This window comes from Antedon mediterranea, chromosome 2 (assembly GCF_964355755.1).
Source record: "Antedon mediterranea chromosome 2, ecAntMedi1.1, whole genome shotgun sequence".
In the NCBI taxonomy this organism is placed as follows: domain Eukaryota; kingdom Metazoa; phylum Echinodermata; class Crinoidea; order Comatulida; family Antedonidae; genus Antedon; species Antedon mediterranea.
Window position 1 is genome coordinate 8,336,260 of NC_092671.1, and position 144,179 is coordinate 8,480,438.

General features: G+C 32.6%; 7 protein-coding genes across 13 annotated transcripts; 4 read left to right on the forward strand and 3 right to left on the reverse strand.

Annotated features, from left to right (window-relative positions):
* Positions 1-420: 420 nt before the first annotated feature.
* Positions 421-27,275, forward strand: LOC140040268 (nuclear factor erythroid 2-related factor 2-like). 4 transcript variants are annotated; one of them, XM_072086064.1, is made up of 4 exons: positions 421-543; positions 23,386-24,334; positions 25,031-25,165; positions 25,741-27,275. In XM_072086064.1, exons 1-4 carry the CDS (start codon positions 427-429, stop codon positions 26,388-26,390), a joined length of 1,851 nt encoding a protein of 616 aa, XP_071942165.1. In that variant the 5' UTR covers positions 421-426; the 3' UTR covers positions 26,391-27,275. The 4 variants fall into 4 exon arrangements, with proteins under 4 accessions (XP_071942165.1, XP_071942166.1, XP_071942163.1 ...); XM_072086065.1 differs by lacking the exon at positions 421-543 and adding an exon at positions 16,217-16,528; XM_072086062.1 differs by lacking the exon at positions 421-543 and adding an exon at positions 19,780-21,019.
* Positions 27,276-43,352: 16,077 nt separating this feature from the next.
* On the forward strand, positions 43,353-65,437 carry LOC140040269 (inositol hexakisphosphate and diphosphoinositol-pentakisphosphate kinase 2-like). 3 transcript variants are annotated; one of them, XM_072086067.1, is made up of 22 exons: positions 43,353-43,412; positions 45,788-45,907; positions 46,123-46,436; positions 46,896-47,139; positions 47,728-47,829; positions 48,837-48,998; positions 50,796-50,917; positions 51,647-51,748; positions 54,953-55,039; positions 55,130-55,410; positions 56,184-56,198; positions 57,619-57,741; positions 57,879-58,000; positions 58,155-58,267; positions 58,521-58,587; positions 59,862-60,003; positions 60,295-60,524; positions 60,973-61,218; positions 61,388-61,618; positions 62,812-63,079; positions 63,606-63,731; positions 64,135-65,437. In XM_072086067.1, the coding sequence occupies exons 2-22, from the start codon at positions 45,824-45,826 to the stop codon at positions 64,617-64,619; spliced, it is 3,666 nt and encodes a 1,221-aa protein (XP_071942168.1). In that variant the 5' UTR covers positions 43,353-43,412; positions 45,788-45,823; the 3' UTR covers positions 64,620-65,437. The 3 variants fall into 3 exon arrangements, with proteins under 3 accessions (XP_071942168.1, XP_071942170.1, XP_071942169.1); XM_072086068.1 differs by having other exon boundaries at positions 43,366-43,393; XM_072086069.1 differs by lacking the exon at positions 56,184-56,198.
* Positions 65,438-66,318: 881 nt separating this feature from the next.
* On the reverse strand, positions 66,319-70,068 carry LOC140039582 (uncharacterized). The gene is made up of 5 exons (XM_072085196.1): positions 69,925-70,068; positions 69,074-69,350; positions 68,339-68,485; positions 67,467-67,801; positions 66,319-66,835 (listed from the first exon to the last, which is right to left on the reverse strand). Exons 1-5 carry the CDS (start codon positions 69,999-70,001, stop codon positions 66,625-66,627), a joined length of 1,047 nt encoding a protein of 348 aa, XP_071941297.1. The 5' UTR covers positions 70,002-70,068; the 3' UTR covers positions 66,319-66,624.
* Positions 70,069-70,517: 449 nt separating this feature from the next.
* On the reverse strand, positions 70,518-77,131 carry LOC140039583 (uncharacterized). 2 transcript variants are annotated; one of them, XM_072085199.1, is made up of 11 exons: positions 77,037-77,131; positions 76,357-76,479; positions 75,735-75,857; positions 75,366-75,476; positions 74,998-75,099; positions 74,451-74,561; positions 73,110-73,280; positions 72,836-72,958; positions 71,959-72,594; positions 71,236-71,456; positions 70,518-70,848 (listed from the first exon to the last, which is right to left on the reverse strand). In XM_072085199.1, the coding sequence occupies exons 1-11, from the start codon at positions 77,104-77,106 to the stop codon at positions 70,747-70,749; spliced, it is 1,893 nt and encodes a 630-aa protein (XP_071941300.1). In that variant the 5' UTR covers positions 77,107-77,131; the 3' UTR covers positions 70,518-70,746. The 2 variants fall into 2 exon arrangements, with proteins under 2 accessions (XP_071941300.1, XP_071941298.1); XM_072085197.1 differs by having other exon boundaries at positions 72,836-72,961.
* A 3,566-nt stretch (positions 77,132-80,697) lies between these two features.
* Positions 80,698-87,667, reverse strand: LOC140039584 (ras-related and estrogen-regulated growth inhibitor-like). Its single transcript, XM_072085200.1, has 4 exons — positions 87,370-87,667; positions 83,998-84,054; positions 83,527-83,606; positions 80,698-82,168 (listed from the first exon to the last, which is right to left on the reverse strand). The coding sequence occupies exons 1-4, from the start codon at positions 87,485-87,487 to the stop codon at positions 81,746-81,748; spliced, it is 678 nt and encodes a 225-aa protein (XP_071941301.1). The 5' UTR covers positions 87,488-87,667; the 3' UTR covers positions 80,698-81,745.
* An 894-nt stretch (positions 87,668-88,561) lies between these two features.
* On the forward strand, positions 88,562-92,374 carry LOC140039585 (phosphonoacetaldehyde hydrolase-like). The gene is made up of 6 exons (XM_072085201.1): positions 88,562-88,873; positions 89,221-89,420; positions 89,769-89,925; positions 90,252-90,484; positions 90,947-91,018; positions 91,376-92,374. Exons 1-6 carry the CDS (start codon positions 88,705-88,707, stop codon positions 91,562-91,564), a joined length of 1,020 nt encoding a protein of 339 aa, XP_071941302.1. The 5' UTR covers positions 88,562-88,704; the 3' UTR covers positions 91,565-92,374.
* An 8,276-nt stretch (positions 92,375-100,650) lies between these two features.
* Positions 100,651-118,173, forward strand: LOC140039586 (myogenic factor 6-like). The gene is made up of 3 exons (XM_072085202.1): positions 100,651-101,316; positions 113,905-113,980; positions 116,654-118,173. The coding sequence occupies exons 1-3, from the start codon at positions 100,777-100,779 to the stop codon at positions 116,770-116,772; spliced, it is 735 nt and encodes a 244-aa protein (XP_071941303.1). The 5' UTR covers positions 100,651-100,776; the 3' UTR covers positions 116,773-118,173.
* The last annotated feature ends 26,006 nt before the right edge of the window (positions 118,174-144,179 follow it).

The following is a 144,179-nucleotide window of genomic DNA, read 5'->3' on the forward strand; positions in this document are numbered from 1 at the left end:
TTTGAATGGTCAACAAAATTATGAATGAGCATTTTTTGTAGCACTTCGTCCACTTTTCGGAAGGAAAATTTAGGTAAAAAAAGATTTATCCGGACAGTTGAGTCATCGATGACGTTCTGTACATTTGTCCATCGAGGTTTTTTTAAAAACTAAACTCAACATTTCTTTCACGATGATGACTTAATTTCTCGCTTTAGTTAAAATAGGAATCAAAATAACCGTGACCTGATGGCGCTTGTCATCCCCGTTTAGAAGGAAAGGCGCGATTTGCCCTTAAATGAAAGAGTAACCAAACTCAGTCAAGTTACAGCCAATCAAAGCTGAGCTGTCGAGGCAGGAAGCTAGTGAAACGAATTCATAGGGAGCTTAGTGAAATGCGTCGAGTTAAGTTTTGAAAGTTGGCAAAAATTATGCCATTTGTCTAGGATGAGTTATTGGGGACTGTGTGAAAGAATGGCAGCGGTTAGATTTTGTGAACTTCGTCGTGTACCTTTGTACAGTGTTGGATATAGTACCCATAATAGTCACAAGCATTTTAAAAAGGTAAGGCAACCCAACATTGCTGTTCTGGTCAATTCGCCTTTTTGGGATTTTTAGAAGCTGACTTGAAGTTCTGTAAACTTCGTTTTTGTTTCAACTTGGAAAAGTTTACGCATTATAGAGAGCGCTATAATACTAACAACTTGTTTCAACATACAGTTCTGCCGAAATCACGTAGGAAGAAATAATGTATTTAATTGTTTGGTAAAATAATAAAACGGTTCACAATTAGATTTTTATTTTCGGTTTCAAACTTAAAAAAAATATAGAGAAACGATTTTGTTTGTTCGACATTGTTGTTAATGTTGAATCAGAAACAAATGTTATTACTTTTAGGCCTATACTAATTTTCTTTTAAAAGGATGAATTTCTACAAAAAAAAAGACCAATTTATGTTGTCAAGTTTACTTGGATAATCTTTATAATTAGAACTGTGTTTTTAAAGACAATATTTATAAATGATATACGGTATAAAAAGAACTTTCAATATACTTTTCTATACGAAACCTTTTCCCCAATGTACGGTACTGTAGTTGCATACACACACATTATATACAAGGATAAATAATAATTGTGTTTTACGGCTTTAATATTAAACATACTAGTAATTGCATGACAATGCTATTATTTCTAATATGTTAATTGCCATTTTGATATTTGTTTATACAATAATAGATTTCATATAATGAGGGTTAAAAACGTACTATGCGCATGGATAGAGTTTAAAATACAACTACAAGTATACTGACTCTCATGCTATCTATGCTGAGTAAAATACAGTTATTAATTATCATATTATGTCGATGATTTGATGTTCCTAATCAAATCAACGAATTGTAGTAAACCATCCATGAAGGGTGGAGCATTGTAAAAATGTTTAATCTTTTTGTTGAATTAGAATTTAAATTAAAATCTTGTCAATATAATTAGCAGAATACATTGTGGAATATCATTATAAAAAAATAATATAGCACAGGAATCTTCATTGAATCAAATACAGTTTCTAGTAACTTATGTTTTTGTTGAATAGTTGAATTTAAATTAAATTCTTGTCAATACAATCAGGACACTACATTGTGGAATATCATATCATAAAAAATAATATATACCACAATAGGAATCTTCTTTGAAACAAATACTAGATTAACAGTTTCTTAAGTAACTTATGTCGGCTTATTGCATATAGGCTAAGGCCTAGTAAATATAGACTTATGCTAAAACTAAATAAGTTTGGAATCTTTTTATGAAAGTTTATAACGAACTATAGTTTAGAAACATTTAATACAATTAATATATCAACCATAAAAGACACAAATTGATGTTATTTTGTTTGTTTGTTTATTAGTTTTCCACAAATACTATCATTATTTTTAATACAGTGCTTAACAGGCAGAAAGATTAAAGGAAGACAAATCAAATTTTGTAAAAGATTTTGTTAATCTTTTTAAGATTGAGGAATTCTTATAATGTAGCGCTTACGGTGTAGGCCTAAAGTGAAATCCTATTTGTTATTTTGGTGTTTTGTTATAAATTATTGAACACTTGATAGAAAATGAGGGGCTGTCCTTTTTACATTTTATTACAAATTGTATTACACATATTTTCATATAATAGGCCCGAAGTGTTTTCATTGAAATGTTAAAAGCATTATAACTAATTTTTAAATTCAACATTATCGATAAAGAAAATGATACATGTGTAGGCCTAATGGTCTTAAGTTTTTTAAATGTACTGTAAAAATTGTTATATGATAGGCCTACATGTTTTTAATCTAACATTGTAAATAACATTTTTTCATTTGTTAAAATGATATATTTCACTTAGAAACCAACAAAGTTACCCATTAATATTTGTTGTTGAAATTTCATTTATATAATATTATTGTTATAATAACATTGGTTTAAAATTTACAAAACTGGAATAGTTTATGTAAGGAGATTCAAATTGATATGTGATTGACTTAAATATTTACGGTTCAACAACTTCTTTAAAAAGGAACCGTTTAAAAGGTTTTTAAACAAATTTCTAATTAAAGTATTGTTGATTATTACCTGAGTGAAACACATATTACAACCCATACTTTGTTGTGTTGTACGTAAGAAGTAAAGCCAAACTACCAGTCCACATTTATTACTTGAAGACTTAAATCCCGACATTATAAGGCGACATTGGTTAAAATAAAATATCATTGATTTTTTTGTTTAAATAACACAACAATATTATAATGATTGAATTATTATTATAATAAATAGTCCAGTATTATATACCCTTTGAGTTTCTCTAAAGTCTTCAGATTTATTTTCCTTTATAAATATAAATTTAACCCTAATTCAAGGAAGATTTAAAACTCTAAAAAAACTACCGGCATATAATTATGTTATTAAAAGATGCCTGTGCTATAATAAAAATATACAATTTCTACGGTGATAATGTATTATTTATGTAGATTGTTTTGTTTATAACATTCCTATTCAAATGTATTACACAGACGCTACAGCCTTTGGAAATAGTGATTATTATACTATTATACGACACTCATTTACAGTATATTATTAATACCCAACCCACGTATTTTAATGTGGTATTGTTATTGATTAAAATAGACAATTAATTACCAAATTCTTAGAATGTGCTCATATGTTGTTAAATTTTAATTAACAATTATATCATTATCGTCATGTCTGTGCCGGTGAATACCAATATACAACCGTTATAAACTTTATATTATTAGTATAGCCATCAGTGTTTAAACGCACACGTATTTAATGTTGAATCCTATACTGATATGTATAATGCTTCGTTTTAAACGATATAAAAAAAGCGATATTGATAAATTAGTATTTTTTAAATAGATCATAAAACAAGGACAATAAGATTTATTTAATAATTAGTATTGAATATGTAATCAAATAAACAAATAGTATTCATATTAGTGCATTACACACATTTTAAAGATTGTTTGCAATTATAATTCAACAATTTTTTGCCATTTAAATACTGACTCCACCCTTTTAAACGAATAATTACATGCTACTGAATTACCCACAGATTCCTCCTAATTAAATCTTACATTAGTAGTTATATCTTTCAATAAGCAATTAAACAAGCTAATCTAGCATTATGTATGACCGTGTTCCTTTTCTTTTATCACCGAATAACGAACAGGGAGTTGTCATTACTGTACACGTCTAAAAGCCATTTTCAACAGTTAAGTATATGGGCTTTTAAAAGGCATGTGACAACAAGAAAGACGGTAGAGTGGAAACGTCGCGTCAAAACATATACATGTTAGGATTGAAATGTAGGCCTAATAATGTTGTAAGGATGTTGTTAGACTAAGGCTAGGTTGGCTTTGTCCGTCAACTCATATTAATTGCAGTGGTCACCGTGTACCGTTAAGGCATGATTCATAATAATGTAGGCCTAATGATGTCAAATCTTTTTACTTCGTTATGTTATTAAACTTATGAATTAAAATATTCTTTCCCTTTATAAAAAAATTGTTTAATTTCTAATTAATAATAAAAATATTACAGTACTTAATCTAAATCTTAAAATGTGTTTAAGACAAACGCATTTTGGTATACGGTATATATACAATTATTGTATAAAGCAGGCTAATCATTTACGGTAGTAGTTTTAATATCAGAAATGAAACTTATACTCACAGTTTAACCAAGAAAAATATGCTTTACAAATTGGTATTAAGATAACAATAGAAACATCAGAAAATAGTGTAATAATCCACTGCATGCGTTTCTATATTTTAAAGTGTGGGTGAGTGGGTGTCAGTGATTGTTAAATCATTGTCGGTCATGTTATGGTCTTATAAAGTTCTTCAAACCTAATGGTGGTGGCAACACTTGAATGAATGCACATTAATTGAACGGTCCACTGAGAGACAGAGCGGAATATTTGTTGAGTCTGAGGAAATTAGAATATTCCGTGATGAAGATGTGTTTTGTAAAGCTCTGTCTACACTATCAAACTACTTTGACAAAAAAGTGTGATGTGTCCAAATATGGTAGTGATATATCGAAATATGGTAGTGACATGACATCATCGTGTCCATATATGGGCACATCACATAAAGTGTGATAGTGTAGACAGCGCTTAATACTAAGTGAATGACGATATTCACGAACATAATAACACAAATCCTTATTTTTAATTTATTTCATTTCATTTCATTTCATTTATTTCGTCTCACATAATTATAACAAAAACATAACAAACAATAGATAGAGACAGGATTCCCAAAAGAGAACTAAATCAAACTATCAAGTGGGTCTCCAGATCAAACTATCAAGTGGGTCTCCAGATCAAACTATCAAGTGGGTCTCCAGATCAAACTATCAAGTGGGTCTCCACTTCAGTTAGTATAGTATAGCAATTTAGTGGTTATATTTTAAAAGTACTCCTTAAAGAGAAACAGCATGTTTATTATTTTGAAAAAAAAGTTTAAATGTAACAATATGTAAATATATTTAATAATCTATATAGCACATATACTGTTACCGATACTGTCTCCCAAAAATAATCAATTTGACATATGTGATTTAAAAAATAGCCTACCGTAACATTTTAAAAATAATTACCAAAGGAAAAGGAAATTAAATGTTTACAAGTTTTAAAGAAAAATCTAATAATCTGGTTGATTCGTTGCTTTTATGATTTAATAATAACCACAATTTTGAAATCTTATCGGAAAGTCCTACCAATATTATTAATGATATCGTATACAATTGTACAATGTCAATGCTTTTTTAAATATATACTACTTTCTATTTCCATAAATAATAATAATAATAATAATAATTACTTAGGCCTATACGGTAGGCTATACTACACCGACAAAAGGATTACATATTAGGTTAGGCTACATTACCTGTTGTGGATGTAAGTTAAAATTAGAAACAAGATCACAGAAACTGATGAGGTTATTATCAAAACTATCACCTTGATATTCCGAAATAAATAAATAATTTAAGAAATTCAATCTCTGGGGAAAAACGTATATTCAATTACCCAATAATGATCGTTTTAATTCGTTATTTTGATAGTTGTGGCAGGGAAGAGTCTGGTAGTGGAATCATGTAATAAAGAAATATACATGGTTAAGTCTATATTAATTGATTATGATAAAACACAGGCATTCGAATTCTTTAAACATCGATGGTATACACGTTCAATTAGAAACAGGTTTACATTTTTTTACATTGGTGAGGAGTGATAATGAAATGATAATGTTACGTTGTTAAACTATCGTTGTTAGCATGTTATTGCATTCAGGTGGCATGCTTGATGTATGTAGGTTTTTGGGTCGATATTTTACATACAGGAAGCCTGTCCGCTGCTGCACTCATAAGGCTCTGTTCGTAATACGTTTGCGTGAAACCCGCCACATGTTGTCCTTTTCACTATCTCACTTTAATTTTGCCAAGTCATGCAAACAGTTGAGAATACACTGACCCGAGAAGTCTGTTAAACGACTACTGACTCATATATAAACTAATTTCATTTTGTTAGTGAGTCGCTTTGAACTTCTTTAAACTACGTAACATTACCTTGACACGTTAAAAATTACAACATACCAATTGAACGGAAATTACATTACTTGACGCTCAAATTCTTAGATTTCAATTTTAGTCAATAATCTTTTAAAGTTGTGTTCACAGCTACATGATTATGTGATTATTAATAAGATTAATTGTTTAATTGAATTAAACATTGTATGAATTAAACCCAAGTGACTCGAAAGATAAAAAAAAAGATGTTTTGATAATCGAAAGGTGACGTAATCTATTTTCGCGCGTGGAAGTGGTTCCGAGGAAGCGCGCCAAAGGGAGGTATCCGAGACCGCGTCAATTTCACGCTAGTTCTTATTAAACCACATTGCATGATCAGCATTTCAAAATGACACGCAAATCAACATCATTCTACTTTGTAGATGTTGTTAAACATTTCACAGACAAATTTGATTTAATCGTATTTGGGGCATTAGCCTCCAACAAGTGCAAATTCATATCACACTAGATTGGTACTTGAGTATGGGAAGTTAGCTTAGCCTCCTTCGTACAGACTCCATTCAGATTTTTTTTAAATGTAGACTCATTCGTGTTTGTGTTTTGTTTATGACACTTATTTTGTTCTATCCTGTACTTTCTAATGCTCAGCGTTTTGAAAGTTTTTTTAAAGGGTTTGTTTGTGTATGTTTAAAAAAAAATATCTAGACACTTACACAGATACTTTATATAAAGATACACTAAATACTTTATAAAGGTTTTTAATGAGGCTCATTAATTTGTTGTTTTTAAAGAAAGTTTATACATATTTTGTTTGTATTTGTTTTAAAAAATAAGGCTTACTTTTCTATTTTATAAAGTTTACACACTTATTTTGTTTTGTTCTTATATTTACCAACTTTACGACGTACTCGCGTAGTTCAGTTGCTTTTCAGTACGGTAAATATTGTTCATCTTTTCCTATCTCTGTTTGCACTACCGTCTACCGTGTTACTCTATGGTATTTCAAAGTCTGGTGATTGTGTTTAGTTAGCACTAATGTCTTTGTTTACCAACAAGTAAAATTGGTCACAACATTCCTTCACTATCAGATAATACAAATGTTGAAAAGCATGACTTTGCAAAAACTGTATAATCAGCACATGATTACTAACTGTCATTATCGAAACAATTAAACCCATCAAATTATTCTTCTAATACTCTATTGCTCAATTAATAAATCAATTGTCAAATTCAATAATAGTTATGGTTTAATATGAACTATTTAATTAAGTATATAGGTTTGAAAGTTATTGACATCTGATAATTTCCTTTTCACAGTATGTCGTCAACAGTTAAGATATTCCTGAATAACTGCATGAAACGTCACAATTCTGATCATGGGCCTATATTTACATCTATATGTGTTTTCAATGACATTATACCGTAGGCCTAATACAGGTAAACGCGTATTCTCAAAGATAAATTTAGCAGTATTTGATTTTTGCTAAGAAACATTATCAAAATATGGCGAATAGATAGACAATAGCAACACAAACATTAGTTTGTCCAGTTTGATGAAAATGAATGCACATTTTTTGGTGACATCTGGACCAGGCGCCTTTATAGAGATAGGAGCAAATTTGTTATGATAAAGTCGATTGATACAGGGTTAGGTCCCATAGGGCTAGCCCTTGATTCATTTCACATCCTCTCGAAAGTTTTCTTTCACACCCCTGTTTTATTTCTTCTGTTATGTACAGTAGTAGGAGGTCTAGGCTGTGAAAGATCTTGAAGCAGGATGACACACACGCAGTCTCTTCTTCTGACAAATCACTGTCTGACAAAAAAGAAAGTGACAAGAAGCGTTCAAGGTGATCTAATTTAAATTTTATAAGTATAAATGATATCTAACGAACTTTAGAGAAGAAAGTATAGTTGTCTGCTCAGGTCAGGTCGTAACGGATCCACCCCAGAAAGTGCCCAGGGAGCTGAACAACTTTAGAACACAAGTTTAGTTGTCAGAATTTTCTCACGGAATGATTGTCCCAAGATTCACCCTTCAAGAAGTGAAATCATTCTCTCCTCTTACTTCTCTTATTTTGTATCCTTTATGTTACGTACCATACAATCATTCTACATACAAAACAACTTTGTCAGTGAGGCGAAATGTTTTGACTTATTGCACACATACGGTACCTAAAGCCTCCATAGAAGGCTCAATGGCCAAAAGTCATGATAAAATGTAAAACTATACGTACGCCACGTGACTATATTTAACTTTCAAATAATTAAATAACTATTAATTAATAACCTATCAACAATTTAGCGTACTCGTCTTTACTTTTTATTTTATTTATTTCCCACCATACATACATTTTGTAGTTTGGCGTAAGCTCCGCTCATTTTTGTTTAAAAAAACTTTGATACGTTGGAAAATCATGATTAAAGCTGAATCGCTTGGTTTTCCTATATTCTCTGATACTACTGATTAACTAATGCCTGTGTAATACCTTAATCTCAACAGAATTACAATGTATTATTAAGATAACACACTGGGTACATATTGATAAATATGCAGAATGTGCTGTTCTAGATTCAAAAGTAGCCTTATGGTAAACAGATATTATAGTCCCATAATATTTCGTAAATCATTTTTTTTTACATTCTGTAAATTCATTCTAGATGAAATCTTACATAACCTTGAAATCCGATTATTGATTTATTAAATAATTATTTAAATTAATTATTCATTAATTTTAGATACCACGGGGTTACTAAAGTATCAAAGGAACTTTATGGAGCAAATTTCCGCTCGACTCGGGCGATAACATTCAGTTTTCCTTTTTGCGTAACACTTATGAATCACACTTTTAAAATAAATCACATGTGTCTCTAAAAGTGTCATTTGTTTGTAATATTATAAGAAATACGATAGGTTACATAATAATGCAAAATCAACTAGATTTACAAATTTTTTCACCTTTTTTGGCTGTTATGGATTTTTATTTGACTTTGAATTTGATGCTTTTTATTCAATTGAAATAAAGATACTGAGATATTATTAAACACTTCGTTACACAAGCAAAGTTCAATTATTTGTTATTGAACGATATGGTGGATATTAATACATTTCCAATATAGGTAAATGAGAATGTTCATTTAATTTTCATTTGAAATGTCATCTTGTTGAATTATTACTATATAAAGAAATGAAAAATCATCAATTCTTAATTTTGGTGAATTTTAATATTTGCATTTAGATTTTATGATTTATTTAAATTTTATTATTGATTTTAGTGGAACCTTAAAAATCGAGATCTTGTTGTCCTGAATAGGAGAGTAAACTAAACTACTAACAGTTCTAGATCTAATATCTAGAGAACAATTAAAAAAAGAAAAATAAAGTTTTTTAACTGTTTCTAAAGTGCTGACTTTGATTAGAGTACTGTGTACTGACTTATATTCTGTTTTAATTACACAGAATCCATATGGATAGAACGATAAATAATTAACAGCCAAGTGGGAAACTGTAACACACATGCTTAAACTAACAACATTTGTACGTTGGTAGCGTTATCTACAACAATTAGGCAATCAATCTGTATTCAATTTAGCCCGAGCAGACACGGGCCCTACTGTGGATAATATTCAATCATCAGGGCAAATGTGTACACGTGTAGTTTGTATGTACAAGCTTGTCTCTCTGGTTATAACATGCCATTTGTGCCTAGCATAGGATATTAGTTAGGACGGATTGCTCGTTGAGGTGCGGTTTTTATTCTAAGTTGAGGAAGCTCCGATTTCCCATGGTGTGTTGAAGTTGGTTTTCATTGAGGCTCTTTCGAATGAGAGATGACGTTGAGAACATAGGAGGATTTTTTGTTCTATATAACTATCCAAATTTAATAACAAGCGATAGAAAAGTTTTTTATTACATAATTAGAAAATGGAGAAAAAAAATTAAGGAAATTGAAATAGGTTAAAAAACATTTGAATTAGCAAACTATTCGGATATACTTTAGAGAACCGTTAATTTTCCAATTCAAACAATTATTGCAGTCATCAATATGTTAATTGTAAAATTACTTGTATATATTTATTTATTTAACAACATCTTTATATAACAGGATTACCCAATCAGCAACCTGTTCTCATTGTGGTCCTGTCTTAAATCGATATCTAGCTTTGAATGAAGTACAACTTGTGTTTTTGTCCAAGGTGTGCCAAACGTTCACGTCATGACTACAACTCTGTAACTACACATTATAAACTTTTTGTATTAATGAAATAATGTAATGTAAATAATCTATAATGTGTTTTTCGTTTGTTTTCTGTTGTTTTGGTGGTTTTTTCAGTTTGCTGTTTGTAAGTTATTTATTTATTTTATTTATTTATTTTGTTATATTGCGTTTATTGGTCCTTGTGGGCATAGGTCCTTATACTTTATAGTAGAGGTTGCTTAATTATCTTTATCTTGAATGTATTGATAACTGATTTATTTAATTTGTTAAAATGAATAAAATAAATGTCATTAAATTACGTCTCAAGTTATTTTTAAATTATGTTAATTACCAATTACTGTTGAAAATTGTATGACTGATTCATGCAATGATAATCACATTGACAAAACTGAAGCGATCTAACGTTCGACGTGTTTCTTGTAAACTTGTATCTGCTTTACATTATTTTCGTTGACATGCGTTAGTTAGTCTCACCCTTCTCGATATTAGCAGAATTTACCATTTCCTTGAATCTTATTAGTGAACTTGAACTCATCGTTGGCGTGCAATTCATGCATATCGACCCCTTTTTAGCTGAGGCAGACATTTAACTATTTCGTCCTGGCTTGTCATAAAAATCACCTACTTTTTAGGCAAATTTACTTGAAAACAGGATGTCTAAAATCGTTTGGAGCATGTATTGTTTTAGCTTAACTTGAGAAGCCTGTCATACAAACTACGGTAACTTTTTATGATCTGAACTGATCTTAACTACGTGTTATGTAATTGGTATATTTTTTTTCATTTCGTTGGTATTAAGACCGCACATTCCAACCTATATATCTTTTCTTTTGATTTTTATTACTACTTTAATGTCGAACTTACGTTTATGCTCATTTGTCGGTATGTTTGAGGACTAACTTTTGAAAGAAGGTTAACGAATTAAGTTGCTTTTTAAAAAGACAACAACTCTAGTAAGATCTCTATTTTAAAATGTTTTACATTATTTTTCATTATATCTCTGGTAAACCGGCAAATCAAACACATTTGGCTTCAAAACTGTTTTTAACCGATTAAAAACACAGAAAAATAAAACAGATGTAAAGCAAATGAAGATCTAATTCTACCATCTTAATTGATTTTTTTCTGACAAAAATAACTTCGTTTCCTGAAAAAAAGGACACCTGGGTTAAAAAAGATCACGCACATTAAAAAAGTACTCACAACGGACATGACTTGGCAGAAAAAAATTAACTTTTTTGATCTGTTACTTTTCATCAATCAGAGTGTATGCTTTGTGTGGAAGGTTGGTGTTGTTTAATTTGAGGGCTTATTGCAACCGGTAGATTAGCAGGTGTCCTGATTAAAATCTACTAATTAGAATCAAAAGTCATTTCACTTTTAATAATATTTGAATGTAGGACCTGCACTTGTCAAAATTGTATAACTATATAGGCCCTGGAAGTAATACTAATTGTATTTCTCTAGTGATGAAGGGATTGTATTTCAAACAAAACATTGGTATAACTATATAGGCCCTGGAAGTAATACTAATTGTATTTCTCTAGTGATGAAGGGATTGTATTTCAAACAAAACATTGGTATAACTATATAGGCCCTGGAAGTAATACTAATTGTATTTCTCTTGTGATGAAGGGATTGTATTTCAAACAAAACATTGATATAACTATATAGGCCCTGGAAGTAATACTAATTTTATTTCTCTTGTGATGAAGGGATTGTATTTCAAACAAAACATTGGTATAACTATATAGGCCCTGGAAGTAATACTAATTGTATTTCTCTAGTGATGAAGGGATTGTATTTCAAACAAAACATTGGTATAACTATATAGGCCCTGGAAGTAATACTAATTGTATTTCTCTTGTGATGAAGGGATTGTATTTCAAACAAAACATTGGTATAACTATATAGGCCCTGGAAGTAATACTAATTGTATTTCTCTAGTGATGAAGGGATTGTATTTCAAACAAAACATTGGTATAACTATATAGGCCCTGGAAGTAATACTAATTGTATTTCTCTAGTGATGAAGGGATTGTATTTCAAACAAAACATTGGTATAACTATATAGGCCCTGGAAGTAATACTAATTGTATTTCTCTTGTGATGAAGGGATTGTATTTCAAACAAAACATTGGTATAACTATATAGGCCCTGGAAGTAATACTAATTTTATTTCTCTTGTGATGAAGGGATTGTATTTCAAACAAAACATTGGTATAACTATATAGGCCCTGGAAGTAATACTAATTGTATTTCTCTAGTGATGAAGGGATTGTATTTCAAACAAAACATTGGTATAACTATATAGGCCCTGGAAGTAATACTAATTGTATTTCTCTTGTGATGAAGGGATTGTATTTCAAACAAAACATTGGTATAACTATATAGGCCCTGGAAGTAATACTAATTGTATTTCTCTAGTGATGAAGGGATTGTATTTCAAACAAAACATTGGTATAACTATAATAGGCCCTGGAAGTAATACTAATTTAATTTCTCTCCTAGTGTATGGAGGGATTGTATTTCAAACAAAACATTGGCATAACTATATAGGCCCTGGAAGTAATACTAATTTTATTTCTCTAGTGTATATGGAGGAATTGTATTTCAAACAAAACATTGGTATAACTATATAGGCCCTGGAAGTAATACTAATTTTACTTCTCTGTGTATATGGAGGGATTGTATTTCAAACAAAACATTGGTATAACTATATAGGCCCTGGAAGTAATACTAATTTTATTTCTCTAGTGTATGAAGGGATTGTATTTCAAACAAAACATTGGTATAACTATATAGGCCCTGGAAGTAATACTAATTTTATTTCTCTAGTGCATGGAGGGACTCTTATTTCAAACAAAACATTGTATAGAGTGTCTCAAAGAGTGGCAACGGATGACCACTGTCTCTAAGGTGGCCCGCCATACTAATACTCAAAGCATACCGTATACCTAACATATACAATTTAACGAACATGGATTATTTCCTAGCCTATACCTAGAGTTATGCGGAATATGATCGTTTACAGTAATTATCTTAAAGAATAAAATAAGACAATTAAAATAATAAGACAATTAAAACAGTATATTTAAGGTGATGTCATAAATGTATAGGGCCTACCAATACTCCAAAAATAAAAAATAAATTAAATCAATATAAATGAAAACGGAATATCAGCATTAATATGATTTATCCATTAATATAGAACAAATTATATCATTTACAGGCTTATAACTGTTTTTATCTCTAAAATGTCATATGCCTTTAATAAATAATCCATGTTCGCTTGAATTGCAATAATGTAGGCCTAGGCCATATACAAGAACAAAATAATCGATTTGTTTTTGTGAAAAACTCCCGATTTAAACACAACACTTTCAGTTCAGCTTTTTTCAAGTAGTAAACTGTAATTTCGTTAAGACATGACACGAAACCTTCACAAAATATTTACCACATCCCTTGTGTTCTTTGTCTTAACAGCGATGAGTTTATGACTGTATTTGTTGTCTTATTCATTCAAAATATGCCGAGAATTGTGCGGAATATAGTCGTTTACACTTTGCACTTGTCGAAATAAGTTAAGGCAAAACATAGGTGACAGCGTCCACCTGTGAATTGCGGTGCGTTAAAACGGTATAAAGGAAACGAACAGAAATTATCAAATTTAACTGAGATGGTCATCGTGTTGACAAGAGATGGCGCTCTTCATATATTTTACAACATCATGCATGCAATATTTCCATTTCCATATTACACTATTAAATTGTAATACTGATCCAATCTATAACAATGCTACTATATTAACTTTACATTTAAATTATTTTGTCCACGTCTCTCATTCGATTAGCAACAGTATTTTGGTTGATTTCTTATCTTAATCGTAAAAGATACTAAAAAAAAAATTAACATATTGTTAGATTTCCGAAAGGCCTATGAAAATTAGATAAAATTACTGTTTCCTTTCAAATTAAATTGTTGATACTATTAATACAGTTTGTGCCTACATGATTATCTCGGGACCGTTCTATGGTTACCACCAGGTAGGCTTACTTCATCAAAGCTTCCATGAATGGATGTAGGCCTACGGGTTGGGAGCAGAAAAACTAGTAGACCATACCCAGTACCGTTTTGATTACGATCAATCGGGAAATTACCTCACGAGAAATAGGTTACTTACTTGGTTTATCTGCAATGATTGCCTACTGTTTCAACTTTTTTTATTTTTTCATTCATTCAAATAATTAGGTTTTTTTAACTTATGTACAGTACTTGTTTTAAATACATAGCGCCCTCTACACAAGTACGTAACCTTTATAGAGGATAGGACACAAATATGATTACCTCACTTCACAATATCTCAATACTTGCATCCAACAAAATCATTTTCTTTTAATATTGTATCGCAGCTTCCGTGGAAAAATATGATTAAATAAAAGTGTGTCATTTCCATTACGTGGCTTTGATATCAAACTGGTGAGCCACATTATGTAATCATTATGAACATAAAATAACAACATTGAACCATAATGTCCTTTTCATTCATGCCACAAAAAAGATAACACAATTGTTACATCATCATGCAGTGTAGTCATACATTGTCTGGTGTTTGTATAGGATGTTAAAGAACATACCTATTTCACATACCACACAAATGATAACACGTTATACCTATACATGCAATGTGATCATACATTGTCTGATGTATAGAACTATGCTGTGAAAATGTATAAGTATGTCGATAATCAATCCGATATGAGAGAACAGGATCCAAATTATATATTCTTCGAGACTACTGAGAGAAATAGTCGCATTGTACTCGAAACTGGAACATTTAATTTAACTGGAATTTAACATGGAAACTTTCAGATCCAGGATGAGGCATATAGTGATGTCTCGTCTGTCTAGACTTAAAAGCTCTATAATTCAAAACTTCATGTACAAGTATCTAAAATATAAAAAAAAACACAAAATTGTATTTGTAGATTGGCCCATACTGACCTGATTTTGAAATGTTTGACAATCTGGGATATTGTATTTACTATACCACAACCGCGACGAGGATAACGGTATATTCTATATGATAAGATTACTTATAGCCGGTTAATCCCAACTCGTTTTATCACCTCCGCTATAATAATCCAAAATCAAGGTAAATCCATTCAATTTACAATCCTAACAAGAATCTGGAGTAAGAACGAAGTTTAACGACTTTCACAAATTAATGACTTTCTCGACGTTTTTATTTTTCATTCATTTTCATGTTTATCATAGTCCTATAGGCCTATTAATGTTACGATGAACAACATGGTACGTCATGTGTTATTCGCTGTAAGTCAGTTCAATTCAAGTTCCACAATTAAAATTCATCTTGTTTGACTTAAGTTAATAATTCTAATGTTTTTGGGGTTTTTATTTTTTTATGTGGATATATTTATAGGAGGGACATCATTTGTGTCCCTCGGTGATTTACGGTATTGTTTTCATCGTGCCAAAGTTTCGGCTCTGCTCTTCAGTGATTTACGTGCGCGCCCTTTTCCATGTATAGGCCTAGCCTATCTGTCTTTTTCTTGTTTTGTTTTGTATTGATGGTACTTTACGGTAGGCCTACTCGCCACTATTTGTTTGACTTTTTTAATCATTGTACATTTTCCCACCCTTAATCCCCTTCCCACCTTCAAACGACCTTGAAAACGGAAGTCGCTTGTCTAAATGATAATTCACTGAACCGTACAGTATAATGTTTGCCATTTATATTGATATTTCAGTTCATAGTTCACGCAAATATTAATAAGCCAAATATAACACTACTATAAATTCATATCGAATCCGATTGGCTACTGATGACGTTAGGCACTAATACGCCAGTACTGCCGCTCTGCTTCAGTGCGTTGACGATGTTATGAGGCGTTTATATTATACAGAGCTGCATTTTTGGACTGAAATGTAATTCATTGGGGTTAGAAAGCGTAACTGAGACTCTGACGTAATAATTGTCAGTTTTTAATTCATTAAATCGTCTGCAACCGAAGTCTTGTTTTCATTTTGAACAAAATAAACAGTGAAGCTACTTGAGAGGGTATTTTACACGGGGTTTTGAATTAACGACAGTCGGCCTAAAAGGTGGTGTCACCATAATAGTAGATAGATATCGCATTTGAGTATCATACAGAAATGATCGAAATAGAGACAGAGTTCCCAATGGAAACAGGCTCTCCAAAAAGTGTCTCAATGGAGGTAGGTTTTATTAGAAAATTACTTATGTATGTTTTTCGCAAATAATATTGGTAAAGGTTAAAATAACAAGCCCACCTGGCGGAGTATATTTTGTCTACCAGAACTTACGCCTCACCGACTAGACTGTGCTTATGTAGGCTACGATACCGGTAGGTACTTAACTGCTGTAAAAATTATCCTCTATTTTTATGTGAACGTAAAATGTTACATTGACAAATTGTCACATGGGGTCAATCTGTGATGATGTGACATTTGGTTCGTACTATCTTAAAGTATGCGCCCTGTTTATCCATCAGGAAGTTTTAAAAACAGGGAATACTACACTGTGAAAAATTGTCAGCTCAACATCACTTTGTGATGATGAGATGTCTGATATTAAGAATGCTAATATTAATAAATATATTAATGGCCTAGATATTTTTTAATGTGTATGCAAAATTGGTAACCTAGATTGTTATCAACATTATTCTTGTTGACAAAGTGAAAGTATATAGCCCTATACTGTTAGTAACGAGACAACATCACATGTTGCTCACTTCCTACCTTCGGTCACTAGTCACACAAATGGACTTATTTGGTACTTTACACAGACTATTGAACTTTATAATTACACCCTATTGTTTATTATTATTGACTAATAGCATTCAGGAATATCCATTACTATATTATATTAAAGGTAGGCCTACATCTTCCTGAAATCAACATTACCAATTGGCACAAATGTTTAAAATACAAATCTGGGCATTTTTGTGACGAGTTAATTTGAGTTCTTACAAATACAACCAAATTATTAAATGTTCACTGTTATTTTAAATAAAACATAATTTTAATTGCCAACTTAATCAATGTTTATTTTATTGTAGTGTATACTTAAACTTGTAACCTATTAAAAGTTCATTAATATTCATAAGATAAGGTTGGTTCTACGGTTAGTTAAACTTTAATGCAGCGTTATTTATTCAATACCGGAAAGTCTATTTTATCGTAGCACTTGGTTCTGAATGGACTGTAAACATATCTGACAGGTTCTGTATTTATATAAACATCACAAGACTGATTATACTGTAAATCATGCCATTTGATCATCTTGTGTCTTTAGTTGCTATGGTTACCATAGAAATTAAGTATGTAGAACATTCTAGGACAGTTAGTACATCCAGGAACAGTCAATAGATGGATGTTCTATACCACTTGCCCAACTTACAAAGTGAAAAACTCTACATCAGGGACAGATCCATGCATTTTCAATTAACAGTTGCCAAACTTTACAAAGTGAAAACACAAAACAGTGTTTTCCTTGTTTTGTATCATTAGAAATACTTAAACTTGTCATATCCACTTCTGCATAGAGTTATAAATATCTCATATTAAAAATAGTGAACATTTTTTGTTTTGACAGGAAAAATAAACTCAAAGAAACTTTAAGTATAGCGTCAGGCTAATTATATGCATTTGCAGGGCTCGAAATTCACCCTACTAAACTAGCAATTTGCTAAGTAGATTTTTCATAATTGCTAGTTGAAAATTAACTAGCTAATGTTTACTGAGGTTGTACATTTTTAATTACTTTTTAGTGTAGCAAAATGTGCGGTTCTCTTGACTTGTAAATTAAACTTTTTGTAGAATTAATTAATTTGCCAAAATGTGCTTGTTGATTATTTGTTCATTTTGCTAGTTAGATTTCTTACACTAGCAAAGGGTGAATATTATCGTAAACTTTGAGTCCCCAATTGAATCACTTTTTTAGAAAAATATATTGAAAAATGAACAAATACAAACTATATGTTTATTTGCAACAACAAAAAAATGCATTAAAATACAAATCTATAGAAAATGCCCCACTAGTGTTCTGTGTATCTCCTTATATCAATGGCTACTTAAAGATAATCACAGTATTAAACTTAATTAAAGTGTACTTATTGCACCAAGTAATATTACCATATGTTTTCAAATAAAGAGATAATTTTTATTATCAGTAGATATATTATCCTTAAATACATTTATATTGTAAATAGTTAAATTTAACTGACAAACAAAACAATGGGTTGTATTAGTCCTAGGCCTAAAAATAATGCAATTTGTGAACAGGTGATCTTGGAATGTGTAGTAAGGGGTAACATAGGATGGCAAGAGCAAACATTGTTATCAGAGACCTACTGTATGAGCAGTAATGATAAAATCTGTATTATCTTCCAGTTAATTGAACCATATTAGCTTGGGTGTGTTCATGTGAACGTGTTGCAATTGTTGTAATCTAATATCTAGGTACGAGTTCAACCCTTTGAATATAAACGCTATTTTATCGCCTATACAATTGTTATTTAAACTAAGGTAAAGGTTAAACTTCCAAAGAGGGATGGGGTTTAGAATGATTTCAGATAAATTCTTTATTACACAATTAGTCAGCTACTGATGTATTCAATTCAATTCAACTTGAAGTGAATGAAGGTACATTGGATACATTCTTACTAACTTGTTTTTCAGGTTAAACACATTTTTTGTTTCATTATTACTACAAAATTATTGTTTTATTATTTATGAAATAGCATATGTACCATTCAATTATAAATATAACTATTTAAATTTATGACTAGAAATAATCTGTTTACAGTATTATTATATTGGGTATTGAATATAAAAGTGAGAAAAATTAATATATCAATATAAAAATAATGTTTAATATTTGTTCATAACCAACCTGAAATATAAGTACTGTACGTATATCCTAATTTTAATTAGCTTTAATTATGGTAAATCAAATAACTTTTTTTAATATGTGCTGTATTACTATTTTTAATTAATATTAAAAATAAGGCCACCACTATACAATATTATTATAATAATAAAATGTATCATCAATATAATATGCAAAAACTTATGAACTATTCCAGCAGTACTTTGTATGACCAAAATTAATTTACTTTGGGTGTTGAATTTCTTAGGTCAGGTAAAAATAATGATATCCGAAAATAATTAATTCATTCAAAATTGACATTCCTTAGTTGTATTATTAGATGGAGTCAATTGTTGTAGTTGTAGTCTTAATATTATTTTTGCTATATTCGGTACAATATATAGATTACAATAGCTTGTGTACCTTTAATTTGCATTGACGTCACAATCTCTTAGACTTCCTCGTGACGACATTTCTATAGCAAAGGGCGCACGCTCAATAAATGACATCATTTACTATTTTAGAGACATATCCCATCTTTCCCCAATTTGCTGATTCAATGAAAAGCGCCACCTCTCGGTCGTCGTCTAGAAGATTCTTTTTTGTCAGAAAAAGTGTTTGTTTTTCGCGTTATTAATCACGAAATTTACGATCATCTGACTAAATAATTACTAGGCCTAGTGCTAGTTATAGGTTTTTGAATTGGAAATACATATCTTCATCCGTGTTTTAATTTTACAACAGTTTACACTCGAAAGTTACCGGCTTAATTGCCAGCAAAAATAAATTTGAGGCGACCTTTTCTTTGTTTTGGCTGTAGACTGACTGTGTGGTCACGACGCAACAAACACATCGGAAGGGTAGCCTAGCCTAGCTGTAGGGCCTTATACTAACTGGGCCTGGAGTCGCCTTATATGGTTACAAGCTGACGTTTTTATTTCTGAAGAAACAGTGTTTTATAAGCCTGTACCTGAAGTTTTGGTTTTTGTGTGGTAACTTGGCTATCCAGTTAGGCCGCCGCCTAGCTACAAAAACAAGTGTAGCCTACGTACTGTAGGCCTAGGCCTATGTATTGTATGTACTAAGTGGTTTTAGTAGCGTCTGGACCAGAAAGACTACTTACACCTGCATTAATTTTTGCTGTTAGGCCCAAAAACAAAGACATTTTTTTTTCAGATGATGTGTAGGAAGAGACTTTTTCGAATACTGTTATACTGATAGCCTATAGGTCTGGGTCCTAGTTGTTTCCTACCTACATTTGTCTCAAGTTTTGATTGAACTTATTTGCAAGAAGTAACAAAAAAGTTACAGGAGAACAAAACTTCACTATGCAAAACAAAAAGCAATTCTCGCAGGTGCTTCTTGGCATAGCTCTTGTTCTAAGCCTTCTTAGATCAGACAACAGTGATAGTTTTCGACATAGAAATTCAGGTCACCTATTCAGACTTCCTGAACTCCAAGATATTCTGTTAGGACAGACTGCAGTCATGACTCAAACAGAGTTTCATAATTTATTCAACTCAGAAGATGGAGATTATGTACACCCCAAAGGTCTACAAAGAGATTCGCGATTCTTAAATTCGATTCTTGACTCGCCGACTTTCGATCCTGAAAATTGGATGGACATGTCACCTTATCGAGAAGTGACAACGTTACTCTTAGATCGTCTTGAACCTAGCAATGGGAGACCAGTGCTATTAAATCATCCTAATAATGGGAATAATCATGGCGAGGATGAGAATGGCAACCAAGGGAATGAGAATGAAAGTGGTGCCATGTCGGTACCGTCAAGTCCTAGTGATGAACTAACTCAGGAGGTAAAAAAGGAGTTATGATATTATTTTAAAAATGCGGAAATAATATTGAGGAGTGGGTTCATAATTAGCATTTTATTTGTACTCGCACAGTAGATTTATCTTACTGCATTGTACTTGTACTGTAATCATTTCTTATTGGCCCTGTTTCTGCTGCCAATCCCAAATATACCGTATAAATATACCGTATAAATATACCGTATATATACCGTATATGAAATTCGTGCACCGTTTCCGCTGCACATACTTCGTGGGTGGGATGTAAAAAAAGTTGGCTTTCATATACCCAAAATGCATTTTGTGAGACGGAAGTATGGATTGACCTAGAGTCTCGTGTAGTGAGGTTACATGACAAAAACAAAACAATGATGGTTTCTCAAAACGTCTTAGCATTGCTTTCTATTTTAAATCTAATGATCAGAAGTGGCAACGAATTTACATCGCACAAACAATCTAGAAATGTAGAATGGGCATTGACTACATTTATGCAAAGAAGACGACGGCGTTTGCCGATAACTTTGGCGTTATTAAGTCTACCACAAATTCTGCTTTTATTTTGTTTGAGATACTTTTGTAAATCTCGGTATCTCTTCTGTTGCCATGTAGTCTCCCCCCAACCTTCGCTTCTCCCCACAATTGAATTGCAAAAATAGTTATTTCTTCAGTTCACAGTGATATTTTGATCTGTTGCTTGCTTATTATACACGTGTGTGTCAATGCAGCAGAAAAACCAAACAAACGCGTCACGCTCTGTTAGTTTTTGACCTCGTGTCATGGGCCGGGTCACATATACGGTATATTTTGAGTGCAGCAGAAACGGGGTACGAAATATACGGTATATTTTGGAATATACCGTATAATATCCACAAACGATGGGGATATTTATGCGGTATATATACCGCATATATATACGGTATATTTTTTATGAGACCCATTTCTGCTGCCAAAAAATATACCGTATATAAAATATACCGTATATATACGGTATATATTTGGCAGCAGAAACGGGGCCATTGAGAAGCTCTCTTTCATTTAATTTATCCTTGAAACACACAAAAATGAACGTCAAAATATTCTAAATTTAAAGTGGCTATATCAAAGTAATATTAAAGTTATTCACTTTAAGTCGAAAATTTGAGCCAAAAACAACAAGTTTACGTAATTAACAGGTAAATTAGTTTGATTACATTTCATCTGGAAAATCGTCACGAGCGAAAGTAAACAAAGATTTCAAACCATGAGTACGCATTATGCATATGCTAAATTAGGATTGTTTACAACTCGTCACGGTTAAGAAGGTATTTTCACACAGATCATGAGGAAGTTTTATGATTATGCATACAGATTAGCCAAACAAGCGCGTTTCATTATGGGGATATGTTTTGATTGAAAACTTTGACTGGAAGTCAAAGTTATTTTTTTAACAAAAAAACGTCTGTATTTCAGTTAAATTTGGGTTTTTTTTCGAAAAATTTTTGGTGATAGTTAATAACTATTATGATACTTCAAAATGACCCACCTTTTTTCAAAATCTTTTATTTTTTATTTTTTTTGGAATTAGTCAAAGGGACAATACATCTTTAACAAACAAACCACAATACCACAATATAAAATATAAACATACTCTTAGTCTTATTTTCTATATTAATTATGGGTAATAATATAAATAAGTTTTAGTTTCATTTTAGTTTATATAATCATTGGTGTTCTTCATCCATGCACTTTTATACAACAAATAATTATATAATAATTAGTCAACTAATGAAAATGTTTATAGCAAATAGTTATGTGTGTTTATTGTAAAATTTTCAAAATAAATCAAAATAAATCGCTAGATCAAACTTAAATGGAAAAGAAATTCTATTTGTATACAGTAGTTCCCTAAATTATTTGTATACTACTACTACTGTATATAGTATTAAAGGCGGTAAATTTGTGTTGATTAATGTACTAACAGTATAATTAATAACAATTTCTTACATAAGAATCTAATATTTCTTTATTCAACCTTCATTTCATAATATTTTATATTTATTTTCTCTGTATACTGTAACCTGCCAGCATATATACCTACTGTAAGTCAGCTGACTTTGGTAATAAACTAAAAGATTTGCTTGCTTTTAGTCAATTGTAATCTAGCTACTGTATACATATGACTTGTTTTAACTGCGTTATTCCACCTGTGAAAGGAAGTCTTTTATAATACACTATTGTTTGCACTATTTCTATTGGTGAATTGTTTGGGAGTTGACAGTGTTTGAGAGCTACATGCAGGTATTCTAATTGGTTGGAGATCACCTTGCGGTGACAATATAAGCTAGCTTTTCCTTTTAAACATTTCAATAGCGTTACTTCCTTTTTCCTTGCAGGACATGGACATGATTGAACGACTTTGGAGGCAGGACATTGATATGGGAATCTGTCGTGATGATTCCTTGTCGACAAAAGAGGGATATGAGATCGAAAAGCCTTTAAAGAAACCCGAGGAGAATATATGGGATAACTTCAGCATTGACAATGAAACTGGAGAGTTTATGCAACCAGTTATAGACCCTGCCAGCCAAGTAAACACTCAACAAACAACAATACCACAGCAACCGCAGGTAACATTTCCAGGTCAAACGCATGAAAATGGGATGACATTGGAGGAGTGTTTGCAGATATTAGAAGAAGACTTGACTAACCCGCTACAGACAGCAAGGCAAGAAACAGCGCCAGCTATGCAACGCCAAATTAACAGTCCACAAGAGATGGAACAACGGTGGCAGGACTTTGCTTCATTGTCGGATATTAATTTAAATCTACCTGCTATTAATCCAGAAGTCTCCCCAGAATACCATCAGCAGGCAGTAATGCCAGAGAACTTTACCACAATGGGCTCGCCAATGAATTTTGGCATGGCCCTTCCGAACACTACAGAAAACTTGAACATGCTACACTACCCAAGTGCTCATACAACAAACTTACCCGCAAATATGCATTCAACGGAAGATATTTTCACGTCAACACCTTCGCTGTCCGATCTATCCGTAAACACAACGTCATTGCCATCCGCATCCTTGCATATACCCGAAATGAACTTTACAAATTTGCTGATGTCCGACACCACGAATCGAAGTATTACTGAAAGTTACAACAGCCAACAAAATGACACGTCAACCTCATCGTTATCGCCACGAAACAGTACAAGCCCTTTACTGCTCGACTTGTTGAATTCATCAAGTCTGGACGAGGTGAACACTATGGACATAGACGGTCAGATCCGTGATGTTATGGATGTTCTAGATGACCGGGACTCTGCAATATCACTCGGTTCAGGTAAGAACAATTGATTTAAAATTAATTCCTCGTCATAATTTCTTTATGGTAGACCTTAAATTCATTGAATTTGAAAAAGCATTACCCATTTAAACATACTGTAACTGACCAGAATATCAAAATCCACAATAATTTATATATTATTATTATAATAATTTAAACACAAACAAATTTAGTTTAAAATATGCTATCTCTGCTGTACTGTATAATCATTTAATTAAAGACATTTAAATCTGCTTTAAATCCAAGTTGATCCATTACAGAAAGAAATGTCTGAGAGAATAGTACGTTTGGCCTTTAATTGGCAATATTCTAGCACTTCTATCTAGGTCCTTCCTCACTTTAACAACAATCATCATTGTTTAATTCAAGGCTGATGATGAGTACATTGTTTGTTTACTCTGAATTCACAGAATTGTAAACCGGCCAAAAAATACAAACAACTTTTTATTTAAAAATTTACCAAAAATATTATTGTTGATCAGTCAATTTTTAAATAGTAATGTATTTGTTTTTGTCACTGTATCATTTCCAGCTTATTCAATTATGTTTTTATAGCTAAACAGTCAATATTCATTGCCAACTCATGTATTGTAATAAAATACTTTAAACCATAAGTCTCTACCATCACCATATGGTTAAAACATAACCCTATATAATAAAGGTTAATGGTTGGTTTTATTTTTATCACTGCAGTTTCACAATATACAGAACAAAGTGACAGCTCATCTTTATACAGTGGGAGTGAGGATGGTAGCTCGGAAGGAGCAGTTGGAGGCTACGATGGCAGTCTTGACCAGGACGTTAAGGGAGCCTCTGGCTACAGTCGAGGTAAATATTTTATATTATGTCAAATTTAATATGATGCTCATAAAATTCTAGGCTTTGTAAAAGGTCATGGTACTGGAATACAGCCAGGATTGAACCCACAATTCTGAGAAACTATTGTGCCAACTATAAACTTTATATAAATGTTTGTCAATATGAATTTTGTGCAATATGGCTAAAAAATATGAATGAGACAGTAACAACTCTAAATCGTATTATTGAAAAAAAGGGAGATTAAGTATTTTCCTTGGGAAGATTTACTTGTTCAGTGTATAAGTGTACTTGAAAGTTTCATATGCATGAATATTGTTCATTGAGAATAGAAGCTTATACTTTGTATCATGCATTTCCATTGTACTTGCCTGTACGATACAATGTCCAAAGTCCAAAGGTCTTAACCTTGTCAGGAACTGAAACACTTTATCCCGCTAATGAACTCGCAAAATTTTAAAAAAAGAAATAACTTTAAATCTGATGTCATAATGTAATTTTTGTTTAGATATATAAAGCATAGTCATTTGTAGGTGGGAAAGGAAATGATTTTATAGTTTAAACATTATATTATATTTATCTTATAGGAAATGCTCAGTATGGTGGTGATCGACAAGGTGGTGGGCAAGCGAATCATAACGGCCAACAATCCAGTATGAACAGCATTACTCATAATCACACATACAGCAATATGAGTTCACGAAACGGTAGTATGAACGGTAACAGCAGTAAAAAGAGCCACCATCAAAAGCATAACCACGATATGGGATCAAGATTCTCGCGCGACGAGAAGCGAGCGAAGCAACTAAAGATACCGATTCCCATAGAGAAGATAATCGACCTACCGGTGGACCAGTTCAATGAACTCCTGAAGAAGTTTGAACTGACCGACCCACAGTTGGCGCTAGTCCGAGACATCCGTCGCAGAGGTAAAAACAAAGTTGCCGCTCAGAACTGCAGAAAGAGAAAAATAGACGCGATATACACGATAGAAGAAGAGATTGATCTTTTAAAAGCAGAAAAAGACGAGTTATTAAAGGAACGAGGGAACATCGATAAAGAATCATTGGACATGCGAGACCGATACACGCAGCTTTACCGTGAAGTATTTCAGAGTCTGTGCGATGATCATGGCGATCCTGTCAACCCAAATAACTTCTCTCTTCAACAAATGCCAGATGGTTCCGTCTATTTAGTACCAAGAAACTCAACCTTACCAGAGGACGACAAAGAATAACAAGTTAATGTCAAAGAGAATAAAAACAATTTTGTTTTATTCATTCGCTCAGGTAGAAATTTTAGATCTATGTCTATCACTCTTTTTCGTTAAACATGATCTCATCGTATAGACTTCTCATAAACATAAATTATTTAAAACAAAAACTGTGCAGTATAGAGCTTTCATTACAGAGATAAATCTGATTATAAAACTTTTTTTTATTCAATGTAAAAAGCTGTAAATATTGAAAATAGATTTATGGTTGATATATTAGGTTAAACATGGTACAGGACTTTGTTTTTGTTACAAATAATTTTTTTTTTCTATTGTAATATTAAAATTTAGTCTTTCTGTTGATTTATCTTTAAGCTGATTCTCTAGTATGTTTTGTCATCGCTTAAACCGATAATGTAGGGAAAAAAATAACCCAAGCCGTGGGCTTTCGGGATTTCTAGACAATCTTGGCTTTTAGATTAATTAGTTTTCTACCACAACTTAACATGGAGTAGTTCTCCAAGAATTAAATTTGGTAGTATGGACTTTGCTTAGCAGAATAGAGATATGAATGTTGTAACACTATTAATGATAATCTAATTATATTATGAAATATATCGCATTTTTGTACTATATGTTCTAGTAGTGAGCCAAACTGTGTAAATATTGATGGAAAATTAATGGCTAGAGAATGTAATGTGTGAGTGATGGAGAGTCGCGTGTGCATTTTTGAAAATCAGAAAGTATGTTTTGAACAATAACTTTCTATATATTTGTATAAATTGTAAATATTAAGTTTGTACAGTCATGCTTTTGGAAAAATACACTAAAAGAACTTATTTTGCTTGACTTGGAAGCAACTAATTTTAAGTAATGAAACAGAAAAATAAAAGGAAAAACATAAATACAGTATTGTTTTCCGTTTTTATTTGCATAATTCTCTCTTTGACTTAGAGCATAATATATGGCTGGGATCATGGACATAGAGATTTCAATTTTCGACAACCTATGACGTCATGTTAATTATTTTGCACATTTGTTTGGTTTGGCAATTTTGTGCCGGTCGTCGTCGGACCTAATTTCGTCAATGGTCCAGGTGACGGTATTAGATTCTGTAAAAGCGTGTTTCCAACTTTCGTTGCGTAGACGCAACGAAAGCGAGTTGACCAATGACAAGCGACAGTTCGAGTAATCCATAGCTTGTGATTGGTCAAATCACTTTCGTTGCGTTAACGTTCTTGCGTTACGTCTGGTGAGAACAAGGCATATTGAATTAATGCCTAATTTACGTAAGTCGTGGGTCGTCGCAAACTGAAAGCTCTTTAAAGTATAGGCCTACATTTGATTTTGCAGATTGAAGATTGGAACATAGCCTATTGTACGTAAAGACGACGTACGCAAGGACGTAAGCGCAATGCAAGCAAACTGTCGCTTTTGATTGGTCAACTCGGTTACGTTGCGTTGCTTTACCGATTTGGAATAAAATGTATACAGTATACTGTTATAATTCCAGTGATACAGTATAAAAATGTCCGATTATTGTGTAATTCTAGTGATACCAGTACAGTATAAAAAACTTAAAGAATTGAGTAGGATCATGGACAAATAAAATAATTAATATCCGAAAAGCAGCTTCTATGAAACAATTGTCTTAATTTATTATATTCATCACGTATTTTTTACCTGTACCTGTTGATAATGTCACCTGGTGAGGTGTAATGTGGGTGTAAAGGAAAAAGGGTTATGATTAGGCTAATACTTAACCTGGCGGATCTACACCATGTTTGATATTTTTTAACTTTACATATAAACTATCCATCGTATATAAACGAGTAAAAAATAAATAAACCGCTCAGATCTGAACAATTTTACCTTAGAATTGGTTAAATATTTCTACTTTACTGTGACAGTCCTGATCTAATAGGCCTACTAATACAGTATTAATAATTATTAACGTAATCATACAGTGCAGTTGTACATCTTATTTGTTCTCAATTTGATAACGTTTATTAAAAAATAATTTATCGCATAATATTGTTATAACCGTTTGTACACAAGGGGTCGTTTGATTCACCTATCAATCAATCACTAATTATTCAATCAATCATACAAACAACGGTATTGTTACATAAATAAATGTCAACAAGGATTAAATAAATATTATACAAAAGCTAGAATTAGGATGATACTGAGTGATTACTGATTACTAATCCGCTAAGTGATGTCATTCTAATTAAAGTGCATTGTTTTGTGTAACCTTGTGTACTCGCTTACATGTCATTTTACCTGCTGCTAGTTTATCTAATATTCCAGGAAATGAGGTAAGAGCCGTTAAGAGGTATTGTATAGCTCTATGGTGTTCGATCCTGAATTTTAGGTTTTATTTAGGCCTACTTTCATTTGGTGAGTGTGTGACCACGGAGGAGGTTAAACCATAGAGGAACAAGGCCAACAGCCATTAAGTCGCGTGCTACAATGCATAGTGATACCGGACCGACAGACAGACCGACAGACAGACAGACAGAGAGACCGACCGACCGACATAGTGAACTATACTGACCGAAATTACTGAACATGTTTAAAAATGTTGAAATGTTTAAAAACATTTATTTTTTTTTAATTTACACGTGCGTAGCCTGTCACTTTCGACGTGCTCGTATAACGTAATTTCGAGTTGAAAAGTAAGTCAAGAAAACAGAAATCGGGCAAAAAGAGTGCGCAATAACATTTAACGCGCAGTGCGCGCGCAAAAATATGCGCACTCATGGCAATTTTGTAAACGCTTAAAATTGCCTGAAATGTACTCTTATTTCATCGAAAATAAATTTTGAAAATGTTAAGCGCGCGTACGCATGCGTTACATGCGCTACGCACGTAATTGTATTGCCATATGATGATTTATGCCCTGAAATTTATGAGTACTAAATTTTATTTAATTGTGATTCATGGTTGTGAAGATATGATTACAAACGTGATTTCGTTAAATCGTGCGTAGACCGCGTAATTTTTTATTGCGCACCGTGAAAACATAACCACATTGATTCCTGGCCATAAGGAATATACTGTGAAAAATTGACCTAGCTAGATTAAACTGATATCAAGATAAGGTCAGAAAGCGATAAAACGCATAGTGATACCGGACCGACAGACAGACAGACAGACCGACAGACAGACCGACAGACAGACAGACAGACAGACAGACAGACCGACCGACCGACATAGTGAACTATAGAGTCGCTTCCACGCGACTAAAAACTGTATATTTACTCCATGGTTAAACAATGTGACAATTAAACTGACGTCTAAAATGAATTGAGTATAAATAAAACCATAACAACCGTTAGGGGCGCTATTTCCCTGCACAGTGCATTCTCAACATAAGCTATTACAGTATACATAGTTTTTTTCACATTTTTGTACGCTTAGGCCTATATATTTTTTTTCTTCAACTTTACCGCATACAAATACACAATGAGACCCACTTTTGTTTGTATGCCCAACTCGCTAATTTTTTTTTCCTTCATTAATACATTGTTTTTATTTCTTAAATTATAGGCCTAGGCCAAACTTACATGATGATTTAAATAAGACCGGGTGACTTCGATAGTATTAACACGGGCCTATTGACTGGTCTTTGCTGTGCCTTTTTAACAATTAATACTTATTATAAACGATGGTTACCGAAATGACTATATTACAATATTGTTAATTGTTTGCATGGCGAATAAACACCAAATTTACCGCGAACTAGATAGACCTGAAAATGTTCTTGATGAAATTATCATCCCAACCGAATTCAAATATATACAAAGCCTAGAAGAGTGAGATTTAGACTGGAGTAAAACATTATTCTCCATGCTTAAAAGAAATTGTGCCTCCTTCATAATATTGTTTTATTTATTTTAAAGATGGAATTTTTTTTATTGTTTTAACTACCTTACTTCTCGTTATGAATTTTTGTATTGTATTATTTATATTTTGTATATTATTATTATTATGAAGGAAATAAATGTTACTATGAAATGAAATTAAATGAAAAGTTCGCTGTTTGTCCATGTTGGTAGAGTGATAACAGTAAAAAATCCAATAACATTTGAATACATCACGGTAAACAGATTAAATATATCTTTTGCAACCTTGATTGATATATAATAATAACAATACAATACAAGGTTGGTCACCCCACTATTATTCCACCACATACCATGAATTTATTTACGGCAACGGGAACAATTACTTTGATTCACATCCAGCGCCCATTATAATCATACTTACGGCAATCAATGCATGAACTAAACTATACAATAACGTCATTGCTCACCGAGTTGTAAAATCAATTCACAAAACATATATAATCGTAAGGAACTAGTTTTGAAAAGTTAGGTCAACACCGGTAAGGATTGTACCAGACTCCAGTTGTGTAAATACAATAACTAGACCTACTTAGTACAAAAGCCGGGTCTCAGAATCTACAAACGTGGATGGGTGATTCATAGGCGCATGGTAAGCGAAGGCCCTCCCTATAAGTTATACAAACTGGTAACTTGCCAAATATTAATATCAATACTTAAACTTGTATATATATTAGCAGGTAAGATATGGTATTAATAGCGTATGATAACAATGCTGAAAATAAGGACAAAAATAACACTTTTTAAATAAAAAAAAACAAGGTACGCTTAAAACAAAAGTGGTTGCTCGACAATTTGTTTTTTTTAACCTTGCAGATGAACTGAAACGGCGGAATTAACCGGGAAAGTCCCAAATATTTGAAAAGAAAATCGTATTCAGTATTTTATATTAATTTACATGCATTTGAATAATGTAAAGTCAACAAGGAACAATCGACACATGTAATCAAAACATATTCACGTCATTTTGTCAATTCCGGTCACTAGTAACGTATACATTTGTTTAAAAAAAACCTCACTCCCTCCGAATTTTTTTTAAAAGGACGATCAATAACTTTTTTACGTGGACTTATATATGTTTATGTATAACAACAACCACATACACTGTACATCGTAGATGAAAAAAGACGATTAGGATTGGTTTCGTAAAGTAGTAAGCCTAAATGGAGTTTGTAACCGAGGAGCATGTACTTAATGTTTTCATAAAAATGTTTATTCGAATGTATAAGGGTTGTAAAACACGTTAAATTATTATTTTATTTTTTATAACGTAATTTTGGAATTTATTATGTAAGTTGATTCTCAACTCATACACAGTTTCCTCTATAATATTTAGTTGCTACTGCACGAACGTTGAAAGAATCGATAACTTCTTTATTTTTTGCTGATAAACTATGCGGTGTTACCGAATGAAAAAAACACAGTAGTATTCTTCCATTAGACATTTCCTTAGCACATCCATATTAAAGTAAGAGTTCACGCCTAAAATTGTTTTGAAGAAAAAAATGCTGACATCATAACATTTCCAAAAACAGCGTAGGCCTACAACTTATTTTAATAAAAACAAGGCCAACAGCCATAAGTCGCGTGCTAAAACACATAGTGATACCGGACTGACAGACAGACCGACAGACAGACCGACAGACCGACATAGTGAACTATAGAGTCTAAAAAGTATTAGGAGTTTTTTTCTTTCTTTATTTCATCATACACATTCATAAACATACACAAATAAGCATGAGGGTATAGTACAAAGAGAGGGAAAAGAATGGAAAGGGGGAATCATTGTGGTTTTGCCAGTGTCCAATTACTCTGGTCGTCAATGACTGCATAAACCACAAGCGCTTCAGCTTCACGGTTTTCTGGGAAAATCAGTAACTTGCAAATTTTGGAACACGAACGTCCGCCAGGAATGTTTTTGCACACTTGAGTGCAAAGCGAGGAGAGAGAAGCAGAAGCATAGCTAGCTAGAGTATGCATGTTGTATTTTCTTTAATTGAAGAAGAAAATTACATTGGAAAATTACTGATTTGTATATCAATACGAGTCGATACTTTCCATGTATTGTCATTTGCATTGTTTGTTTTTATTGTTTCTCAAATACACGTCATAACATTTACAATGAAAGAACACAATTACACTAAAAACAAAGCGGGCAGAAAGAGGCTATAAGTAGTTTCGAGACCGACTTTAAGTAATGGCCACCAGAGTAAAATAAACAATATATATACAATATTTATATAAATCCAAAGGCAAAATACTGAAAAAATGACAATGCTGTGGGTATCAGTGGCTGTGGATGTAAAACAGCCAGAAAAGTTATCAGAGCTTTCGAGCAACACTAGCCCTTCATCAGTGCAAGTAAAGGTACTTGGACAAGATAGACATACAATATTTATATAAATAGGCCTACAAGTACATAGGGTATACATATAACAGGAAGGAAACTGATTCCCTCGATAAAGAGCAATTGGGGAGCCACGGGCCACTACAGTAGTTAAACAAGTCCTCAAAGTGTCTATCTTATTGGAGTACAAATACTTTTAATTTTAATTGGAGTTAAGTATATTCAGTGCTTGACCATGCACCTTTAAAATACCGGTAGCCCATAATACTAAAATAAATATCGTAAAGAAATATGATAACATCAAACTTGGCGTCATGTGTACGTGATATTAATTTGGAAATATGAATTTAACGTCATTATTAAAAGGGTGCAATTGTAAAGGTGTGTTTTAACTAAAAGTGCGTAAGTAATCGTCTTCCGCTTTCACCTTTTGACATTTACAACACGGCACCATGTTTGGTAGTGGATGTGCTCTATCGAATATGTATTGACGTTAAAAACAATAATGACAATGTCGGTACCTGAAAGTGACATAAATAGAACTAATCTTAATCTAGGGTTATCGGTCCAAGATTTCCTTTCTTGATTTTGAATTGGCGGGTCATTTCATTTATGGCAGGGAGAGTAGGGTTATTGTTGCGACATGGGCAAGTCTAATGATGGCTTGTTTTGTCCATTCAGGGTCCCTTTATAGTCCCTATCGCGAAACGAGAAATCATTGCAATAGCACACAAAAGAATAAAGATTCACTTATTAAACATACACTGAACATCTTTAGGTTGAATATTATTAATAACAGGGTGTCATCAAGACCGTCTTACAACTCTATTAAAACCGCCATTACAGAATCTGAAAAAGTTTCATATAATTGTTTTTGCAAATTTTAGCTAGGGGAATGTTAATAAATCAACAGCCCATCATTTGACGGTTAATATTTAAGTATTATAAACAGTTAAATTAGTTTTGAAATGCATCATTATATAATTATAATAATATATGTAATCAACATTACGTAACCGTCAATACTAATAATATATACTACTAGTTATTATTCCTTAACCTAGTACTTAATCGATAATCCATTCATATACCTGATATACTATAGATTCGGAGACACCAATATTATTAAAATGACCATTATATACCTATAAGATTTAAAATTCTAATTTGTAAGCAATTGAAGATTTGTTGCGTCTGACTTGGCCTTCGTTAAACAAACGTTGCTTTGATTAAATATGACAATCTATTTCCCTTGTCCTTGTATTCGTGGGCAGCATTAGGTCAGTCCACTGTCTAATTTATATATACATTGCTATTAATAATATAATATTGAATAATCCATTATCGATAATACGGGCACCTTGAACAGAAGTAGAAAGAATGGTGAGTCTCTTTATTCTGAACACAAAGGGAGCGCACACTATTACCTCACTATGTTATAGGACTAGACTGTTATGATGTCCGTTTACCTCGTTCTTTATCATGCTAATTATTGCCTCATTTAAATACAACTGTGTATAAGTATAGGCCTACAATAGGGGGTCACGAAACCTAAGACCATGAAAGCTAAGACCCCCTAAGACCGAAGATCACGAAAGCTAAGACCCAAGACCTAAGATTACAAATTCTAAGATATACTACAGCTTAAAAACAATACTTGTTTATCCATACATAATTTTAAACACAGTAGGTTTCATTTATTACCATAAATATAATTAAATACTACCGCAAAACATTGATAAACTCACATTATTTTCGCCCGTTGAGTAAATGTATATTTTTTTCTTTACAACAAACAAACTTGACGGGTTGTTTGTTGGTATATGTTTACTCCATTGTGTTGGTTCAGAAGATGTTTTTCTTACGCACCTGCCTTTCTTGTATTTTGACTCCAAATTTGTTGACTAACTTTATCCTGAATACCACACTTTAAAATTAGGATTTATAAGTACTTTCAGACGGAGAAACACATAAAAACAAATAAATAAATCCTTTAAATTGATGATTTTACAGACATGTTTCCCAATGCTCAATGTTTTTGTTTCTATGGAGCGCCAAAAGAGCAACAATAATAGTACAAGTATAAAAACAGAAAGAAAACGAAACAAATCATGATTTTTAAATTAAAATTTATTTGCCAGTATTTATTTCTTCGTACTTGCATGATTATACTATTATCATTACAATTTTAATTTTACAGAGTTTTCAGCCCTGTATATAATTTTTGCTCTTTTAACGTTCCATAGAAACAAAAACATTGAACATGGTAGGCCTACTGCTACTGTACTAGACTGTAGGCTAGTCATGCGAAATTCGCAAACAGTTTGTGTGCGAGAAAAACGTCTGTAAAATCATCAATTTAAAAAAGTATTTGTTACTTTTTATGTGATTCTTTTTCATAAAAGTGCCAATTCTAAGTTGTGGTATTCAGAATAAATGTTGGGAGTTAAAATACAATTACAAGGCAGGTGCGAAAGATAAATATTTGTAATCTTAGGTCTTGGGTCTTAGCTTTCGTGATCTTAGGTCTTAGGGGGTCTTAGCTTTCGTGGTCTTAGGTTTCGTGACACCCGCCTACAATAGTCTCTCGTTGATTTCAGTTTTGATGATGAGACTATATTATTCTTGAAAAACATGACGCTATTTTAAGGCACTTTTCCTGTTCATTAAATGCCTTATGATCTTGATTTTAACTACTGTTCCATTCAATGTCGGTCGTTATCTTAGTATTTGTTTAACCATGGAGGTATAAAAATATGTATACCTCCATGGTTTAACCATGTACTTATTTACAGTCAGCGAACTGGGAGATGTTAATCGGGGATTGACCCGGGTCTTTCTGTGTGACAATTCAGTATCTTAACCATTCGAATACCGCAAATCCGTTCCTTGATTAGAATAAATAAAACTTAATTCAAAAGTTAGAAATACACATGGAGAGAAAGAGAGAATCTAAAAAAAAAGTGAGAGGAGCAGAATGCAGACTCTTAACCTGCAAAATGAGGACGGCTGTCATCTGCAAAACTGGCAGAAATTCCGTATTCTTTATATACTTATTGGTAATGAGATCAAAGAGTCATAAGAGGTATTAGGAATGAAAGTGAAAGTCAGGAAACAATTAATCTGGACCAAAATGTCTATTATATAAAACATAGGTCTTTGGATTGATTATTTTTACTAGGAAAGTGAAGTAAACACTCATATTTTCCGTGTGAAACTATACGGTAGGGCCTAAATGCCGTAGAAGGTACTCCAACCTCCGACTTGGGGAAAACACAGTCCATTATAGGTACGGTATAGAAACATTAAACATTATTGGAATTATTTTGGTTTTTGTGTATATCACTTATTATTTTCATTGGGATGACTATTTTTAAACCACGAGGGGAGTAATATACACGCCACCATAGTAACAAGGAGAAGAGTCAAATTTACTCTTCCCTGCTAACACCAATAAGTGGTGGCGTTAGTGACCATAGAGGTAAAAATATCGTGGGAAATCAAGTTGTCTACAAGTTCGTTAGCGTGTTTTATTTGAGTTTGACAGAAGAAACAGGAAACAGACCCGGAACCATTTAAGAAGGTAATGCGTAAGGTGTATTATCTTTACTTAATTGAATTGTTCTTTCATAAGTTAACATAAGATCCTTGTTCTAGTATAGGAAGTTGTTGGACGACCGTGTTTTCAACAATCCTTTCCTTCGCGTATTGATGTATAGCAGTCGTGGCAGTAGTTCATTTACCATTGCCCTGTTATTAGCTAGATATTTTGCAATAACCAGGGGCCATTTAAACGTTGAACCTAACATACATCATCATAAAACCTGCAACGAAATGGGGGGGGGGGGGTTCAGCCTTAAAGTTTTAACTTATTTGACCTCCATCCACACTCATGTTTCTTTTTTTATAATTAATCTATGTTTTATTAGAATGTACAACTGTATTATTTGATGTATGTGGAAAATGTTATAAAACAAACAAGCAAAACAAACGATCAGACATCTTATTGACAGGTATCGCGGATGGTACCTGAGCCCCTTTTTTAAAAATACCTGCAGCCTATGTGGATTCCTCACACCTCTCTGCTAAACCTGTAATTTAGTAGTTCCAGCCTGGAGGTTAAATTTTGGCTTAATGGCTCCTGGACACATACTGTACAAGTTTTTCTTTTCGAATTTAGTACCGATTGAGAACATTCAGATTTTACAGATGGAAAACAAATATTGTAAACTATTGAGCATAGGCATACTTAATAACTTATTAAATGTTGGGCTGTAATGGATGAGATCTGACAAAAACTCTCTACCTACTTACAACATATCCTATATAAGTACATTTATCAATGCCACAGAATCATAATTGAACCATTACTATCGCAGCTAATTTTCCGTTTCAAAGTTTCAGTCGAAAGTTGGTAATGTTTTTCTTGCATTTAAATTAATAGGGCCTAGCCTATGTGCATAATGATTGTATTTTTCGAAATCTATGGAAATCCAATTAGAAATACAATGAAAGAAATATGGAAATATGGCCCAGAAAATATGTAATGTTGAGGATGAACGAAACCACAAAACAATCTTACATAAGGATTCAATAGTATACTGACATCCTATAAACAGACGTCAAATACGATTCGACAACAAGGGTTTCATTGTTTGTCTCCTGCCTAGTTCATGTCCTCCTCTAAGGTGAACACACTTATTTTATATCAAGTATTTACCTGTCTTTTAAAAAAAAATGTTTGAAACGGTAATAACATAGGGAGATTTTTCAAGTTTGGAGAAACTGCGCGAAGATAATTGGGTAAATCTCGTTCACATTGTACGGATCTCGGAGACATCTCGGAGACACCCATTAAATTTAATTTCAATTTATTTTTATTTCCACAATATAATAAAATACATACATAAATGCAACGCTTATCGTAAACTGAATCTTCTAGCTCCGTATTTGTAGTTTAATTAATAAAATAGGAATATAGACCTAAAACTACAGATTGACAAACGTACAGTGCATCACATTGTGGATGTGATGGCGACAACCATTGAATCAGGAAAGTCTCTTTTTTAGATATATATTATATGTAGGCCTATATAAGTTTCATATCTTTTTTAGGCCAAAATGCAAGGCATATTTTGTTGATTTAGAAGTTCTGTCTAAATCCACAAACATGCCACTGGTTATGCAATGTTACCGTAGGTCATTAAACTAAAAAAAAACCTATACAATAAACTTTAAACAAATAAATAATAGTGTTTAGAAAAAAAATTAGAAAATAACATTTTAAGGAAATAGGAGTGTAATATACTAAACATCCTGGTAGGTAAACATAATTTCCAGGAACTGTTGAATCAAATCATTGAAATTAGTGTTATTAAAGTTATTTCAGACTCAACGACTTCACACAGTGACGAATACAGACAATATAAGAAAAAATCGAGAGTGAATGAAAGTGAGTGAATAATATGCTTAGGTTGCGTTCATCCCTTGTAAGCTTGGTTTCCACTTAGACACGCAGCTCAGGACGTAGACGGCAACGCAAACGAGTTTGTTGAATAAGCGACTGTTTGTATAATCCATTACTTGTGATTGGTCAAATCACGTTGCGTTACGTCCTTGCGTTATTGTGTCCCTAGTGCAGTGGGAACCAAGAGAGTTTTATACAATATTTTCTACTGCACGCATCCAAGAGGTATTAAAATGACTGGAATTAGGCCTAGGCTAATCATGTTTACCGATAGGCCTATATGTCATTAGAACATAAAGTGAGTACCCGCTCTGTTCGGTAATCTTTGCTGAAAAATGGCCGCCTTTTAATCAGCTCCACGTGATCGCAATGGACGATGCATACTTTTGTAAAATCATAAATATTAGAAACAAAAATGTATTGTTTTTTTTAATTTGGGAAAATAATAATGCTATATTGGTAACTGTCTTTGAGTAAGCCTCTATTTATGAAGTAAGCGCCATGCCACAGTGAAATCTCACACATCGCCGTCAAATACTTAATCTTGTCGGATAATTATAAAATCGTTTTTCTTATGATTAAAACTTAAATACCTGGAAAAGTATAATCCATGGTCCTTACATAGGATCTTATTGGCTTAATGGGCATGGAGTGTTGATTACTAAAACAGAATAAAACAATACAAGTGAAAGTGTGTTTGCTCTAGTGACCATTATTATTATGGACAATCCTTGGCCTTTAGGTGTCTATATCCGTAAATGTACTACGTTGTATACCGTCGGAGCATAGACTCTCTTATAGCCACGAGAATTGAAGTGTTGCGGTTGGGAAAGACTGGCTATCGGGAAATATGAGTTAGGGGAAGTGAAATACGTTAAATATTGTTGACATTTTTAGAAGGGGTTTGGGGTCGGATCCATCCGGCGTCAAAGGGCACGAGGTCATTTATTTAATGGCTAAAAAATATATATATTTATTTTTCCTTTGAACGAATTTTATGACACTCTTATTGGAAAATAATTCATTCTGATCACGGTATTATTATTATATTTTATAGAAAAGTACTCGATATTGTTCCAATACAAATACGTTTCTTTAAAGAAAAACATGGGTCCATATTATCGGAAAACAATAAAGTAATTATTAGGCCTATAACAGGAAAATGTGACGAGAATTTAAAAACTGGCCAATATTACATAACTTATGAACTATAAATAAGTTTACTCAATTGCCAAAGCGATATTATTCATGGTAAAGGGAATATATAACTATGAACACTTTTTTATTTTGATAATAACAAATCCATTTGACGTGAGCGGATTTAAAAGATGATTTTGTCCTTGTAACAGCAAGATTTATTCAACCAATTACTATTTAAAAACAAATTTATTGAAATACAGTAATACGGATATTGTTTAAAACTTATATTTTCTCAATGCTTTCCACTCTTTCTAAAATATATGTTTTATATTATCAATTTATTATGTTATTATGGAGGCCTATTACTCTTCACTTTCCCTTATTCTACCACATTTCTATATCACCTCTGACACCACAGATTTCGTCGAATAAGAAAAGTAAAGAACCCCACCGCAATAAACACATTTTTCTGCTTTTCCGTTTACTTACTTTCTCTTCCATGCTCTTTCATATTTTCTTTGCAATCAATAAACCATTATTATTTTTAATTATCTTGATGAAAATTATGTCAATGACTTTAAACCTAATGTGTAACACTGATCTTACTAACGGTGCTAAATAAAAGATTAAAATTGAATCGTTTTTGATGTCATATCGACTGCATGATAAAGATCATCAATTAACTAAATAATTGTCCACTTTAATGAATAATTATACTTCTAATGGTACGTGCCGTTTGTATTGTTAAAGTTTCAACAGAAACTAATCAATATGAAATTGAATTTGAAGTAAACTATAGGTTATAGAGATAGTAATAGTATGAAAGAATTAACAAAGCGAGAAAAGGTTACCGTAACACTTTGTATTGATCTGGGAATGATTATATTGTTTTGTGTCGTTCGCGATCTGGGTTGAAATTCCATCGGTTGCCGAAAGGTTAATTGAACATTCCAAGATAGATACTGTACGGTAATACTTTGAATAACAAAATCACTTATTGTACTTTTAAATGCTATCATAATAATCTTTGTATTATTGTAATTTTGTTGTTTATATCAACAGATTTTACTGGGAAAAAAATAAACATGGTAAAATTTAATATGGAAATAGCGAAGGAAAGGAAACGACCATGTTTATTTATCCACGAATTGTTCCTTCACATACTCAAACAGAGTATTTTTATATGAGGCAATACAAATATCCAGGTAGCCTGTGAAGATGTCTTGATTTAATTGCATGCCAGGGTAATTATGACAATATGATATCAAACCCATTAATTAATACATAACTGGTTAAGGGGCTGACTGGTTGATTTACCCAACCTAAAAAACCTAAGGACGATTGATATTCCGTTAGGATTCAGCCCAGGAAAATCTGGGATAATCAAACGTAAATGTACGTAGCGATTTTGAGACTCGCCCTAAAGCGTACAACCCGTATATTATTAATTTGTTTCATAATTTGTTTCTTAACTATTAAATCTCTGAATGTGTGCTATAACAACTCACTGAGAATGTTGCTATGCGAACCTAAGCATTGTGTACTAATGTAGTAACACGTTTGCCACGATACGAGGAAAATCCCCTCTTTTTACGAACAAATACGTACGCAAGTGCGTCTATGATTTTAGATTAAGAGTTTTGAATAGTGAAAATGATATTGTTAGGTGTGCTACAAACTATCTGTTACGATCTTCAAATCTCTTCACTAAATGGGTGATCTGAAAATCCTATTTTAGTGTGATTTTCTGTTTTGTATTGTTTATTGTAGGCCTATATTTGGGCGATTCTCATCAACACAGAGAGTTTACTTTATATGGAATGTCTATTCTGAAATAAAGGGAGCAATCAATATGCGTAACAGCACTAAGCATGAATCCGATAATTATTTTCATGGTGGTATTATCAGTTATCTTATATAAATTATTTCTCCGTCTCTCAATGATAACAATACTAAAATAAATATATATATTTGCACTTGCACTGATGAAGGACTGTGTTGCCCGAAAGCTCTGCTAATTTTTCTGGCTGTTTTACTTTTTATCGTTTTGATTTAGCTTTTTGCTTATTTTATTTTGTATCTCCATTGAGAGATCCAGCCACTGATACTCACAGCATTGTCATTATTTTCAGTAATTTGCCTTTGGATTTATATATTTGCTGAACGATATATTTTGACCGAAAATTTAAGATTTTCAAGCTTTTTTAACGATAGGCCTAGCTCAGAATCACCATGGGGGAAAAATAAAAGATTCACCAACGCGCGACGTAAACAACAAAATATACACAATCAGTCTAAATAGATGATATTCACATGTTCAGTACAAAAGTACGCCAGACACAATAGATTATTAGATAACAATAACACATTCAACTCTACAGTAACCACATAAAATATATTTCAAACAACATTAGGAGGGTCAACTATGAAACTTGCCAACGGAATCGTAAAGAATAAACCTCATTTCCTTTTCCTCATAACAACAGTGTTGAATCACAAAGAATTGACGTACTTTGAAATGTATTAAATACATTTCAAAGTACGTCAATTCTTTGGACAATTAATTCTGTGAATATAGTAAACCTATTCTACATTTGATTGTTCTCAGTGTTTCCCTAATTTTGAAATTATGTAATTGATTATATTTAGTATTTAGCGCTGCTTAAGAAGCTTATCGAGGCCTGTTTATAGTGACGAGATAATAAAATCCTGGTATTTTTGTATTATTTAATCAGGATAAAAGCCATAATCTGTGATATTAAGGTCAAACGTAAAATAAACAATGATAATACATAACCAATTAAAAGACTTTGATTTAATACTGTTACATTATTATTAGCTATTGGACCCCATTTGAAATAAGTTTACTTTTTATTTGTCGACTTAATGGGTTATCCTGGTATTCTTTTTTAATATGTACATTGTATATTTTAACTATTTTTATGAATATCGAATAAAATCAATCAGCTAACCAACTTGCTTTGTTACCTTCACAATCATTGAGGTATAAAATTAGATACCTCCTTGTTCACAATGGTAAGGGATATATACAAGAGGGCGACAGACAATGTCAAAATAATTATGGCTTTTAATTTTACCTGCTTGTCTTTCTGTGGGGTTTTATATGTTAAAGGATGCTCATATTTATATTTAATTATCTTCCTATTTATTTTTGTTTAAATTTTTATTTACCAAAAATCCCTGGCTGACAGCCAATTCGACTATATTTTTCAAGTTCAAGTTCAAGTTAAAATTTATTGTCAAATAGGCCTACAAAGTAAATGAAATTTGCCTTTCAAGGTTCAAATAACAATAAAAATAACAACAGTCAAAAACATACAATACTATACAATGGATAAGATAATATAAGAAAATATGCTTATGTATAAAACATTATGTAACAGCTTTAAATTACAGGGTTTTTTTTCAGACAAATACATTTTTACATGTCACGTTGACATACATACTTTATACTTATTTATTTATTTACTTGTGTCTAATTTCTGCAATTAGCCTTCATACACGAGTCTTCAACAATCTGCCGGTATCTGCGCACGGTGAATTTCTGTGTAGAATTAGTGGCACGTGAAGAGAACCATTTTATATCATCCGCGATCAATGCTACGGCTTAAATCTGTAAGTACGAGACCTCTATGGATGAACGACTTATATAAACTGAATTTCAAATAAACAAAGATAGATAAAACAGTGTTCTTGAATTGAATGTCAAACACAACACAACACGAGATGATGAAACAAAACTGCCCTGTTGTGCAAAAGTTCTTATCGGGTAAACATGTTTGCTAAATTTCTCATTAAAAAGTTGGTAAGTATAATATGTCTATATTTATACAAATATAATGTCGGTTATTCAGAACCAATCAGTGTGTTATTTGAGGAGGATTTTTTTCGTGCTAAACCCGTGGAATGAAATAACCAAAATTAATTAATTATCATAATTATTTACCTTTATTAGAAATTCTAATAGTTTTCATTATTTCCATTGATTTAAGTTATTATACCGCCCTCACGTGTTTTGATAAGTTAGAAATTAAAAGCACAGCAAATGTGTGATGCATGATGATAATAAGCGCGCTGCGGGGAAACAGGAAAGAGAGGGGAAAGGGAAGGCGAGAGAAGACACCGACGCGATAAGCCCGGGGTTGGTGTGCTTGAGTGTGGTGATGAATGGTTTATTGAATTCATTTAATTTCTTTTTAGTAACATAGGCCTAGTTTTGATTTCATAAATGCATATAGATTAACGCAGGCTATCAGGATAAAAATTATAGCGTAGTGCTAGTAGGTAGGCCTGGCTAGTTAATTACAATTTAAACCCCTAGCCTAGGCCTAGCTAGCCGGCATAGATAGGCTAGCTTGCTACGCTCTAGGCCTAGCCTAGTAAGTAGTATTGTCTAGACTAGGCTAGCTAGAGATTCCCTGGCTGTAAGAGGAGAGAAACAGGTTGTGGCTTGTGCAATATAACCCAGCTTTCAGCTAGCTAGCCTAGGATAAACCTAGTAGAGGGCCTAGCTATTTAATGAGTTATCCGCTTGGTATACCAAGTTACGTGAAGTTGTGCACCTATTTTTGAATGACGTCATAGTTGCGCAACGTGACTTACGCGCAATTTTATGAATTTCAATGATTGATCATAGATTAAAAACCAAAAGTCATTTAGTATTGACACTTTGACAAAATTTAAGTCATATCAGGGGCAAACTTTCTACGGATTAAAAATGGCCTGTTTCACAAGAAGTTACGCGCGCACGCGCATTTAAAATTAATTTCTAATTAATTTCATTTTACGCGTTTCATATCATTTTGAGCATGTCAAAAATTCCCACGGGCGCGCAATTTTTTACGCACGCGGTGCGCACGTAGCAATAAAAACATATTTTTTTCTCTTGAATTATATTTTTCAAGCCTTTCCTAGTAATTTTGAAAACAATTTAGACCTTTTCCAGTTTAAATAACGCCATACGAACACGTTGAATTAGACAATTTGTGCGCGTTTTTTATGAAAAAGCTTAAAAAATCATCAAAATAATGTCTTTTTTTAAACAGTCATAGTTTCTAAAGTAAACCGTGAACCGTTTATTTTTATTACAAAATCTAGAAGTTGATGAGTTGCAGATATCGGATCATGCATCGATAAGGCTAAAAAAACATTGTGACGTAATCGTATGGCCACACGAATGTAAAATATAGGATTTTTGTCTGTTTCGTTATTGCTCATCACATTCAATGGAGCGCATCACGCTTATCTGTATTCCTTTTTCTCCTATATTTATATATTGTCTAGGTCAATCAACTTTCTTTAGCATGAGATAAAAATATTTTAATTTTATAACGTCATCATGCCTAAAAATTTTAATTACGTGGGTCATTAATTTCATATTTACAGTAAATTTTAATCTGTAATAGCTCGTAAGAATAAAATGTGATAATCACGATTAAAACGTTTTCTGGAAGCTATAGGATTGTAGATACGAATTCATGTAAACATTTTGCCAATCGGATGTTGTGACGTCATCATATTGCCAGTTGAATAAAAAAAGTCGTATTTTCATATTTTGCGTAATAGTTCATCACATTTAAAAGGGTGCGCATCTATATTTTACGTATTCAAATTTCTTCTACACGTTAATATGTTGTTCCTGAGATAATTTCCTTCTGAAATTGCTATTTAAGTGTTTCATTTTGATAACGTCGCCATGTTAAAAATTGGAATAAATGGCGGGTCCCGTAATTTCACCTATTCTACACTGTATGTAATATGTATACAGATTATACTGTTTGCATGTATATACTATATGACACAAAATTGACAGAATTCAGCACTAACAGCATATCATATTCTTCAGTTCTTGTCATAATGCCATAATCTTTATCTGTGTGCAATATTCCAACGTATGACGTGCACGTGGCGTTTGTCGTTGTGCGGATAACTAACTCGTCAAAGTGACGAGTTTCATGTCTAGTTAGTATTTATTAGGTACATTTAATATTATTTGCAGGTTTATTTACCATTTATTGGCCTTTATTATGCCTAGTAGGCCTATCTATAGTTATACCTCCATCATGTTTTATCTTATTAATTACACTTGCTAAACTCCAGAGTAGTGGTAGGCCTAGTAGACTTCATGGTTCAACTTCAATAATGTACTACTAGGCCTAGGCTACACAATAGTAACAGTATTAATAAAATGTTTATCTAATTGAATTATCTGGCAGCAAGCCACTACCTCTTAATAATATAATACCAGGAAATGCAATCATCAATGTATCTAGGCCTGTAGTGTCAGTAAATTCCGTCCATCATTTCAACTGTTAGCTCCATGTGAATCGGTATTAGTCATAATGGTAAGAGAGTATTAATTAACAAAGTAGAGTAGAGTAGTTATTGCCCCACATCCAGTATTCCCTTTTAATATAATAGTGTTAGTGTCTAGTTCTGGTGTTACTATTTATAAAAGTAATTTCATATTCGATATTATTTAAACCAACATTTGCACACACGCTGTAAAAACTTTTTTTTTAAATTTTATTTTTAGGTATTATTAGAAGAATCAAAAAACATTTTTTCTAATATGGAAGAAGGTTTAACACCCCCAGCTGCCTTACCCTCTTTCTTTCTGGAGGAGGATTCTGTGGCTCAGTCATGCAGTAGTGAGGTAAGAGACTTAATTTGTTATTTATGATCAAGGAAACACAAAAAAAATAGGTTACACTAAGTAATTTTAAAAACTATTGAGTCGACCAAGTTTGGAAAATCCGGCACCTACTTAGAAAATCTGTACACTACTATTAACTGTATACTTTAAATGAATGAATTTCTATATATTCAATTTCATTTCAAACTAGTCATTTTATTATTATTTATTAACAGGGTTCGAATGACAGTTTTAATCGTGGACCTGAAAGCATTAGAGTTGTTGTCGGAATATGTGCTATGAAAAAAAAATCACATTCAAAACCGATGCATGAGATTTTAGATCGACTTGGAAAGTTTGAAGGAATCAACATTGTTATTTTCGATGAAGAGATGATCTTAACGGAGCCTGTAAGCAACTGGCCACATTGTGATTGTTTGATATCTTTCTTTTCTACTGGGTTCCCATTGGATAAAGCAATTGCTTATGCGGAGTCAAGAAAGACATACGTTATCAATGACCTCCATAGCCAGCATACACTAAGAGACAGGTAAAGAATTGGGGTTTTTTTTGTAGGTTGGGATGGTTTACTAGAAATTATACTATTAGTACAATCTGATGTGCAACAATTATGGAATAGATGTTTACACTACTCTGAATTAATTTATTTAATTTTATTTATATAAGTACATATTGAGAACACAATTCTCGTGTGGGACTCTAACCTATAACCTCTAAAGTACTAGCCTGGTAATCATACTTATACTGTACCTCTTTAACTACCAAGCTTTTAAGGTTAGATTTGAGTCCAAGGAAACAGCAAGTATTGCACAATAGCACAATAATTTAACCATGATTTTTCCCCAATTTTTTAAAGCCTCAGTCTCTGGTCTCACAAAATGTATTTATTTTTATTTAAATTAATTGAATAAATTTAAATTAACAAAATTTAAAATGAATGTTATATACTGTATAATCAGAAGTTAACAATTTTGCTTTATTTTTTTAGGAGAGAGGTTTATAAAATTTTAAAAGACGAAGGCATAGGGTTGCCAAGATACGTCGTTTTAGATAGAGATAATAACAGTATACCAGAAGAAATTGAAATTGCTGATAATGATGATCAAATTGAAGTTTGTGGACAAATATTTCAAAAACCTTTTGTAGAGAAACCAGTGGATGCAGAAGATCATAATGTGTATATATATTACCCTCATTCAGCAGGTGGAGGCAGTCAGAGACTATTCAGAAAGGTAACACAAAAAACAAGTGTAAATACTTAAACAAGGTAACATATTTGTGTTGTTGTGAAGCTTAGAGTTTCTCTCTTTTTATAAAAAAATTCTTTTCAAATATTAATAGTCACATAGAACCTAATACAATGTTTTTAAGTGCACAGAAATTATCCATAAAATTTCCTAAAATAACCCGAAGAAAAGCAAAGGAACCATTTACACTGCTCCATTCTTCAGCACCTTAAAACTTCCGTATGAGAGCGGAACAGTATTTACAGGAGCTCGAGTGTCTATCCTATCCTACCAAAATAAGAAGAAAAAAGATGTTGCTTAAGACTTTTTTTAATATCGATCGATTTTGCCTCTTTAATAGCCTGTGCCAGATCATTCATACATGAACCATTTTTTGGAGGAAGAATGAAATGTCATGATTTGTTGGTGTCTCACCATAAACCATACCTCTGTAGGTCTGAACATATCCCACTACCATGACCATCCTCTGACCACTGCCCACCCCACACAAACAGACAATCATGAAACAATGCTCTATTTAAAAGCATCATTTTCACTAACCCTATTTGTGTTTGTTTTCAATCATACCATAAGGTTGGCAGTAGAAGTAGCGTTTACTCCCCAAACAGCTCCCTAAGGACACGCGGATCATTCATCTACGAAGAATTTATGCCGACTGATGGTACAGATGTCAAGGTAAAAACAGATACCAATATTTATAACTCGGTTAATAAGATGTTCGTTAAGTTTTTAGTTGATTCTCCGGTTGGTCCCCCCTAGGTCACAATTATTCCTACTGCAGGGGCTTGATGGCCAGTGGCTAATGTACAACAATCTGTTTATAATGAGTTTAAAACAATCCTGTATAGCATTGTAGGAGTGGCCAGATCATTTCTAATTATATCATCAATTTCTTTCATAGACAGTCTGTTCTAATAATGAATTTAAACACCATATCTCCAATGCATGATCTTGTCACATGTTGAATTAATAAAAGCTTTTTAAACTTGGCTCAAAATTGTAGATTTTAATATTAATGAAAAGACCTGGTGATAAACAAGTTTAGAAGCTTGTTGTCAATCCATGGCTTAAAAAAAAAACAAATTTGCAATCAATTTCCTGAGCAATTTCCTTTCATTGTAGCAATTTACAGTCTTTTTACATTACATTAGGTCAATTTATGGTCCAGTTTTGAGAGCGTTGACAATGTAAAGCTCAGTTCCCATTTCGATGCAGCGCAAGTAATTTGACCAATCACAACAAGATGTTACTGAATTGTTACTTGTGATTGGTCAACACTTACATGTGCTCCATTGCATCAAGTCCAAGTTGGAAGCAATATTTATAAATGTAGCAATAAACAGAAATTCAAATTGTTAATGAATGTTTGAAAAAAATTAGCGGACAGAATTACAATTTTGAAATACAAACAAAATTGTTAAAGAATTACTTTTTGAACTAACTAATCTATTAATGAGTTTCAGTTATATTTTATTTTAATTTTATTCGGGTATAAATACAAAATACAAAAAGTAGCCAAAGGCTAAGAAAAATATAATTGGTCATTAAATATACAAAACGGCAAAATAATAACATTTTTTTAAAAAAGTGTTTAAAAAAAAAAAAAATAATAAATATAACAATACAAAAACTTGTAATTAACGTTGGTTGGAGCACATTCACATTCAATCTGTTTTGTCTAGGTGTACACAGTTGGGCCAGACTATGCACATGCAGAGGCTAGGAAATCCCCAGCACTTGATGGTAAGGTAGAACGTGATAAAGATGGAAAAGAAGTACGTTACCCAGTCATATTGACAAATCAGGAAAAACTTATAGCAAGAAAAGTGTGCTTAGCCTTTAAAGTAAGTTTAGCCATCAACAAGATCAAATTACCATAGTAGCCTAAAGCTCTGTCTACACTATCAAAGTTTATGTGACAAAAAAATGTAATATGATGATGTCATATCACTACCATATTTGGGCAAATCACACTTTTTTGTCAATCTAGTTTGATAGTGTAGATAAAGCTTTCGTAATTTAATAAATTAAACAAACCAAGAAAATCTAACAACAGGACACTGAGCTTGCCAAGATAGGAATTCGTAACAGTCCTTTACCTTATGTCTGGCTGCGACAAATACTAACAGTACTGTATACTGTAAATATTCTCTGCGGCAGCGGTGTCTGTTAAGAGGCGTGGAACTGATCGTGTCGCAGCCACAGATAAACACTTTGATCTCAGGAGCTCATTATCCTGTTGTTAGATTGCCTTGCACAAACCAACAATGGTTTTAACCACTTTTTTTCTCAAACTACTGAAACTTAAAAACATTAAAACAAGGCCAACAGCCATTAAGTCGCGTGCTACAATGCATAGTGATACCAGACCGACAGACAGACGGACCGACCGACATAGTGAACTATACTGACCGAAATTACTGAACATGTTTAAAAATGTTGAAATGTTTAAAAACATTTATATTTTTTTAATTTACACGTGCGTAGCCTGTCACATTTGACGTGCTCGTATAACGTAATTTCGAGTTGAAAAGTAATTCAAGAAAACAGAAATCGGGCAAAAAGTGTTCGCAATAACATTTAACGCGCAGTGCGCGCGCAAAAATCTGCGCACTCATGGCAATTTTGTAAACGCTTAAAATTGCCTGAAACGTACTCTTATTTCATCGAAAATAAATTTTGAAAATTTTAAGCGCGCGTACGCATGCGTTACATGCGCTACGCACGTAATTGTATTGCCATATGATGATTTATGCCCTGAAATTTATGAGTACCAAATTTTATTTAATTGTGATTCATGGTTGTTAAGATATGATTACAAACGTGATTTCGTTAAATCGTGCGTAGACCGCGTAATTTTTTATTGCGCACCGTGAAAACATAACCACATCGATTCCTGGCCATAAGGAATATTCTGTGAAAAATTTACTTAGCTAGATTAAACTGATATCAAGATAAGGTCATAAAGCGATAAAACGCATAGTGATACCGGACCGACAGACAGACAGACAGACCGACAGACAGACAGACAGACCGACCGACCGACCGACTTAGTGAACTATAGAGTCGCTTCCACGCGACTAAAAAAGAAAGGATAACAGATCAAGTAGGGAAATCTGTATTGTACTGAAATACAGTGTTTAGTCATGCATGTCATATCCCATACAGAAATTGAACACCTTGTAGAATAATATATAATAAACAATTTTAAACATACAACAGAAAGGAAACATTTGTTTGCTTGTGTTTTAAATATCATTTTAAATTGAGTCAACAACAATCAAAAGAACTATTTCTAAATTTATTTTTTTTTCCAAAATGAATTTAGCATATATCCTCTTTTGTCTGGATTTGCACTTTCATACATAATTAACTCCAAATTGACTATGGGTGGATGGGTGGTTGCATATTGTTTTTATTCTAAAACTAGATTACATCATTTTGATGCCTATTTATTTTGATCATTAAAAGGAATCAGCATAGAGTAATATAAATAATGGTATTACCTTATTACCTAGTTAGGTCGTTTATTGTGCAAATTGAGAGCTCTCGAATATTGTGCTATTACAATTCATTAATGTTTTGTTATGCATATCTTCACTCAAAAAACATTTACACAATTTCGTTATTTTATTTTACAGCAAACCGTCTGTGGCTTTGATTTGTTAAGAGCAAACGGAAAATCATACGTATGTGATGTCAATGGATTCAGCTTCGTCAAGAATTCAAAGAAATATTACGACGATTGTGCAAAGATACTTGGGTAATTTTGAGACAGTTTGTTCATCTTACAATTGTTCAATTGTGCAAACATGTGTGGTTTTCGTGCTTTTTTTCATAGAAACTAAGTTGAAAAGTTCAATGGTTACTTAAAGACTACAATATGATTACATTATTTACAATGTAATAAACACAACACTAATCCCGGAAATACTGATTTGAGACATTTTGTATTCAGTTGTTCAAATATTTTTATAAAGCGGAATTTTAAACTAATTCCCGAAATGATACTAATGGTTGACTTTTTTATAATGCCTAATAAAAATGTTCCCCAAACCTGTTAAATCGTATTTATATTTCGCTTTTTTATACTACTATTAAAGCGCAGTTTGGACTAGATGTAAATGGTTCAGGTTGAATGCTTATTGAGTTAATAGTACTGATCAAACTAAATATTAACAATAATAAATTAAAAAATTATACATATTATGTGGGTTTCTATGCTGTCCTGAAACATCATTTTGTAATAAAATAATTTAAAACATTTGGCAAAGCCTCATTGACATATTAAAACATTTTAATAAACAATTTTAAAAAGTTAAGAAAACCAGACGATAATAATTATTATTATAATTATTGTATTTGCTTTTTGGACAGTAACATTCCCTGGCACTGGGCCCAATTAAATGCACATGTTATTTGTTCGTATTTTTGTTATTAATAAGTTAAAATTTAAATTACTTAAAATTATTCTAATACGATTCTGTAACAGGAATATGGTAATGCGTAAAATGGCTCCTAAATACAACATCCCATGGGAGATTTTTAGGCTGGAAGAGGAAATTCCAATGGTACCAACGACATCAGGAACAATGTAAGTACCTGATTTATTTGAACATAGGTTGGGGAGGAGTAGGGGTATTGGGACAGAAATTCCCTACTCCCAATACCCAATTCTTGTACCCAACAACTTTAATATCATGTTATCCACAAGATGCGCTAATGATACAGTAGTTATATAAGAAATGGCCGAGCGGTTAAAACAGTGGAACCGTAATTACCTGGCCATAACATTGGCAAGGGTTCGAGGCTCACTTGGATCAGGATTCGTAGGTCTAGTGTACACATCTAGATGACATGCACTTTAAAGGCCATGGTACATCTTTCGTGATGAGTAGGGGGTTACCCTGGTGTACTAGTCTACACACAACCACTGAAAAACAATTTTAATGATATCTTTCCATACTTAGATAATTAGTTTAATATATCATAATGTAAGTTAAATATGAAACTGAAAATAATTCAAATATTTGATATACCCAAGATAAAAAAAAAAGCAATTAAAAAAAGTATAGGTAGATACAAAACCTTTATTCAAATTCCTAGAGAGAGGATTAACATACTGGAGAAGTATTTACGCAGGACAAGTATTGAACTTCTTTATGGAAAGCAAGTTTTTGTTTATATTTAATGTTTCGAATGGTACTCTGCTACAGTGTTATGCATGGTGGATGATGCATGATACTTAAAATTAACATCTTCGTATCATGACCAAATTAAAACCAACAAGTTAACAATACTAAATTAATTCACAAAACCCTCCATAAAAGAAACGGAACCTTTGAAACCCATCTTGCCCCCACAGAGTATAAAGAATACAGACCATATGACTTTATGGAACCTTTGAAACCCATCTTGCCCCCACAGAGTATAAAGAATACAGACCATATGACTTTATGGAACCTTTGAAACCCATCTTGCCCCCACAGAGTATAAAGAATACAGACCATATGACTTTATGGAACCTGTGAAACCCATCTTGCCCCCACAGAGTATAAAGAATACAGACCATATGACTTTATGGAACCTTTGAAACCCATCTTGCCCCCACAGAGTATAAAGAATACAGACCATATGACTTTATGGAACCTGTGAAACCCATCTTGCCCCCACAGAGTATAAAGAATACAGACCATATGACTTTATGGAACCTTTGAAACCCATCTTGCCCTCACAGAGTATAAAGAATACAGACCATATGACTTTAATTCAGACAACGTGATTGATCCGAGTGCAGTCTCAGACTCGGAAACTGTTCAAGATGATAATAGTCAACTAAAATGTCATAAAATGTTTTGAAAATCAAATAAAGTCTAAACACAATTCTGCTTTCTAATGTTCAGCCTCATTCAGACACAATACCAATAGTTGAAGGTACTGTAAACAGTGCTGTAGCCATGAGAAATTAAACAAGAAAATGGAATAATCGTTGTACTGGCTACAGGGTTGTTAAAAGCCTCTCTGTGAAAAAGTGGTTAGGTTGAAACCTTACCAACTGTACTGGTGACTACAGCCCTGGTATAGTACAGTATGTCTACAATAGAAAGCATGAATGACAAGGTTTTATGCATGTCTGTTGTGATATGCTGTACAGTAGTATGGTATGAATTTGTTTCCAACTTTGAAAAAAAAACCAATAGACTGTAATATTAAAAAGATGAAATCTTAAGGTGGCAAATAGCCTTTTATTTTACAACCTTTATTCTATTTTAAGCTAAATGGATCAAATAGTTTAGGTGCAATTGTCTAAATATAAATTTAAACCCTGAAGTTCAAAAGGAAATAGTAATTACAAGTAATTAATTAGCAAATTAATGAGTAATACCCTTAATAAAGATATTGTTTCCTAACTTCTAAGGAAATAGGAATAAATGGACATTGATTATGCTGGTTCATTACCAGTTTATTACATAATACTAAAGACAAGTATTCAATTAGTTGAAGTAGAATATGTAGTTATAATCTAAGTAGTCTCAGATATAGTGAACTGGAGAGGCCGCCAATATTCATATTCATTTAATGATCATTCCAACCAACCAAGTCGCTTTTAACCATCCCGTTATAATTACCCACAATTCATTTTAAACCGATTATTATTATACTTTCAAAATTACCTCGGTCTTTGAATTGAATAAATTTTGATATAATAATAATAATAATATTACTTACGTGCTCTCTCCATGTTCCAAATAAAAATCTGAATGCTCTACCACAATGTCACCTAATTTTCATGTAAGGAAAAAATGAAAAAAAACAGACATTTTAAATAGTCTATAGAACTTTGTCCTTTAATTTGCATCAAATTAACAAAATTCTTTGATTTAGCATTTGATATTATCAAGGTAATTATGCCCCTCACAACCAAATCTATAATTAGAAAAATTAACCTCCTTTTTTGTTTTCATCACCAGTGCACCTTGGTTATATTAACACAATATGTTGGTCTTGACATGTTGTTGCTTGAATTCAGCATCCACTAATAAAAGAAAGATGTATCAAATATAAAATTCTATATATAATCATATACATGCTATAATTTGGCACACAAAAGGTTAACACAAAAAGAAATACAGGGCTATTAAGTCTCACAGATTACCCATGAGGTTTCAGAATTACACAACCACACATTAGGCTATCATGTTTAAAATGTTTTACAGAAAAAAGGAGGGAAAAGATCACATTTGGCTTATGTATTTGGAGTGGAGTTGTGGCTTGGTGGTTATGATGCTTTGCTACCACTCCAAGGGTTCTGGGTTGAAGTCCCGTCACATGTCAGGATTTTTTCTAAGGACCAAATTACTCCACTCCCTAAGACTTGTATTAAGACTTTGTTTATGTAGAGCATCTTGTGTATATGTTGTCTTGTGAACCTCTGAGGGTCACAAATGATCAGCAATAGCTGGATGGATCACCCTCATTAAATATAAAAAAATTCTTTTACTCTTGAAGGTGGTTTGGCCGTAGTGTTAAAATGTTCAAACAATTTCATTGTATAGCATCATCTATATATTTAACAAAATAATAGTAAATGGATTCTAAATTTAAAATAAATATAGACCTGTGAAAGCTTGAAGAAGGAGGGTGTGGGGAAATGCCAATACCAACATTTGAAGTATACAACTTTGGCCTCTTATTGCGTAACCATAATTATTCAGCATTGTGTGTATGTACTTTTGATGTATGTACTTTTGACATATGTACTGTGACCCAAATAAAACACATTCTCTTTCACATTTAGGATGGAACTTAGATGTGTGATTGCTGTTATTCGTCATGGCGACAGAACACCAAAGCAGAAGATGAAAATGGAAGTCAAACACCCTAAGTATGAATAGAATGATATTTTTATGAATTGCCTATACATGAATACTGAATAATAATTATAGTTACGATATGATTTAAAATATAATTCTAGATTTTTTCAGCTCTTTGAGAAGTATGATGGAATGGTTAAAGGCAAAATCAAATTAAAACGACCCAAGCAATTACAAGAGGTCTTAGATGTCGCAAGATTCCTTCTTGAGGAATTACAAAGACAGCGAGATGCGGAGAAGCAAGAAATATGTGAGCGAGAATCAAAGCTTGAACAATTAAAGACTGTTTTAGAGATGTACGGTCACTTCTCGGGCATAAATCGTAAAGTTCAGTTGAAATATCAACCAAACGGAAATCCAAAACACTCGAGCAGTGAAGAAGGTGGGTATTTGTTTTCAAATAAAAAGTTTGCATGGTAAACAAAGGTTTGCAGTACACCATGTAAAAAAGGAAGTGGGTATAACAGTTAGGAATGTCTCAACATTTCGTTTGTTGTACTATAATTTTCTTAGCGAGTCAAATGGCCGAGCAGTTAAGGCAGGGGCGCTGTTTACCTTAAGAGCCAACAACATCGACAAGGGTTCGAGGTTGAATCGCTCCTAGTTCTGGTTGTGCAACAAGTCTTCTCAGATAAGGACTATAAACCGTAGGTCCAGTGTACACAGTTATAACCTGTGTGCACTTTAAAGAACCCACATCATTATTCGAGAAGAGTAGGGGGTTACGCCGGTGAACTAGTCCACAAAATAGCCCCTGTATCAGAGGGATTACCACCTATCTGATAGGACAGTGTTAAATTTACTATTGGTAATCCTTGGCCACATTGCCTAAAGACATGCAATTTTAAAAAAATAAAAATTATGGAGTCAGATGGTAAAACTACAGATTTTAGTACAAGAACCAGAAAGTCAAGACTTTCTCAACTCTACCTCCTTATTAGGAATTAGACAGTGTACCGCAAATCTTTCTTTACTATTAGGTGTGTTTTTAATTAGCTATGTAAAATACTGTGTTAAATACCATATTTGATCATAATCTTAATTATAACTATACCAATATTAAATGATTATGTTTAATAAACAAAATAATTGTTTTATTTTAATATAAGCTAAAATATCATATTAATTATTTTGATTTATTTTCTACTCCAAAAGACCTTGCAATAAAAGGTAAAAGTTGTTTAAATATTTTATATGGTTGGATCACTATACCTCGTATAGTTAACTAAACAGGCCAAAAAAGCACATTAACTTTACCCCCGAAATATTAATATATTTTATGTGTGTTAGCATTGGGATATGGTTTGAATGAACTGACATTATCATCCAAAACAGATGATTTTGTCAGTTCTAATGGACAATATATTTCTAGCCAATTCTTGGTACTCCATTTTGTTCAGTATCGTAGACAAATTATGTAATAAAGTGTCACATCACATGCCATAAACCTAATCTTAACATGTTACAGGAGCCATATGTGATACATGTGGACACTATATTATAGAATTTGCCTATTATACTAGAAAATGTTGTACATGAAGATCAGAGAATCTGGTGATATTTTGCATATTGGAGTTTATTCTATTTATTTTTTCAGTGTCAGGTGAGAGAACACACATTGATTCACACACACACACACATTTTAAATCTGTTGGTATTTTATTATTAATTATTTGGGCAATATTTCATCACAGACACCTTTAAAATTCTATTCATTTCATGCTTCTTAATTTTTGTACTGTCTTATTCTGTCTACTGTATTTTGTATCTAAATTATATTAAATTTGTTTTCCTTATCCCTCACATAGCACATTTTATAAATACATAAACTGTGACACTATTAGTAGTATGGAACTAACCCAACTAATATACTACTGTGCTGAATACAAACAGGTTATAGCTGGGGCGGATCCAATGGTGGGCGGGGAGGGGCGGGGCACATTGTAATGCAAATAGCTTAACCCTTCATTTCACTATTTTTAGGCCCTATTTCAAAATCCTGGATCCACCACTGTAAAGGTTGAGGAGGGGTCGATTCTTACCTATAGCAGTTTACTACCTCTGATAATCTTCATTGTATTCACTCTTGCTTGGCTAAATATTTTGGAATTTTTAACCTTAGAACCGTGCTTAATGCAGCTATGTCTAACTTGCTTTGGCTTTCACATTTAGTATAGTTTAGTAATATTAGTTCATTTTGGTTTTAATAATCACAATATGTTGACTGCTGGGAATATAAACACAGTATAATTAACATACTGTACAGTATTGATTGATTGATTGGGTTGGGTCAATCAATCAATCAATCTACAGTACAGTAGTGTTAGTTGAAGCCAATCACCTGTTCTATCTGCTGTGATTGGTTCATAGTTGCACCATAGCTGCATCTCATTATATACACCTAACATGAAACACCTGTACTGCTTCAGAATTTATCAAAATAGTTTACATTCTAACAATTGTTCTTATGGATGGCTTGGAGAGAGGTCAGAGGTTGGAACAGCAGTACACATTTATCAGATTATTGTAGTAAATTAAAGATGGTACACGTCTATGAACATTTGAATTCATCTCTCATTTTTTATTTCAGAGCCTAGGAATGAACCATCGTTATTACTAATACTTAAGTGGGGTGGAGAATTAACCCCTACAGGTAGGGTCCAAGCAGAAGAGTTGGGCCAGGCTTTTCGATGCATCTACCCCGGTGGCTCAGGTAATTATGATGGTGTACAGTTAGCTACTGTCTATTGCTATATTTATTGCTAATGATTTAATAATGTAGCTATGTCTCTCTCGGATGGTTTAGTTTAATAAGGCTACTTTATGTGACAAACAACTTTTATGTTGCAGGTGACTATGCTGGTTTTCCAGGATGTGGGCTGTTGAGGCTTCATAGTACATATCGTCACGATCTTAAGATTTATGCGTCTGATGAGGGCAGAGTTCAAATGACTGCTGCCTCATTTACTAAGGTAACATTTTGTTTTTGTATATTTATAATTTATTTTTTTCTGAAAGCCGTTATTTTTTTAAGCTTTAGATATACAATAATATACATTTGTAATATCCATGCTAATATCTAAAATCCAATTTATTAATTTATCAAAACACATTTTTTATTTCCAGGGTATGTTGGCACTAGAGGGTGAACTGACCCCAATTTTAGTACAAATGGTGAAAAGTGCAAATACCACTGGACTATTGGATCATGACAAAGAATCAATATCATTACAGGGAAAGTAAGTATTGTCTTGCTATTCAAATCAATGTATATGTCCTACTAAAGCTCTGTCTACACTATCAAACAAAGAAGTGTATTGTGCCCATTATGGACATGATGACATATCATATCATCTTATCACTACCATATTTGGGCACATCATATTTGTTGTCACATAAAGTTTGATTGTGTAGACAGAGCTATATTGATAGCATTATTAATTTCTTTAAACCCCAAATTAAAAGTTTATGATATTTTATTTTATTTTTTAGAGTAAAATCTAAATTGTATGATATGTTCCGTTCCAACAACAAATTTACAACTTCTGATTTTGAAAAGGTAAAGAATTTCTTTTTCGATTTATTTGTTTATATTATTGAATAATAGAGTTTTCACCTTAAAGTGACTTTATTTAAATGTCAAATATTACTGCAAATAATAGATTTGTAATTATTATTATTATATTGGTTTATTATACAACAATTTATTATAGTAAATAAGAATGATTTAAAGATAGTTCCACTAAATATGATGAAATGAAATTGTAACAGCTGGAAAATACACATGGTCAACAAATGTTGTTATAAAATACACATGGTCAACAAATGTTGTTATAAAATACACATGGTCAACAAATGTTGTTATAAAATACACATGGTCAACAAATGTTGTTATAAAATACACATGGTCAACAAATGTTATTATAAAATACACATGGTCAACAAATGTTGTTATAAAATACACATGGTCAACAAATGTTGTTATAAAATACACATGGTCAACAAATGTTGTTATAAAATACACATGGTCAACAAATGTTGTTATAAAATACACATGGTCAACAAATGTTGTTATAAAATACACATGGTTAACAAATGTTGTTATAAAATACACATGGTCAACAAATGTTGTTATAAAATACACATGGTTAACAAATGTTGTTATAAAATACACATGGTCAACAAATGTTGTTATAAAATACACATAGTCAACAAATGTTGTTATAAAATACACATGGTCAACAAATGTTGTTATAAAATACACATGGTCAACAAATGTTGTTATAAAATACACATGGTCAACAAATGTTGTTATAAAATTTCTTCAAAAAGAATAGAATACAGTTTGTGTAAAGCTCTGTTTACACTATCAAAATAGAAATAAAAAGTGTTCCCAAATTAGGTAGTGATTAACATCATCATGTCCATATATATAGGCACATTTTAATAGTATAGACAGAGCTTTAATAACAAAGTAGTTGGGAGTTCATATCATCATTGATGGCTCTTGGATCTTCCTAGGACCTACTATTTATCTATCTTTTTTGTGTTTTGTATTGTTTTTTTCTGATAATATGTTATATATATATCACTTGCACTGATGAAGGGCTAGTGTTGCCCGAAAGCTCTGCTAACTTTTCTGGCTGTTTACTGTATCGTTTAGATTTAGCCTTTCGCTTTTTTTTTTTGTATCTCCATTGAGATCCAGCCACTGATACCCACAGCATTGTCATTTTTTTAGTAATTTGCCTTTGGATTTATATACATATATATAATATATACATATTGTTACTTTCTAATAATAATAAACAATATTTAATTTTTTTATTTTAGCTAAACCCATGTGGTCAGAAATCAATCAATGAGTCAATGATGTACATTGATAGTCCAGTTGAGAAATGCCAACATATTCTGGGACTTATCCAGTCACTAATTAGTTTGTTACGACAGAAGATTCATGATCCGTCTTCCAAAGGTAGCATTCAAATATAGTAGGACCTCTATTTATCCTTTGGAATCCAACAAAATATCCTCATATTAGAGGTGTCCCGTGAATAGAGGAATTCAACAAAGCAGGGTTGAGTTAATAGGAAATCTATCAAAACCCGTAAAAAAGCTTAACATGCAATTAGTACCTTTAATCTTTGAAGTTGTAGAAAATAACAATAATATGAAACCAACCAATCAAATTGCAAGGATACATTGATCAATTTTTATTTAGTATTTATTTTTTACAACCAAATTTATATATTTCATCTATATGTAGATGTAGTTTTATATCACAATGAAACGTTGGAGTTAATGCTACGACGATGGGCAAAACTTGAAAAAGATTTTTTCATGCAGAAAAACAGTCATTTTGACATCACAAAAATCCCAGACATTTACGACTGTGTCAAGTACGACATGTTGCACAACAGGGCCGTGATTGACTTTGAAGAGCTCTGGGATCTGTACGCATGTGCACAGGCAATGGCTGATGTTATTATACCTCAGGTAATAATGGAATAGTCCCAAATTTCTATGTCCTATGTAATTGTCATGACCATTTATCATCAGCATTATATCTTATTTAATTTAAGGTGAGGATGAAGAGATACATATAGTTAGTGTAGCTGTAGCTTGGTGGTTAACATGCTTGGCTTCCAATCCCAGGGTTTAGTGTTCAATCCGACAAAGTGCCAGGGTTGTAACTTGTGATGCTTTCAACTCTATTCCCTAAGCCTTAAACGAGACTTAGTTTATAAGCACAATAAATTATAAAATAGTTTATCCATCCTGTAATTGGCAAATTGCTCGATGTCGATGTGTATGAAATAAAAAAAAAAGAATAAAAATTAAGACCAACAGTAATACTGCCAAAAACTACTATTTCATAATTAAGTGTTAATGCAAAGAAACCATTTGAAAATCTTTTAATTTGTTATATTTTTTAAACATTAAGGAATATGGAATTTCAGCCAGAGATAAACTGGATATCGGGACAGGTATCTGCACGCCACTCCTGCAGAAGATTAAAGGTGACCTGATGCGAAACATTAAAGATGAGGAGTTCACGTCTCGGTTAAATCCGAGATACACACGTGATGTCATGACACCTGACCGTCATGTGCGATCGCGACTGTATTTTACGAGTGAGAGTCATATACATTCTTTGCTTTCTTGTATAAGATATGGTGGCTTATGTGATGTAAGTCTTGGTTGATACAATTTTCATTTTATTCAATTAAATTTTTTATAAGATCTTGAACAATATAATTTCCAATTTTAAATACTTGTTAATCTTATCCTGTCAATGTTTTATTTCATTAAGTTTTATTAATAAATAATTAATATTATTATTTCTTTTAATTTTATAGGAAACAAGTGACCCGCAATGGAAGCGTGCCATGGAATACTTAAGTGCGGTGCGAGAACTCAACTACATGTCACAGATTGTTATTATGTTGTATGAAGATCCCAAGAAAGACCCCACATCAGAAGATAAATTCCATGTAGAGCTGCATTTCAGCCCAGGGGCCCGAGGCCTTGAGGATAACTTTGATGTGCCTGAAAGCTGTGGTTATAGGCCTAGCTATTCAAGGGGCAAGGTAATTATTATTACTACAGTTGAACCTGTAGAAGAGGACACCTTCAGGACCCACTAAAGTGCTCCTTAATTGAGGTGTCTCCTGAAATGGGCTTGGTGTTACAACATATATTGTTCGTTTCATAGAAAAGTGTCCCTTTAATGATGGCGTTTACTGAATAAGGCTTGGCTATTATAGTGTTACAACATGTAACATATGTTGTTCGTTTCATAAGAAATGTCCCTTTAATAGGGGTGTTTACTGATTAAGGCTTGGCTATTATAGTGTTACAACATGTAACATATGTTGTTCGTTTCATAAAGAAATGTCCCTTTAATAGGGGTTTTTACTGAATAAGGGTTGGCTATTATAGTGTTACAACATGTAACATATGTTGTTCGTTTCATAAGAAATGTCCCTTTAATAGGGGTGTTTACTGAATAAGGCTTGGCTATTATAGTGTTACAACATGTAACATATGTTGTTCGTTTCATAAGAAATGTCCCTTTAATAGGGGTGTTTACTGAATAAGGGTTGGCTATTATAGTGTTACAACATGTAACATATGTTGTTCGTTTCATAAGAAATGTCCTTTTAATAGGGGGGTTTACTGAATAAGGGTTGGCTATTATAGTGTTACAACATGTAACATATGTTGTTCGTTTCATAAGAAATGTCCCTTTAATAGGGGTGTTTACTGAATAAGGGCTTGACTATTATAGTGTTACAACATGTAACATATGTTGTTCGTTTCATAAGGAATGTCCCTTTAATAGGGTGTTTACTGAATAGGGCTTGGCTATTATAGTGGTACAACGTGTAACATATGTTGTTCGTTTCATAAGAAATGTCCTTTTAATAGGGGTGTTTACTGAATAAGGGTTTGCTATTATATAGTGTTACAACATGTAACATATGTTGTTCGTTTCATAAGAAATGTCCCTTTAATAGGGGTGTTTACTGAATAAGGGCTTGACTATTATAGTGTTACAACATGTAACATATGTTGTTCGTTTCATAAGGAATGTCCCTTTAATAGGGTGTTTACTGAATAAGGGCGTCCCAAAGGATGAGTTCTACTGTATATTTATTTATATATATATATTATTTAAATAGGTTGAATTAGTAAATTTGGTGACCATTTAGGAGCCACAAATATTATATTTAAATCAAACAAATATCATAATACTGTTAAAAACATTGGATATTCACAGGCAAATGTACCAGATGTTGAAGTTGATTTAATTGATGACCTTGTCAGTGCAGCAGAAGATGTCTTTTGCATGAGCCCAGTGGAAGAGGAGCCACAAGTAGGCTTCTCTCCTCCGGGCAACTACTGCAATACTAACAAGAGTTACCCAGAGGTTTCAGCATCAACCCGTGAAAGAAAAGCTTCGGATAACACACCCCCGAGTAGGAACGAAGGAACGCCACCAAGATTTTTCAGTCGTGATGTTATTGATGATAAGCATCTTGTAATAGGTTCGTTCATCTAAATATTCTTCACATTCAACTAATACATTTATTATTTGTATATTATATAACACGTAAATTAATTCCGGTCATTTGATTGGACAGTTGTGGGTCACATAGCATGCAATATTACACACTATTGAGTACTCGTTCAATAGTTCTTTTTAAAAAAGCATCTTCCAATAGGTTCGTTTGTCTAAATATTCTCCACATTAAACAAATACATTCATTATTTATATATTAAAACACAAATGAATTTTGTTTAAATCTTATTGAATTATTTCATATAGAAGCAACGGATTAATTGAATAAAAGTTTACTTTATAGAACCATATCATATAAAACAAATAATAAATGTTTCGTCTTCTTTGAATATTCTAAAAATAAATAATATTCATTATCTGTATATTAAAATGGAGCATACAAATCCAACCTAATTTATCTATTAAAATTAAACAAAAGAAAGCTTTGAGGTTACTGTTAATGTCAACTATTTTATAGTTTTTTATTGACATTATTTATCTAATTTATTCAGGTCCACAGACAAGTTTGTTCAGTAAGGGTCTACTAAATGTACGGAGTGAACCTGATCTGCCAAGCTACGGCCATCAAAATAATAGAGCATACAAGAGAAGACTGACAGACTTTAGTATTCTGCCAGGTAAGATGTTGTTTAGAACAGCAGCAGAATATTAACAAAATTAACATAAAACTGAGACCAATTGCTGAGGGTGTGGACCTTTCTAGAACCCTGCGGTTGTATTCACCAATCCCACTTAAGTGAGATATTTCCCTTAAATATTAAATATTTCACTTAACTTAATACATTTTTATATATTTCCCTTAAATTGTATTCACTTAGAAAGGAGATTTTTTTTATTTTAAGGGTAAGTGTTTCCTTAGCCTAAGTGTGAATGGTGAATATGGCCACTGGTTACAGGCCTGTACTTTATCTCTTTAAGACATACAGTACATTTTTATTTACTTCTGGTCCCTTGTACCTCCACCTCCTTTCAACTAATCCTATTACAAGTTTATAGTTTACAATCTTTTTCCGTTTCCAGGTATTGATAATGGTTCATCAATGCCATCTGTACGTCCACTAGAAACACTGCACAATTCACTGTCATTGAAACAAGTTGATTACTTCCTGGAGAAAGTAACAAGCCTAAACTCATGTCGCACCCAGCTAGAAACGCCACCATCATGTCCATACAAACTAAACACTTTTACTCCAAAGCGGGTTCTGCCGACTACGTTAGTGTACAAAGACGGAGAGGCCTCGCTCCTAAGCCGATCATCATCCAATCCCTCGTCTAATGTCTCCAGTGCTTTGCCGTCACCAACTGAAAACCGAGTCTTTGATTTCATGGACTTGGGATCAGACTTAATGATGAGTAGTCTGGATGGTATTTGCAGTTTAGGATCGAGCACATCTGAACAAACACTGGCTAAAAACACATTGAGTAATATATCATTGCTTTCACCTCCAAAAAACCTTATAGAAACATGTCCTAGAGACAGTTATCCAGGATCAGATGAAAATTGATACAGAATATAGTGATTAGCAGTTGAGTAACGGCTATGAGCACTCACTGGCTAAACCAAGGGCCTTTCGAGTAGGCCCATGAGCAGTGCCCAGAGGGAAAACAAATATTAAAATATGTCGAAAAGGTCTAAAAACGTTGGAGGCCACTTAGGTTTCCTGAGGCCCCTGCGTTAGGCCACTGATAGCTAGGTAATGGTAGATCCAATATTTTAAAATATGGTGAGTCCAAGGGCCTATAATTTATAAAATTGAAATTTCCGAAATTCATGGATGGATGGGGGCCAGTTGGCTCCTCCTCCTTGATCAGAGGGAATGTGATAAAAGGATTATATAAGATTTTATTTAGGAGTAGATGAAAGAAATTATATGTTGATCAGAGGGAAGTAATACACACATAATACAAGATTACTCTGGATATTTCATATAGCATTATGTAATTGTTTAACACCTCCAGCATATCTCCTCTTGAATCAGATGGAAATTATTGACACTGCCTTAACAGATGGAATTGATACTCAAACAATACCAACATTAACCATGGAGTAGTGATCTTTAAAATTTAAAATTGATAATTAGTATCAGTACTGAAAAATGACATGCTAATGGGATGTACAGTATCTTTCCGTTTTTAGCATGTAAACCATTTTTTGCATAAGAGTAGGCCTACAGTTTTGTGACTTTATTTTCAATACATCTCAAATTGGTATGAAATATGTGTGCAATAATAAATTTATCAATTTCTTGTAGGTTAGAATCATTTTAAGAGGACAGTTAATTATGAAGATAATGCGAATGTATATACATGTAAATTAATAAATATGGAAATGTTTTAATAGGCGTGTTTATGTGATTATTTGTAATGTAATACAGAGTTGTTTACCAGTGGGTCGTTTTCAAAAAAATCCATGTACAGGGATTTTTTTGAAAAATAGCCAAAATATTAAAGTTTTTAAAATCAAATTATGTGATAATATTGCTATGATCATATATTGCATTATTATCATCATCTTATAGTGACCATAGAAACCAGATGGCAAAAAATAAAAGGGTCAAAATTTGGCAAATTTCAAAAAATGACCAAAATATCAAGTTTTTAAAATTCAATTATGCGATAATATTGCTATATATGATCATATAATGCGTTATGATCATCTTATAGTGCCATAGAAATCAGTTATGCCGAAAAATAAAAGGGTCAAAATTTTGCAATTTTTGAAAATGGCCAAAATATAAAGTTTTTTTTAATTCAATTATGCGATAATATTGCTATATTTGTTCATATATTGCATTATCATCATCTTATAGTGCCATAGAAACCAGTTATGGTAAAAATAAAAGGGTCGAAATTTAGCAATTGACAAAATCCCTGTACTATTATCAACCAAAAAATCTAATTTTTAAAGTTTAATTATTATGCGATAATATTGCTATAATGATCATATATTCCGTTATCATCATCTTATAGTGCCATAGAAACCAGATATGATGAAAAATAAAAGGGTCGAAATTTTGCCATTTTTGAAAAAAAAACCCTGTACTATTATTTGGCTATTTTTCAAACATTTTTTTTTTATAGACATAACTGGCTATATATATCATAACCTAACATGCGCAAAGGCGATATAACTGATTTAATAAGATTATACAAGGCTGTAGCGAAAGGTTAAAAACACATGAGGCAAAGATGCTTATAATATATTTATTAATATAAAATATAACGGTCTGTACTGAGAAATTGGGGTTGGTGTTAAAAATTGTAGACGAATCTGCCACATGATGATAAATATGTGCGCATATTATTCGATATTTTGTTCGCTTTTTACGATGCATGTTTATGAGGATGGATTTTTTTAAATGTCAAAAACATTTACTTTTAAAAATATTTTACAGTATTATTATAATCCAAGTATTAATCCATAATTAAAACCTACAGCCTACAACTTTTAGAACTGACTGTTGTGCATTCATGCATGATCTCTTGAGACAAATACAACCATATTTCTTTTCAAGTATTATCCTTGTTTGATGAATTCTTTTCTTTTAATAAATCTATACATTTATTTTCTAATATTTCAAATTTTTTATCCATTTGAAGACGATAGTCATCCATCTCTTGAAATTTTGCTTGTAATCTTTCCTCCATTTCCTGCTGCATTTGAAGAACCCTGGCTTCTAAGTTTACTCCGCAGGAACATGTTACAGATTCTGATGCAGATCTAGAACAAAATAAAATATATTATATACTACATCATATATTCCAGGCCTCTGATTGGTCAAAAAGTTATTATCATTTATCTCAAGAAGAAAAGGACTAGAAAGTAATCTAGTTTTGGAATTGAGTACAGTCAACATTTCAACGGTCCAAATTCTTTGCTATTCTAAAAAGCCATATTTACTTAATCATCATTATGGTACAGGTAAACTTGAAATTTAAATTATATTATTATGGCCGACGTCTGTCGCGAACAACAATGTAAATAAGTCTTACATTCATCTGAATGATGGATGAAACTAAGCGAGGACTGTTTAAAGCACCTTTGGCTGGTCCTATCATTGACCAAGGGCTTCTCTCGTCCAGTGCCAACCTTGACCAGAAGAAAAGCATAAGGCAGTACAGCTGAGGAAGATACTAGATGCCATGAGAGTCAGCAGTGCTGATTTCAAATGCCTAATGGGATCCCATCTCTAAATATTCTCCATTTAAAAGAAAATGTCCTTAAATATTTAAGTGAAATACTTATCTCACTTAAGTATGGTTAATGAATATGGTCACAGGCATGTTGAGCCAGGGCAGAATGAACATTTTGGTAGAGTTGACTGTACTATAATTTCCTGCAAAAAACTTACACTGCACAGTTATTTAATCCCTCTTTAGAGAACTCATCAGTTGAACATTTCTCCTCTTGTGATTCTACCAGATTCCACTTATCATTCCTACATTCTATACTTAATACAGTATCACTTGTTGTATTAGATTTATCCCTATTTGATTTTTTACACAGTAATTGTTTAGCTAAACATTCATTTGTCTCTGTTTGCCTCGAGTCCGATTGTTGTGACATTGTTCTTTGCGTAAACAGCTGAAGCATCATGGGAAGGAGAGGGTTTGTTTGTGATTGAGGGGTAGATGAAGGAGCACTGGCTGGAATGGACGATATTAGTTGGTGCAACATTGCTTGGCCCTAAAAAAAAAAATGAGCATAAAAATTTAATAGATATTTAATTTAACAAGTTCATTTTTATGGATTGCTCTCAGAAAGTCTACTTGTAGGAATGTAAAATAGTTCATGTTATTTTGTGTATAATTGTAGCATAGACCATCAGGAGTCAGTCAGCTTAGCAGCAAAATAATAGTAAAACTGTTTATCTAACATGTACCATTATGGGAGGTGGTTTGCATTACGGCGACAAGAGACCTTGTACAAATATAATTTTATTTTTGTGTTTTTAAATAAGTATATTTTTTTATAAACCTGTAATTGGTGGCTTTCTGTACTGTTGGTTGTAAGAATAAAAAATAAAAAAGGTTATCTTTTCATTATTTTCATGATTATTAAAACTCTGTCTACAAAGTTAGTTTGACAAAAAACTATGATGCACCCAAATATGGTAGTGATACACCCAAATACGGTAGTGATATGTCATCATGTCCATATATGGGCACATCACATTTTTTTGTCACATAAAGTTTTATAGTGTAGACAGAGCTCTAGACTTACATCAGTTTCAAATTTGTTATTAAGCAGCATACGATCTACTTTTTGCATGTTTACAAGCTTACTGCTGTCAGGGACGTCATTCTTCTCTTCCAATGTCAGCCAAATACCAAACAGATCCAACTTCTGTTTTTCTTGCAATGAAACAAACTATATATTTTAAAAATTAAGAAAAACTTGAGAGCTATGACTCTAATACAGTGGTTGATCCAGAATGGTTAAATTTGGTGCTTTTTATTTCAGTCTGATGGTATGTAAACAACACAACTGCACATAATGCACTTGTCAATTATATGATCCACTATCAATCCCCGGGAGAGGTGTGTCAATTACAAATAATCATTGATTCAGGGGTGCGTCAAAAAACCTAAACGGTATGCCACATCAATGAACATTGGTGTGTCAATGTCCGTCACTTTACCACCCGCCATATCTATACCGTGAACAACATGGTAATTGTTCTTCAAAATATGTACGCCAATGGTATTCAAGTATGACACCTCTCATGGGGGTCGTATAGTGGGTTATATAAATGACAGGTGTTTAACACAAACATTCAAGATCTACATTATTGATAAAGAAAACTACATAAGATGCATAAGACATTATCATGCATGGTTTTATAATGCTACCCTTTATTATCTGTAATAGTATAGAAATTGACCTTTCTACAACCACTACTAATACTATAAAAATATTATTGGGAAGTTGGTTATTTCAATATTCAAATTTTTGTACCTTGATTGACATTGTATCCAATGGTCTTCCACATTCGAACGTGTGCCAGTAAACACTGCTTCCATTGGATGACTTCATTTTCCCTTTGACAGTTTCTAAATAAGAATCCTTGCCCTCGTACACTTCCATGTGACGAGCGCTGCACACGATACGCAGCTCAGTCAATGCCATGCTACTGTGGGCAGTTAACATTATTAGACAGCGTTCTGATCCTGAAGCATTGTCTGGACGAAGCACTGTAGATTGGAGACAGGTCTCGCCATCTTCTGCTAAAAGTCTGGATATTTAAGGGAAAACAAATAAAACCAGATATCAATTTAATTATTTAAAATGGTACTGATGTACTGTATAGGCCTAGTATGTATGAGTGGCAGAGTGGTGAAATTAAAATCAGTTTTTAAGTATTTTATATGAAGGCCCACTGACCCAGGCCCACTATATACGATTTTGATTATATCATTGTTAATGTTACTCACCACCAGTGCATCTTCAACAAGGGTTTGGGTAAAGCGCCCCTAAAAAAGGCCCAAAAAAAAAGAAGCCCTAAAATAATAGATTACAGAGAACAGAACACTAATAGTACACTACATTGTCAGCTAGCTTTTTGACAGTACTGTGGACTTATATTTAATAATAGTACCCGAGTCATATACATACAGAATGTACCTACTAGACCTAGGCCTACCTATAGGCTAGGCTAAACAGAACAGTTACACCGGGGCAACCTGTTGTCCGACTCCCGGTGTTTGACTTTGATGCCTAACTAACTAGCTAGGGCCTAGCCTACTAACTAAGGGCCAAGCTAAACAGCCTACATTTACAACTACTGGTCCAATATTAAAAAGAATTACCTATTAATATGAAGAAGTTCATCCAAACATTGGTCACCTCCGGCTGGCCAAGAAGAGTGAACGTCCACGATCGGCATATTTTAGATGTAAACAAAAGTGTATTAGGACTTGGCCTAGGCTAGGCCTACACAACTTTGCTGTGTTGTGTGGTGCTACGACATGGTCGGTCCTTTGCCTTTCTTCGAAATATAAACGATAGAGGGCGTAACAAATAGCCGGCTCTCTTACTTAGTCACAGGGTTTGCCTGTGGCTGCGACACGATTTTACGCCCGTTCCACACGGAGAATAATATGTACATACTATGTTGTACAAAGGCTACAATTGGTACTGTATTTGTCGCAGACAGACATAAGATCAAAAGACTGTTAGGAATTCCTATCTTGGCAAGGCGAGTTGGATTGCCCGTGGGATTGCCTTGATTTAACATACTGTACCGTAGCCTAGGCCTATTTCATACACATCCAATTCGTTTAAAATTTGATCTATCCGATTTTCTCAACATGTTCTGTTCATAACTTAGGCTATCCCCCCGCTCATGAACATATACCAGCTTTTTCCTCATTAATATTCGTTTATTCATTTAAATATTCATCGTAATAAAAGGCAGATCGTACAGTAGACATAATGATACAATAATTTATAATATTATTATAAATCTTTATTCACGAAATATGTTAAAAATATAAACGTAGATAGATAGGCCCTAGCTATTTGGTATTTTCTTAGGCCTACAAAAAATAATTCATAAAAAATGCTCTTTTCACGAGCTTAAATTAAGTATAGTAACAACTAATGGAATTTAAACTTTCACTGCATATTTGTTAACCAGAGCCTTCTTCTCGTTCTGCATCTTCTTCACACTCAAAGTACTGGGAAGAAAGACATTCACATCGTTGACCTCGTAATGTGAATCTATCACCGATCTGAAGAATAGAACAATTACATTTTGATATAAACTGAGCCAGGACTGTTTTAAAGCACCTTTGTTAGCTTGCTACCATTGATCAAGTGATTCTTTCGCCCAATGCCCACCTTAAGCAGAGGACAGGATACGTCTGAGGCAGATGGACACTAAATGCATCTAGTATGTGTTATATGAACTATAGTAACATTCGTAACGATTCTGTGGCAATTATGGTATTGATGACGTTGACAATCGACCCATTTCGGGTAATTCCAAATACAAATAATATTTAAAAACATCAATTTCTGTTGGCGTTATCGACTACTTCATTTAGTATGTCGTATTTTAGAGTATGTTACACCTTTTATTCTGAACTCCTGATCGTCAAGAAGTAAAGATAAAATACCTGAAAGTATTTCTGTATTTCGTCAACGTAGCAGCCACACCTCTGCTCGGGAACACAGTGTCCATCGTTATCTAACATCAATCCCTCTTCGCATTTACAATGTGCGCACATTTTGTTACAAATAATGTGATTTGTGTCGATACCCTGAACGAAGTCCACACAGTTTGGCTGGCAAGCACGTGCACACTTGGCTTCGATTTGGTTAAAAGGACAATCACGACCTAAAAAATGTGATCAAATGTATAACTATGTGTATGTATACTTGTATTTGCTCTCATGATTGGTTTTAGAGGTAGGCCTACATTCCGCATTCGCATCCGCACTCCATTATGAGGCATAGGGCTTAAAATGTTAACTCGTCCTAAATATCATCGATTTTTTTGTAATATTATACAAAATTAAATGTTCTATAGGCTTACGTTTGCAAGTCTTGAAACTAGATACAGTATATACTCATATTAATGATCGAAAGACAAAAATCATCTAGAAAAGGAGACATTATTGAGAAATGAGAAGATGGTGATTTAGGGAAATTCAAATTTAGTTTACCAAATGATGTATGTAGCAATAATAATGCTAACTTTGACCGATGTGCAATACTTCATGCTATATTTGTGTATTTTTATCAGGAAAAAGATTTTTTTTTTCTATGCGCTTCTAAAAGTGACAATAACATATCTTGTCTGTTTGGATACCCTTTAACAAACACTAATCAAACTAAACCTGCTGGGCCTGGACCTGATGGACCTTCTTGTTTTGGGCCTGGTGGTAGTCCTTGAGTTGGTGGAGGTCCTTGAGTTGGTGGAGGTCCTTGAGTAGGTGATGGTCTTTGTGCTGCTTGACTTTGTTGTACTCCTGGTGTACCTTTTGGTCCTGATGGAAATTGTGGTCCTGATGGAACTTGAGGGCCCGGAGGCGGTGCTGTTGGTCCTGTTGGACCTTTTGGTCCTGTTGGACCTTTTGATCCTGTTGGACCTTCTGGTCCTGTTGGACCTTCTGGTCCTGCTGGACCTGATGGGCCTGATGGACCAGATGGGCCTGATGGACCAGATGGGCCTGATGGGCCTGGTGGTCCTGGTGGTCCTGGTGGTCCTGGTGGTCCTGGTGATCCTGGTGGTCCTGGTGGTGAAGGGCCATCGTCAGGACATGAACAACGCAGGCATCCAAATTCGTCGGGTGTTGGCGGAGCAAGTGGCTTTTTACAACCACAAGGTGGACATTCACGAGGCGGACCGTCGTCACGAGGAGGGCCATCGTCACGAGGAGGGCCGTCGTCACGAGGAGGGCCGTCGTCACGAGGAGGGCCGTCGTCACGAGGCGGGCCGTCGTCCCGAGGGGGGCCGCCATCACGAGAAGGGCCTATAATTGAATTAGAATATTTTAAAGTTAAAACAACATCTACATCCTTTGAAATTAGTTTATGTTATGTATATGCCTTATTTAGATGTTTTCTTTTAATATGAATAATTCACTGTCTGGTATCGATGTGTCAATTTCCCAAGCATTACATTTATATTCCTCTAGTAGGAGACAACTTTATTTATAGAAATGAAAAATATTATCTACTGTACATCAGCACCCACTACAAAAAAATACATACCTAATATAAAATCTAGTATATCTAGTATGGGACAGCGGCATGTCATGCAATTATTTTCATCTAATCTTGGAAATATATTCTTGGGTCTTTTACATCGACATGGAGCACAGCATACTTCTTTCTCTGCTTGGGAATAATAGTTAATTTAATACACTTTTTTGTTGGCAACAATTTCATAAACATATTCATTTGTGTACTGTATTTATCATTACCTTTAACGTTTAACGAATGAAAAGTACATCAAGCTCTTAGTACAGAACAGTAATGTACTCACTTTTGTTCAGACCATCTCCTCTAGGGCCTTTAGTGTGTGAGCGATGTGCGTCTCTGGTCTCCCTGGGTGGTAATGGTTCTTCCACGGGACAGGTGCATCGAATGCACCCATTTTCATTTACGAATGGAGGTCCAAAAGGAATTTCACACTCACATTCCGGACATTCAGGACCTGTATCACAAAGGGAAAAAATTGTGTTTTTTATTTATTTTCATATAGTATGCTAAGTGATACGAAAAAGCATGACAGCGTAAAACAAGATTCATTGTAATAAAAAGCAAAATGGGAATCTAAAGTAAAGTAAACTTTTGATTTGCGACGACCGAAGACCATCCTATATCAAGTTTGATGTGTGTTCAGTCGTCTTCAGGACCTAAAAACTAACAAATCTGTGTCGAGATAGTGGGGAGCGAAGACATACGCCTCGATTCCGCATAATCTGTGTCGAGATAGTGGGGAGCGAAGACATACGCCTCGATTCCGCATAATCTGTGTCGAGATAGTGGGGAGCGAAGACATACGCCTCGATTCCGCATAATCTGTGTCGAGATAGTGGGGAGCGAAGACATACGCCTCGATTCCGCATAATCTGTGTCGAGATAGTGGGGAGCGAAGACATACGCCTCGATTCCGCATGTGCTGCGCACAATGAATTAAAATAACGTAGTTTGTCCCCTCAATATTGTATCACCCTATTCTCAATCGGTGATACAAAATTACGTTCTATAAAACACAAGAGCTTATGGAATTTGCTGCAAAGGTTTACCGGAAAGGTGTGTAATATTGAAGCTGTTGCTCTGTTTTATACCAGACTTAATAATCCATAATAATTTTATATAATTAAGTTACTCTACATATTAGTTGGATCAAAGTTTAAATGAGTAGCAAGACAGGATATTGTGCCGGCACTCCTTTCAAATTGGATCATATTTTAATCGCTTAATAAAGAAAGGTCCTCGGTATGGGTGTCAACAGGATTTAGGAGGATTTCGCGAATAAATATTATTTTGAGAGATTTTAAGTAAACTCTATAGTAACATAGTACAGACACTATTTATAACTATACACAACGTAGCAAAATATAGTAAGTCAATTATTTTATGGTTTATCAAAAAGAAAAAAATACAACCATATCAACAAAATATTTTACAGAAATGTTTTCCCAAACAGTTTCAAAAGTTTCTTGAACTTAAATACAGTTGGAAATTTGCCTGACAAGCTTAGAAATCGGGAGATGTAGTAAAATTAAAGTATATGGTTGAGAATTTGACATGCAAAATAATAAGTGAGAATAATTTCACCCAATCAATTCATCCATTTTATTTTCTGCACATGACCTACCCGCTGGTGGTTCTGGTGGTGGTGGTGGCCCACAGTCACACACTTGGCATCCGTTTTCATCAGTAGCAATAGGGGCATCTGGCATTGGATCACACAAGCAGGGTTTGCAAGCTGTAACAGAAAGAAGGGGAATGACATATTTACACAAACGTCTTATACATTGCACTAGTAGAAACACTATCAGAAAAACGAAAAAGTCAAAACCATTACACCTTTTGGGCCTGTATAAAGTATTACGGGTAGTATGGTAATTACGGAAATACTAACAATATTAACGTAGGCAAAAACTAATCTAACCCTCTGCAACCTGATTTTAAAATTGGTATAAAAATACCTTTTCCTAAAAAAAAAAAAAATATTTGTCCGAACATTCGAATGGCTAAAGGGGAGTTTTGGTCAGGCGGTTTAGGACGATAGTCATATCAACTTTCAGGTTATTGCTATTGCAATATAGATTACACTTATTATAATAAACTTTTTTTTTATAAATGATAATCAACATGATAATATATGTATATAAATTATAATTCAATAAAGTGGTACATACGGACTGGGGGTTTGGGTGGACATGCGCACTTCAGACATCTATTCTCATCGATAAGTTGAAGTGGAAAAGGATTTTTACACGGACATGGTTTACAGCATTTACCTGAAAGAAAACAAATAAAAATAATGCAACGTCAAGTTTGCTTAGGTGATACAATATTATAGCAACTTTCTACTTTGTTTTCGATACACACGTACATTCAATAAAGAATGAACCTTTGTGCAGTTTCTTCTGTAGATACGCTTGTATAAAATATATATATAATATAATCTAAAAAGTAGAATTTATAAAAACTATATAATATTTATGAATCAGTTGATGAATAAAATATATGAATGAAGGAGTAAAAAGGTCCAAAACAGGCCTACCTTTTGGACCAATTGGTCCTTCTTCTGGTGGTGGACATTTACATTCTGGACATCCGTTTGAATCAATGGGAGCGTCAGACTTAACTCCACATGGACATTTGGGACAACCACCTATAAAATAAATGTAAATAAAAATGTATTTTATTAAGCGCTATTTACATAGAACTTACAAAATGGTACAAACAACATCAAAAATTGTATCGAATTTTCTATATTATGTATAAAATGTTATTTCAGTTTTTGTTTTTAACTACATGGATTCGTTTTTAAGGTTATTGCTATATGTACAGTACTTTTGTATTTTATGAAAACGAATACCGAAATTTTGAAATTAATGAATGAAAATAAAACTTTTACAAAATGTTTTACCTGGTGGTGGAGGGGGTGGAAGCTTACATACGCAAGTTTTACACCCATTCTCATCCGGTTGGGTGCCAAGATCACAGCGGATTAAACACGTAATTGGTGGACATGTTGGTTCTGAAACAATAACTATCAGTAAAACGAATTAATGTTACCTATGTATCAGGATTGTTTAGAGAAAGTTTTTTTTCCGGTCATCGAAATATAGGAGCTCCAAAGAAAGATTCAAAGACAACCTAAAGAAAAACCTAAATTCTGGTCACATTAACCATAACCAATGGTCCACTCAACCCACAAACCGTGTGGCTTGGCGTCACACCACCCACCAAGCGGTCAACTCCTTCGAAAACACACGCAGGATAGCCCTTGAAGAAAAAAGAAAAAATCGAAAAAATCGCAATGCTAAACCACAACCACAAGAGCTGCATCCGACATTCCTCTGCAGCCGCTGTGGACCGACATGCCTTTCTTGCATCGGACTTGTCAGCCACAAACGAGTCTGTGACAGACGTGGACAAACTCCTTTATAACAATCTTCGTTCGCGAAGCAAAGCCAAGAAGAAGAGACGAAATTTAGAAATTAATGAATGAATGAAAATAAAACTTTTACAAAACTTAAATGTTTTACCTGGTGGCGGAGGAGGTGGAAGGTAACATACGCAAGTTTCACACCCATTCTCATCCGTTATGGTGCCAAAATCACAGCGGATTAAACACGTAATTGGTGGACATGTTGGTTCTGAAATAATAACTATCAGTAAAACGAATTAATGTTACCTATGTATCAGGATTGTTTAGAGAAAGTTTTTTTCTCAAATTAAATTTCAACCAGCACCATAAAATATATTAAGATTTCCGGCGGTTTGTTTGGTTAGCAAAACAAACAAACGATGAAAACAAAATTATTTTGTCTCCATTTTTAGTTCAGTTACAACATTCATGTGTACAAATATGTAAACATGTTTCATCATTGTTTTAAATATTTTATATTGTTTTATTACAAACAATATACAACAATATCATGGACAATGAACAAAAATCCTCTACGCCTAGGTAATCCGTGAAGGTTTAAGAATAACAACTTGTTTCCAATCTGTCGTCTTTGCCCAGTTTCTCCAAAACCATAGTCATAATTGGTATCTCCAAGTATCAAACATAAACCTTACATGATATATGATATTGGGCAAATATTGTAGTATGTGGAGATACAGCACTGAGAATCGGGTTTACCAAGTGAAAATGAAGAAATCGCAAAATAAAGTAAACGATTAAAAAGCAAACAATGTTTCAAAACCAATGTTTTCCTACCTTGAGCGTTGACAATCAGTGATGCCAACACCAATACACCAGAAAACACCAAAACAATCGACTTCACCATTTTGTCAGTGTAATGGAAAGTGATAGTGATGTCTAAGGAAATAGTATGTGCTCTTAGATTACCTTGCTCTTATATAGGAAACTTTCGAACAAACCCTTTCCGATTGGATTCGACTATTTATCCGTATGGGATGGTCTCTTCGAAGGTCGATGAAAAATAGTGAAATTCGATATGCCCTGAATTTAAAATAAGTTCAAAGTAACTTTATCTAAATTCATATAATACCCAATGGTTCTGGACACACATATAACGTACAGTAGTACGTAGGCCTACAATATCATCATAATCGACAATCATTAAGCTTTGACATTTTCCTGCTACGTTTTTCTATTAAATCATTGGGCCTATTATTAAACAGCATTGATCACGAAAAAGCTTCTTTTTTTTTTTCAAACACACACATTTTCTAACTGTTTGAACATATTCAGTTATTTCTATACTTAGACTTTCCCCAAGTCTGTATGGGATATGACCGATTGGGCCGCCGACAAGTTGAGCCGCCGGTGATTTCTATGAAACGCCCAGTGCATGCGTCTTTTACGACATTTCGCGTAGTGATTAGGATGGTGTCCTAGTACATAAGTTCATGGTCTTGGTTTATTGTGTCATGAAAATAAATAATATATAATTACATATTACAATTAACAACACAGCAAAGGAAAGTAGTAATATTTAATTGTTTTTAATCTTTCGAGGAAAAAATTCAGTGCACTCATTCATAATTGTTCTCACGTGTAGGCCTACCACCTAAAGTCACGTTGTCTCTCAGGACTAATTAATAGGGTATTAACATTCTTCGAATGAGGTTAAATAAATATTATTTTTTATATACTAATCTTTTAATATCATATTTTATTGAATTTTACAATGTTAATACACAAAATATTTTACTAAAAAACGTGATTTTATGTAATTATTTAACCGAAAAATGGAGTAGGCCTAGTTCATACAACTGCCGACTGAGGGGCAACATGTTTACGTCATTTTTGGCTAAAAACGATCACTTTGTTCGGTGATGTTTTTTTATATTTTGGAATCTACAAGCCAGATTTTCATAATTATTTCTTTAATTATAATATTTAATAATATATATACTAAAAACCATGATATATAAACTTTTGAATGTACATCGTTATCCCTAATATAAATAGAACGAGCACCGGCGAAAGTTAGCATTTGGCGTTCCATAGAAAATAACGTTTTTCTGGCGGCGGCTCAACTTGTCGGCGGCTCAACTTGGCCTAATCCGTCTGTATTTGTTGGCCTTTTATTTTTATATTTATATTTATTTATTTATTTATTTCATTTCGATATTTTTTTTACTTTCGATAGTATACGTATGAAACGCCATGTATGCCAAAATATTTATCTACACTGTACCTTTTGAAATTACATTGGCTATACGAGATTAAATTATAACCGGAAGTATTATTCTTTCACTTAATTGTTAAGAGTTTCAATTTGTCGAATTAGTGATGTTAGTTCAGCCTGCGGTTAGATCAGTATAACTGGAGGGAGGTACTGGTATTAAACCATGGAGGTATTTCCTCCATGGACAGTTTCGAAACATTCTAACGTCAAAGGGTGTAGTTGAGAGGGCCGTAATAAAAACTGGTTGAAGGTTCGTGAACTTGTGCAATTGAAAGTGCATCCAGCAGCCATTGACTTGTGCTTCTCCATCACGCATTTTTACCGATTAAGATTTTGTTGAGGCATTGGTTAATCCATGGAAAAATAACGTTTCTCCATGATTAATCTTTACTACTACTGTACTAATCCCATCACATGACTTATGGAGGTATTAGAGTCTAATGGTTTAATCCCATCGCATTACTAACGATATTTCCGCTGTAATTTTATGGAAAAGTAGAAAAGTAAACGCTGGGGAAATTCTGTTACGTACAAGCGACGTGTTTCAAGGCTCTTGGTATGGATAGGTAATTTAGATATCTGAAAATTACAGAGTCTGATTGATAGTTATTGTCCATATGCAGAGCAGTTTTTGCTGTAATTGTTTTTTAACGTTCTTGTTGTCTATGCCTTGATATCAATGGATGGGTACTATTTCAAAGAAATGGGTTTTTATATTGATTATGGTAAACGACGCTTGTTGGATGAATTCATGAGTGTTATTGTGTTGTACTGATGATCTTGTTTATTTATTTTAATTTCATTTTTTTCAGAACAGAATAAATCACTCAACATTGTTAATTCAAAGGTTGTTTTGTTTCAGTATATCTCTGAGTTTGTGGGCAAACAAAAAAAAAAGATTTGAATTTTAATCTAAGGATATTGCGAAATATCAGGCGCATAATGTTATTATGTTATTATATATAAACACCGCCCACCTATTGTTGAAATCGGCGAAAATATAATAAAATCTATAGTAGCTATGACTTTAAACACATTTCAATTAGGCTAATGTCTTGTTTTTGTACGTTAAAGATTTGTTTTTTTATTTAGTAAATTTATGTAAATCAGCAAAACACAAACAATCTCATATTGTTTTGAACTGCATGATACAAATCTTTGAATTCCTCTGATATCTTATAAGATATTGTAATATCGTCAGGGTCCCACAATGTTTTAAACCGTAACCTAGTTGAATTACGTTCTTGTATGTTTGTTGACGTCAGCCACAAAAAACATATATATTCAACCTGAACTGCTATTTGTTTTATGACAATTTAAACAAACAAATCGGATAGAATAAAAGGAAATTAAACATTTGTCTCCATTATTCAATTTAGATCTGTTTAAAATGTTTTCTCTTGAGGAAAACTTGTAGAAATTGTTACGATGTTTTATGACTCCTGCGTAATCAACAATCTGATAAAAAGCTTCTATTATATATAAAAACAAGATTGTAAATTAACGGATGCCTTTTGAAAATAGCACGCTATTTCATTCGTTCATTCAGCACTTATACAGCCCGTAAAACATATATTTTTCAATATAGAACAGTGTATGACCGTTTTCACAAATCATTTTCCTTAAATACTAAACAAAATTTAATTTTGATGTATTATTCTCTAAAATCATGAAAAATAAATATAAATAGATAAATAGATATAAAATCAGACTTTGAATAGGCCATTTTGCAGTTTTAATGAATTAATGAAGTTATGCACCTAAATACGAAAAAGAAAACCGAAAAAAAATCATGATTTCAATTATAAAAAGACAAAATAAACGGTTAAATTTGACAGACAATTTGACTATTTTTTGCTTTAAATTACAGTTTTCTTTTTCAATAAAATTTTTGATCAAAGTGAATAACTATTATGTGACATGTTAGAAAATGTTTTTATAAGGGGACAATATATCTTTAAGAATAAGTTGTATTATTAACTTAGATATGAGAATGTTATAAATTTAATGATAAATGCTTCCCTCCACCACTATGCAGTATGGTAGTTTAGTAGTATTGATTATCACTATGTCACAAATTAATAAAAATGTTATGGAACTGACCAAATTAATAAGATAATAGATTTTATAGTCTTATGTAGTCAATGTATTAAAGGAATAGCCCAAATAAGAACACTGTCAAATAGTTATATTCAATCAATCAATTGAAGTTTATTCCACAAATCCAAGTTAATGTATACAAAAACATCTTTACATTCTATAAAGTACTGCGAGCCACAATGAGGACTGGGGTACCTGAGCTTACAGCAGACGAGTTGTAGGCCTACCTGCCTATAAGATTCTACAATATCTGTTAAAGATGCTTGAAGTTCAAATTTCATTTAAGGTCATCAGTAATGTGTATGATGGCCTAGTTGTTATATAGAAAAATTGTTAAGTAGCACATTTAGAGACTCGCATATCTATGACGAAATTCATCTTCCTATTTAATCCAATACTCGACCATTTCAAGCGGTAAAATGGTGGGAATACTGAAAGTGATCGTGAATCCGACGGTAATTAAGATCTTCACCGAGGTCTCTTTCACTTAGTCAAAATGGACTTTAAAGATGTGCTGTCTCTCATAAAATCCGTAAAAATCAATAAAATAATTGAATTGCTAAATGAAACAACAACATAGGTTATATTATCTTACATAGGTTAGTATCTTGAAATAACACGTTTTTATTGAGACATTTTCACATCAAAATTATAATCGGTCTGCTTTCCAGTGTCACATGTGACGATCATAAACCTAACATAACCCTAACCGTTACATAATACAGGGTGCATTATGATACATTGTGGCATTGTATTGTAGAATTGATTGCATATGATCTGGATACATAATACCATATGTGATGTACTGTTTGTCGTCTATTTTATAATGTATTTTATGTATGAACCAAATAAATTCAATCAATCAATCAAGATTATACAAACAGAAAATCTGTATATCTATATGGTAATAAACGAATATTCAGAACACGATAACTAACCCTTTTTCCAAATTTAATTGTGTTTTGTACGATTTGTAACATACCTTTACATCATCATATCAATTATTTTCTACTTTTTGTTTAAAATGAAGTTTCACACCTTCGAGAATCTTTATAATCATGTTTCATAACATCTCATAAAAATAGGCCTGTTGGCATTTTGTTTTCTATATTAAAATCGAATTGTAAATAACATGTACAATTTCCACACGTAATTTCCTATAAGTGTATTAGACGGAGTATCTATTTGAACGAATCAATTTGGTTATTGCTTTTCGCCATTGCGTTGTAATTTTTGTCTTCTTGCCAGTTTCTATAATCACGTGTTTTTGACGCCAAGTTCGGTATAAATTTCGAAATACTTCAGCAACCGCTTGTATTTGTCGTCCATCCTTTGCTGATATTTCATAAAATGGTATCCCCATTTGTGACGCAAGAAGTTCGCCCTCTACCTCACGTATAGTCCGTTCATTATCCTGCATATCAACTTTATTTCCCACAAGTACTCCAGGCACGTGATCTGATCCTGTTGCCTCACTCACAACCTGACGAATATTCACAATCTCAGCGAAGCTTTGCGGATCGGTTATCGAGTAAACAAATACGAAAGCATCACCCCAGTACGAATATGAGTTCGGTAGCCCTCTTGAATTCTGGAAATAAAATTGGAAACTCAAAAACTTCGGAAATAACGTCATGCATTATAGGGGTGTCACGAAACCTAAGACCACGAAAGCGAAGACCCCCTAAGACCTAAGATCACGAAAGCTAAGACCTAAGACCTAAGATTACAAATATTTATCTTTCGCACCTGCCTTGTATTTTAACTCCCAACATTTATTCTGAATGAATACCACACCTTAGAATTGGCACTTTCATGAAAAAGAATCACATAAAAAGTAACAAATACATTTTTAAATTGATGATTTTACAGACGTTTTTCTCGAACACAAAATGACTAGCCTACAGTACAGTAGGCCTACCCCATGGGCCATGTTCAATGTTTTTGTTTCTATGGAACGTCAAAAGAGCAAAAATTATATAGAGGGCTGAAAACTCTGTGGAGTCCATCTACAGTGTGGATGGAACAATGTAAAATTAAAATTGTAATGATAATAGTATAATCATGCAAGTACGAAGAAATAAATACTGGCAAATAAATTTTAATTTAAAAATCATGATAAGTTTTTTTTCTGTTTTTATACTTGTACTATTATTGTTGCTCTTTTGGCGCTCCATAGAAACAAAAACATTGAGCATGGGGAGCTCGAGGAGTTACATTACAGTATACAAAGAAACACATCTGTAAAATCATCAATTTAAAGGATTTATTTATTTGTTATTATGTGTTTCTCCTTCTGAAAGTACTTATAAGTCCTAATTTTAAAGTGTGGTGTTCAGGATAAAGTTAGTCAACAAATTTGGAGTCAAAATACAAGAAAGGCAGGTGCGTAAGAAAAACATCCTCTGAACCAACACAATGGAGTAAATATATACCATCAAACAACCCGTCAAGTTTGTTTGTTGTAAAGAAAAAATATACATTTACTCAACGGGCGAAAATAATGTGAGTTTATCTATGTTTTGCGGTAGTATTAAATTATATTTATGGTAATAAATGAAACCTACTGTGTTTAAAATTATGTATGGATAAACAAGTATTGTTTTTAAGCTGTAGTATATCTTAGTATTTGTAATCTTAGGTGTTGGGTCTTAGCTTTCGTGATCTTAGGTCTTAGGGGGTCTGAGCTTTCGTGGTCTTAGGTTTCGTGACACCCTGCATTATAGTTATGTACATTAGGCCTATGCCACTGACAGTTCAAGGGTCACTGACAGTTCAAGGGTCACTGGCAGTTTAAGGGTTACTCTGATGATTTACATGAATGATTATTACATGATTACATGATGAATGATTAAAACTTTTTAAACGAAAAATTTTGATCATTCATGATTAAAATTTTTATTTAGTATGACGACAATTTGTTTAGTTCAAATAGGTGTTTCGTCTTACCTGAACATGTCCAGCCGTGTCTAATATCTCCATGGTAACATCTTCGTTATCAATTGTTGTACTGTATGTACATAATGTTTCTAAAAAAGTAATATGTACGCAATAAACACAAATAAAGTAATTATGCAAAGATGTAAATAATAATATTCAAATTAACGTCAACCGTTACAATTTAAAAATTGTTTTCTTCGTGTCAGGGCGGTAGACGAAGAACGAACGTTAAAATCGACAAAATACAGTCCGAGAGTGCATGGATTTTTTGGTATAAATTAGCTTCTCCTCCGTCTTCTATACGGTCCAAAAGCGAAAACTTGCGATGTACAAATTTGTTAACGTAATAAGTTAATGGTGATGATTATTGATCTTGCAATTTAAGTAATAATTTAATTACGGCAAGCAACGTAATTACGTCAAGCATTATTATGTTTGTATGCTTGTTTCCGTATATAAAATTGTATAATTTTCACTTACCTAAGGTAGGATCGTATTCGCCAATAAATCTCTTTGTAGTGTACCGCACCATTAGTGCTGTAAGAAAGCAGAATTATATCATTAAGGTAATTTGAGCGTCCAATATGTCTTATTATTGTTAACCAATATCGTTATGAATAACATAGTAGGCCTGGAATTTGGTAAAGTATTTTTAAAATGAGCTGCTGACGACGAAACAGGAAAGACTATAATGCTCTATAAACAAACGAATATTAAGTTGTTTATTATTATAGTTATATTTTATTAAATGTGACGTTTTTAGTCACGTGCAACGCGACTCTCAGCTCACTATGTCGGTCGGTTGGTTGGTCGGTCGGTTGGTCGGTCGGTCAGTCGGTAAACACTAACTCAAATTTGAGCACGTGACTGCAGCCATATATATGACCTTGTTAATATTAATATATAACATTGAAAAAATCATCAGTATATATAAAGTCTAAACTATCAAACTACTTTGGCACAAAAGTGATGTGCCCAAATATGGTAGTGATATGCCTACATATGGTAGTAATATGACATCATCATGTCCAAATATTTGCACATCACATTTTTTTTGTCACATAAAGTTTGATAGTGTAGACAAAGCTTAAGATCAAACAATTATGTGAAGAAATATTGAGAAAGAAATAATGCTACAGATATTTTATAAAGTTAAGATAAGGGTGGTGAATGTGCCAAAAAAGCATAACCGGTAAAGTTGTGAAAAATATGCGAAACTGAGAAGTTTATTTTTATTATCATTATGGACACCTGACATTTCCGAATGCTTTATCTTTGCAGTTTTTCTTACAGTATCTAAGTGATATAGTTTACTAATCATCGAAATACGATTAACTACAAATATCAAAATACTAAGACTGTAATTATTCATAGTCAACTTAATTTTGAGAGATTTTTGCCATTTTCCTTGAATAACGATCTCATGGTAACACAACTTAATTACGGTTTGTTATCAAATTTATTGTGTGACGTAAGATACTTCGAACCACGTGACGTAACATTGCGTATGTCGGAATCGTGTTCTTCAATCTATGACGTAAACAGAAAATGAACAATCAAGTTTTAAAATCTTTCGGGATTTAAAAACGCATTAACTTTTAGATTTTCTTAAAAAAACCATCACACCTAATGTAACACTATCTAGTTAGAAAAGAAAGTAATATCTGATATGTTGAGAAGATTCATAATGAATCGTAATTTCAATTTAATATTTGGATTAATTGTAATTTAAATTTACTGCTGGATGAATGTTGTTAAATGCGTGTATAATTTGTATCTATATGCCAGTGACGGTTATTATCGTTCAAGCAACGTTCAGATTTAATATTAATATTCACCTTAGTGAAGTTAATGTTCATTAATCAAGGAAATTACTTTAAAAAAACTAAATTAAACAGAAAACCAGGATATACATTTTACCAATGATTTGTTTGTTTTGCTTATTGAGTTCTTGTTGGACAATTTGTTATCAGATAATTTTAATCCATAGATTTAATATTAAAATTGTATTTTGATTTTCAACAAAGATAATAAAAATAGAAAACACAAAAAGAAAAAAAAAGGCAATTACTACATTTCCGGTATTCTTTCATAATAAACAAGGTTGGTTGATATTTAAATATTAATTCTTTAAAAAAAAATAATATTTGAAATTTGTTTTGCCTTATTGTAAATATTTTCCCAACAAAAACATATTTATATCATTCCAAAGATGGATATTGAGCTTTCGTCACTTTATTCAATGTTTGCAGACGAAAACAATAAACACAATATCGTCGGGTGGCAATATTGTTAATACATGATTGATAGCAGAGATCTTAAACTTAAAGTATATATTTAACTTTCTTACATCCAATCTAACGTAATAAGATTATAGGATTAGAATAATTATAAACAGTAGGATGATCGGATTCAGTCAAAATGAATATTTGAACGTCGAATGCGTAGCGCATCGTTTTTCGGATGAAACGTTAAGCTGTTATAAGTGTTAGTCGTGTGTGAAATATGGGTACACTCTTCGAAAAGAGTAGGGGATCGTCTCACGATCCCTGCCCAATTCACCACCAGAAGAAAACCACCAGGACACCACCGGAAACAAGTCTAAGTGGACTATTATAGTGGGTTATCCGCTTGGTGTTCAACACCAACATAATAACTTATTTGTTGATGGCGCGACACTTAGCGTATGCGTATATTTGTCTGAGAATGCGCAGAATCGTTATTATTATGATAGTTACATAGTCGAGAGAATAAGAATAAGTGAATAGTCCATATTCGTACCGTACTCTAGTTAATTTCCACAATGAATACCAGCCGACCTTCAAGTTCATTAGAACATTTATCTCGCTTTATTTTGCTTTGGGAATTCGGGACTGAAAGTAATTATAAAAGTCTTATAGATAATAAAGTCTTTAACACCTGACTATTGTCTCTTATTTCAAATGTCTCAATCAACGTCACATTGCGTCATCAATTATATTATGAATACGGCCATTAACGTTGAAATATACCGTGTAACAAGAGTGATTTCTTAATGTTATATTTGGGCCTGAATATCTTGAGAACCAATTATATATTATAATGTAAAGGCTAAATGCAGAAAGTGCACACATTTTCTTGAAAACAAAGGGTGGGATAATCAGATGGATCACATTAGTTGATCAAGAAATGTGGATGGTTCACCAAAAAGTAGATTTTGATAATTTGTTTACACTAATCAGAGATGGAAAAGCAGGTCTTGGTTCTGACGTGAGTTTTTTAACGAATATGAAATTGTATGCGAATAAGTACAATATTAAATCTCATAGATACATCTCTAAAATACTAGAATCCTTCTTTCTCTCTCTCAAGCCAAATCTTTCCTCCTGCGCGCCCATTTCCTTTGTTGCCTTATAATTTTACGTGTGTGAACCGTATTATTTAAAAGCCAATATATAAACTTCTCGTAAACGTCATTTATATAAATTTGTAAGAAAGAAAAGAAAGTTCTTTATCCAATCTCTATCCAATATGTTCTCATCTTTACCGTCTACATTATTGCTATGCTTCATATTTTATAGATAGACTATATAGAATTAAAAAAAATAATAATAAATGAAATTATCTACTCTAAAAGACTCCGATCAAATGCCCATTTCATAACGCCTGTAAATCTTCAAACGTTTTGCCGTACGCCTGAACGTGGTATAAAGTTTCATTCACACTGTTCCGTTTCACGGAACGGAAGACGGAAGTGTAAATGTAGGCTATACTAGCTTTAGTCCGACAAAGAGTTTTTTTACTTTAAACTGTATTTCTTAAGTCACATGTACACCACACACAACAATTAAAAATGAAGCAGCTAATAATTACCTGTTTTTCCAACGGCCGGTGTGCCAAGAACAGCCACTCTAAAATTGATAGGATTAGTGCATCGTTTCCTGAATATGTTAGGCGAGGTGCTAAATGTGTAAGATCTCCTCCTTGACATTCTGATTCCGAAGCTACGTCGTGTTTTTCATCAGAAACTGTGTGTACATCGAAAGTACCACTTATATACTTAGTAGCCTTTTCGAGTATTGGTTATCTGATTGGCTAATATAAAAACGTCTTGAAATTCGCATTTATGTTGGATTTCGTGCTTCTCTGACATTTTAGAGACGAAACGAAGAATAATAGTATTATTGCTCTTTATTTTTTTCTTATTTCGAAGAGGCGCCAGTCCAATTCATTTTCTTCACCTTAAGCTTGGTTTCGTCTGGACACAATATTTTGTAAGAAAACAAAGTAATTTTACCAAGGCAAACTATGCCTTGATTTGGCCGATTTTACCGATCACCTCCCACTTGGACGAAATACGTAAGCGCAACTCAATGGCGGAGTAGGCGCAACACAACGACGTGACACAATGACGTGGTGTACACGGCGGCGTAGGCACGCAACGGCGTAGGCGCAACGCAAGTCAAATTACGGTTACTGGTTTATATATTTGACACAATGACCTATAGTTCGGTACATGAACATTACGGATAATATCACAGTTTTATCCAGATGTAGGGGCCTACATTTGTTTGGAAAATGTTATTTTGAAATTAAGAATTTTTGATAGCGGTGATGCCTATCTGGATTTTATTTATTGAAACTCAATTAATGCATAATTTTATTACAATTACATTATAGTAATCAGCATATAAATGCTAATTATATACTTATTATTATATTATTATAAGATATAAATTAAAGCCAATCTCATGTAATTTATATTTTACATTTTGGTATTCGATCCAAATTTTATGATAAATATTGTGCAATGTTTGATATTCATTTACATACTGCCCGCTTGGTCTACATTATTTTATTTATATCTACTCGATTGCAGTAAATAAGTTAAATTAATCTTATTATAATTGAACCTATGTTACTGTATAAGTTTATGAGAGTTTAGGTTTTTCCCATTCTTGTGGATTTTTCCAGGGTCGTCAAACACAAACACGCATTCCCAGGTACGTGAAAGTCATTAAAGCGGAAACAAAGGTCATGGTTTGTGTTGTTGGTTGCGAATTGCATGTATGACGTGTGCATGTGTGACAGGTCCGTTGACTTTCTACTGCAAACTTTTGGTTTTTCAGGCTTACTGTGATATTTTGTATTTTATTAAGGTCTAGAATAGGCCTTCTACAGACGTGTATTACTTAAATTAATGATATTATGTTAAGAAGTGGTCTATGCTTATCTAGGCTTGGTAGTGTCACCACCAGGAGTGGTGGACTGTCGCCTTGTTTGGACCATTCAGCTGCGCGTGTCAACAGCACCCAGAGAACTAAATCTAGGCCTAACCAAGATATTCTTCAAATCCAATGCAAGCAGAATTATACAGGCGAGTTATGTTAATACTGCATTACCATTAAGTATACATATTACTAAATGTCTGAGTAGTGAGTGAGTTTATAGTCTATAAACCAGGTCTTTTTACTAGACACATATTTCCTAGCTAGCTATTTTATATAATAGGCGGCTTTCCTAGTACAGTACCGACATAATTTGTATTAGTATATTTTGTAAGATACTAGATAGGGAGGCTACTACTACTTTAACTTGCAAAAAAACTGTAGTTTTCCTTTTGTAATGTAATAAATATTATTTATTGTTGTTTTTTTTTTCAATTTGTCCTTATTTTGACACTCTTAATTATAACTTTCTCTTTATTAAAATTCTATTTTGTAGCATGGACCAATCCACGAATGCCATATCAAAGTATTCGTTCATATCAAGGCCCCCTTAAGGCTGTTGTTTTTGACTGGGGAGGTACAGTGGTAGACAGTGGTGTGATGGGGCCAGCAATAACATTTGTCAGAATTTTTAAAGAGGAAGGAATAGATATCACAGATGATGAAGCCAGAGGACCTATGGGAACACATAAAAGAGTAAAAATAACTTTTTTTTTTTTTTTTTACTTTTTTTTCATTTCATATTTATATTAATAAAATCACAAATTAAAAATAACTTTTTTCTCCGTGGTTGTCTAAAATCAATTCATGTCAAATCAATTGGCATAATATTAATTATTATCAATCATGTTATATAATACTGTATATATATTTTCTGATTTAAAAATAAATATCAAATACCGAATGCTATGCCTCAGAAGGATCTGTTAAGTGTCATTCTAATCCATCACATGGTTCCAAAGCCTTTTACAGGATGTATAGCAGAATCAATTTTACTGATATTTATAGATATACATTATACAACATACTTTCTAATGTTGCTAGGTCCATATACAGAAGGTGTTACAAAACAATGCAGTATTAGAACGATGGTTAAACCAGCATGGCAGGGAACCAACTGATGAGGATATTGACCGAATGTATCACCGCTTTATTCCTGTGCAATTAGAAGTGCTAAAAGACTACTGTTCCATGATTACGGGTAAACCATACAGCTGTTTAGCTTTATGTTCTTCCACCCCATATACACCTGTAGGGAGCTTGCATGATGTAATACGGAAGTACTATTCGCACTAGTTTGGCAATTTTTGTCTTCAAAGTCATCTGACCCAGGTCAGATGTCGACCTTCTGTTATCACAAAGATGTTTTGAAAATGTCCAAAAATTGGATCGGAACAAAAATTTATTAAACAACAAATAGTCAAATTGGCTGCCAGTCAATGGTTGTTTGCTTGAATTTAACCATTTATTTTGTCATTTTGTAAGTTACACGTGTTTTAATAAATAGAGTTTTGTTACATTTTATAGGAGCTGCTGAGGCTGTGAAAGTTCTACGAAATGAGTACAACCTGAAGATTGGCTCATCAACTGGTTGGAGTTCTGAGATTGTCAATGAGATCAAACCAATTGCTGCAGCTGCAGGCTATGTACCAGACTGCTACGTAGCTGCGGATGAAGTACCCCAAGCACGACCCCTTCCCTACATGGTCTGGTTAAATGCTATACGTATGGACATTCATCCTCTAGAATCCATTATAAAGGTGCGAGACTGATGCTATTATAGTAATATAGAAAAGATGATAAATAATTAAGTTGACATGCTTCCATCTTTCTGTTTGAGAGATGTGATAAAATAGTCTACTGTAAAACTGACTAAGACTGAATTTGACTAATGATTTGATAAATATATTCATTTTTTGTTACCAAACTGACAAGCACCTGCTTCTTTTGGTACTATTGAATATTGTAATTGTGAATAAATTGGACATACATAATTAGGTAAATAACCGCTGCGTTTCTTTGTTCAAATTAAATATGTATGTTTTAACATTACTATACTCTATTATTTAATGCTCACATTTTATATTAGTGAGGTGTATGATCACATTTCATTATTAAAAAACTTAACATAGTTCTTCTCACCAACATTTGGAGTTTTTGTGATTTTACAATCTGCAGCCACTAACCAAATACTATTGTAAGCCTGTTATGTTTAATTGTAGGTTGATGATACATTTGATGGCATTAGGGAAGGTACAAGTGCTGGGTGCTGGACTGTAGGCGTTGCTAAATATGTAAATATTCATTCTGTGTTGGTTTTATAGTTCCTTTGTATGTCAGAATAGAGCTCTACCGTTAAGTGCAAAGGTTTCTGACCCACAGTTAGTAATCCATCCATGGTAAAATATCACATTTTACTTTAAGTGGTGTAACAGCCGTATTATATCCAGGTAGAAAGCAATTATCGATCTTTGAGATTTGAAAAATTGAATTGTATTGTTAATTTGAAAACAAAATACCTCACATTATTATTTACAAATGTCTTGGTTAATAATATATAATTTATGGTATAGGCATTTGATTACAACCCCATTTTTCCTGGATATGCCACAGTTGTTTCTATTCTCAAATTTTTTTTCTATTCAAAACAGGGAAATTATGTTGCAGCTACCGAAGACCAAATCTCCAGGATGAATCCACGGGAGTATGAACGCAAGTTACAGCACGCTTATGACGTACTTTCTGATGCAGGCTCGCATTACGTAGTTGATAGTGTTTCCGACTTACCTGGAGTTGTCGAAGATATCAATCAAAGGCTTGCACGAGGCGAACGACCATAGTTTGTGTAGAAGTTCTTCTTTCTCTGGTGTGCCATATCTGGTACAGACGTGGCCTCGCAATCGATAGAAGTACTTAAATTACCTATTTAGAGAGACGATTATAATAATCAGGTTTAATTTCAATGTGTTATATATAAATAAACACTAAAACAAATAAAGAATATAAGAATATATATTTTTAATAGGAACGCCATCCATAAATGATTGTACTATTAAGAAATACATTATATGCTGCAGTTTTTTAGTATTATATTGTTTATTATAGAACTAAATTCTTTTGCCTACTCCACACCAAATTTTATTTAGTACAATAATTTACTAGCCTAGAACAAGAGTATCTACGGGTGTGCCATTACTTGTGATTATTCCCAGGAAATCGGTATATCTGGGTATACAGGACAAGAATAATGGATTCAGTAATATGTTTTACTTGTATGGTGCAAATTTCAAGGGTTGATCAGCCCGGTCTTGATTGCCAATTTAAATGAAACTAACGATGTTGCATTAACGCTTTAATCATGTAATCAATTCTAATCATTAACAATGCGTCTAGAATATCCCTGATCTAATAAAGGACAAAATATAGAATGAATTATGGCGGCACGGTTTTCATCATACTCTTAGATACTAACCTAATAACAGTACCGGTAATTTCTTTATGTGTTAGATTATTGCAATTGATTTACATTGATTGCTATATTGATTATATTTATATAGTACAATACAGTATTATCTAATTATATTACTTAAATATATATTATTTTATTTTTGTTTGTACGAAAGATTTTTAAATTAAATTGAATTTAAATTATGGCTATATAATATCACAAATTAACAAATTAAGATATATATTTTTAGATCGCATGTTAAATAAAAAAATTATATATTACAGACATATAGATCATTTCAATATGTGGTTGAGTTTATGTTTGTTTTACTTTAATAAAAGATGACTTTGAAAAAAAAGAAGCAAATTTTATAGAAAAATATTAACTAAATAAATAACAACATTTAGAACAAACTATTAACAAGCTGATTATAAAGAAAACAAAAACATTGAAAAATATCAAACATTTGAACAGCAAACTATTTAAATTCTTGATCTTCTCAAGAGGGCGCCAAACACAAAATCAATTTCCTCAGAGTGGGATTTTTAAAAAAATTATTTTTTTTATATTATTTTATATATTATTTAGGAAAATATTCATAGGATTCATTGTGTGTTTGTGAAAACACGTTTTCATTCGTTTATAAAGGTTTGTAGACAAGACTGTTACAAAATTAACACCGGTTTATGTAGGCCTACGATTTGTACTACTAAAATGAAAGCCACTTTAACTGTCCTAAGAACACATGCAATTTTAATTGTGGATCTCATGAATTAAAACTTCGCATTATGCGTGACAGGTAAATAATATATAATGTATCATAATATAAGTATTATTATTGTTTTTTAGCTTTATGATACTCATTGTTCTTCCTAGAAGTTAGTCTACACTAAAGCTCTGTCTACACTATCAAACTGTATGTGACAAAAAATGGATACGATGACGTCATATCACTACCATATTTGGGCACACCACATCATATCACTTTTGTCAAACACACACTACACTAGCCTACACTAAGGAACTTTACCAAAACGTTTGTGTGAAAGTTGTGAGTTTGTTCAAATGGCAAACTAAAGTTTTCTAGTGTACACTAGGTATTAGCATTTACTTTTTTTCTCCTCTAACTGTAGTCTAAATGTTATCTTATATTTATAAACTGTACTATTGAATTCCACTACTGATATAAAGGCGATTCTTTTGAATAAATAAAATTAAATATCTATCACTTTGCATAAACTATACAGCCTTGCCTAGTAACTGATGATTATCATTTTTATTGCGCCCTCTGTATCAGTTCTGTTACAAATTCTTCATTTCAAATTTAGAATTTTAAAAAAGATTTACTGGGTGACATTTCCGGTTCCGGTGCCACTTGGTTTTCAAATGCAATAAAATAAAACATTTAGATAAATCATGTTAAATAAATTGTCGTTATTTGACGTTTGTTAGTTTTTTAGCTCACCTTAAATTGTTAAATCAAAGACATTACCAAAACAGGTGAATGAGATTATTGTATTGTGCCGCGGCCTCTAGATGAACTTTATATAAAGGTTTGTTTAAAAAAGTAAGAAATATTATTTTACTTGGTCTTAAAACATAAGACATACTTTTATTATCTCCAAAGAAAAATTTCAGGAGCTTGCGAAACAACAAGATTCATATACAACATATAAAAGAACAAAATAAAAATCAGACCCAATCCTACAAGTTACCTTTTATAATCTATAATCTTAAAGAAAGCAATATCCTTTATTTAGTTTATAGTTCAATATCAGAAAATAGCTATTAAGAGTTTTGTACATACCATACACTATCAAACTTTATGTGACAAAAAAATGTGATGATGTCATAACACTACCATATTTAGCCATATCGCTACCATATTTGGGCACATCACACTTTTTTGTCAAATTATTTTGATATTGTTTGTAGACAGAGATTAAGCTAAATATCCGAAGTTACTGGTGAACTCTTCTTTGGAACACCTCTATTTACATTTAATATGATTTTCTTGGTCAGTTGTAACAGGGAGATGTAAAATAATATTTTACATCTCCCTGGTTGTAACTACTAATGATAAGAGGAAACGAACGAATGACACTACGACCAACTTCCTATCACTGGATGTCGAAGGTGTCCCCTTAGGTTTTAATGTATTCATGATTTCAACAATAAAACCTCTAATACCATTGAAATAATTATTTCAAACAACGTTTCTGTATGCGTAGTACAGAAGGTATATTGTCTACTTTTACCAAAAAATGTATATGTATGTGTATGTTTAATAATTTACTTGGAAGCTACACTTTTGAAACAGTGGCACACTTCTTGAATGAAGGTGCGTGCAGAGTAAATAAAATAAAAGTTAAGAAAAAAATGTTACCTGTTTTACTTTATCGTTTTGATTTAGCTTTGTATCTGCGTTAAAATCCAGCCAATTGCAAATTTTTGTATATGTATAAATATATTTTCATTTAAAAATAGAACAATGGAAAACATTATCTTCTTCAAAGTCGAGCAAACCAATTAGCAGGTCCAAACCGAAGTAAAATCTCATTTCATCCGACCTATATCTTTTTCAGTCGTGTTGATGGATGTAACCGGTAAAGCCAAACTTCTTTTTTATCCTTTGGCACATACCATAGTTTTTATAATCAAGCGGGAGTTAAGTTCACTTAACACCTAAGCTATTGCACTTTTACTGTCCAGGATCAATGAAGCTATAGCCATATACCTTACAGAAAGGGTATTGAGCTTTTGCATAGATCACGGTCAAAGAATGTTTCACGCGAGGGAGATTAGCATACGTGATGTTACCACCCATTAAGTAGCTAAATCTAAACTTCTAAAGTTTCCACTTCATTTATTTAAATAATTAACATAGAGATACATTTAAAACCTTTTTAAAAATCTTTTTAATCTTTTTATCTTTTAAATTTGTATATTTATGTACCGATCCCTTATACTCATTTTGAGTCTTAAGATACTTTTTATAAGCTTTACAAATGTTCTTGGTGCAATATTTTTTATATTTCGATGTTTTTTAAGGGGAAACTGACTTTTTGAGTTATAGTAATTGTTTTGCTGTGGTTTCCCCTGACCATTGTGCTCTGTTTCTGTTGTGTCTGTGTTTTGGTCGAATAAATAAATGAAATGAAAACACTTAGAATTGTTATTATGGCTTATTGGTACGTTAGAATAGTCCAGATGTACTACAGTATGCCAGCAATGTTCAACCATCAAACAAGATATCATATCACCAAATTTAATAGGTGTGCTAAACTTACTAAATATACGATAAACACGTTTTTATTATCATATAAATCTATAAATCGTCGTCATGCGGTAACAAATCTCAAACTTTCGACCATCTTGTGTCAGTCAGATTGGAGCTTTGAAAATGTTGGCGCCAGGTAAAAATATCCCGACAATTATGACAATATTAAGACATCATTTACCCCTTTATCAAATCAAATTTAATGAAAATGTAGACATTAAAGGTAAAGGAGGGTTAATAACACAGTATTGTCTTACCAGTTATACCAATTCAAAGATCACTACACTATTTTTTGCTCCAATGGGCTTCAAAATGGAAATTCACAAGTCTAATTGTTTTAACCACTAAACTTTTGATTCTTCGGTTTAAAAAAACGTAGAAAAGTTATTTGTTTAAGTCATCCTTTGCCCAAGTGAAGGGACACAAAGTTGACACGCGCATAAAAACTGTATCATTATTATCAGCGTTTGAATGCGCGCGTATACAACGTGTTTTCGGCGTTCGCGTACAACAGTCGTTATAATCATATCAACGTCTAAATTTGAGCGTACGTTGTATGTCTTTACATATCTTCTGAAGATATCAGAATGGCCCTGAGCTAATTTTATCATTTCAACACTTCTCTGGATGTACGGCACATTTTCGGAGCACGTGTCCAGCAACTTTAGGTCTAAATTAGAAGTGTGTACAGGTAGAAACGTAAACAAGGACTACATACTTTTAAACCAGCGTCATAACAATGTACACATGTAGTATCGATTAGTATTTGTAACATTTAACTCAACATTCCGTAGGCATATACAAAAAAGCAGGTAGGCCTATTCAACGTGCAAATTCTGCTCCTGTAATATAAAATCAACCATCTAGCAAGATCTATAGTATACTCCAAAATAAAGAGAAAATTCATATCAAATATATCAAAGCATATCAAATATATATCTTTATACAGTAAAGGCGGGTTAGAATTAATTTCTTTGCCTTTTATCTTTTTACAATGTCAGTGTTATACATTGTAAAACATTCTATTAAAGTAATATATGCTTTCTTGACAAGGTGTTTAGACGAAACGAATCTAAATAGTGCGACGTATGTCATAATTGACTCACAGTAAATCATGTATAAACGCAAGAGAATAATGTTAATTTAGTTTACGGTACGCTAGTGTAAAGAAGGAACTATATATAATAAACTAAGGTTAAATCATTGGTTAGACCTATTCGCCACAGTGGGGCCATGCTTGTTAAAACGCTCGTGGGATGAACTATCGACGATTTTATCTTTCCGAAACCATGATTCACGTGTCTATCCCTTTTGTTACATGAATTACTCCCCGTACGCTTGGTCAAAGGTCGAGTTAAATTTATGCGGTTACAGAGCTAAGAAGAACCCGGGGGGTATTAGCAGATATTCGTAATGTTGTCCCACGGGGAATATTAAGCATACATCACTACAACATCTTTTAATGCTACAGGCAACGTACGTCAGTATACATTCAACCGTTATTTAAGTGTGCAAAGTAAATTTTTCATGACAGTTTTTGCATTGATATGGTTTAGTATATTAAACATGTTAATGTTTATTTCGCCCAATGTTGATTATTATAAAGTAAGCTATAGGCCTAAATGATATAATCTTGCACGGGGTGTAGTGTACAATTATATTTATAGACAGCTAACAGTAGCTTTAATTAAAACGTTTGGTGTTATCACGTAACATAACTTTCAGCCAATCAGAACGTCTTCTTTACTTTACTCATTTCTGAATACGTGGCCCGTACTAAGAAAAAACCACGTAAGATTTCCAGCAACCAAAATGCGTATTGTGGGCCTAGCTGGCGAATTGTAAGTCTCAATAAAATAGTATCGTTCAGCTTCACATCAATTAATGTATAGCTTGTATATATTATGCACTGATTAACCTATAACTTGGAGTAAATTACGTCAGGGTGGGACATTAAAGTCCCACGTCACATTGAGCGCTGTAACGAGGTTTTATCAATCACCATTTTCAGACATGATTTATTATATCCATTGTTAATTAACAATCTTATCACACAACAATGATGTGATTTTGTGTATTATTAATAAAGATATTATGTATTTTGTTCACTTAAGATTGTCCCAGCGGTCAAGCCATATGCTAAGATTTTAATGTGACCATGTAAACACTATGTCACCATCTGGCGTCATCGCGTAGGGCTAATGATTAAAAACAAAGAAATTTGATATTGTATAAAAAAGATGCATTTAAAAATTCATTATTAGTACTTGGTTTGCTTTTTATAATGTTCGTTAGATAACGGTTTTAGAAATTAGTTATGGTTGTATCGTATATTGTATTTTATCTATATGAAAACGCTGACGTAATGATCCTAGAGCAAAGCTCAGCCTGGGTTCATTTTGTACATCACATTTTAAGTTGGGTTTTATCGAGAAATTATTGAAAATTCCTACCCTTTTTTACATACGGTGAACACTTTTAGAGATAAAAAAAACATATTTGAATAGGTCGAGAAGTCAACCTTTTCGTAAAATACGGAAAATGGGGAAATAAAATTTGTCACCATATCCGTCGCATATTTCATAAATCCCTTCCGAATTGATATCAAAATCAGATCATATTTTTATTTGCCTTATAAAACGATCGTCGACGCAAAATCGGAAGTGTATCGCGGCGCCATCGGTGGCGAGGGAGGCGACAGCCCGTCATAAAAAACGGCACAGGAGCAGCTGTTTCAGGGCCTCAAATTTACTATATGACATGGTTATTTTATGAGGTAATTATGCAGTTATTCTACCATTGAGAGAATCGAATATACACAGTTAATATGAGATGAGTCGCTACAGTAATTCCTAAACAAAACGATGAAATTCTGTCTTGCGTCTTCCTTTGCACATCCATTGCGATGACTACACTACGGTATTCATAAATGATATAACGCTATTAACGCGTGCTAACATTGATAGCACATATTATTGCGTAGATACGGTTGCATGTGCATGGATCATTTAGATTTAATAATGACAATCGATATTGACTCTTCCTTCAGCTGGGAAATTAAGCTGTTGAACCTATGTATCTGTCTAACGAAAAAGAAACAGCGCTGCGGATCCTCTCCTCTAATGTGGATTCATAAGTATATCGAATACAATATATTAAACTCACATACAACGAATTATTATAAATGATGTTTTAGGAGTTAGGCCTATCTCTTGTTGACATTTTCATACGTCATCGATACAATCAAATAATGGGCGGAGAGGCAAATCCCGGTGGACAGACTACAAGCAATTCTTTGCTTCCTGTGACAGGTATAGTAACTAGTCCGATGATAATTCCTCTTTCCGATCAGTTGTATCCATTATTTCATCTTTGATAACTTTGAAATTAAACAATTAAGCATAACATCAATCAGTATTATGACGGTTATGTTGGAAGGATCTGCAGCCAGCTGCGTCGGGCGAGAACTGGGTCGATCGTAGCATATAGGTCACGGCGCCCGAGCTTCGTTCTATTCCCCTCCCTTCAACTATGAATTAACTTTTACCAATAAGGTTAGGAAGCAAAAATAAATTTTCGGTTGATTTGCAGTAGTTGTTGAATGAAACCGATGGTTATTCGTTGAAATTAGGGATCGGGCGCATCTTCCAGGAGTTAGACTTAATTTTGTCTCTGAGTTGTCCACTCGCGGGGTTTATTTTTTAACGCTCATATTAAGTAATAAATACATGATTGTCATTAGTCTGAACGTTTTCAACTGCGAATGATAATACGTAATCTAATCTACTTAATGTTTTCATTAGGGATATAAAAAGATAAACGAATAGGTTTTTTTATTGTTTTTATAGAAAAATTCCTTTTATTGCTCCTTGTTTTCCTAAATTTGTAACTGTATCTTTAAAGAATAAACATGCAAATGTGAAAACGGTTAAATCTTTGTTAACACAATCACACGACTGATTCCTATCAACACATGCGTTGTTATTTCAACAAATTATGATTAAACTTTTCTTAATGTGACGCAACGAATAACATAATAACATTTAACATTGTTTGTTGATTTTCGTGCCAATTATAAACTAGATGAATGTCTAAAATTGTAGAACATGATATGGTTTACTAACTTTTGACATCTTTTACACGACTCCCAACGTCTACCATTTTTTTTTAATATTTTAAAAACTCGAGTTAGACGCCAATATAAATAATTAGTTTTCAGTGTTTTAGATTTATACTGAGTCAAATTATATTAAATTATATACGGTAATAGAATCATGTAATCTCAAATTCTGGGTTTGTTCTATTTATGTCACTTCTAATATGAACTTTGCCTGATTGAGTTCCAAGGTCAAAATATATTTAGATCTTTAAAAAAGTTGAAATAGAACGCACCAAATCAGTTGCTAAGAAACTAATTGAAGATACCAAACTATTTTTTGAATCAATAACTATTATCCTTATTTCATTCAAAATTAACTATCTCAATCGATTATTTCAATCAAAATAAATTATTATGTCAATCAAAATTAACGACTATTTCAATCAAAATTAACTACGGTACTATTTCAATCAGAGTTAACAATTATTTCAATCAAGATTAACTACTATACTACTTAAAGCAAAGTTAACTATTATTTCAATCAAAATTAACTAAATTTATGAATCAAAAGTTTTTGTTTTGAGGTCATCTTTAACCGGAAGTAAGTGATCTAAGTACCACATTTTCTGGAGTTCTGTTGCATGTTTTAAAAAAGAGTTTTACTCTTTGCCAGAGGCAAAACATGTATTTGAATTAACTTCAAGAAATCAACAAGCCCGCCTCACCATATGGATAAATGGACGATTGACTTTGCTAATGACTTCAGCTCCCTAAAGGCATTCTACGTTTCACTCTCTTAGCACTATTTTGATTTGACTTCCCACACACACTCGCATACCACTGATGTGGTACAACTGATGTAATAAAGTTTCCTACATGAGTTTAAAACGAAGAATTTAAAACTTTTTCTGAAATAAATCCGATTGTTTTATACTTTTACGTCACGGTTTTGGGCAGACGATTTTAACGTCATAAAAATCACATCACTGCGTCCATTAACCACCACAAGAGAACATCTTTATTCCGGAAGCGGTCTGTCGATAATTCCGTTCATGGATTATTTAGTGCGCATGTGCAATAAGAAGCGATATCAGTGTAAAAGTACAGAGCGCTGTCTGATAATATAAGTTATGAGAGGCTGGATTTCAGCACGATCTTAAAAGTATTTCTTTGCGATACTACACACTGAAGTAACTAGATTAGTTTATTGACTACTACAAACAACATGGCATCGGCAAGCCAACTACCGCATAGGAATCAGAACCATTTAAATTCATGCCGTTTCTACGATTCCCCTCAATATAATGGATTTTCAAATTATGATCAGTTTTACCAAGACAGCGACCATTATTCGTCATACTCGAAGTATCCAAAAAGTCCGGACGAACTGTACGACGGCGACGAAAACTGTGAAAATGATGAAGAATGTTGGCGACGAGAAGAGAACCCAGATCATGTGTTGAATCCTGGTCATGCAAGGCATGGTAATCGCAGCTGTCTACTTTGGGCTTGTAAAGCCTGTAAAAAACAATCACATAGTTTGGACAAACGCCGCGCCGCAACCATGCGAGAACGCAGGCGGTTAGGTAAGGTGAACTCGGCATTTGAAACTTTAAAACGACACACCTGTCCGAACCCAGACCAGCGTATTCCAAAAGTTATGATATTAAGACACGCAATTCAATACATTGACAGACTGCAAATGATTCTCCATCAAAGTGAACAATCAGATACGGATAGTGCAAGGGATTCACCATTGAACAGGGTAAGTTTATTAAGTTAACATTATAAAAATGACCGAAATAAAGGAAATGAATGAATGATATCCTAAGGTTGGAAATAGTAAACTAACTTGCATGCTTAATTATTAAATGTCTGCAATATGAAGTTTCTGTTGCAGTATTATATGATTGTTATGAAAACTAGTTAAAAATAAATAAAATGAAAGTAAATACGGTAATATGTGATGTTTAGTCGTATAATAGTTAATACGATCTTTCAAAGCAACTTACGTTACAAATTAAATGGAAAATTTACTGGTGAAGTTAATAAACAAAATAGATAAATCTGTACTGAAACATCTGCACTTAATAATATCATTATTACATTAAAGAATATCGTAATATTTTCTTCCAACTTCATCGTAAAAAAAAATCGAGTTTTCATCAATGGGTTCAAGGCCCAGCTCGTCAGTGTGAGGTGGAAACGGTCACTTACGTGCCTATAATTTAAAGTATTAGTGATTTTAATGAGATACTTTTATAAATGAAAATTCCACATGGGAATGGGAAGTAAACAATAAGATGACTTATAACGAACTTTCATTTTCTGCAAAGCTTCTTGTGTTTATTAATTAGGAAGACAAAAAACAATAATTGATCTTTTTGTTTCATTTACATATTTTACTGAATCGGTTTTAAAAAACTTCGCAACGATTTTTCATTTATGTATACGAATGATGAATAAATTACTGTATACATAATATTACATAAAGTATATACATACAGTACAACGGGTATACGGTAATATGCACCTTTTTACAAAATACATTTAAGTGAAACTTTACATTTTAAACCATACATTTATGTGTAAGTTTGTATTATTTTATTTGCTATATTATTTCACAATAAACTAAAGTTTAAATCGCTCATGAATTCCTTACGGATTAGTGTAATAATATCGTTATTACATAGCCTATAGAGGCCCATAATGTAACAAAAATACTCAATAAAAAGGTTTATATAACTCCAGAAAATCGTTTCGATTTTAGGTTAACATGCGATCTAGTTTCTCTTTATCAGAGGCTATTCTATTTAATGTTGAAAGCAACAACTTTTTGAAGATTTAAAAATGTGATGTTTGTGAATAAAACAGTTTCTTGATTAAGGCTTGAGTTTACCAGCAGTGATGGTGTTCACACGCAAACGCGACGTATTATTATTTTCGACCTTGATGTCTCCCACTAATGGGGTATCGTTTCACTTCCTTCCGGTTTTCTCAAGGTGGGTATACTTTTGACAGATCTATCTATGTACCCGGCCTTCGATGTGTACCTATGTAACTGGTATAATGCTATAGTAACTGGCTATTATGTAAAATTACAATTTAATTCAAGATGTGCCATTTGTCCTCCTTGAAGTAATCAATGTAATAAACTATAACATTGGATTTTTAAATTAACTTGCTCTCTCTACCAGGAAATGCTGAGGCAGGCTTCTATTGGTCGTTTTTACTTATTTTTTGTAGCTAAGGCTACAGAGCTCCGAGTTAATAGTAAAGTAAAATGAGATAATCATGCTTGATTACAATTATTCTTTTCTCATTTTAGTGTGTTCGTTAGGGCCATCTGGACAAAGTGGGATTTAATTGAATGGAGACCTATTAAAAAATCATGTCTCCATTCTCGTTATAAGCTGCCGCCCATTCCTTAGTCATTTAAATTGGTTGATTTGTAAAGCAGATTCAGATTCTTTTCTTCTTGTACTAAATATTAGTCTATCAATATTAAATTAAGTTTTTCTTCTTTTTTTCTAAGTTTCTAACAGGCTTACCCAAGGTCTTCAGGCAGAGGATAGTAATACAGTAATTCTCCTTAACATGTTACAACAAGTGCTCTTATTAGAACTTCTACAAAATTAGGATACTGAGTTTACTAGATAACAATTATTCATCCTTTACAATTATTTCACATGCTAACAGTACAGCGACATGTTTCTGACTTAAGTCAAAAAATGTATCAAATGTATTACCCCGTATATTTTGTAATCATCTATGATTCAACAGATTGCATCAGTACTAACCCTGTAAAATGTAAACGTATACAAGTAATAGAAATTAGAAGAATATGTGAGGCACATCCACAAAGATAAAAAAATGCTATAGGCCTTGTGCGATAAACCCAATTTATGTTATGGATGTGTTGATGCTACAGTTTAGGTTCTGAAAAGTTACGTGTTTCAAACGCTGTTTTAATTATTTGAAACGATTTACACTATTTCTTTATTTATTTGGAGTTCTTTAACACAGGTGCTATGGTTTTTATAGATGTAAAACCCCTACCCGTCTGCGAATGACCTTCTTGGTTTGAACAACGTCTTTAACTCCCGACAGCGCGGTTAAGCGTCCGAACCGCAACGGCTGTGGTTAAACGTTCTCATTGCTGAATGATATAAACAACCTTTACCCTGATTTCAAGTTATAAATTTCAATAGGCTTTATACCATTCCCCTGGAATTCCCAATAAGAGCATACCTCCAGGACCCAACAAAGGTCCCTTAAGAAATTTCCTCTGAATAGGGGTTGGCAAATGTGTTAAAACATATTATTTCCCCTTGGTTTCACGGGAAAGTGTTCGTTTCACGGGAAAGGAGTGTTTTATACTGTATTTTGTTTTTATTCACGTGCAATGCGACTCTACAGCTTACTATGTCGGTTGATCGGTTGGTCGGTCGGTAAACACTAACTCCAATTTGAGCACGCGACTGCGTCCATGTATATGGCCTTGTTAGTCTTTGTTTTCGTTGATTACGGTATTTATTAAGCTCTTTTTATCAATGATACCAAAAGAGACAAAGTTGGTGTATCGTCCGCATAGTTGAGTGTTTCTTCATATTTTAAATGCATAATGTGAATTTGTCGACCAGAAACTGATTTATTTTGCTTACGAGTCACATTTGTTGATGTAGCTGTTTTTTCAGCTTATGCTGTTTTCCAACCTGACATTATTATATAATTACATTTTGTTGCAGTTTTGTAGGTTCTTGAACTCGAACATTAAGATCACATAATATTGTGTGTGTGATATGCTGGATTCCATACGTGCTCATCTGTTACTGTCATTAATTAACATGACAACTAATTAGAATTAACTATGAGCCGTTTCAGATCTGTAAAATTTGTAAATATGCACAGTAGAATATTTTGATTTCATATTATGATATTTCATGTTCATATCTCCTTAGGCTTATTACTGTAAATTACATGAAAAAAAATGATAAAATTGTGTAATGAAAACAATACTTTATAATTCACGGACTCTCCTCCATCAATTTCGCCTAACTTTCCTCTTTTGTTTTGAAATATTTTTAAGATGAGGATGGCCTACTATATTTACACAACATATAAATTTACGTAACTATTTCTAAATGAATTTAGATGTTCGTGTACAGAACAGCGAAACTGTCTGGTAACTTTTACCATATTTTTTATTTCAATTGGTTTGTTCATGAAAAAAATATCAATGCTATTTTATCCATGGTTTTTAAATTCATTTTATAAAAAATGTAGAACATCTACAAACCAATTGCTTCTAGTCCTATCTAGGCCTAACAACCTTTTTTTTTTATTTATGGTAACTTTTACCATTTTTTTTTAATTTCGATTGGGATGTTCATGAAAAAAATATCAATGTTATTTTATCCATGGTTTTTAAATTCATTTTATAAAAGTCTAGAACACATACAAACCAATTGCTTCTACTAGTCCTATCTAGGCCTAACACACTTTTTTTTTATTTATTTAGTTTTTTTCTCACCTCCATTTACAATTTACAATGAATAAAACAATAAAATCAAAGTGTATTGAGTTATTCAAAATCTATTAGACATATAGAAGTACATATTGCATTGTATTGCTCTTTGTATGAGCATTAACTTGTTTTTAGAAAGATCTACTTTTCTCTGCGGAATAATCTATTACTAAAATCCGTGTGTTAGATAGATTAGGCGCACCGAAGTATGGAGTTCTGTCTGCGGAATAATGAAAATCGCTTTATATAAACCCAGTTAGCATTTCCCCGATTACCCAAAACATTTCCGAGTAGTCTTGTTGCGATACAATACAAGAAATAACTGTTGGTCAAGGCCATTACTGTATTAGACTGGAAAGTTTGCATTGCAGTCAATCGGGGAGAAAGTCCACAATCATCAGCAATGGAAAGTTATTTGAATTCCCTTGCTGATATAAAATACAACATCATAGCATAATAGATAAATTTACCTTGAAGATAAAGAAAACGAATTATGCAATATTGATATGTTTAATTATTGCGTATAAGGCCTATTCTCTTTTCCTTCTTTGATGTGGTGATATCATTAACTTCTAATATGTCAGTAGCTAGTAGTAGGCCTATCATGACTCGCAATACATACATACGGGTGATAGTATTTTTTTCAGCCGAGAATAATGCATTTTAGATTCTACTTTAAGTACTTTTAGTCCTAGCTCATGTCGGGAGCATCTTTCTTACTACCTATAGTATAATGAAGGCCTCCGAAACCAGTTTTAAACCTGGAAACCGTGAGTTACTATAATATAAAAATGAAACAAATTACTTTAACGCCCGGCAAGAGTTTAAATAATTTTACGGAATTCTATTTTGTGGTAAAACATTAGAAACATGATACCTAGAGCTATTCGCTTGTAAGAAGCTACAACTGAACATTCGCTGCTGTTCAATAAATTATTTTAAGCCCCCTACATTTTTATTGTGTAGTTTATTTGCGCATATCATAAGGATAACATTAGAACACGGATCCTCTCTATTCATGATTTAAGAGCAACCGGTTTGGGATTTAACCCGGCGCCTTGTTGGTTTTTCGGATCAGGATAATTTTACTAAACGAACCCACGCGAATTGCAGTCTTTTTTGTACATTCAAGAAGTTAATAATATTCCTTTTTAATGTAATAAACAGTATGATTAATACATTAAACAGATTATTTAACAATAAAGGAGACATTAAATTATTACGGTTATCATTATTATTTAACTCCATATTAATATCATTTTTAATATCTTCTTTGTGTTCTGCTTTTTCACCACATTTTGCCTTAGGTGAAAGAGAAGATCTTCCTCCTATCTAACAACAACAAAAATCCTTTTAATTACTTTTAACAGCTTTCTTGCCATTAACTTAATTTTATATCTAATTTACTCTAATCTCTGTTTATTTAAATAATAGGTATCATGTATTTTATAATTATTTTGACAACATATTAAATGTAATGTTTACAGCACAGGAGGAAATATCAGAGAATGCAGATTAAACATTGAATCCATTTAAGGAACATTTTTTAATTTCAGACTAAAATAGATCGGTTTCCATGAATATTAAAAGTACGGTACCTTTTTACACCTTAATTTTTCTTTAAAATTTCAGACTACTGGCCTTTATATCATAATGATATTTCAGTATTTTGTCCTTAAAAATATTGGAGCTTACAAAAGTGATTTCTTAGTACAGACGTGTATCGAAAGAATAAATAATTCCACTATATTGTCTACCGTAGTTTATGCCAAGACTAAACAAAATTGTTAAAATTAACTGTACTTAATTTTTTTTTAATCTAATATTTTGATTAAAGACTAAAGTTTTAGACGTAACGCATACATACAAAAGAGTAAAACTGGTGGTGGTCTGACATTTAATGACTGGGTCACAAATCATCCGGGTACAGATTCAATGGGGCGTTTGTGAAATTGCTATTTTACCTGGTGGTTCATTATTACTGGGACGATACATGTCAATAATGGTTAAGGACAATATAATTAACTTTGAAAAAAAAGTACAGTAAACGATTAGTTCTGCCCTTTTCCCATTCACCGCTTCAGCATTCCTAAATCCTTTCCGGTCAAATTTTCCCAGACCGTCTGTTAATACGCGCGCGTACACTGTGGTAAAAATCCCCCGCGGGAGACCTATTTTAATCGAATTATTTCCTCCCCGTGTGAGAGTTTTTTCTTGATATGACAATTTATATTATATAAATATAATATATTAGCTTTTTAGTGACATCTTTATAATTGATCTGCGATTACTTTAAGCCTCTACAATTTTTGTTTACGGTTTTGTGTAGATTTTATTTTGTCCGGTCCTGAAAACGGGTTACGTTACTTTCGGGGGTGGGGCGGGGGAGTGCACACCTATTCAGGGGACAACTTCCCGTGAAAGAAACGAGCTGCATTATATGATATATTTATATGGCCAACCCTTATTTAGGGGCCAACCCTTATTTAGGGGACACCTATATTCTAATTTTTAGGATTGTCTTGTCTGGTTTTTTATTTAACATGAATATTAAACATATTTTTTTATCGATTCAAATTCAAAATTATTCCAATTGTTTTGGTTTTGAATAAACTACAAATCATCTATTTTCCCACAGTCCAACATCGCCTAAATTTACAGCATTAGTATATCAATCAGTGTCGGTAAATTGAGGTACATTACCGTTTGAAGGACACATTTTATTCGTATAATGCCGCTAGAAACATAAGGAAAAGTTTTCTTCTTCTCTGTAATTCCCCAGATGATATAGTAAACTCATTCTCATTTCTAAGAACACTAAAAGAGAAGTCATTAATTGTTTTTAATCTATCTAAAGCAATCTCTTTTATAAAAATTTATTTTTACACTTTTTTTTTGTGATAGGTCTAGGCCAACTTTTTTACTCGTAATGGCGCGTCAGTTTACCTTTTATAAAATATGTTTTTTACATTATAATATCTTGTTGCGTCATTGGGTCATTTTAATACAAGTTAATAAACTAATTAACACATAACTATACTTGCATACTATACTATACTGTATGCTTCACTGATGTTGATTGAAATGTATATTTCATACTTTTTTGTTTTACTTATTATTGTGTGTTAAATGTTTTTTATTTCCTTTTTTTTTTAAATAAATTTTCATTAGGATATATATCAGTATCAATGCCAGATTAATTAAACCCATATTAATTAACTCCAAACTAGTGTTTTCGTTAATGAATGGAAGGCAATAAACATGCAGTCAATGCAACAAGTAATCAACACGTTTGATCCTACAAAAGTAGGGCCTAAATCAATTTTCTCGTGAAATCTTAATATGGAAAGCATTAGGCCTATACGTTATAAAAGTATGGCATACTAGTTAAGGACACGTAATGTTCTTGAAACTTTCATCGGTTAACTCCGTCAACAGGAGTCCGTTATGGAACTCAGTACAGTCCTGATTACATTAACCACCAATACGTACTCTCAAAAAGGTTGTTTGACATTAGATCAAAAGATCTAGTGTCATTCTCCTAATTGTAACACTTCCTTTATCAATCTACCTTAATAGTTTTATCAGATGGTTTACTACTAAAATCTCTTTTAATGCATTATTTCACAACTAAACTGACTCTACAAAATATGTCCAAATTAATGATTGTTTGTATATAAAAGCAACGTAATGGGCAGTAGGCCTACAAGAATAACTAATTATCAAAACTCTTATGCAATACGGAAGAACTCTTCAGGAATGCTTAAAAAATGTCCGGTCATTGATGAATAAACATTATTAGCAAATAGGACTAATCATATAATATAGTATAGTAGATAAATAGACTCCTGTCGTTAATTCGAGTGAGGCAATTATTAATCAAAATGGTCGCCAAAAATGTGATTACATTGCTTTTTTATATAATTTCCATTTTCTAATAAAAACAATTTCGCAATAGATACTCTAAAAGAAATGTGATAAATTCTAACATTTCTGAACATACAATACAACAGAGACAATCCGAGTTCATTATTTTATAGACTTAAGTCTTTCTTTAGATTCAAAATGGACTTGCATTCTTGTAAAGGTTTACGTTTTTTACAGTGATATAGGACAGGTGTTTTATTACGATGTTGCCGCAGAAATCTTTACAGTTGAAAACATTAGTGCTTTGAGAAGTTCTAGATATTTTTAATTGACAGTTAAGTGCCGGTTGTAATTTGCTTCGAGATTCAGAGTAGTAAAAATAAGATGGTAAAAACGTGCATTTCATTGGTGAATTTCATTCGGTTTACTTTTTACAGACAATGTATATGAGTGGCATGTAAAGGGACAGTGGCCGTATTCTCCAATCACACTTACTTCTCTTTACAAAGTATTTCACTTAAGTCATCAACAAATGTAAAAATCTCCCCTAAGTGGTATTCACGAGTGTTTACCTTTGCGTAAGTGTGACTAACTTGGCCAACCACAAAGAAAAAAAAATTACATTTGATGAGGCGGATACTGCAGGGATGACGGTACCGCTTCCCACTTCGACAGACAAAATAAAATGATGAACTTTTTCATATTTCACGAGAAACGTTACTTTAGGCCCTTCGTAACCATCTGGCTAACTGTTGATCGATTCTCCTCTCTCCTCCCCTTCTCTATCGCCTCTAAAATAATGTTATCTAATTAGAGTTAGGCCTACATAATTAATTCGATTGCAATTATCTATGACATGACGTGCTGGGTTTGGCATGTACAAGTCATATTGTTTTTACATAACGCCCATTTAGGCTAATTATTGAATTTGTGTAACTGTGTAACTGTTGGTGAACTGTTACTACCGACCGTTAGATAAGCAATAGGCCTATATGCTCTGTAACAAAACTCGTACGGTATGCATCTCAATGGTTTTCATTGTTGGTTTGGTGGTGTTGTTTGTTTAATCAATTCATATTACAGTACAGTATATGCTTACACTTATAATATTATCCAAAAAAAATCGTTGAATGCTAAACGCGTGAAATGCCTAAGCTTAACACATCGGACGTACTGAACATGTCACGAACTGCACAACAATACGTTTGAATTGATATTTAACACTGTTTAAATACAATTCAGTTATACGTTCTGTGTGATATATATATATATATATAACTGTCGCCTCACAAGGTGGAAACACCTTAGCTTCAAGGCGCCTAAAATAACAAATACAACATTTTAAAACAGCAAATAAACTAACGGAAACAATAAAGCATTTTCACTTTTTTACAGGTTTTATTCTGTTGATATTTATTCTTAGCTATACTAGATTATGTCACATGATCAATTACTGAGTTTCAACAAATGCTTAGATGCCAACACATCAATCTCATTCTTTAGATAAATGTGTATAATTTCTAATTTAAGATCCGATTGATTTTGCCGCGTAAACGCGCTACGCATGCGCGTGGTTAATTAGTATACGTCGGCGTCTAGACATTCTGACTCAAGGTTTTCATAACTTCATTAATTTTTACTTGTTTTATTATCCCGGCGGTTATCTATAATAAACGTGTATAATTATTGGATTTGTTAAAACTTGCTTGAAGTGCGGATGATAAAACAATAGCTCACAAAATAAAACGTCAAATTGTATTGTTTAATTTCTTTTTTTTCTGACATTTCTTTATTATCTACTTCTGTTGTTAAGTTTCATATTTGAAAAAATAATGACCTAATTAATGACAATATAATGACAATAAATGATGTAGGTGGGGTTAATTTTACGCGATTTTTAAAAATGCACAATTTGGTTAGCATCGTTTTGTTAATATCAATAAATAAATTCAAACAACTAATCGTGATTCTGCTCTAAATAGGAGAAGTTCATTTTTATTTTGTATAAGATTGAAAAAATTGAAAACATTCGCATATCAATAATTGAATTAGGCCTAAGTCGCCAAAACCGAGACTTGAACCATAGTCGTAATCAAACTTAATATACAGTACCGTACCGTAGTAAACAAAAGACGCCCTTCCATTAAACCACATGTTTAAAGAAGATTAGATAATAATTATAAGCTATACTTATAAGTAGCAACATTGTTGTGTTAACATATGTAAAGTGTAATTCAATTTTTGCAAAATGAATTAAATTAACTTTACACTGGTTGCAAATAATGTTTAAAAGTAAAATTATAAAAAAAACATTTGAATCTAAAATTTTTCCTAAGCAACATTTTTTTTTTTTTGCTATTGTGATTTTGTTTTTATTTTATTCTATTACAAGTTGCACTCGAGTCATCGTGAATAAGCGAAATCGTTTTACTTGTATGCAGTTGTTAAACATGTTAAAACTCATGATTTAGGACTAAAGATGCCTGGATAACACAGAAAAATAAAGATTTTACAATCTGGAAGAATAAGGGCAATTTTCTACCTGATATAAGTTATATATAAGACAAAATAATGACCTAACGTATGATATTGCATTATGACAATACCAATAGTATAGTGCATTGTATTATTTGAGTAACTTAATAATGTACTCCAATACTCAACAGTTCTTTAAGAACTATGTTTTTTTAGTATGATTAATTTGAGCCATTTCGATATTCACAAACTACCTCTCAATACTAACTTTAAAGGCCAGGTGCGGGCAAAAAATTTCTCTTGATTATACATTCCAATAATTATTGATCTATACTTTGCCCTATGTCTCATCATTATTGGGATTTTATTTGTGAAAATAAGCACTTTCTAATCAGTGGGGGGGGGGGGGGAATAGTTAAAATTACACAGTAAAATCTCTATTCTTTTGCACACAATTTTTGTAAATAGAGAGGCATCTTAAAAAGCTATGAAAAATAAACGGTGTGGTAAAAAATGTTATCAGATGACTAAATATAGGTAATATAACTTGAATATTACATTTCTGGTATTTTTATTCAACTTTAGATTTTTATTTTCTTGCTATAGCAAAAATTATCCACCGTATATCCACCATCTTTTTTCACCTTCTAGGGAGTCACCAGACATCTTATTACATTAGGTTAACTACAGAAAAAAGTCTTCTTGGTTTTATGGAAGAATTTTGCCAAATTTTGTATTTGACCATATCAAGGGAAATTCATGTTTTTCCGTCTTGATTTCTGTTACAAATATTTGATTATGTACAATTAACCAAATATTATATTTAAAATTCATGCCTGTACCTGAGCTTTAAGTAAAAACAACTGTACCGGTAAATGTATCAAAAGGATTAAACAAAAGCAGAATTTGTTTAAATGCCTTTAAAATGTCAATTTACATTGTATACTTTACAGGTGTAAAATGTCTCGAAAATCGTCTTGTCTTTTCACGAAATAAAAAAAAAGATAGAAGAAAATGGCCGTATGGTTCGGCGAGTATGAGTTCGATTTCACGGTGATAATTTATCTGAAGACAATGACATATTATATCCTAATTAGATCACTATTATTACGTCACATTAATATTTAATAAAATTAGCAACAAATATAGGCCCATGCAACATTCCTGGCATTCTTTAGCGCTTATTAGCAATCTGCGTTGTGACGTATCTAGGCCCATCTTTGCTGCATTGTTCTAAATACAACTATAACTATATAATGATAATTAACAATGAGTAAATTAGGCCTATAACATTTATCTAACGGAATTTGTGTATGAAACTGGTTCAAATGCCTAATTACAATACAAGTTTTTAAAATAAAAACCAGTACGGTATACTCTGATCGGTTAATCTCTTCACTAAATGGGAACAATCCTATTTTAGTGTGATTTCCGTTTTGTATCGTTTTTTGTATAATGGAATATCTATTCTGAAATAAAGTGATCAATCAATCAATACTGACTTTTTCTACATTCAATCAATGTTTATCTTTATAGATCATTCGTGATAAACAAAAACAAATCAATACATTTAATGAATAATCTAGAACAGCGATACCCGTATGTAAAACTAATATACCTGCTTCAAACAAAAAATAAATAAAGTTACTTAACAAAGTACAACATGTAATTGATTTCTTGTTCTTATGAATACACTTGGATGGTTTAAAGTTTGTCGTCAAATCGTAAATGATTGTGCAACACGGAAATTGATCTCGTCTAAGAACTTTTTATCATCGACACAGTCGGAATAACAAGCGTATCACTGCATGTACTCGATACCTCATCACAGTGTGATCCCGATTCGAAAATATAGCCAATGTATTTCCCGAGAGACCAAATAAATGGAAAATCTGATTTCTTATATTGTATCAAATTTTCTTGAAAGACGCGAACGATCTAGAAATTTACGTAGCGTAGATTTGGTAATAACATGGATACGCTATACTACTGGGACGAAGCGGATGGGTGTCACTTTACCTCCCTTGTTTGCAACCGAACCCGTATCCTAGGCCCAATTATTGTCATAGCTAGGCCATGCAAACTCAACTGTCTAGGGTAAAATAATGTTGTTAAAGGCAGGGTGAACAAACAAAGAAATGTATGTTTCGTCAAGGAATATGATATGATTGATTTTTAGGAGTAAACATGTGATAATATCTTGAATGTTTGAACACCATCATGTACTGTAGGCATGCCTACAATGCATTTCAAAAGATGTTCAAAATAACAACAGCACTCACCTTTTACTTTTCAACAATGTTGAAATATCGAAATCAAACAAATACTAATTATATAAATTGTTTAACAATGGTATTCATTGTGTTGTTGTACAGTTACAGTAATAGTCTCTAGTTATTTTTCTACTGTGTGCCAACATTCTTATAGTTTTTCTAATACCGTGTAGGCCTAAAGTATAATTATGATTAAATTATTCCTTAACAGGGTGACGATCATATTCGAAAGAATGGAAATTGTCGACTAAGAGGTTTAGATGGTGATTGGACTTTCGAGAATAACGGTAAAAGATTTGATTTTTCGTTTTTTGTTTCTGGTTCTAAATGTTTATAGTATATCATTGTATAGGTGTTTAAAAGTTTAAATTTGAAGGAAAAACAATGAAACGTATTGACGTAATAAATGTTCTTGCTTGTTTCTAAAATAAGAAAATTATGAATATAACGTTTTAAACATTGTACCCTTGTAATTTTATGTTTTCAAACATTAATTAACTATTAATGGATATGCCTATTAATATATAGGATGTACAACATTTCAAAAATTCAGTAAAATCTATAACTACAAGATAGCAACGTTAGGTGTTGCTACAACATTGAGGCGATAGTCCATTGTTAAAATACAGTTTTTCTCAGTACTTCAGTACGACACTACTAAATTCATAATACAAGTAAACTAACATGTACTGTATATAACTCAAGTTAACCACAAAGATTGAGAGAAATTATACTAATTGCTCAACACGTGCGCGATGTCGTAGGAGGCTTGGTTACACGTATTAAAGACCATATTACCACATAAATCACTCCTCGTGAGTAAAGTCAAGCTCCGCTAGAAATCAACCTAAAATATCGCAATTAACACTGTGGAATAGGATGCCGTCATAATATCATAATTATACTTGTCATATCTTGTCATTTCATGTCATAAATATAACATTAATGCACCTGTATGCCTATATTAGGCCTTGCTGTCTTGACGCCATTTATCATCTTAAGTGAGCCACGGGACATTACATTATAATTAAGTGATGGTGTTTGATTTGGCAAATTGTTATTTAAGTAGGAAATGATCTTAATAAAATGTCATTGTAGTCGATGTATCTTCATTATATGTTTGATATTGAACCTTAAGGCAATGAACTTTCTTCCAAATCATAGGCCTATGTATTCTAAAATCTTATTTTAATAATGGTACAGTTTTTGTTTCCAAATTTAGCCTTTGAATGTCTGTTCTATAATAATTATTTATATTAATTTGGGACGCACTTTTCAAATCGAGGCTGAGTCAACTTGAGATGAGTTTTATTTATAAATATTGTTATATTTGTGTTTTATGTTAGTTGATGTAGATTTACACATTGGTAACCAACATACAGTAGGCCTATTGTCGGTAAAAAGGAAAAACATTAAATTTAAAGATTAAATTTGTATTATCATCGCTTCTACATGTAAATGTATGTAGTAAAGCGAATACTCTTTGTTGATAAATTTTAGTGCACGGACGGATTTTGTTAAAATTTTCTTTATTTTTTCCCGTAACGTTGGAATGCAGCAACCTTCCCGTAATTTATTTCAATTTGAGAGGTAATAATTCACTGTTCAGAGACCGGGGTATCTTTCAGATAGATTATTTGAAAAGACAGGGATCCCTAGAGATGTGGGGTTGTGTTTTGCATAGCTATCAATTGGTTTACCAGTATTAGTCGCGTTTAAATCTTAACTTTTCACGTACAAAAGTTTTACTGTGGCGCCATACTGCTTCATTATTGATCGCAATAACAGAGTGTTGGCATCCCTTGGTATGTTAAGTACAGTCTGTATCATTATAATAATGTTTTATACGGATTCGTATCCACCTTTATAAGTGCAATGATGCACATAGTTGATTATTATTTGATGACCATTTCCCATTTTACATAAAAATAATGTAAACAGATCATGCGAATTCCTTGCATAAGAAAAAAAACACTATCAATTTAAAAACAAAACTATTATTATAGAAGAATGAAAAGAATAATATTAGAAAATACTGTACTCATGCTAAATAAAAATATTATTTATGCTTTAATTAAATACAATTCCAGTATATATCATATCATTATTATATTAATACAAATTTGATGTTCAGTTTATAAAATTATTTGAGATTCTGCAAATGATCGTGCGATATATCGTAAAACAGAACATTCAAAGAAACTTTTGTCGCTCCCTAAGCTCTCGTAAAAAATACGATACTCACTGAACCATGATGCCATCACTCCTCCTCTAAAAGTTGAAAGATTTCAATCCAATGCCTACCACGAAGCCATATCCAATGATTCATACAAGCTATTATCTACGGACCACTAGCAGCTAAAAACACGAAATAAAGTACATTATATTCGTCTGTTGTGGATAGTTATCCGCCGTCCGAACACGTTTCGTGAACCCGTTCCATTTATTAGAACAGCAAACGCAAAATTTGCATAACATTGCCAACGTTCCTGTATAGTAGTTCTAACTGTATTATTGTACACCTGTATAATGTACAATTTAAATATCTTAACTACGATTGGTTGCTTTTTTTTAATGTATTAACAGTGGCGGTACCATTTAGAGTGTGGAGAGGATGTGTTTGCCCTGCGTTGGGAAATATTTGGCAAGTTTGTCGGGGATAAAAATTCAAATTATAAATTTATTTGAGTACAAGTACTACTACAAATGTAACTTATGGTAACATTTAGAGTACTGATACTGCAGGCTAATTGACTTTCTATATACAAAGCGAATGGGAACAAATCGTATCTTCAACACTCCTAGCTGGTAAAGCCTATTTTCAAAGCCGTTTGAACATATTTTTTAGAGCCGTGCTTTACAGATGATTATACCAATCTTAATTGACTCATCATACACTGTATAGTATTAAAGAAATTATGTTATTTTTACGTTTTAATAAATTGTTATATACATTTCAGACAACTCCGATGGTTCTACGAGTTTGGAACACCTAAACGATATGGTGCAGAAAATCACACCTTCACGATACGGTCCAGGGTATCTAAAACTTACAACCAATCAACAAGAAGATAGATGATGACGACACTCATTGTTTTACGCATCACTGACTAAATATAAATTCTGTACATTACAGGACACAGGAAAACAAAAATAAATTATGTAAATGAAACAATGTGTTTTTGGTGACCATTCTGTATTGTCATATAAAGTCGAAACAATTTGAACTATTATTGGCAAAATTGAGTAAAAATTCACTATGAATAGCAAGAGTTTGACCTTGCAATCAAGTGTACTGAGTTTGAAGATATATTTCGAAGAAAAGGACATCTACATTACAGATAGGCACATTGAAGGGTCGATAAAGTCGCATTTATAATGGAGTTTTGCTTTTTTTATGCACGTTAGTGTAACTCAAAGTCTTTCTTTTTTTAAAGTAAACTTATGTATACTAATGAAAACAGGCAGTATAAACACACTATTTTCCTTTTACAACTTTTTCTAATCAATGGTTAATTTTGCTTTGTTTCTCCTCCTAGATGTAAAATCATCAGCCACATGTTGGACATAATTGAAAATAATGTACATAAAGGTCTTTTGTATTAAGTTAATATAGATCAATTAAAACAATAATGATGATTGTAAGCAGTAATATCAATAAAAAGATTTAGCAATAACAGCATTCTAGATCAATCAAGGGTATAGCAATTATCATTTAAGAAAATCATTGTTAGCCCAAAATCAAACGTCTTAATTTTATAATAACTTTGTATTATATTTTGTGTATATCTTGTTTACAAAAATAAAATGATATTCATAAACGGATTATCATTTATTATTGATGATGATGATCATACATGATGATAACCAAGATTATAATGATCATGGTGACGTTTTTCCATTTCTTGGTTTAATATTTTTTTGTTTTTGTAAGAATTGGGGAATTTACGAAGATTACCAATACGAGTTATTTTCTAAAGCTCTGTCTACACTATCAAACTTTAGGAGGTGACAACAAAATGGGATGTGCCCATGTTGGACATTGATGTCATATCACTACCATATTTGGGCACATCACACTTTTGTTGTCAAACTAGTTTGATGGTGTAGACAGAGCTTTATATGAAAAATAGAGATCCATTCACTTTATATCTAATTATCTATATGATTACATATATGGGAATCTAAAAAATGCAGATTGGCTGGATTGGGTCGACCGGCCGGGCTGGAATAAATAATTATACTACTACATTCTAGGCGTATGCTATCATAACACATAAATATCGAAGAACTATCTTTCTTACAAGAAAGTTTTAATTAAGAACATTTTTTAATTACAGTTTTAATGACAGTTTTTCTTCTTTTTAAATTGTTTTAGAATTGAAAATAGACCTACGCTAATTTGCTGTGTTTAAATGTAAATGCATAAAATATCAAACTATTTATAAAAATGTTATATTGAAATAAAACATATCCAACAAGAAGTATATTTTCGAATTCTTAATCTCAAAGTTCACCTCCAGAAGTAAGGCCTGTGTCTAGTTTTAACCGAAAGTATAAATCGAACGTAATCTTTCTGATTATATTTATATATTTTTTCAGGTGAGTAAACCTTAAAATTATTTAACTTTATTTGCCCGTCGGCCACACATCCACTTTTTTAAATTATGATTTCACTTTATCACTGTAAATGTATTTACTTACGTGTGGAAATTCAATAAAACAACAAACAAATTCTATTTTGTTTGCTTAAAAAAGTAGACAAAATATTGTATAAAGAACGTGTACTGTTTGATGAATATTATAATGAAGAATATTTGAAAGTACAGTTCTACGATGAAGTTGGTATTCCATAGATTCATAATTGAAGGATAGCCAAGCGTGTGTATAAATACGGTACAGTAAATGTTTTAGAACAGGTAGTATGAGGTATCACACAAATAACATTAAACAGTATTGTCACCAAACCATTATTTTGAAAGGCTTCCAAGTCGTTAAAACTTATACTTATTATACATAATAGTACGGACTCGCGCTCTTAAAAATCTAACGTAGAGAGGGCGATATACATTAATTGTGAAAGAAACATCTTCTTTTACAAATTTATTTTTACTAATACTTATTATTAGCAGACATTGTCCGGCTCACTTTTTTCCAACAAAAAATAGAATATTATTTTAATTTCCTGAAAGTCAAATTCTACTATAGACTGTATAATTATCATACTAATAATAATTATGCATGTGAATTAAAAAAGTTTTCTTGAAGAGGGTGCTCAATGTTTCAGTCGCACATAAAAACAAAATGAATATTTATCACTACTTTACACGATATAGCCTACTTATCTATATGTAAGGATGTGGACGACAACACAAAAGGAAAAACACGCCTTTTCTCACTTTTACCACGGTCCGGTGGTGTATTTGGTTTTAATTTGTTTTTAGCATAACAATAGAGATCAGTATGGTCCTTTTAATCAGATCTTTAATTAAGTAAGAGACAAAACTATCTGCTTCCTTGACCGGTTCATGAATCCAAAAAGAAAGAAAATCATTTGAAAAAGACTGTTACAATTATAGGGGGCAGTAACACCTATAGGGGGCAGTATTTAATTATCACATGATTAGATTAATCCCCACACTCCCCTGTTTAAGCTGAGTTTGTCCTCAAACTTAATATTATTCACAACAAGAAGAATCTTTTCAGCATTTTCAGAGTCAATGCCAGCATCATCAGGCCAGTCAGGGTAAACGTCCCCAGTACCATCGTCTTCAACAAAGGACTCTACACATTCCCCTTCGGCTCCCACAAAGTGTCTCATCTTCTTCTCTGGGAGAACATATACTGTGTTTCCATTCCCATGGGCAGCACGCCTAGTTGCTTCTAGTTCGGCTCTTAGCTCATCAACCGTCCTCTGCACATCTCGCAACGATGCCTTGCTTGCCATCACTGATCTCTAATGTTAAAGCCAAATACGATCCACGATCCCACTTCTGACACCAAATTGTAAGGATGTGGACGACAACACAAAAGGAAAAACACGCCTTTTCTCACTTTTACCACGGTCCGGTGGTGTATTTGGTTTTAATTTGTTTTTAGCATAACAATAGAGATCAGTATGGTCCTGAAAACCACATAATAAATACAATGAGAAACAAAAGTAAATAATATTCTAAAATACAAGCCAATTCTTAGTAACGACCTCAACTTAACAGGCGACTCTAATAAAAAGGATTCTCTCTGAGGACTGCGACTATTACGTCAAACGGCACGTCTACCTAAACAGCCTCTGTATACTTTGTTAGAGTATACAAATACCTAATTAATTACCTACACAATTGGGCGCTAGTTCCGTTTCGCACCTGTTTTTATTTCGACTTCCTTTTGACTCCAAATTGTTAAGCAGCTTTATTGTGAATACTACACCTTAACATTGGGCCTCATAAGTACTTTTATGAAGAAGAATCACATAACAAGTAACAAATAAATCCTTAAATTGATGATTTTACAGACATGTTTCTCGCATACCGTTCGCGAATTTAGCATACTCGAAGTTCAATATTTTCGTTTCTATGGAGCGCCAAAAGAGCAACAACAATAGATGGTTAAAACCTCAGTGGAATGCGTCTTCTTTTAATGCATTTATTATTGAAATACACGTTTAATTTTAATATATTTTGTCAATAAAAATGCTGTAACATTTTACTGCTAATAATTTGCTATTTTCAAATAGCAACCAACCCTAGGCCTAAGAGTAAGACTAAGACTAAGAGGCATATTATTTAGATTAAGGTATACCTCCCCTAAGTACATGTAATATGATGATGAATTTGTCGATTTTCATTCCTAAAAGTTCCTGCAAAAACCATGTACAGTATCAACATTAATATTTTTGTTGCATTAACATTGACAAAATATGATAAAATTGAACGTAATTTTGACCAATAAATGCATTAAATATACGCAATTTACTGAGTTTTTAGCCCTCTATTATGATTGCTCTTTTGGCGCTCCATAGAAACAACAACATTGAACATGGAGTTTGCGAAATTCACGAACCGATGTGCGAGAAACACACGTCTGTAAATTCATAAATTTAAAGGATTTGTTTTTTACTTTTTGTGTGACCTCCTTCGTAAAAGTATTTTTGAGGCCTAATTCTAAGGTGTGGTACTCACGATAAAGTTACTTAACCAATTTTGAGTCAAAATAAACGACAGGTGCGAAACGGAACTAGCGCCCACAATTGCATCATAAGTGCCTGAATATTACTATTATATTACTAGAATAAATGCATGTTGGAATTTACTCACACTATTTGAATACTAAACTTAGTCTATTCATTGAATCAAGGAGTTATAATCTTAGGTTTGTGTAAAATATATAAACAATAACAAATCCATGGGCGCAGCCATTTTGTATGATAAATAGAGGGCGCACTACATGACGATCTATCACGAGCATGGTAGCCTCGTGTGTACAAATTAATCAAGTGTGAACTGTAGGATGAACTATTTTATACAAACTGTTAACTAGAAACTATCTTCTATAAACTAAACATTACTAAATCTATCTAAACATATTTTGTTAATACAAAGAAGGTTTATCACAAAAGTATAATTATATTATAACATTATATGGCATAAAATCCTAGTTCAAAGATTGTAACACAATACTATTCAATAGGCTTCCTAACTGCACATTCCATGAGTCAAGGTTAACCCAAAACAAATGTCTAGGCCTATGAATGCAATCATCTTAAAATACAACATTAATGTTTCTTAAACATAACAGAATCTTATAAATGTATAACAAAGTAATATGTATAAAGTAGAGCAATTACCTTTTAATCAGATCTTTAATTAAATAAGAGACAAAACTATCTGCTTCCTTGACCGGTTCATGAATACAAAAGAAAGAAAATCATTTGAAAAAGACTGTTACAATTATAGGGGGCAGCAACACCTATAGGGGGCAGTATTTAATTATCACATGATTAGATTAATCCCCACATATACACCAGTTATTAATATGGATAGTAAACCGTTTTTATTTACCAACATCATAGAAATAATAATAAATCTATGCTAGCTTAGAAAGCATAAAAAAGAACAAAAGAAAACATTAATTTCGACTAACCATAATTTCTGTGATTTCTAGGCCTAGGCCTACTGCAAAACCGTAAACCAGCCAAACAAGATAATTGATGGTCACCTTGCGTACGTATTGGGCCATAGTCTCATCATATCTTCTTGGCCGTGTAGAATAAGAAAATAACAAATAATAAGAACTTGCTTATTCAAATATATTCAGACAAATAGGCCTTATATTCATTAAGGTGACATCTGATTCCTCCCTGGTTATAGTAGAGGCTCACTACCAAGTATTATGCTCCTCCCTTCTACGAATTTCAGAATTCCTATTACGTAACAAAATAATGAACGGTATGCTTATTCATGCGGACACGTACAATGGCCTACTCTTCTGCATTTGCATATAAACGAGTAGGGCCTACAGTACTACAGTAGGCCTCTCACTCTATGTATTGAGGACATTCTTATTAGTACGGTAAGTAAAACCCTTTGTCAAATAGTTAGTCTATTCATTAAGGATATGAAAAAAACAACAAAATAGACACAATTCAGAACAGTAAACATGTCATAATTCGTTCATATCCGTAGGCCTACAAGTTGCGTTTGTGCGTAATAACCTAACTTGTCCAAAGTGAGGAGCACCCTGTTACAGTAGGCCTATACTTGTAATCCTTATATCTTGTTTGTTTGTTTGTTTTATGTATATTTACTATTCAATCATAGTTTACTTGATCTATTTCTAAGTTTAGTAGTAAATTGTGTACCGTAGTTTGGATAATAATAACATAATTCAAAAGACAACTTTATATTTTGATATTAGGCCTACTAGTTATCATTACACAGTATTGTAGTGTGCTTATTTTTTTCGTTTTGTTTGTTCTATGATTAATAAAGAAACGCATTATTTAATCAGACCAATTACAATCCGATATAGACACTACAGTAATATTATAAATTCATGCAAATTATACACGATATAAAGCTATTAAAAAACAATATTCTACACGCTGAAGGTGCTACATAAAGTCAGTGAAATGCATTTGCCAATAGAAGAACGGCCTCCCTAGGCCCAGTCAGTTCGTAAACTATTGATAATGTTCAGAACATTTAAATAATTGAATAACTAATGCTACTTCCGCTAAGATAAAATATTAAAAAATGATTATTTATGGGTGACAGTTGTGCTGTCTATAAGTCATTAATCGTTAATATGCCTATGTTTTGAATGAGTTTACTTGTTTTCGATAATACATGGGGCGCCACCAACGCCCTTTGTAATTGTTTATCGTTTTAATGCGCGGAAATATTACCTCCCATGAGTACAGCTCTGCGGAAAAGAAATCACGCTCGACATGGCATTGCAACAAATATAGAATCTATTTTGTCCCTAGTGATAAAGTATAACGCCTAACTATTAGTCTATTGAGGTTAGAAAACACGCCTGGTGCACAGCGCCCTCATTTCCTGCCAACTTGTTATAACTTTTCCATCAGTTTAAAACATACTTAAACAGATTTCCCAGTGTGTCACGCAGATGAAAAAAGCAATGATGGAATTGACGTTTAGGCAGCGAATAACGTGGTGAAGTAAACCACTGGTTAAACAAGCCTTACTAGAAGTCAATCAACCAAAAATGTCATATCGGCTGGCATAGAAAATCTAAAAGTAATTCGTTTTGAGGATTTCCATAAACCGTTGTAGAATATTATACAAGCCATGTCTTCCCTAGGGTACGTGGAACATCATTGAAGATAACAATGTATGGTCCCTAAAGATACGATATCCATGATTTCATTATACCAAACGTCTAGGCACAAAACGATTACAAAATAAGACAAGTTAAAAAGTGACGAGAAATAAAAATCAAAGTGCATTGTGAAAATCCAAATGTTGTTTTAAACTCTCTTAGGTAATTCCTTGACAAATTTGAAAGGAATTGGCGTTGTATTTTTCTCTGAGGTATAAAAAAAAAAAATTGTTCATGCTTGTTGTTATTGCCACAATCATAACATTGTTTTTATTTAACACTCGTCATCAATTTTTATTACTACATTTCTATTTTCTACATGACAAATCCATACAATAGAGAGAACAAACACATTACATTACTGAATTTTACAATATCGAACAAAATGGTTTACATGGTTTTAGTATGGAGGAATGGTTTTAGCTTTAATGATTGTTTAGAAACAAACTCGCTGTGTTAAAATTATGATGTTTAAGTGTGTTTTCCAATGGATGACATTTCCTTATTCTTGCGCGTTGTACTTCATAAGTGACAACGAGAAACACGTATCTGAGGTGTGAATGTGTCAAACCATGGACCTATAAATTCTCTAATTTATAGGTCCATTGTCAAACACTGTGATAATGATATGTATTGTACCTGTACATAGATTTGTGTGGTGTACGTCACTGAAGGGTTGGTCTAAGTGTTTACCTATCTACGTAAATACATAAAAATGACGTCATCATCTTTCACCTTCATCCGTGTGCGTGTGAATGGGCGTTTAATCTCAAATAAGACATTCTCATTATATAATTCCGTAGGCCTACTCATCGTGAATGTGACACCTTCTAACATAGAAGGCGTGGCTAAAAGTTCTCATTAAATCATTAATATGACCTAATCTTTGGTGTGTTAATTCGTATACTTGTAATGTCACAAGCAATAAAACAATCACTAATGCAGGCCTCAACGACACAGTGCAGTGGACGTAGAAATTGCCACAATTGAGAAAAAACAGTCGATAAAAATGTTCCTAATTTTAAACGTTCTAGGTTCGAGTCAGGGACTTTAGGCTAGTTTGTAATGAGCCGTGAAATGGGTGATTATACTGATGTAATTAACTGAAACACTGTAACGCCCTGTTTAAACTTTGAATCATTGAAGTGTCAACCCTGGTAACAACGTGGTTGCGTTGATTGAAGAAGTGTCCGAAACACGGATGAATTGGATATGCCTACAGACTCTCAATTTCATTGACCTTAAAATAACAATGGAACGATCTCTCCTCATTGTTAATTAATAGAAATAATAATTAATTAATATAAAAAATAAATCAAAATATATTTATTAACTATTTAAACATTTTTTCATAAAAGACGCGAATTTGTGCGAATTGAACATTCATGCGTTCTGATTGGTTGTTCATGTTTTCGCATTGCAAAAAGTAGATGAAAACATATATATACTACGCATGCGCAAAAAACATTGTCTATATTCACGCAAAGGTTTAAAGTGGAAGTTCGGTCTCTGACAATGTCCACCGCAAACCGTATATCATTGTATAAAAATGATGCAAACATCGTCTATAGCCAATCATATCCCTAATCTTGTTTTCCTCTATAATATTAATAATAAACTTTCCTCCCATGAGATGAGGGATGAGAAATATATGCCCACACACATACAACATGATAATAATGGTTTTAATAAAAGTTTATTGACTTCTTAAAGAGGCTATGGCAATACATGATAAGTCAGTAGACCGCTTGTTTATTCTCCTATTTCGTGCGCACTGCGTGGCAAACTATCACCGATCGCGCTACTACGCGTGAAGCACGGGTGCGATGTATTGCAGACTATTTGTGTAGAGTATGGGCTTTATCAACAGGTGTATAATTATAATTTATTTAAATATGAGCAAACCAACAAATGTAGCGACAGTTCGTGACAGAGCAGCTTTAAGTTTTGCGCATAAAAACCCATGGAGGTACCATCTACCCTTGGGATTTTCCAGATAATTTAATAAATTTCCGTTATCTGTTTAATGTTGCAGAGGGTGCGGCTTGGTTCTGCACCTGCTTTGTACTCTTCGCGGCAGCTAATATCGCGGCCTTAACCTCCAAGATTTAGTAACATAACTCCACACTCAAAATAAATGATAGGACTATTCAGAAAACAAAAATTAAAAATAATCAGTAGGCCTAGAGTAGATACACCTAGCAATACAAAAGAAACTCAATAATCGATCAAATGTGTTTATGAAACTTGAATTATTGCGCACGCTTACCGTTGTTGATTAACGTGACATCATCACGTTGACGGATGAAAGTCCGGGGTGCAAGGTGAATGGTTACAGAGATGCGTTATAATGTACGACGAATATTCATTTGTTCGACCTGTATTAGATGATTAATGATTTGTTCGTAATTTTTTTCCTGTTGTGGTTTGTGATTCATGAACCATAACACATACAGTCTCATCTTTATTCTGAAAGGTAGTTTGTATACATCAATAGCGCCCTCTAAGTTCAAGGTCAGTATTGACAGCGGAAACCAGAAGTAGGCTAAGGCAATACGTAGTCTTCATCGCTGAAGTGCGTCATGGTTTTTGAAGGATGGCAAACAGAATCGAGAAAAAACGCATTGTCATGAACTCGCCGGACTGGTTCATGGCCGGATATGGGGCTACCGGGGGTTCGTACGCAGGTCGCCCATCCTGTGTAGAAAAAAGACGCCTGCTTACTCTCTTGGGGAAGCGGAAAACCCCTTATTTATTGGAGCTAAATTAGTGATCAACAAGTAAACCTGTTGCGGTGTGACTAAATCTCGAGTTCCGAAATGGAAAACACGGCTACCCCGGTACCCAACTGGTATTGCAATTTACAAATAACACGATGTCACCACTGAATTAGATTATGCTAAAATAGCTTGTTGTCCCGAAACATCATAAAGCTGTCAAATAAATGAGAATATCTGAATACTGATCATAGGAAACATTCACGGTTATAAAGGCCCAGGTTAGAACCTCTTTGACAATGACATAAGCCCGGTTAAGTACTCCCATACCTCCGTCAATACAAACCAATCCAAGCTGTACACCGTAATACGGATCCTGCTCATAAGTTTCCCTGTCAAAAACAATAAACCCGGTTAAGCTCCCTTTATGAAACGAGCCCGTTTCGTTCCCCTAGTAGTATATATAACACACTCAAAATCGCCAATAGCAAGACAGCTAAAAGTATAATTTAAGGAAGTTTTTTCATGAATCTGCTTATACAAAAACGTGCAATGTTTAATCATGTGTTATGACATGTCTTGTGATTGAATTAAACTGTCCTCGTCCCGAAATTGGTTCTTTTCCTCGATGTTACAATTGAGAGTTCGATTCATACCACGCACGCAAATCGCTTGGGACAAAACTAACGCTCCTCTAACTTTGATCTTTCTATAAAACAATGTGATGGACCGGAGCAAATGACGTGTATTATCATAAATAGGCCTAGGCCTAATGGGTTTTTTTAAAGCACGATGCGACAAAATCAAGGGTTTGGGAATTGGTGGTGTGCGAATAACATTTCAGGTATCAATTTCACTTATCTGGAATGTTAATAATCCCAAGCATAATAATAATATAATATCTAATCGGCGATTAATCATGACTAAAGGTATTTATAATGCGATTAGATACCTAACTAAAAAATGTGTTTATAATAGTATAAAAAACAATAGGGAATGGCAAATAAATTAAATCTGTAAAATACGATTTAATTACCTGTTTAATTATTACTATAGGCCTATTATTATTATTGTTTTGACATCGAAACACAATTAATGACACGATATCTTCGACCTAATGAAGTTATTTAAGATTATGATCGATAACCGTGTCTCTCTTAAGTATTGGTAACCATGGAGTTATCTATTTTTTAGATTTTTCTGTTAATATTCTAAAATATTACGGTACCTGACTAGTTCTTACAAGCAATTCAGCATCAGGCTATAGGAGAAAATAGGAATAAGAACATCCAAGTAACCTGATGAAACGCGAACATAACAATGTTGGGAGCATGCCTAAAGTCTATAAATACAGTTTATTTAGGAATGTATTACAAATTACTTAAAGATGTATTGTCCCCCAAAAGCATTCAAAATGAAGATTAATAAAATCATACTTTGAACAGGCCATTTTGTAGTTTTAACAAAGTTAATCACTTTAGTAGGAAAATAAACACGAAAAAATAATGTTTTCATCAATTATAAAATGACAAAATAAACTCAACTAAAAACTCATTGGCTGGAAGCCAATTTTAATATTTTATTTGTTTTAAATTACAGTTTTTTCAAGTAATTAAATTTTTTTTCGATCCACTGTTATTTCAAAGTTAAAAAAAATTTAAATGGCATATTCCTCAACAAAAATTTAAATTATTTTTTCCGGGGGACAATATATCTTTAAACGAAAAAGGGCAACAAGTATCCCGCCTATCTAAACTCATTATTAAATGCTATTTATGTTTTTTAAAGAATCATAATTATGACTGGGATTTCTTATTTCTGGATTTGTTTACTTCTAATAAAATTAATGATATCACTGTGATGTTTTAACTACATGAAAGTCTTCTCTGTGACATCCCAGAACTGACTTTTATATCTAATGATAACATGTCCTAGAACCGAGCCCCAACAAAATATAGGTTTGTGTGCGACACCCAATGTCAAGTTCCCAATTAACTAGGCGGTTCACAGTTAAAACATGTTCGAATAACTCTAACAATATTTTTCCATAATTCTCAACTGACGGATTCACCACAATGTTTAATTGTTTCAATTATTGTTTGATACAGCACAGAAAACGAGTTATTCATGCTTTTAAACACGAACCAGATCACACTGACATTTAGCTACGCCTAACTTATTTGTCTAGTTATATATTTTTTTAGTTTGCGCATCGTCTGAATTTAGAAAACCGCGCGTGTAAGGTTAATAGCCTCTGGGGCAGACAATCTGGATGTTGTCATCGGTGGACAAGCGTGCTATTGCAACCGTATGTGATTCATGCATGAGGGTAAGATGATGTGGCGATCGGATGAGAGAATTCTCACGAGTTTTATTCCAATAAACTTAACATGACCTTAAAACATAGACCCTATCAATACAATTACTGATCACAGTCAAATAAGGAAGTTCTTTTAGTGGTGGTTAAATTACAATACAGTTCATCATTTTATTACCACTCGTATTATGATAATGGTAAAGGTTTTTTTTCTTTATAACACATTTAACTATAATTTACAATTTAACTTTACATGACTTACATTCAATGCACGACGTACGTGATTTATAAATTGAATTTGTATTTGATTCTTGAACGTTGCCCTCTATCGTCAAAAAAGTTTCAATGACCAATGAACGTTCAGAGGAAACTGAGTGATGACGTCATCAGAAATTGTGAATTCGTCACTTGGTATGATTAACGTACCTTGAAATCATGGACATTTTTTGGAAAAGCTTTGGGACGATGTGTTGCTACACGACCTTAATTTAAAAACGGTGTTAGGGGAGTAATGTTTAACACAATCTCCAAATGTATTCAAGATTTCTGTCTATACTATATAGCTCGTTTTGATGTATGTAAACAGTACGAAAAACTGTAATGCATACGAAACATTACTCATATTACAATTCAACACTATTTATATACGGTCTTATATCATTATAGTTCATATGGTGTGTAGATAACTACTATACTATACTATAAAACCTCGGGTTTTAAAAACCACTGGTCTTCTTTTTGAAAAGAAGCCCATCTCGAAAAGATGGCCTGCAATAGTAACCTCGAAAAGAAGCCCATCTCGAAAAGATGGCCTGCAATAGTAACCTCGAAAAGAAGCCCATCTCGAAAAGATGGCCTGCAATAGTAACCTCGAAAAGAAGCCCATCTCGAAAAGATGGCCTGCAATAGTAACCTCGAAAAGAAGCCCATCTCTCAATCTTCTTTTTAAGATAGTAAGGGCTTCTTTTCGGGTTTTTATAGATATTGTCATTCCAAAAATATAGTTAACAGGCCTGCCTACTATTAATAATTTGTTTACAAATTTAGCATAAAAACAAATACAGTATTACCTTACATTACATATAGCACTTTATTTTGGCCTGGTTGAATCGTTCTAATGTTTTTGATTTGGAAAAAAAAAACATTTCTGGGGTGAAAATATTGAAATATGTTACAAGTGTGATCAGTGTGACTAAACAACTGAAATTTGAATACAGGAAATTCACTGCCTTGGAGATAATAATACCTTATATAAATGTTGGCAATGCTGACCACTAATAACTTGTACAAATGGTTGAATAAATACATTGATATACTTTAGTTAACCATTGCAATCCTCTCCCAAATCTGGTTTTGCCAGAAAGAAATTACCGGAATAAATTTTTTCCAATCGGTACTTTTAAAATGGTGTACATTTTTATAACACAGAATAAACACTTATTTGCTGATCTGTCTACACTATCAAACTAGTTGGAAAAAAAATTGATATGCCCAAATATGGTGGTGATATTCCCAAATATGGTAGTGATATGACATCATCATGTACATATATATGGGCATTTTTGTTACATAAAGTTTGTATACAAAGAGCTTTAAACATTAGCAATAAACAAGCGCAATCAGAGAGTATCTGGATGTTTAAAATAAAATATTATTATTATTTAGTTATGTTAGTTTTATTTGTAATACAAAAATCATATGAAAGGAGATCATTAATATCAATAAGCAAATTGTTCCTCCACTTCCCCAACATCAAGAGTGTGGTTACAAATAAATTGACCGATCATATTGCTAATACAGTTCAAGTTCAAACTAACTTATCTTTCGTAATTACTACATTGTATTATATCGCAGCCTTTTCTTACTCTTTAACGAAATAAAGAGCGTCGGTCCAAAACAAGATACTGAAGAAAATCGGCCTAACAAACTTGTATGTTGAATTGTGTAGGCCCTAATAGCGATTATTTTGATTATATACTTATATTTTTTTTCTTTTTTCCTTGAATGCAATGACAATTTGTATTATGTCTTTCATCGTGATTGTCATTTCAAAAATTATAAATATTTTAACTTTCTTAATAATATTATTTATGTTTAATATTTTAAAAATATGTTGTTGACAACATTTTTCTGTAGGCCTTAAACGCTGTTTTTTTTTAATATAATAAACAATTTATAATGTATTAAACGTTCTTATTCAAATTATTAATTATTATATATTATATGAATCATTTAAAAGTAAAAGTAAACTATTCTAAAAATGTGTTGTTGAAAATAATTTTCTGCAAACGCCATGTAATTCAGAAGTTTTTCTGTAAATTTGTGTTTTTTTTAAAGAGGATTAAGAATTTAAAATGTATTCAACATTCTTTTTTAAATTATTGATTATATATAAATCATTTAAAAGATTTCATCTTCAAAATATGATATTGATATTTCCAGTGATAGCCTGTTATATGAGCATATAGTCACTGATTTCATTTTCATTTATTTATTCGACATCAAAAATGTCCTGGGAAACCAAAATCAACAAAGTCACCATAACATGTTATGTCTGGGGTCTCAGAAGAACTTAACTACTTATAATTATTTACCAATATTATACGATCTACATTTAAAAACATATAAAACAGGCCAAAAAAAAATAGCACACACTACCCGTAATAAAGATGATATCATTGTTAAAACATACATCAAATGATAAAACATCAATAGAATATGAATGATGAATTTTAACAAACGCACTGGCTGACAGGCAAATTAAATGTTAATCGTTGCTAATTTATTTATTATATTCAAACTATGGAGCGTTTCCTCTCTAATTTCGATAACAACATTAAGCAACAATCTCAAGTGTTGCATGCAGTGATTGTAAAATTGATAAAATGTTATTATCGCGGACAAAACAAATTTAAAATGGTGATGTTATTAAATAATAATAATTTTTATTGCAATATACTGATATTTTATTAGGAAAATATTAGCCTAATATCTAGATTATCTATTAGCATAGAGTCATAGATTACATAACTCCGCTATAGGTCAACCTCCAAGCCCCGTTTTCAAAAAGTCTATTGTTTGTAATACTAAACTAAGTGTGGGCCAAACAGGGAGTCTGTAATATATTATGTACATTGTTGTATAAAAATGATGTAGTTTTTAGTTAGTGATTACAAAAAGTCACAATTTGGCCGTTTATCCCACAGTCTAAAAGTGGTCAAGAATTAGGATCTTGGTCCGGAGTCATTTTGTAGCTATATCTGACAGTGGTTTGAATTTGGTGAAGACCATCTTGTAGTTTTGACTTACGGCCTAGTGAGTGTAAGATGAGTAAAATAATAAAGAGTGGTCCAGAATTAGGATCATAGTCCGGATTTCCTCCAAAATGTAATGGAGTCTTCCGCGACAATAATAATTATCTGTGGTTGAAATTTGGTAAAGGTTCATCTTTTATTTTTGATGTTATCCTGCTAACAGAGACAAACACGCAAGTTATATCGCTGACTAAAATAACTTCTCTGGCGGAGGCATAAGGGTGCTTGACTGCGATACGAAACAGGTAGCTTTCATTCACTTTATTCGTTCATTTTGCCTGACTTTAATCATTATGTTTTAGGCTTTAGACACATCGTTCGTACACGGTTGATATAATTGTTGTTGGAACAAAAATGGTCAATGAAATCTTCTTTGTTCATGAAATGTTGTATATAAAATAACTTGTATTAATTCTTAACTATACAAAGAATATTAACAATAGTTTGTGACTGTTCCGATTAGATAATAAACCTAATAGTACATTCACACATTTTAATGCTCAAAAAAACTTATTATTCAGTTCTTTAACATATTAAATGCAATTGGTTTAAATAAGTTTTATAATTGTGTATATAGACCTATTCTTAGACAGTGGTTCTTAGATGAAAGTAGTAGTTACAAATGAATATGTGTAACACCATCTAACATGTCTATTAGTAATATGCCTTCACTTATTAAGTTAATGGTCTTAAAGCACTATCACACACCATTAATTAATCGCAGAGGAAAAGTCAATGTTTATTGCTAGGGAAGAGTAGAGATCATGAGTCGCAGTGCTGTATCAATCCTTAAACAATGACATTTCGTAAACACCATTCAAATAAATGAATTCTACCCACAAAAAAACTTTACGTAAATTATTTTTCTTACGTATACGAAAAAACCTTCATACATGCCAAGAATAAATAATTAATAATAAATAAAAGTAATAACAATAAAAGTAAAAATGAATTTAGAAGTAGTTTTAGAGATTACTTGTAAACATTTTGTACTGATATGTGCATAATTATTCACTTGCTTATAACACAGGCATAGTTGAAATTATCTATTATCGATTTAAAATGAATAAAAAGATCTTGATTATGAGAGAATACTATATGCTTGATTCAACCTATATAACATTACAGAAAGTTTATAGCTGGCACGCGCGTATCGAAGAAACACTTAATTGATGCGCGCGTTCAAACTATGATACTAATTGTATGGATGTATACGCATGCGTCGAAGTAACACTAAATTAACGCGCGCATTCTAATCCTGATAGTAATAATTGTATTGATTTTTTATAAGCGTGCGAAACATTCAATTGGCGCGCACTTTAAATCGGTGATAACGATAATCGCAGTTTCTGTGCGCTACTACATTAGGGCTAGGCCTATTATGATCATTACCAGCATATGGCTTAACTTATTTTGAAAAGACGAAAGTGTGTTTTGGTTGTGACCTAACAAAGATATAATCTCACTTTGAATCTTGGATGAAGCGATTTACATTTTCTTTAATATATTGGTGCGTACGTTTGAAATATGACTCGATTAAAACGTTTCCGAACAGGTAAAGACGGACCATAAAAATGTGTGCCCAACAAAAATGAGAAAAAACAGCTCAAGCTTTAAAGATATATTTGAACAAAAATAGGTTATATCAGATGTCAAACTTTTTTCCAAACAATTTAGATTGCATTTCTGTGAAATTTAAAGCAGTGCTAAGTGGTATCATTATTACTGAATCCTAAACGATACTTTTGCATTCGCTAACATTTTGCAGTTATTGACATTCAGTTCTTAAATGCAATTAGAAACTCGTAAAGCGTCACAGCGCCACCATATACCTAACGCATTTTATCTAAATGAGTTCATTTTGTCCATTTTCGTAGGCATTCACATATTTTGCAAGATCAATTCCATTTGAGCTAATGGAGAAACTGGTGAATTATTAGCGATATTCAGATGATTGACAACTCACTGGTTTAGTTCAGAAATATTCCAGTTTTAAGATGTAATAAAACATTTCCATAATCTTTTGTAAAACGTAATGACGTCAGAATAAAATAATAATGTTTTTTATATCAATAAGTATTTGTTGCATAATTGTCTTCATAATATAAATTAGTAATTGTATTAATTTCGTTTTGTTTTTTGTTTTTTACTTTATAGAACTGAATAAAGAAAGACCTTTCTTACAATCAGGATTTTCGTCTGCCGGAATTAAGATTTATTGGAAAAATGCTTATTTGAAATCAACAATTTACTGCTTTTAAAACACAATATTCGATATTTTGGTTATTTTTCGTGTCTTTATTTTTTTTTTCAATACAATTTTTCTCCTAGTAACCCATGTAAAGATATCCTAAAATGTTCAAAATTATGATATGCTTAGAAATTGTAATCTCGGAAAGAAAAGTTAGAAGTCTAGCTTATAATACCATAATATCAACAATGTAAATCCTAATAACATACAACACAAAATTATTATCTGAAAGAGTATTTAATTTACGGTAAAACATTGTAGCTATTTGAAACACTGCCGTAAATGTGCTTGCGAATGAAATGGTAGGCCTACGAATCTTTTCCGCGTGTAAACTCTGTGTTCTTTCGTTACCGACTAAATTCGTATCTCATATTTAGGACACACTCATCCGCCTAATGCAAAAAAAAATAAATAAAATAGGACGTATAGGCTTCAACAATTACGACGTTTTTTAATAGTAGGCTAGTGTGAATGAGTCTGATAGTGACCCAATAGAACACACGGGTTAATCACGAGTGTGTGATCCTATGGGAGTGCACAGCAAGATGGGTAAATGCATTGGTCCCTGGTGTGTTTTCGAAGTGTTCTGGGTTATGGATGCCTTAAGCACAATACTTAAGTATAAACTAATGGTTAACTGACAGTTGTATCTGATAAATGCTCAATTATATTAAGGATGAGGTTTAGACTTAAATGTATTTTTTTTTGCTCTAAAAAGGAAACACGTAAGTGTATATCTAAAATGTTTATCAAAAATGTAAACATTTAAATGATGAAGCCAAAAATATAATATGCGCGCGTGGGCGCATTTGAAGACCCACAGACTATGCTGTTGTCATATAAACCCTAGAGGAATTGTTTTTATTATTAAATTAATAATGAGTTAATAATTCATTATTTAATAAGTTGCCTGAAGAAATATAACATAATCTTCTAAACAAAAATGTAATACCGTACAACATTCCAACAATTTGAACAGTTGCGATACACCGTTATTGAGAAGGAAAATAAGCTGAAGATATTCAAAGTTATACGAACATGTCATAAACCAGAAATTTGAATAATTAATTAAAACAGGGTTAAAGTAAAACTTCTCGTTCAGTTCCTCTTTTAACAAACAAAAAATCCAGAACAAAATTTACATTTTTAAATCGAATTTGTACGGTACGTATCGCATGTTGGCATGTATTATGGACGCTTACCACCGGTTACGGGTTTGGCTAAGTTCTATAATACATGGGTTGAGTGTGACAGGGTTTACATGTGAAACACATGATATTCTCTATCAATTTGACTAATACCGGAATCATTAAGATTCAGTACCGAGAATGTAATAGAACAGGCAGCATCTCTATTTTGGGAACACAGTCAATAATTGTTCTAGATTAATATGTTTTAAATTAAATTAGGTTTTAGAAGAAAAATGAATAAGTTTCTGAAAATAACAATGTTTACGTGGTCGAACTTAACGAATGTATATATTCATATTAATATGAAAACTAACTTCCACAAAGCACTAAAAGGTTTACTGAAACTAAGAGTAAGGTAATTGTGAGCTAGGGTGAATAAAGAGGGCACGACGAGTGGAAGGTCAGACTTAAGAGGAAGTGGAATTGGGATAAAGGGTTCAAGTAACACATATTTAGATCAATGGTATAAATACAATAATTCGTGACCATTATTATTATTATCTTCTTTTTTTCTCCTTGACACAAAACTGTCATTTTGAATTAATTTTTTTTCTCACTTCAATATGTATTCTACAACAGTTTTAAGGTCAATATTAATGTTTTTACATTAAGTTACCGTATAAACCTATTGTTTAAAATTGTACAGTCTGTAAAAAAGAAAAAGTAACTTTATGATGACTTTTCTTATTGAATTTTTTACAAGGTTAAATTGTATGAGACGCTTTTATGATTCTTATGTTAATTTGTTAACGCAAACTAGAGCCTAATGCATGATTTATATTTTAATACTTGCAAATATCTAAAATAAGTAATATTCATATTAGCGTTTATCAAAAAACAATTTTCATTAATTTATATTTAAACATGTATTGCATTGTTTGGCCCGAAATTGATAAAATAATTATTTCGTCTTTTATTTTAAAAAATGACCAAATAAACAAAAACACATTGACTTTAAGACAGCTTCTATGACTTTTTTTTTCTTTAAATTACGGTTTTATCAAATAAATATCTTTAAATAATAATTTAATAATAAGAATAGCTATAATATTATTATTGGTATCTCGGTTTCCTAATTAGTATTATATGTTGGTCCACAAGGAAGGATCTACACAATTTTATTGGTTTACAAATTGTTTAAAATACTTGGATAGATATCAAAAAGTATACTTGTAAAATAATCCTTTATGTAAGGTTTGTAATAGATACATCTTGTTTCAATAAAATAAGACCAATGTAAGCCGATGACGAGGTAACTAGTTATGGTAGTCGGGATGTGATTACGTCATTACCAATTACACCTTTCAAATATGCGTAAATCAACCATCTTAAGGTATTGTGATAATGGGCATGCTAAAGTTAAACATTTAAGATATATCACATGAAATTATCACGCATTTCTAAATGGCAAGCTACAATTTTGTATAGTGTCAAAATAATACTGCGGACTAAAATTGAAATAGCAGCGCCATTTCGGACGTGCGCCGTGCGTAACCGTGTTAATGCGCGCGACTGGAAAATGTCCAACTCAACTTTGGTTTTTAAAAGTTATCTACCGAGCAATTATAGCCTATCTAACAAATTGTATTCACATTACAGTAGTATTAACTCTTTTCACGAACAGTATGATATAATAGTAATAGAACATTTTGTTTTTGTATATGGAAGTTACAGAGAATATGTACATATACATCCGAAAATCTGCAGGATTATCGACAAATTGACCTTTTTTGAGTTTTGATTTTTTTTTTTAGATTCTGATATGCCAGCTGGTTCATTTCCGCTGTTTAATATTGGACGTGATAGGTCACCTTTTACACCAGCATTAGGAAAAGACTAAACACAACAATATATAATACGCTAATATAATTTCAAAAAATATAAATATATATTAAATACCAATAACTTTCTAAGTATTTCAATATTAAAATAGTAATTAAATGACAAGGAAAAGAAAAGATGTTGCCACTCAAATCCTAGTCAATCAATGCAGCATTTTGGATCTCGATTCCTATAATGATAATGCTTGGTGGTGCAGTGTTTAGGCCCTAAATTTAATATGAACCAACACGCTTAGCTCTCAGACACTCCATGGTTTTAAGTTAAAACGTAAAAGATTAAAACGAAAGAGAAAAGAAACAACCCATACTGAACAACATGGATACGTTACTTAGAGATGGACTATTTGTAGAAAGAACAACACCACTAAATTATCTATTCCCCAATACGCAGGCTTTTAGGCTCAATGATTGTCATAAAAAGTCATATCGTTTGATGGTGTGTAAGTTCATTGTTAAATCAAACTAATTAGCTTATTATTAATGGATTAATTGCCAATACAATCTGGGCTATTAATCAAAATTAAAGACTGAATAAAAAAATATTGACTATAGATAATGTTTTAATGGAATATCAATATAGGCCTATTACCTCTGAGAACCGACAAATAGGCCTATATAGGTGGATGTTTCTGAATAGGGATTGGCCGTAATGTAGGTATTATCTCTCATTCTCCTCACAGGAAAGTGTTCCCTTAGTTGGTTCCCACTACACAACGCAAGAACGTAGACGCAAGCGAGTTGAACAATGACATTTTGAATATTTTATCGCTTGTGATTGGTCAAATAACACTTACATTGCTTTACGCCCTTTTGTTGCGTCTCTAGCGAGAACCAAGCTTGGATAGGGGTGTCTCCTGAATAGAGGTGTCCTAAAGGAATTGTATTGTAAAGGTGTTGCATTTTTAATAATAATGTGATGTGTTTAGCTGTTTTTATATATTGCTAATATCACCAGAGTATGATTTATTTTCATTTTGGCAGTCGGAAACAACTTTAGGTTACGCAACCCATTTCCTCATATTATATATAAAATATATATTATATTAACTTTTAAATAAGAGAGGATTAAGTTTGTTTAATATCGCATCAAATTTATCATGTGATGTGGATTTTAAAAGCTTTTCTTTGACCTGGCTTCCTTCCTTGCAGATTATGGGGGGAAGAGCTGAAGACAAAAAAGGTTACGTTGAAACATATAAGAATATGATAATATTCAACGTTAGCAATTCATTTCATTGATGATTTATATTTCTGGTGGAAATAATACGTCGTATGCGTTACACGCAAGATATTGATTTTGTTTCTGAAGTTCCTTCTTGTAGTACCACGTGACTATTATATCTGTCTCCGTTGGGGGTGATTTGTTCATATTTGCCATTTTACGGATTTAAATACATAACTTTCATTGAAAGCACATGCAAAGGCAGGAAAAAAATTTACGGTTAGTTTTGGATCGTAATAGAACAGATCTCTAAGGAGATGCGTTTAGCGAAGTGGCCAAGCGTCGATACCAGTCACTGATCACTCCCATGGTGCTGTTGTTAAAAGGTTGTTTCCTGCTAATACAATGATGCATACAGGAGAATACTCGTTATACTAATTTCTCAAACATGTTTAAACAACAAAAAATCCATATATTAATCTTGAATACTAGTTAAGCATTAACTATCAATATGTTATTTGTATAGTCGAGAGGGTCCTTAAAAAAGCACGAATTTTCTAAGGGAAAGAACCAGTTTCGTGTTGGTAAACCTTATTATGACGCCCAGATTTTTAGATCGGGTATAAATTTTAATTCGTAGTTTTTATCATGAATTCTCCATTGTCTGATTATATTTTATTGTTTTACCATTTTAGGCTTATTATCTTTTTATTATTTTTCCCCGTTACGTTTCAACACATATAACGATGGATATTCCAATAAAAACGTTAAATCCCAAACTGTCATTTATCATTTTAAAGAATAAACGGTATTGTTGACGATGGTCTAGAAGCTTTAGCTTTTCACAGTCACTGTATCCGAATGTATACACAATAATATACAGGTTCAACTATTCAATGTAACGTTTTAATCTAATGCAATATAGTAAAAATAGTTTAACCAAAATTAATTTGATTAGTGACAACAAACAACATAATATTCAACCAAAACCAGAAAAAATGTGTCATTTGTTGTAAGCAATTTAAACAGTAAATGCTTTTACCGAAGTAGGGCTACAGTAGGCTTTCCTTTTTATTGAACTACAATGTATTTGATTATTTCAGCTAAAAATATCATTATATACATAGAACTGATGTCTGTTATATAATTATTATTTATAAAGAGGTTAGGGAATCTGTGGCACACATATTTTGCCAAAAGAATTTTATCAAAAAAGGATAATAAAAATATAGAACGCAAAATCAAATATAGGCTATAGTGGAAGGTCAAACATAAATAAAGATTATCATAGAAGTACTTAACTAAAATGGTCTCAATTAGGCGAATTGTTTAGAGCTCAGACGTATTTGCCACTAAATGACCCGAACGACCCCGCTATGTTATAGTTCAATTTACAGTCTGCTACAATCCATTACCGCGCCAATATCTCGATATGCGTCATGATGGAAATCTTCTAGTTATTAAATTCTTCTTTATATCCAAAACAATGTTTTTTTCTCACATTTTTGGAGAACATAAAAAGTAAATTTCAAGATGATTTAGTTTAGATTTCACCCAGTTCTAGATCTACTGATCCACCACTTTACTTAATCTCTCTTTTAATCCATGTTGTCAGTGTAAATCCCCTTTTATATTTAATCCTACACTTAAGATTTAATTCCTATTTATAAGTATAAGAATATGAAGTTACGTCGTGAATAGGTACTTTTTGCCAGACAATGAGCCTCCTAATATACAGTCTGAAAGTTAGTACAGTAGTAGTGGGACATGTCAATAGTATAGCAAGTTTTTCCAATAGTTCTTTTACGGTGGTTTTGTATCCGATGTGTTACGAATTGTATCAACGACAGTAATAACCTTTATATAACACCTAAATAAATTCCTGTCATTTGATTGGACGATTGTGGGTCACATGGCGTGCAATAGTACGCACTATTAAACGCATCATTCACCTCATGCCATTATTTGTACCATTACACTCATAAACATTCATTATTTGTATAATATCACACTGATGGTGGTGTTTTTAAATTACGGTGATCAATACAATATTGGACATGCCTAGCAAATTATAGTAATATAATAATACCTTTCTTCATTCAAATCAGTAAGCTCAAACAAACTTTTAATATTTCATCATCCACTCTTCGACATTCCTCTTTATGACTATATATGCTTTGTAAAATACACGTGTATGTCACTTTAATGCAAATACTTAGAAAATCGATCAGTAGAACCGTTTGGAGGTCATGCGTCTATGCGAACAAAAAAAAAGAATCAAAATTAATATCCTAAAATGTGATAATTACGACTAGAATCTACTATGAAAATATACGATCGTAAATCTGCCAGAATCTCCGGATATGCATTTTATGGATAATTTCATGTGAACGATAAATATTTTTCAAAAGGAAAAAAATGTCGATAGCATTGCACTTTTCAAAACTGCCTAGGCCTATACGTAATCTGTTAACGATGATTGAACGAAGTTTCATAATTTTCAAGAACTTCACTATTAATTCTATACAGAATAATATTAGCATTTATTAGAATTTCGTTTTAAATAACGTAGGCCTAAACTCATTCGATCATGAAGCCGTCCAGGACCTGTTTTCCTGGAAAACCCTCCTTGAGCCGTCAACTAGGTTGATGTACAACAAGTAGGCCTAGGCCTAACTGAATGTTACATTTGTCTATCATTTCAGGCCTTTATGCCGCAAACAATAATAAAATAATTATAGAATAGTATATATATTATATAGAATATTTTGCATTAAATAACGTAATCTCATTCGATCATGAACCCGCCCAGAACCGGTTTCCCATAAATACCCTCCTCTATGATTCGCCACAAATAGGTTGATGTACATAAGGTAGGCCTACAGTAACCGAATGTTACATTTTGTCTATTATTTAAGGCCGTTATGCCGCGAACAATAATAAGAAACTATGTCTTTGTCCATGTTTGATTGGCCTAAACATTTTCAATAAACAGACAGAAATTTACTTTAGAAATATTTAGAATAATGAATACTTTATGATTTATCACGTTGACGATCAAACACCCCATAATAAAAAAGTCTACGATAAATATGAATATTTTGCTTTTTCTACATTAAATTAATATTATACATTAAGTTCATCCTCTTCCTTTTTCAAGTAGTAATAGTTACATAACTCACAATATGGAAAGCCAAATCCGTCAAATTAGCTTTGCATACCACACACATTCCAATAATATTTCGTCTACGTAGTAAATCAACTCCTAAGTTTAAGTCATAACTTCCTAATCAATAAATGTTCAGCATTTGTAAAAATGTTTCATATTTTATGGTTATTTATTGTTTTTATCACATTTTAGTGAAATGTGACGTTTTAAAATGTTCTTTCGTTTCCTGCGTACAATCGGCATTTTACTCTAAATTATCAATTAAATAATATAACTAATTATTATTTGATTTAATAATTATAATGATATCAATATCTGTATTATAGAAATATTATAGAAATAATTAGGCCCTATACAGAAGAATTTTAGTTCGAATATCGGTTGGGATTACCTTTTCTTATACTCACGCATTTGCCTTTCCCGATAAACATTTGTATTATTATTTAGTGTTATTTATTTTTATTGTGGAGTTTTTTTTAAACGGAAACTGATATTGTTGTAGGCCTACTCTTCTAAATAAAACAAAAAATATGGCAAGAAAACGTGAATTACTATCATGTATGCCGCCCCCTAACGACAGAAGCCATCACTTGCTTTACAAAATAACTCTTACGTCAGACTCTTGTCTAGGTACGCGGTTATTATCAAAACCAAATCGTTTCAAGATTAATGAACTTCCGTTCCTTTATGGCATGGCCCTAGTCTTAAAGTATCGATAGCTTAAACAAATTAAATTTTCAACAAGGCAAGTGAAATACCACACTTCATATCCAATCATACATTCATTCATTCATTAAATAATGTTTGGGAAGAATAATACACCTAATATTACCAAACATTGCTGGAGGCATGGGCCTATTCTGCACAGGAAAATGTAACAGAAAGAATTTATTAATTTTTAATAAAAAAATGTAGGCCCCGATACGTAACATTTAGATACTACATTTCAGCCTACATAAAACCATGAAAAACAAAATGTTTATCTACTAGATTTAAATATTTTCTTTTTTATTTAAGAAATAAGAGAGCTTTAATGGAAATCAAATGTAAGTGTACAGTAAAAAGACTTGGACAGTTCAATTTATACTGAGAGCAAGGAAGTCTGTTTTTAAAATAACGCTGCACTGTGACGTCATTAGACATCGTGTTATTCTTATCGTTTTGTTATTTCAATTTTTATTGATTAATCATTACGAATCCCTAAAATACCAAAGATGCAACATTAACTGACAAGCATTCGATGACAACTCTGTCGGGATGCTAGGCAGCCTTGACCCTTCATCTAAGCTAACCTGCCACCCGCCGCTGGATGGTGTCTTCCACTACAAGTTCATGTTTAGGCTAATCCGCCGTCAAATTCCTTAAACCATTTAATATAGAATCAAAAGCAACGAATAATGTGTCACAAATTTGTTACAGACATTCATATGCTTATGGTTATTTAGCGTTTCGCTCAGTGGGAGGACTGAGGCAACGCGAAGATACCCCCATGGTCGCTCGTATTGAAAGTTGTACATCTTCATTAAACTTTTCAGGCAAATGTTACTAACAATACTAGCTATAGAAAAATAAACAATTGTTAGGTCTATTATTAGTATTAATATTTTATTGTATATTTGATGAAACCCTATTTAATAGATCTGTTATTTTAGTAAGCAAGTCCAGTTGAATAGATTTATCTTTCTAAACATTGTTATGCATTATATTTTCTTTTTTGCATTTTTTTTTTATAATTACTAAAAAACCTCAATAAATAAATATATTGAATTAAAATTGCTACTTCATAAATAACAAGCTTTTCTTTGAAAAAAGATTTTCGGTTTTTCAAATTACGATTTCTTGCCTAATATTATTAAGCAACCCTTGGAAATATAACAATAGACCTGACCTGGATGGTTGTGTGTGGATAGCATAGGTATAGTAAAAATATCTCTTTTTTAACACAAATTTCAGTCTACCAATCAAAACACAGAACGTTTATGAACCTTTGAATTATGAGTGATTAACATTAATAGGAAAAAGTATTGTTGTATGATGTTATTTACGATGCCACCTCTCAGACAAATTATTCGTAAGTAATTTGTATGCATCACATAGACCTATGCCGATACTAAATTACCTTTTAAATAAAAATTAAATTAACTTTCAATGGTTTAACATAATAATCATGAAAATTACATCTTCCTTTCTTCGATCAGTTTAGTAGTATTATTCCTTTTGAACACGTTCCGTTTGACCCGTTGAGTAAGGCGTATAATACCTGGCCATGACCAAATCAGTCGCCGGAAGTGGAAATATTTTGTTGTCAAAGTTTTTTCTTTCTTCTGAATATTAATATCAATACAAATTTCAAATGCATCAAAAACAGATTTGAGATCATTCAATTCAAGTTAACATTTAGTTCTTTCAAAACAAAATAACAATAAAAACATTTCTTTTAATTTACAAATATTTTATGAGAATAAAACAGACTGGAAAAGAAAGAAGTGTCTTAAAAAAATAATAATACATTTCTTTAAGTTTTGAAATTGGCAAAGTCCCAAAAAAGTAAAATCAAAAGGAAAAAACCAAGAGAAACTTATTACCAATTCGGTATAAAACAACTTCGAGGAAGTACAATTTTATGTAGCTCCATTTCTTTTACGACATTATTACTGCGTTTTACCCTTGGAATATTATATTTTA

Coding starts and splice junctions, on each gene's coding strand:
- LOC140040268 (XM_072086062.1), top strand. CDS start 20,531: ATGCAAAACAAAAAGCAATTCTCGCAGGTGCTTCTTGGCATAGCTCTT. Junction 21,020..23,385: donor GTGATGAACTAACTCAGGAG/GTAAAAAAGGAG, acceptor TTTTCCTTGCAG/GACATGGACATGATTGAACG. Junction 25,166..25,740: donor AGCCTCTGGCTACAGTCGAG/GTAAATATTTTA, acceptor TTTATCTTATAG/GAAATGCTCAGTATGGTGGT.
- LOC140039586 (XM_072085202.1), top strand. CDS start 100,777: ATGGCATCGGCAAGCCAACTACCGCATAGGAATCAGAACCATTTAAAT. Junction 101,317..113,904: donor GGGATTCACCATTGAACAGG/GTAAGTTTATTA, acceptor ATTCCTTAACAG/GGTGACGATCATATTCGAAA. Junction 113,981..116,653: donor TTGGACTTTCGAGAATAACG/GTAAAAGATTTG, acceptor TATACATTTCAG/ACAACTCCGATGGTTCTACG.
- LOC140040269 (XM_072086067.1), top strand. CDS start 45,824: ATGGAAGAAGGTTTAACACCCCCAGCTGCCTTACCCTCTTTCTTTCTG. Junction 60,004..60,294: donor TCATGATCCGTCTTCCAAAG/GTAGCATTCAAA, acceptor ATCTATATGTAG/ATGTAGTTTTATATCACAAT. Junction 63,732..64,134: donor AGACTTTAGTATTCTGCCAG/GTAAGATGTTGT, acceptor TTCCGTTTCCAG/GTATTGATAATGGTTCATCA.
- LOC140039585 (XM_072085201.1), top strand. CDS start 88,705: ATGTTAAGAAGTGGTCTATGCTTATCTAGGCTTGGTAGTGTCACCACC. Junction 90,485..90,946: donor CTCTAGAATCCATTATAAAG/GTGCGAGACTGA, acceptor GTTTAATTGTAG/GTTGATGATACATTTGATGG. Junction 91,019..91,375: donor CTGTAGGCGTTGCTAAATAT/GTAAATATTCAT, acceptor TATTCAAAACAG/GGAAATTATGTTGCAGCTAC.
- LOC140039584 (XM_072085200.1), bottom strand. CDS start 87,487: ATGTCAAGGAGGAGATCTTACACATTTAGCACCTCGCCTAACATATTC. Junction 83,607..83,997: donor CGAATACGATCCTACCTTAG/GTAAGTGAAAAT, acceptor TTACTTTTTTAG/AAACATTATGTACATACAGT. Junction 82,169..83,526: donor ACACGGCTGGACATGTTCAG/GTAAGACGAAAC, acceptor TTTTATTTCCAG/AATTCAAGAGGGCTACCGAA.
- LOC140039582 (XM_072085196.1), bottom strand. CDS start 70,001: ATGCCGATCGTGGACGTTCACTCTTCTTGGCCAGCCGGAGGTGACCAA. Junction 69,351..69,924: donor GAACTTCTTCATATTAATAG/GTAATTCTTTTT, acceptor TTAAATATCCAG/ACTTTTAGCAGAAGATGGCG. Junction 68,486..69,073: donor TGGATACAATGTCAATCAAG/GTACAAAAATTT, acceptor TAAAATATATAG/TTTGTTTCATTGCAAGAAAA.
- LOC140039583 (XM_072085197.1), bottom strand. CDS start 77,106: ATGGTGAAGTCGATTGTTTTGGTGTTTTCTGGTGTATTGGTGTTGGCA. Junction 76,480..77,036: donor ACTGATTGTCAACGCTCAAG/GTAGGAAAACAT, acceptor TTTTACTGATAG/TTATTATTTCAGAACCAACA. Junction 71,457..71,958: donor ATCAGGTCCAGGCCCAGCAG/GTTTAGTTTGAT, acceptor CACATTTTTTAG/GTCGTGATTGTCCTTTTAAC.